The sequence below is a fragment of the Drosophila novamexicana genome, unplaced genomic scaffold, assembly GCF_003285875.2.
Source record: "Drosophila novamexicana strain 15010-1031.04,08,12 unplaced genomic scaffold, DnovRS2.1 tig00004554-arrow-pilon, whole genome shotgun sequence".
Lineage (NCBI taxonomy): Eukaryota > Metazoa > Arthropoda > Insecta > Diptera > Drosophilidae > Drosophila > Drosophila novamexicana.
The window spans coordinates 2,400,399-2,509,064 of NW_020825051.1; the positions used below are offsets into that span (position 1 = coordinate 2,400,399).

The following is a 108,666-nucleotide window of genomic DNA, read 5'->3' on the forward strand; positions in this document are numbered from 1 at the left end:
CAACAATTTTAAATTTGCTTATATGCAAATTGAAAGTAGGAATCCGTACAAATTCAAAAAGGTATAAGATATTACAATCAAACGATATTCACCCGAGATATTCAAAAAAAATCATCGAAAAAGTTTTGAATTTCGGACCGACCCTGATTTTTCGAAAAAACGTGATGTAACCCCTTGCTTTTTTCATCGATTTGGGTCAAAATTAAGATTTGCATTCTTTTGATGCCAATCGATAGTACTGATCCCTACGGGTCCAAAATGGTATAAAATTACAAAATCGGACATTATTTCGCTGAGATATACCAAAAAATCATCAGAAAAGATTGACTTCACAAACATAACGATTTTGGGTCCACAACAATTTTTAGCCCAACAATTTTAAATTTGCTTATATGCAAATTGAAAGTAGGAATCCGTACAATTTCAAAAAGGTATAACATATTAAAATCAAACGATATTTACCCGAGATATTAAAAAAAAATCATCGAAAAAGCTTAGAATTTCGGACCGACCCTGATTTTGCGAAAAACCGTGATGTAACCCCTTGCTTTTTTCATCGATTTGGGTCAAAATTAAAATTTCCATTCTTTTAATGCCAATCGATAGTACTGATCCCTACGGGTCCAAAATGGTATAAAATTACAAAATCTGACAACTTTTGGCTGAGATATACCAAAAAATCATCAGAAAAGATTGACTTCACAAACATAACGATTTTGGGTCCACAACAATTTTTAGCCCAACAATTTTAAATGTGCTTATATGCAAATTGAATGTAGGAATCCGTACAATTTCAAAAAGGTATAAGACATTACAATCAAACGATATTTACCCGAGATATTAAAAAAAAATCATCGAAAAAGTTTTGAATTCCGGACCGACCCTGATTTTGCGAAAAAACGTGATGTAACCCCTTGCTTTTTTCATCGATTTGGGTCAAAATTAAAATTTCCATTCTTTTAATGCCAATCGATAGTACTGATCCCTACGGGTCCAAAATGGTATAAAATTACAAAATCTGACAACTTTTGGCTGAGATATACCAAAAAATCATCAGAAAAGATTGACTTCACAAACATAACGATTTTGGGTCCACAACAATTTTTAGCCCAACAATTTTAAATTTTCTTATATGCAAATTGAAAGTAGGAATCCGTACAATTTCAAAAAGGTATAACATATTAAAATCAAACGATATTTACCCGAGATATTAAAAAAAAATCATCGAAAAAGTTTAGAATTTCGGACCGACCCTGATTTTGCGAAAAAACGTGATGTAACCCCTTGCTTTTTTCATCGATTTGGGTCAAAATTAAGATTTGCATTCTTTTAATGCCAATCGATAGTACTGATCCCTACGGGTCCAAAATGGTATAAAATTACAAAATCGGACATTATTTGGCTGAGATATACCAAAAAATCATCAGAAAAGATTGACTTCACAAACGTAACGATTTTGGGTCCACAACAATTTTTAGCCCAACAATTTTAAATTTGCTTATATGCAAATTGAAAGTAGGAATCCGTACAATTTCAAAAAGGTATAAGATATTACAATCAAACGATATTTACCCGAGATATTAAAAAAAAATCATCGAAAAAGTTTTGAATTCCGGACCGACCCTGATTTTGCGAAAAAACGTGATGTAACCCCTTGCTTTTTTCATCGATTTGGGTCAAAATTAAGATTTGCATTCTTTTAATGCCAATCGATAGTACTGATCCCTACGGGTCCAAAATGGTATAAAATTACAAAATCGGACATTATTTGGCTGAGATATACCAAAAAATCATCGAAAAAGTTTTAAATTCCGGACCGACCCTGATTTTGCGAAAAAACGTGATGTAACCCCTTGCTTTTTTCATCGATTTGGGTCAAAATTAAGATTTGCATTCTTTTAATGCCAATCGATAGTACTGATCCCTACGGGTCCAAAATGGTATAAAATTACAAAATCTGACAACTTTTGGCTGAAATATACCAAAAAATCATCAGAAAAGATTGACTTCACAAACATAACGATTTTGGGTCCACAACAATTTTTAGCCCAACAATTTTAAATTTGCTTATATGCAAATTGAAAGTAGGAATCCGTACAAATTCAAAAAGGTATAAGATATTACAATCAAACGATATTTACCCGAGATATTAAAAAAAAATCATCGAAAAAGTTTTGAATTCCGGACCGACCCTGATTTTGCGAAAAAACGTGATGTAACCCCTTGCTTTTTTCATCGATTTGGGTCAAAATTAAGATTTGCATTCTTTTAATGCCAATCGATAGTACTGATCCCTACGGGTCCAAAATGGTATAAAATTACAAAATCGGACATTATTTGGCTGAGATATACCAAAAAATCATCAGAAAAGATTGACTTCACAAACGTAACGATTTTGGGTCCACAACAATTTTTAGCCCAACAATTTTAAATTTGCCTATATGCAAATTGAAAGTAGGAATCCGTACAATTTCAAAAAGGTATAACATATTAAAATCAAACGATATTTACCCGAGATATAAAAAAAAAATCATCGAAAAAGTTTTGAATTCCGGACCGACCCTGATTTTGCGAAAAAACGTGATGTAACCCCTTGCTTTTTTCATCGATTTGGGTCAAAATTAAGATTTGCATTCTTTTTATGCCAATCGATAGTACTGATCCCTACGGGTCCAAAATGGTATAAAATTACAAAATCGCACATTATTTGGCTGAGATATACCAAAAAATCATCAGAAAAGATTGACTTCACAAACGTAACGATTTTGGGTCCACAACAATTTTTAGCCCAACAATTTTAAATTTGCTTATATGCAAATTGAAAGTAGGAATCCGTACAATTTCAAAAAGGTATAACATATTAAAATCAAACGATATTTACCCGAGATATTAAAAAAAAATCATCGAAAAAGTTTTGAATTCCGGACCGACCCTGATTTTGCGAAAAAACGTGATGTAACCCCTTGCTTTTTTCATCGATTTGGGTCAAAATTAAGATTTGCATTCTTTTAATGCCAATCGATAGTACTGATCCCTACGGGTCCAAAATGGTATAAAATTACAAAATCGGACATTATTTGGCTGAGATATACCAAAAAATCATCAGAAAAGATTGACTTCACAAACGTAACGATTTTGGGTCCACAACAATTTTTAGCCCAACAATTTTAAATTTGCTTATATGCAAATTGAAAGTAGGAATCCGTACAAATTCAAAAAGGTATAAGATATTACAATCAAACGATATTTACCCGAGATATTAAAAAAAAATCATTGAAAAAGTTTTGAATTTCGGACCGACCCTGATTTTGCGAAAAAACGTGATGTAACCCCTTGTATTTTTCATCGATTTGGGTCAGAATTAAGATTTGCATTCTTTTAATGCCAATCGATAGTACTTATCCCTACGGGTCCAAAATGGTATAAAATTACAAAATCGGACATTATTTGGCTGAGATATACCAAAAAATCATCAGAAAAGATTGACTTCACAAACGTAACGATTTTGGGTCCACAACAATTTTTAGCCCAACAATTTTAAATTTGCTTATATGCAAATTGAAATTAGAAATCCGTACAAATTCAAAAGGGTATAACATAAATATTACAATCAAACGATATTTACCCGAGATATTAAAAAAAATCATCGAAAAAGTTTCGAATTTCAGACCGACCCTGATTTTGCGAAAAAACGTGATGTAACCCCTTGCATTTTTCATCGATTTGGGTCAGAATTAAGATTTGCATTCTTTTAATGCCAATCGATAGTACTTATCCCTACGGGTCCAAAATGGTATAAAATTACAAAATCGGACATTATTTGGCTGAGATATACCAAAAAATCATCAGAAAAGATTGACTTCACAAACGTAACGATTTTGGGTCCACAACAATTTTTAGCCCAACAATTTTAAATTTGCTTATATGCAAATTGAAATTAGAAATCCGTACAAATTCAAAAGGGTATAACATAAATATTACAATCAAACGATATTTACCCGAGATATTTAAAAAAAATCATCGAAAAAGTTTAGAATTTCGGACCGACCCTGATTTTGCGAAAAAACTTGATGTAACCCCTTGCTTTTTTCATCGATTTGGGTCAAAATTAAGATTTGCATTCTTTTAATGCCAATCGATAGTACTGATCCCTACAGGTCCAAAATGGTATAAAATTACAAAATCGGACATTATTTGGCTGAGATATACCAAAAAATCATCAGAAAAGATTGACTTCACAAACGTAACGATTTTGGGTCCACAACAATTGTTAGCCCAACAATTTTAAATTTGCCTAAATGTAAATTGAAAGTAGGAATCCGTACAATTTCAAAAAGGTATAACATATTAAAATCAAACGATATTTACCCGAGATATTAAAAAAAATCATCGAAAAAGTTTAGAATTTCGGACCGACCCTGATTTTGCGAAAAAACGTGATGTAACCCCTTGCTTTTTTCATCGATTTGGGTCAAAATTAAGATTTGCATTCTTTTAATGCCAATCGATAGTACTGATCCCTACGGGTCCAAAATGGTATAAAATTACAAAATCGGACATTATTTGGCTGAGATATACCAAAAAATCATCAGAAAAGATTGACTTCACAAACGTAACGATTTTGGGTCCACAACAATTTTTAGCCCAACAATTTTAAATTTGCTTATATGCAAATTGAAAGTAGGAATCCGTACAAATTCAAAAAGGTATAAGATATTACAATCAAACGATATTTACCCGAGATATTAAAAAAAAAACCTTTGAAAAAGTTTTGAATTTCGGACCGACCCTGATTTTGCGAAAAAACATGATGTAACCCCTTGCTTTTTTCATCGATTTGGGTCAAAATTAAGATTTGCATTCTTTTGATGCCAATCGATAGTACTGATCCCTACGGGTCCAAAATGGTATAAAATTACAAAATCGGACATTATTTCGCTGAGATATACCAAAAAATCATCAGAAAAGATTGACTTCACAAACGTAACGATTTTGGGTCCACAACAATTGTTAGCCCAACAATTTTAAATTTGCCTAAATGCAAATTGAAAGTAGGAATCCGTACAATTTCAAAAAGGTATAACATATTAAACTCAAACGATATTTACCCGAGATATTAAAAAAATCATCGAAAAAGTTTAGAATTTCAGACCGACCCTGATTTTGCGAAAAAACGTGATGTAACCCCTTGCATTTTTCATCGATTTGGGTCAAAATTAAGATTTGCATTCTTTTAATGCCAATCGATAGTACTTATCCCTACGGGTCCAAAATGGTATAAAACTACAAAATCGGACATTATTTGGCTGAGATATACCAAAAAATCATCAGAAAAGATTGACTTCACAAACGTAACGATTTTGGGTCCACAACAATTTTTAGCCCAACAATTTTAAATTTGCTTATATGCAAATAGAAATTAGAAATCCGTACAAATTCAAAAGGGTATAACATAAATATTACAATCAAACGATATTTACCCGAGATATATAAAAAAAATCATCGAAAAAGTTTAGAATTTCGGACCGACCCTGATTTTGCGAAAAAACTTGATGTAACCCCTTGCTTTGTTCATCGATTTGGGTCAAAATTAAGATTTGCATTCTTTTAATGCCAATCGATAGTACTGATCCCTACAGGTCCAAAATGGTATAAAATTACAAAATCGGACATTATTTGGCTGAGATATACCAAAAAATCATCAGAAAAGATTGACTTCACAAACGTAACGATTTTGGGTCCACAACAATTGTTAGCCCAACAATTTTAAATTTGCCTAAATGCAAATTGAAAGTAGGAATCCGTACAATTTCAAAAAGGTATAACATATTAAAATCAAACGATATTTACCCGAGATATTAAAAAAAATCATCGAAAAAGTTTAGAATTTCGGACCGACCCTGATTTTGCGAAAAAACGTGATGTAACCCCTTGCTTTTTTCATCGATTTGGGTCAAAATTAAGATTTGCATTCTTTTGATGCCAATCGATAGTACTGATCCCTACGGGTCCAAAATGGTATAAAATTACAAAATCGGACATTATTTCGCTGAGATATACCAAAAAATCATCAGAAAAGATTGACTTCACAAACGTAACGATTTTGGGTCCACAACAATTTTTAGGACAACAATTTTAAATTTGCTTATATGCAAATTGAAAGTAGGAATCCGTACAAATTCAAAAAGGTATAAGATATTACAATCAAACGATATTTACCCGAGATATTAAAAAAAAAACCTTTGAAAAAGTTTAGAATTTCGGACCGACCCTGATTTTGCGAAAAAACGTGATGTAACCCCTTGCTTTTTTCATCGATTTGGGTCAAAATTAAGATTTGCATTCTTTTGATGCCAATCGATAGTACTGATCCCTACGGGTCCAAAATGGTATAAAATTACAAAATCGGACATTATTTCGCTGAGATATACCAAAAAATCATCAGAAAAGATTGACTTCACAAACGTAACGATTTTGGGTCCACAACAATTTTTAGGACAACAATTTTAAATTTGCTTATATGCAAATTGAAAGTAGGAATCCGTACAATTTCAAAAAGGTATAACATATTAAAATCAAACGATATTTACCCGAGATATTTCAAAAAAATCATCGAAAAAGTTTAGAATTTCGGACCGACCCTGATTTTGCGAAAAATCGTGATGTAACCCCTTGCTTTTTTCATCGATTTGGGTCAAAATTAAGATTTGCATTCTTTTAATGCCAATCGATAGTACTGATCCCTACGGGTCCAAAATGGTATAAAATTACAAAATCGGACATTATTTGGCTGAGATATACCAAAAAATCATCAGAAAAGATTGACTTCACAAACGTAACGATTTTGGGTCCACAACAATTGTTAGCCCAACAATTTTAAATTTGCTTATATGCAAATTGAAATTAGAAATCCGTACAAATTCAAAAGGGTATAACATAAATATTACAATCAAACGATATTTACCCGAGATATTAAAAAAAATCATCGAAAAAGTTTAGAATTTCAGACCGACCCTGATTTTGCGAAAAAACGTGATGTAACCCCTTGCTTTTTTCATCGATTTGGGTCAAAATTAAGATTTGCATTCTTTTAATGCCAATCGATAGTACTGATCCCTACGGGTCCAAAATGGTATAAAATTACAAAATCGGACATTATTTGGCTGAGATATACCAAAAAATCATCAGAAAAGATTGACTTCACAAACGTAACGATTTTGGGTCCACAACAATTGTTAGCCCAACAATTTTAAATTTGCTTATATGCAAATTGAAAGTAGGAATCCGTACAATTTCAAAAAGGTATAACATATTAAAATCAAACGATATTTACCCGAGATATTAAAAAAAAATCATCGAAAAAGTTTTGAATTCCGGACCGACCCTGATTTTGCGAAAAAACGTGATGTAACCCCTTGCTTTTTTCATCGATTTGGGTCAAAATTAAGATTTGCATTCTTTTTATGCCAATCGATAGTACTGATCCCTACGGGTCCAAAATGGTATAAAATTACAAAATCGGACATTATTTGGCTGAGATATACCAAAAAATCATCAGAAAAGATTGACTTCACAAACGTAACGATTTTGGGTCCACAATAATTTTTAGCCCAACAATTTTAAATTTGCTTATATGCAAATTGAAATTAGAAATCCGTACAAATTCAAAAGGGTATAACATAAATATTACAATCAAACGATATTTACCCGAGATATTTAAAAAAAATCATCGAAAAAGTTTAGAATTTCGGACCGACCCTGATTTTGCGAAAAAACTTGATGTAACCCCTTGCTTTTTTCATCGATTTGGGTCAAAATTAAGATTTGCATTCTTTTAATGCCAATCGATAGTACTGATCCCTACAGGTCCAAAATGGTATAAAATTACAAAATCGGACATTATTTGGCTGAGATATACCAAAAAATCATCAGAAAAGATTGACTTCACAAACGTAACGATTTTGGGTCCACAACAATTGTTAGCCCAACAATTTTAAATTTGCCTAAATGCAAATTGAAAGTAGGAATCCGTACAATTTCAAAAAGGTATAACATATTAAACTCAAACGATATTTACCCGAGATATTAAAAAAAATCATCGAAAAAGTTTAGAATTTCAGACCGACCCTGATTTAGCGAAAAAACGTGATGTAACCCCTTGCTTTTTTCATCAATTTGGGTCAAAATTAAGATTTGCATTCTTTTAATGCCAATCGATAGTACTGATCCCTACGGGTCCAAAATGGTATAAAATTACAAAATCGGACATTATTTGGCTGAGATATACCAAAAAATCATCAGAAAAGATTGACTTCACAAACGTAACGATTTTGGGTCCACAACAATTTTTAGCCCAACAATTTTAAATTTGCTTATATGCAAATTGAAAGTAGGAATCCGTACAAATTCAAAAAGGTATAAGATATTACAATCAAACGATATTTACCCGAGATATTAAAAAAAAAACCTTTGAAAAAGTTTTGAATTTCGGACCGACCCTGATTTTGCGAAAAAACGTGATGTAACCCCTTGCTTTTTTCATCGATTTGGGTCAAAATTAAGATTTGCATTCTTTTAATGCCAATCGATAGTACTGATCCCTACGGGTCCAAAATGGTATAAAATTACAAAATCGGACATTATTTCGCTGAGATATACCAAAATATCATCAGAAAAGATTGACTTCACAAACGTAACGATTTTGGGTCCACAACAATTGTTAGCCCAACAATTTTAAATTTGCTTATATGCAAATTGAAATTAGAAATCCGTACAAATTCAAAAGGGTATAACATAAATATTACAATCAAACGATATTTACCCGAGATATTAAAAAAAATCATCGAAAAAGTTTAGAATTTCAGACCGACCCTGATTTTGCGAAAAAACGTGATGTAACCCCTTGCTTTTTTCATCGATTTGGGTCAAAATTAAGATTTGCATTCTTTTAATGCCAATTGATAGTACTGATCCCTACGGGTCCAAAATGGTATAAAATTACAAAATCGGACATTATTTCGCTGAGATATACCAAAAAATCATCAGAAAAGATTGACTTCACAAACATAACGATTTTGGGTCCACAACAATTTTTAGCCCAACAATTTTAAATTTGCTTATATGCAAATTGAAAGTAGGAATCCGTACAAATTCAAAAAGGTATAACATATTAAAATCAAACGATATTTACCCGAGATATTAAAAAAAAATCATCGAAAAAGTTTAGAATTTCGGACCGACCCTGATTTTGCGAAAAAACGTGATGTAACCCCTTGCTTTTTTCATCGATTTGGGTCAAAATTAAGATTTGCATTCTTTTAATGCCAATCGATAGTACTGATCCCTACGGGTCCAAAATGGTATAAAATTACAAAATCGGACATTATTTGGCTGAGATATACCAAAAAATCATCAGAAAAGATTGACTTCACAAACGTAACGATTTTGGGTCCACAACAATTTTTAGCCCAACAATTTTAAATTTGCTTATATGCAAATTGAAAGTAGGAATCCGTACAAATTCAAAAAGGTATAAGATATTACAATCAAACGATATTTACCCGAGATATTCAAAAAAAATCATCGAAAAAGTTTTGAATTTCGGACCGACCCTGATTTTGCGAAAAAACGTGATGTAACCCTTGCTTTTTTCATCGATTTGGGTCAAAATTAAGATTTGGATTCTTTTGATGCCAATCGATAGTACTGATCCCTACGGGTCCAAAATGGTATAAAATTACAAAATCGGACATTATTTCGCTGAGATATACCAAAAAATCATCAGAAAAGATTGACTTCACAAACGTAACGATTTTGGGTCCACAACAATTGTTAGCCCAACAATTTTAAATTTGCCTATATGCAAATTGAAAGTAGGAATCCGTACAATTTCAAAAAGGTATAACATATTAAAATCAAACGATATTTACCCGAGATATTAAAAAAAAATCATCGAAAAAGTTTAGAATTTCGGACCGACCCTGATTTTGCGAAAAAACGTGATGTAACCCCTTGCTTTTTTCATCGATTTGGGTCAAAATTAAGATTTGCATTCTTTTAATGCCAATCGATAGTACTGATCCCTACGGGTCCAAAATGGTATAAAATTACAAAATCGGACATTATTTCGCTGAGATATACCAAAAAATCATCAGAAAAGATTGACTTCACAAACATAACGATTTTGGGTCCACAACAATTTTTAGCCCAACAATTTTAAATTTGCTTATATGCAAATTGAAAGTGGGAATCCGTACAAATTCAAAAAGGTATAAGATATTACAATCAAACGATATTTACCCGAGATATTCAAAAAAAATCATCGAAAAAGTTTTGAATTTCAGACCGACCCTGATTTTGCGAAAAAACGTGATGTAACCCCTTGCTTTTTTCATCGATTTGGGTCAAAATTAAGATTTGCATTCTTTTAATGCCAATCGATAGTACTGATCCCTACGGGTCCAAAATGGTATAAAATTACAAAATCGGACATTATTTGGCTGAGATATACCAAAAAATCATCAGAAAAGATTGACTTCACAAACGTAACGATTTTGGGTCCACAACAATTTTTAGCCCAACAATTTTAAATTTGCTTATATGCAAATTGAAAGTAGGAATCCGTACAAATTCAAAAAGGTATAAGATATTACAATCAAACGATATTTACCCGAGATATTAAAAAAAAAATCATTGAAAAAGTTTTGAATTTCGGACCGACCCTGATTTTGCGAAAAAACGTGATGTAACCCCTTGCTTTTTTCATCGATTTGGGTCAAAATTAAGATTTGCATTCTTTTAATGCCAATCGATAGTACTGATCCCTACGGGTCCAAAATGGTATAAAATTACAAAATCGGACATTATTTCGCTGAGATATACCAAAAAATCATCAGAAAAGATTGACTTCACAAACATAACGATTTTGGGTCCACAACAATTTTTAGCCCAACAATTTTAAATTTGCTTATATGCAAATTGAAAGTAGGAATCCGTACAAATTCAAAAAGGTATAACATATTAAAATCAAACGATATTTACCAGAGATATTTAAAAAAAATCATCGAACAAGTTTAGAATTTCGGACCGACCCTGATTTTGCGAAAAAACGTGATGTAACCCCTTGCTTTTTTCATCGATTTGGGTCAAAATTAAGATTTGCATTCTTTTAATGCCAATCGATAGTACTGATCCCTACGGGTCCAAAATGGTATAAAATTACAAAATCGGACATTATTTCGCTGAGATATACCAAAAAATCATCAGAAAAGATTGACTTCACAAACATAACGATTTTGGGTCCACAACAATTTTTAGCCCAACAATTTTAAATTTGCTTATATGCAAATTGAAAGTGGGAATCCGTACAAATTCAAAAAGGTATAAGATATTACAATCAAACGATATTTACCCGAGATATTCAAAAAAAATCATCGAAAAAGTTTTGAATTTCAGACCGACCCTGATTTTGCGAAAAAACGTGATGTAACCCCTTGCTTTTTTCATCGATTTGGGTCAAAATTAAGGTTTGCATTCTTTTAATGCCAATCGATAGTACTGATCCCTACGGGTCCAAAATGGTATAAAATTACAAAATCGGACATTATTTGGCTGAGATATACCAAAAAATCATCAGAAAAGATTGACTTCACAAACGTAACGATTTTGGGTCCACAACAATTGTTAGCCCAACAATTTTAAATTTGCCTATATGCAAATTGAAAGTAGGAATCCGTACAATTTCAAAAAGGTATAACATATTAAAATCAAACGATATTTACCCGAGATATTAAAAAAAATCATCGAAAAAGTTTAGAATTTCAGACCGACCCTGATTTTGCGAAAAAACGTGATGTAACCCCTTGCTTTTTTCATCGATTTGGGTCAAAATTAAGATTTGCATTCTTTTAATGCCAATCGATAGTACTGATCCCTACGGGTCCAAAATGGTATAAAATTACAAAATCGGACATTACTTGGCTGAGATATACCAAAAAATCATCAGAAAAGATTGACTTCACAAACGTAACGATTTTGGGTCCACAACAATTTTTAGCCCAACAATTTTAAATTTGCTTATATGCAAATTGAAATTAGAAATCCGTACAAATTCAAAAGGGTATAACATAAATATTACAATCAAACGATATTTACCAGAGATATTTAAAAAAAATCATCGAACAAGTTTAGAATTTCGGACCGACCCTGATTTTGCGAAAAAACGTGATGTAACCCCTTGCTTTTTTCATCGATTTGGGTCAAAATTAAGATTTGCATTCTTTTAATGCCAATCGATAGTACTGATCCCTACGGGTCCAAAATGGTATAAAATTACAAAATCGGACATTATTTGGCTGAGATATACCAAAAAATCATCAGAAAAGATTGACTTCACAAACATAATTATTTTGGGTCCACAACAATTTTTAGCCCAACAATTTTAAATTTGCTTATATGCAAATTGAAATCAGAAATCCGTACAAATTCAAAAGGGTATAACATAAATATTACAATCAAACGATATTTACCCGAGATATTTAAAAAAAATCATCGAAAAAGTTTTGAGTTTCGGACCGACCCTGATTTTGCGAAAAAACGTAATTTAATTCCTTGCTTTTTTCATCGATTTGGGTCAAAATTAAGATTTGCATTCTTTTAAATCAATCGATGGTACTTCATATAAAGTTGAAGAAGTCATCCTCGAAAGCGGCATCAGCGAACTGTGAAACCTTGACTTTACCAACGAAACGTTGGCTCTGGGTTATGGGGGGCGTCGAACTGGGCGCCGCCTCCAGGTTAAAATTTCCATCCCACTGTTGTTGGTGCTTCATGAAGCTTCTCGCACTCCGAGAAGTCATTGGAGAAACGAAACAACGACTTGCAGCCGAGAGTACTGCTGGGCGAGATCAGTGCCAGTGGGCGCTGGCGGTGTCGAGCTCTGATTGAAGTCCCATCCATTTTGATTCCTTTTAGACGACTGGTAAATAGACTGGGACTGTGGATTTTTTTCCATCTCTATATAGCTATAATTTGTGTAGTCTACTTCTACTTTAAGTATATATATATTTAAGTAAATATATGTTGTCAGTTAATTAAATTGTATGGACAATAATCAACGACGTTTAACTCTAATAGACACCGGTAATATCTGTTCGGCTTCGTACTGACTAAGTGTGAGTGTGTCATCCCCGCAAATCATACTTCAGTTTCTTGCTTTTATATACCACTAACAGCAGTTGGCATGTTTACTCTCTTAGGAGTACTACGACTACTACTACCACAACGCACACACAGAAATACAATTCTCCATATTTACTTTTTCTCAGAAAATTTATCAGAATTTCGATTGCATTGGCAACTGGTATTGGTTGCTAATTGCCTGTCATCAAATTGGATTAAAATTCTATTAAGCTGTCAGCCATGGCAAATGCAATTGAAACTGTCGTCGAGTTCAGTGCACAAATGGTCAAACGGCTGCCATTTGCCCGAGGTTCGTACGACTAAAGGCTTAAGCTAATTTTGCATTTGCCATGACACTCAATTAGTTCAGCCCCAGCCAAGGGAAGCGGTGCGAGGTGTCTAATCCTTTGAAGACTCTCAATGGCAACAAACCAACAACTGCAATTCATAAATCCCATAAAGAAAGATTCCCTAATGAAAGGCAATGATAGGGAGACAGAAGCAGTACTAAACGGCTTTAATACAATGCAGAACCAGGTTTTAAGGCGTCTTGTTAGATATTATAAATCAGAAGGTTTATTAGGTAAAATTCAAATTGAGATACTTAAGTAAAACGGAATAAATTTGCTTGAACTTGATTAAGTTTAGCAAATGGCGAATTCAGTTAAGCACTGATTAAACCCCTTCTCGATGATAGCCCTGCTCAGATATATGCTTAAATGCTTTGTTAACTAAATAGCGTAATATCTACATGTCCTTGTCCTACACTGGACTCTCTGTCTGGGTGTTAGCTGTAATAGAGAAAACAAAAAGAAACAGCGCTTCATTACAATTTTAATTTGGCCTTTTAGCTGCCGCGAGGCTGCCAGAGCTTAATTAGTACAATTTGCAAGGCAGGACAAGTGTGTCCTTAGCCTAAGCATTGCTGCTAGACTGCGTTTAAGCCTGGCGACAAGCCTGGCGAAATTTTGTTGATTGCTGACTGTAAATAGTTGGGCATAGCAGCGGCTGGGCTGCAAATGCAGAGCTGCAAAATACATTTTTTTATATTTTTTTTGGCTTACAGCAAAGTTAATTGAATTTTCACGCCAAAAAGCGGCCGCCCTGCCTGTAGCTATTGTCCTGAACTTGAGTGAGGTGCTGCAGAGAGTTGGTGTAGAGGTTTGTCAACTGGCTCTTAATGCTTTATTTGACATCATAATTAATTCGGAATAATGCGCATGGAAATTGCTGTCAAGTGGCTCATAATTTATTAGGCAATGCGGCAGTTAGCTTCTTTGTGGACTGCCAAAGGTAAAATCATATTGTTAACAGAAGTGTTATGTTGCTAAGGATGCCTTTTAAGCAACGTATTGACATACGCCACTTCTTAAAACAATTGCAGAAGGTGAGGTTTTGGCATTCAAAAAGCACTAACGTCACCCAAATGGACTTACCCGACAAGTCCGAGGGGGATCGGAAGATCTATCGTGCCTTGAGCCTGGCGAATGGCACGCGTGCCATGCTTATTTCGGACCCCGGCATGGGCGAATCGAATACATCTTCGCATACGTCAGTGGCGAAGTCAGCGTCGTCTAAAAGTGGTACCTCCGATTCTTCGCTGGAACACTACCAAGGCAAGTTGGCGGCCTGTGCGGTTTTGATGAGCGTAGGCTCCTTCTACGAACCACCTCAGTATCAGGGACTGGCGCATTTTTTGGAGCACATGATATTTATGGGCTCGGAAAAATATCCAATTGAAAATGCCTTTGATTCATTTGTAACGAAAAGCGGGGGCTTCAGCAATGCGCATACAGAAAACGAGGACACGTGCTTCTATTTTGAAGTAGAGGAGCAGCATCTAGACAAGACACTGGACATGTTTATGCATCTGATGAAAGAGCCACTTATGTCCATCGATGCAATGGCACGCGAACGCTCCGCACTGCAGTCCGAGTTCGAGCAGACCCACATGATCGATGAGGTGCGAAGAGATCAGATCTTGGCCAGCATGGCGAGCGATGGTTATCCACATGCAACTTTCAGCTGGGGCAATCTCAAGTCCCTGCAAGAGAATGTCGATGATGATGACCTGCATAAAACTCTGCATGCTTTTCGACGCAATCATTATGGAGCCAATCGCATGACGGTTTGCCTGCAGGCGCAGCTATCGCTGGACGAGCTGGAAGAGCTGCTTGTGCGTCATTGTTCGACCATACCCAAAAGCGAGCAGTCGCCGCTGGATGTCTCCAGGTTCAACTACAGGGAGGCGTTTCGAGAGCAGTTTTTTCGCCAGCTGCTGCTAGTGCAGCCTGTAGAGGATGTGTGTAAGGTAGAAATCACCTGGGTGCTGCCCGCCATGCGCCAGTTCTACAGATGCAAGCCGGATGCCTTCCTCTCGCAGCTGCTGGGTTACGAAGGTGTCGGCAGCTTATGCTCCTACTTGCGCCGCCGGCTGTGGTGTATGAGTGTCATAGCCGGCGTCGGAGGAAGCAGCTTTGAGACGAATTCAATTTACTCCCTCTTCACGATGTCCATTTACTTAACAGACGAAGGCTTCGAGCATCTGGATGAGGTAATGGCCGCCACCTTCGCCTGGATACGCATGCTTAACGAGTGCAACACGCTGCATTCCACCTACAAGGAAATGCAGCAAATCGCAGCCACCAATTTCCGCTTTCAGATCGAACTGCCCTCCATGGACAATGTGCAAAGCATAGTAGAGGCACTGAGATTTCTGCCGCCCAAAGATGTGCTCACCGGCACACAGCTCTATTTTGAGTACGATGACGCGGCGATGTCGATGCTCAAGCAGCACCTAAACGAGTTTCGATTTAATATCATGATATCCTCACATATACCATACGAGCATCTCATTTATGATCAGGTCGAACCTTGGTTTGGCACACACTACACAACCATCGATATGCCCGCTAAATGGCAGGCCATGTGGTCAAAACCCGAGCCGCATCCGGAGTTAAAAATGCCTGAGCAGAATCAGTTTATAACCACAGATTTCACCGTGCATTGGATAGAGGCGGGCAAGCCGCATGTGCCACGTCGCCCCAAGGCTCTTATCAAAAATGATTTATGCGAGCTCTGGTTTCGGCCAGATGATACCTTCCTGCTGCCTGATGGCTTCGTAAATCTATACTTTATAACGCCTATAATGCGCAGAAGTCCACACGATTACATGTCGGCGGTGCTGTACACCTATTTGGTGGAATTCAGCATCGCCGAACAATTATATCCGGCGCTGGTCGCAGGTTTGACCTATGGCCTGGATACGGCGGATAAGGGCTTGGTGCTGCGCGTCAGTGGCTACAATCAGAAGCTACCATTGCTGCTGGAGATCGTTATGAATGTGATGCAATCGGTAACAATAGATCCAGCTCAGGTGATGTCCTTCAAGGAGCTAAAGAAGCGACAAATTTTCAATGCGTTAATTACTGGCAGATCCCTCAATCTTGATCTGCGTCTTACTGTACTTGAGCACATGCGCTTCACCCTGCTGCAAAAGTACCATGCCTTGGAAACCATCACCGTGGATGACATACAGAACTTCAAGGATAACTTCTACAAGAAGATGTATGTTCAGGGCCTGATCCAAGGCAACTTCACAGAGCAACAGGCGCGCGACATCATGCAGAAGGTGCACAGCAACTACCAAAGCGAAAAAGTGGACAACTTAGTGGCTCAGCACAATCGATTGGTTCAGCTGCCGCTGGGCGAGCATTTTCTGCGCGTAAAAACCCTTAATGAGGATGATCCCAATACCATTGTGAGCAACTATTATCAAATTGGACCATGCACTCTAAAAATGGAATGCCTTATGGATCTGGTCGATCTGGTTGTGGAGGAACCGTTCTTTAATCAGCTGCGCACGAAGGAACAGCTCGGCTACAGTCTGGGCGTCTACCAGCGCATTGGCTATGGCATTCTTGCCTATATACTGAATATAAACACTCAAGAGAACAAGCACACCGCCGAGCATGTGGAGGCGCGCCTGGAAGCGTTTCGCAGCCGCATGCCGGAGCTTGTCGCTCAGCTTACAGATCAGGAGTTCGATGAGGTGCGGGAAACGCTCATCAATGGCAAGAAACTGGCCGATTACAGCCTGGACGATGAGGTAATGCGCAACTGGAGCGAAATAGTTAGCATGGACTATTTTTTCAACCGTACTGACATGCAAATACAAACACTGAACAGCCTCACAAAGGATGATGTGGTCACATTTCTTTTAGACTACGACAAGTTCCATCTACGTAAACTCTCTGTTCAGGTGATTGGCGCTTCTACCGTGACCAGGCATTCGACAACCCAATCTATTTCCGATGCCGTTGCCGCCAGGCAAAGCTCTGTGAGTGGCCTGGGCAGACGAACCGGTTCGCTGGCCATGCTGCTCGATGAGGTGCAGCGCAACATATCCGAGGAGCAGTTGCTGTTTGAACAGATTGGCGATCGCATCAGACTAGAGTTCATTGGCGTAAGCAATGATCCCTCCCACATAACGGATATAGCTGCTTTTAAGAAGGATCTGCTCGTCTATCCGTTCATCACTAGCAATCCGAAGCTCGACAAGTCGTAAGAGCCAGCTATATAAATATATGTTGTTCTTGTACAAACAACTGTTAAAAGTCGTCGCGGACGAGCCTCAGCCTCAGGCAACGTGTTGCTAATGGGAAAGAGCCAAGAATTTTTAGGAATATGTATTGGTAGATCTACTAGCAATGTAAAAATAAGTGTCTTACGTTTTGAATCTGAAAATCCAATAAATTTGTAATACAATTAAGTATGGGTTTTCTTGAAATGCAACGTTAGATCAATCAAGATTTAATGTTGTGACGGAACGGGGCAGGGTCTAAGGAGCAACTTTTTGCTGTAGTAAACAAATTACAGTCAGCCGTATAAGTTTAGTTGAAGGCGATGTCTGGCCGTGTGCGCATTGCCATGGCAACTGTTGCTGGCACATATTGTGCCTGCTGTTGCTTTCATCACCAGCAGCAAAACCAACTGTGATGCTGTATAGGAAATAAAAGTTAGTAATTATAAATGTATAGGGTAAATGACAAACAAAAGCATATGCTAGACTAGACAATACTCTGCATTAAATATAAATAAAAAAATCTAAAGCATACTTTTGCGCGCAGGCGGTATGTTGATTGATACTTTGAAGGAACAGCCCTAGTTTCGAGTCCGCACCAATATTTTATATACTTATTTTAATATTCCTACGACAACACTTTACTAATTCATTCTTTAATGTTATTGAAAGAAGTTGCTTAAGTTAAATAACAAGCATTGCAACAGAAATGTTCACGCGATGATTGCCGTTGGCTTAAAAGGATTCGGCTCCTGCTGGGGTTGCTAAGCACTGAGCTTCATTATGAAAGCATATTGTGCCAGGCACTGTCCGCACTCAAATATATATATTTCTGTGTATATATGTGTGTGTGTGTGTTGGAGCCCAGCAGCCTGTGTGCTGCTTGGCAGCTGTCCAACTGTTCGGCATTGTTGCTGCTGCTGGTTATATCTGCAAATTGTGCTGCTGCAATTTTGCGTTATATTGTTTGCGTATTTCGTTTCGGGTCTAAAAATAAACAAAACACAACAACTGCTAATGCCAGTTGAAATGCCCCGCCTCCAAAACAGTGCCGCCCACCAATCAGGCAACGGCCGGTTTTGCTAATGATAAGCCTTGTTTTGTAGCCATTATTATTATTGTTGATGCTGCTGCTTGTGGCTGGGATTGCCATAAAATAATTATGAGAGCACATTATTTTGCTATTGATTCTGGTTTTAATGAGCTGACTTTAATGGGCCACAACTTTAAGCCCTAAAATGCCACAAAAAGAACTAACAAAAGTTATTATTTAAGTGTTTATCTTTACTTACTTAACAGTAGCTGAAAGTGCACAATCGCATTGAGTTCACAAAATGCATTTTGGAAAAATGAATAAAGTTTTATTTACGCAATGATTTCTTGCACAGCTATATTTATATATGTATATATATACATATATATATGTAGTATATATAGATATATAAGTATATGTATATCACTTGTTATAATTAATTTTATAAAACTTGTGTGTTCCTTTTGTTTGCCAAAAAATACACAACTTTTATGAAGTCATAGAATTGATGCACTGCATTTTATTGATTGTATTTGTATTGTATTTAAATTAAATTTTAAACGCAACACATAAAATGTTTAAGCCAACATTAATGTAAATATATGTATTTATAAGATATATTGTGTAATTGAATTAAGCATTAAAAAAAAAAAACAATAAATTTAGTTATTGGTAATTAAATTCTGTGCGCCTGTCAGGCGCTTAACAATAAGTAAACTTTTAGCAAACTCTTTTTTTTCGTTTTTATTTTTTGTTGTGGTGTTTTGTTTAAATTAATTAATGAATTGATAATAATGGAAACATTTTTTCAAGCGCATTGATGATAATATGATTTATATTAAGCATTCAATTGAATTATCGATGCACTGTAAATCAGTTGCAATTTCATGAATATCTAAGTAGATTATTGCAAATGTAAACAAGTGTTAATTTAATTGTTGTCAAGGTTTTTGGGCGCATTTTAACGCTTCTGGACTTAAGCTATAATTAAATAAAGTAATTTACTTATATAAAAATATATGTATATATTTAGGTGTATTTATGCGTTGATTTTTTTTTTTTACGATTTTATGTTTTTCATTTTTAGTTCAGTTTTTTTTTCATTCTAATTTTTGAAATGTGTCGATTAATCTACATATTGTTTCAGTTTTATTTTATCAATTTGGTTTTTTTTCTATTTGCGAGTGTGTAAAACACTAAAAATATGTCCGAATGCTAGGCATGCTCTAAATGTTCACTTACATTTAAGAAAATTGTATTAAACAAAAATTACTTATTTATAAACATTAGGTTTACCTTTTAAATTTCATATAACAAGTTAGAACATGCTGTGAAGTACATACCGCCTTAAAGAAATTTTTAGTATATGTTTTAATTATTTTAAGTAACGGAATTTGCGTTTTTTCTATTTGCCCCAAAGTTAATTGAATGCAAAAATGTGGCCTTTGCGTTTAAATAATTGGCTTAAAAGGCATTAAATGAATTATTTTAATTGATTTAATTAAATTAAATTTTTGTTTCGACTACTTTAAAGGCTTTTTCTTTCCTTGTAGGAAATACTTCTCAAATTGTTTACATTAATTTTAATTTGATGTGTAATTAAAGTTTGCAAGTGTTTCTTTCTCTTTTTTTAATGATTTTTAGGCTCGTTATTGCTATTCTTTAAAATAAATTTCATTTTAAATAGAACTTAAAACAAAATTCTTGAATGTGTTTTTATTGTTTTTTTCGTAATGACAAGACATATGTTTTTTAGTGTTCTTTCACTCACTCAACCGAACAGGCTCAACCAAATTAATTCATTTAATTATAATTAAATTGCTGATTAAGAATATCATCATCAATTTTTAATTATCATCCTTAAATCATCTCATTCATGCTCTCGAACTCACTGCGCTCGCTCTTTCGTACTCTCTTTCTCTCTGATAGACTTTTATTTAGATTTCACTCGCGATATTTTCAAATTGGAATGACCTTAATTAGAAACATGTACTTTTTTCTCGAGCTTTACAACATTTTTGCTTATGTTTTTCTATATATGTATATCGTTTTTTTATTATTATGTATTTTCACTCATTTCCAAACGTTTTGGCTGTTATTTTTTTCTCTTTTTTTGTTGTTGCTGCTGTTTATAGGAAAAGGGTGCTGAAATATTGTGGAGTGTTTTTTGGACTAACTCTCCCGGCAATTTTGGCTTTAGTGTATGTGTTTTTTGTTTTATATATATATTTTTTTAATTGGAAATAGTAAAGTTTTGAAATTTCAACTATATCGTTCAAATGTTTTAAATGCATTTAGAAAATAAATAGGATATCTTTTTAGTTGTGTTTTTCATCTTTGTGTTTTACGTAACGAATTTTCAGGAATATTTGAGAATAGTGAGCCACACAATAGGTATATAGTGTATTGCATAAGGATCGTTTAAATGGGCAAAGCAACAAGTTTGTCCAAATTATTGGCCCATTTCAATGTACATTTTGTGTGCATTTGTGTGTGTGTGAGTGTGTGTGCCACATTTTATTATACGGTAAAATCACCTGCCGCCCAGCTCATTTTGTAGTCATCAATGTTAAACAAATCAAATATATCGCCACTAGCATTGAATGCATCCACAGCACCACCACCACCGCTGCCGTCCATGGCATTGCCCATGCCGTTGGCCATGCCCGTTGTCGCCGTGGCATAGTCAACATGGCCGCCCGGCTGCGGTTGGGTGACCGCCTGCATTATGGAGTTCAATGTGCTTTCGAAGTCATCGCACACATCCATCGGAGTGCTGTTGTAGTGACCATTTGCCGTGCCACACTGCGCGGCGGCAGCATTGTTGCTATTGTTGTTGGGGTTGTTGCTGCTGGGGGTGGTGGCAACATGCTGGCTAAGCTGCGCCACAAAGCTGTCCGCATCGAAGTCAACATCGGCGCCGTGATTGTTATTCAGGAGCACGCTGTCCGGACTGCTGGCATCGAGCAGCTCGTTGATGCTAGGCTGCAGGCTGGGATTGAGATCGCGTCGCATGCTGTTGTTGTTTGCGCTGTTCTTGCCGGCACAGTAGTTGTTCGAGTCGTCGCCAATGTCCATTTCCAGCTGCTGCGACATCAGCTCCAGCAGCTCATACTCATCGAAATGATTGAGCTTGGCATCCGGACTGTTCGGTTTTTCGCTGGCACTGCCACTGACGCTGCTGCTGCATTTGGGCGGCGTGCTGGGCGGTGGCGTGGCATGATGCTGCTCCAGGAATATGTCCAAGGTTTTGGCAACGCTCTCCGCATCGATGGCCGACACATCTGGCTGTAGCGGCGAGGCCATATCAATATTCTCAATATAACCATGCGTTGTGGCTTGCGGATTGCTGGACGCATAGCTGACGTGGCTGTCGTTGGTGTCCATGGCCATGTCCAGGTTGGGCAGCGATTGTGGTGTGGGCGGCGCCTCCAATTTGGGCACCAGCGGCACAATGCTGGCACCGCCAGCTGCTGTTCTGGGCGTCACACCATTGAACATGGCCAGCTCGGGCAGGGGCGTCAGTGGCGTTATGGGCTCCAGGGCAGCGCTCTCCGGCAGCTCACCCTGCTTGATTAGTATGTCCAGCACATCGCTGACCTGCTCCGATTTGATGCCCGTTGGCTTGCGCTGTATCTGGCAATTGCCGGTTGCCGTTGCTGTTGCTGCTGGTGGCGCGGGTGATGCTGCCGGCTCCTCTTTGATCTTCATTAGCGGCATGCTGTTGCCCATGGCAGCGGCTGCTTTGCTGGCCGCCAGCTGTTTCGTCGCCTCCTCGTACTGGGGTGGCGGCGCAGTTGTGGGCTTTATGTCTAGTTGTATGAGCTGTTGGCCAGGCTGAAAATGTTGCTGCTGCTGCTGTTGTTGTAGTTGCAACTGCTGTAGTTGCTGTTGTGTGATAATGGGCTTGGCATCAATGGGAAACACAATGCTGGGCAACGAATTTGTGCGTTGGTGTCCATTGAGCAACTTCTTTGTGGCAGTTGTTGCTCCTGTTGCAGGCGCTGGCGGCTGCGGCGGTGTTGCTGTTGTTGTTGTTGCTGTGAGGCTTATGTTGCCCAGCGTGTGCGCCGTCATCTGCTGATCATTGAGGCCCAGCAAAAATATGGTCTGGTTGCCCTCATTCCAGACGAGACCCACGTTGTTTGGATGCGGTACGGCGGCTGTTGCCGCTGTAACTGGCTTGCCTGCGTGCAATATTGCTGCCGTGTTGGCAGTAGCATTAACGGCATTAGACTGCTTTGTGGGCGTGGCTGGAAGCTTGGGCACGCTATTTGTATTGTTATTGTTGTTGGATGGAATGAGTACAGTTTGTGTCTTTTGCGTAAGCAAACGCATCTGCTGCTGTTGCTGCTGTTGTGCCTGCTGTTGCTGCTGCTGCTGTTGTTGTTGCTGCTGTTGCAGTGCCGCTGCGGCAGCGGCCGCCTTTTGCTTTTGTATCTTGGCTTCCAGCTGTTGCTTGACCACCATTTTTTGGTTGATCGGCGGTGCCTGTTGCCCATTGCCGTTGGCCTGAATCCCGCTGTTGGTGCCGCTGTTGTTGTTGGCGGGCTTCTTAGCTTGACTGCTGCTGTTGTTGTGCATGCCATTCAGCTTGCCGGCCGGTGTTGTTGTTGCCGGTTTGACGGTCACCTTGGCGGGTATAGTCTTCTCTAGCTGCGGCAGCACCGTCAGCGTTTGCTGCGGCCCGTTTGCCGTGGTGGTTATCAGCGTTATCTGCTGCGACGGCAGCGCATTAACCACCTGAGCTGTAACCGTCTGCTGCTGCTGCTGTCTCCGTATTTGCTGGAGTTCCTGTTGGGAACGTTGCAGCTGCCGCTGCAACTCGTCGATTTTACGCTGCTGTCGGCGCAATAGCTCCTCGTTCTGTATGATGGTCGCCGTTTGGGGCTGCGGTGGCAAAATTGTTTGCAGCGTCATCGCATGATTGCTGTCCATCTGCTGCACCACATCCATTTGCTCGTGCTCCAAGGTGCTGGCGGGCGACTCTGCCACCAGCATGGCCACTGGCGGCGGCTGCACATCCGTGGCACCGCAATTGCTGGTATCCATGGCATCGCTGATGGTGATGACCTCGCTGACAGTTGCGGGCGTGCTGGCCGGCATGCTGCATTCGATGGGCTCCAGTGGCAGATAGGGTTTCAGTCGTTCAATCAACTGCGGCTTAGGCCCCGAGACGGGCAAATTGCGACGCTTAAGATGCTGCTTCAAGTCGGATACCTTCATTTTCTCCAGACGCGTCAGATCTGTTATGGAGCTGGTGGACTCGGCATAGCTGTTGGCCGGACTGGCCGGTATGGATGAGCTCACTGAGAGCGCTGGCGAGGGCAGCGGCGGAGGATGTTGCTGCATCGCGGCCGTGGCAACTGTTGCTTGTGTCTGTTGTGTGGCTATAAGCGACAACGTTGGTGGTGCGGGCGCGGGCGTAGCTGCGGGCGTTGCTGCCAATAATGCAGCATCTCCAAAGCTCAACGGTGCACCACCCGTGCTGCTGGTTATGGAAATGGTGTTGGGCAACGCAATGGGCGCCGGTGTTGCCGCCGTTGTGATAGATGTGGCCAGCGCCGGCACCGTCTTAGTTGTCACCGTGATGCTGTTCGGTGTGGTGCTGATGGAGCTGCTGGGGGTGGCTGTGGCAGCGCTGGCTGGGGGCAGTATGGATTGGTTCTTGTTGAGGTTCTCCAGAAACTTGAGCAAATAGTTCTGTTGCTCGAGAAGCAGCTGATAGGAGGTTGTTTGATCCGACTGCGTTTGATCCTGTGCTTGGCCCGCGGCGCTGGGTGGTCCCTTATATTCGTGGAATTTGATGGTGCGCGCCTTGGACACAGGCTTTGATTTGGACTTCTTGCGATTCTTGTCCTTGCCGGGCGCATCCGACTTCATGGACACCGGATGCAGCTGCAGCCGAGTCGGTGGCGGCGGCGGCGATGCAATGGAAGACAATGGACTTAATGTGGATGTACTGGAGCCCAAGGAGCAGGGTGACGCGAGCATCGGCAGCATGTGATTGCTGGCTGGACTGGACGTTGTACCGGCCACGCTCTGGCACAGCTCCTCAAACAGATTGGCCGTCTCCTGCTTCACCTTGATGGCACTGGCAACAGGCATGGGCGGCGGTGGTGGCGGGGGTGCACTCACAATATGTGTGCCGCCCATGTGACAATCTGTCGTATTCAGCAGCTGTATGGAGGGCACCACGCTGAGCATCAGCTGCCCGCAGTTACTAGTCGTTGACGTGGGCGTGGTCAGCGCCACAGTGACAATGCCCGCTGAAGCGGCAGCTGCCTGTAGCATGTCCTTGGGCGTCGATGTAAGCGGCTCCGCTGGCACCACTGCACGGCCGCTTGCCGTTGTGGCCGCTGTGCCCGCAGGCATGAGCTCATCCAGGCGCGGCGGCGTCTGCCGTGTGTCGCTCTCGGAGCTCTGTGAATCCTCCTCAAAGGTGACATAGCTATGCGGATGCTGTGGACGCGTCAACAGACCCTCACTGGTTGCCTTGAATGGCACCAAGCCCTCCTTGACAATTTTCTCGATGGGCTTCTCCGTATGCAGAATGTTCTTCTTGATGAGCTCCAGCGGTCCCGGTCGATGCTGGATCTGTGAGTTGAGCTGATCGGCCAGGCGCGCCTTTTTCAGCATGCGCTGCTTCTCCGCCAGACTCGGATCGATGTGGCACTCATCCTCCTCCAGTATATGCAATCGCTCGAGATCTTCGCGATTCGGCCGCTGCTGTATTTTGGCCTTCAGCAAATCGCTGGTCTTGGCCCGTTCCAGTTGCTTGCATTGTTCGTGGATGGCGGGCGAGGTTTTGAGCGCTGGCAGAGAGGGAGATAAATTAGATATTTAAAATATCAAGATATTTTTGAAAATTATTAAAAAACGTTAATCTCGCAATTCTGTTATTAATAATATTAATGCACAAGCTAAATAGTAGTTTTAGGAAATGTTCCTACACAAAAATGCGCTCTATTTTAAACAAAACTCTGACATTTTGCAACATTTAGAATGGATATCGAATTGTATTTTAAATATTTTAAAGTGGCGCCAGCAAGGCAGCTAAATATTATTATTTTTTTTTTCATTTATTTTTCTTTTATTATTATTTTCTTATTTTTTTCGGCGATGTCGAAAATTTGTCATTTAAATTCAAATTCAAATTCACTTTCGGCTGCGCTCTGCACATTCAATTGGTTTGTAAATTCGCGTATTTTGTTGATTCTTTTCTGGCTTTCTTCCGTTTGCGTTAGCTCAACTTTTTGTGGCGCCGCGCATAAATTTGGTAAGGAGGCCATTGAAAATGCGCAGATATTTGCATATCCTTTTCGCCAGGCTTTCACGTCTGCCAGGACATGGCTGTGAAGCACATAAGTGGGGCTAATGTGTACTTTCTGCGGCGGCCCTTCAATACTATTTATCGATTTGGCTAGGCAAAAGCCGGAGTTATATTGTGAGAAACAAGTATACGCACCGTGTGCTGCTTGCTAGTTTACTTACATGGTATTATGCCCTGCTCGACAAGTTGCGAGTGCGGCCGTCGCACCATCAGCTTCACTTTGAGCGCTGCAAGGAGAAAAATAAATACAATTATTATACATTTGCAAATGAAAAGCATCGCGCGCTAAATGACAGCTCAACAAGTTGCGGCTACAAATCAAATACCACAATTTTGGACGCACATAAATTATAGAGTTTAGCTAGTGCAGAGGGGACCGCAGGCACAGATCAAAACAAAAACATAGCTCATAAAAAATTCGTTAAACAGCTGGCCAAAATGCGAACGCCCAAGTTTTCGGCGGGTTTTCGTATTTCTTGACAACCCAAAGCAATAAATGTCGAGCCCAGCACACGAATAGGAAAAGAAAAAAATACAAACAGCTGCAAATGGAAAAACAAGGCAACAAAACGCACAAAAATATTACCGCTAAGCAAAGCAAAGTAAAAGAGCAGAAAAAAAGGAAAACTTTTAATATCTTTATGTGCGGTCTGTCTTTGTTGTTGCTCTCGTTCCTGTGGGTGTATATAACTTTTACTTTATTCATTTTTTCTGTGTTCTTCTGCTTAACACCATCGAGTGTAAAGTTGGCGCCCCCTAAAATTAAATATTTAAGCCAAGAACCAAGAACGGCGCCTACCCACATGGTGCCCGGACGCCATGGGGCGTATGCGTAATAATATGATTATATGGCAACTGCTAGCAAATGACAGATTGATGTCAATTAACTTGACATAAAGTCACCAAAGTCTCTGCTGCGATAACAGCGTTACACAATGGACGCGGAGAATGGGTGGGAACAGAATAAATCCATTCAAATTGCTTTGATTAAATTTACACTCAACAGCTACAAAAGATAGTCTAGCTTAGGAAATAGTTGGGTTAGCTGAACAGTTTGTTTTTATAGATTTAATAAAACTTGTAACTTTTATGGAACAACAACTTTAAAATAAATAACTTAAAACCAATTGAAGAGCATTTCTTTAATACAAATGTGTAAGACACATACATGAGTACTCAGTTAGCTTGTTAAGCATACGACTTGTTGTCTCAAGCTGATTAGCATCAATTAGGCTGTGGACATTAGCGAGACTATTGCACAAAATGTGGGACGAGGCATGTAATTAAAATGGAAATAAATCACATTAAGTCAGGAGACTAGAGCCAAAAATAAAGCCAAAAACCACAAATGAAATGAAAACACAAATCTTTTGGCTCCAGCAGGGGGCACTGCACCGCGGCTATGGTTGTTGTTGTTATTGTTGTTGGTGATGGTTGTTGCTGCTGTGGTTACAGCTTTGCTGCCAAGGCCAACCGCATGAAATGCCAAATGCAGTGCAGAGTTTATTTTATTTAATTTTGCTTTTCGTTTTGTTTTATTTTAGTATTTGGTTAACGCGGTTACACATATGCATACATTTATTTGCATGCAAAACGACAAGAGTTTTGTGGCCCAGCAGACGGCAGACAGCATCAACACTTGACGCCACAACAAAGTCGCATAAGTGAAAACGGCGACGACATCAAAGTGAGATGCTGACGATGACGTTATTAAAGTAATTTGGGCTCTTGGAAAATCATCATAAAAAAACCAAACAAAATTTTAAAACGAAATAGAAAAATATTGGCGACCAGAGCGCTGCCAAGGCGCGTAATTGTCTCGCGGGTTGGCGCTGGCAGCTGTCGCCCATTTTATGATTGAAGTGTGCACAGCGCGCAGAAATGTATAAAAAATTCACTTTACCATCTCTCTCTCTCTCGCAATCTCTATATCTATCTCCCTCTCTCTCTCTCTCTGTCTATCTGATTTGTTGTTGTTTTTCTCATTATGGCAAATATTTGGGCATGTAACACGGCTAAAACAATCTTGGTGACGAAGCCAACGACTGCGCCGTCTGCCAAATTAATTACGCTAGCAATTTATTCTTGGGTTTTCATTTTCCTCTTGTTATTGCATTTATTTTTTGTTCTTCTTCTCAATTTCTAAATGGTCGCTGCTCTGTTTACGTGTCGATTTTACACCTACACACGCGATTGATAAAAACAATAACAAAATTCCAAATTAAACACATAAAAGTTTTTATGCGATAGCAATAAAAGTGTAGACGTAGCTAAATCGTTCTTAATATTGTTGTTGTTGTTGTTGTTGCTGCTGCTGCTATGCTTCTTCTTATTACTACGGTGGGTGAGTAGGTGGCTGGGTGGGTGGTTGCCCTTCTGCTTGGAGGCCCAGTTCCACGGGCGAAGGTCAGGTAAACAAAGCAAAAACCAAGAGAGCGAGATGAGAGCGGCAACAGCTGGCTGACCGCAAATACATATAACACGAATATATAGAGGAATATATGTATATATATACGGATATATACATGTATATAATATTATAAAATCGATTACGTGATCAGCGGCAGCGCCTCAGCTAAGACGCCATCAGCGTGGGCCAAATCATTGAGCAGGCAGCCAAGTAAACCAAAACATTAGCAGCAGCAGGAGGTACAGTGGGGCCGGCTATTAAACACTATATCTAAATTTAGGCACAACAATATATTATACAATTCTTATAATGCCCATTCAACTAGCATATAGACAACTCTTTAGCGAATTTATTATTATAAATATAGCTTAAGGTATGTCTTACTAAATCTATTTAAATTACAGAGAAACAGTTGCTCGGACACGAATAAAATCTACTGTTTGCCAAGTTCAAACTACTTTCAGAAGTATCTTAAAACAAACATTTCCTAGCCAGCATTATTTTTGTTTATGCACTACCTTGAACCACTGTGCAATGGCATTTTACATGCCTGCCGACTGCCGTTGCGGCTGCTATTTCCGCCTTGGCGTTTGCGGGCCTGCAGCAGCCACACAATTTACAGCAACCACTCGCTTTACATAGGTGCCCCGCAGCCCGCAGCCCGCAGCTAGCATCCCGCGCCCTACACCCTGCTTCAGTCCGCCCGCCTTCCGTTTCGACCTCTGCTCGCGCCGAGCGTTTGAAAGTCGCGTGCAGCGTGTTTATTTGTCAAAACATATTTGCAGCGCCTTCGCCGCCTGCGCCTGGTTGCCATCTGTTTATAATAAATTTTAGTTGCAAATTGCAAAATGTTTACAGTGGGGCCAGGCAGAAGAAGAAGAAGAAGCAGCGGCAACAGCAGCCTTTTTTCAACGCTAATATGCAGTTCATGTTTATTTGTTAGATAACGGTTTTTGGGCGCATGTATGTGTGCATTTGCATTAGTGTGTGCCTGCCGGAAATTTGGGTTGCCCATTGGTGTGCCTTTTGGCAGTTTATATGACTTTTCATATTGCAATAGAAAAAAAAACATAAATAAATAAAATAAAGAGACTAGAAAACCGAAGAGCACATTGCGAAATGCATGCAAATAATTGGCGCCTTTTGTCAGGGTCAGGGTATTCTGAACTTTTGTTGGGGTTGGGGCTGCCATTTTGGCAGCCACTAAAGACCAACAAAAATGTCAGAATGCCAGCCAAGCGCAGGCGACAAGAGCTGTCAAAACTATTAGCGGCTATGGGACACAAATTTACACACACACACACACACACACACACACACACACACATATGCACATATTTAGGCCATTCAAAATGAATAAGATTATTTCTCTTCACTCAAAATGCCAAGCAAATATGTAGGCCAAACAGCAAAAAGCCAAAAACGAAACACTGTTGACAATTTCTGTGTGTCTGCTCGGACCATGAATGAGTTCTGCTGCTGCTGCTGCAGTGGGCGACTTGGAGGGTGGGCGTGGCAGAACATGTGCACGCCTTAAGTGCCCGCGGCGCACTGACAGCTTCATTAAGACTTTTGCGCGCTTGCAAAATGCCTCCAAGTCGATAATGAGCAAAGATCTCGATGACGCTGCCACTGTTAATGATGAGGCGGCAACGGCGGCTACTGTTGGTCAGCGTCGAGTGTCGCCAAGCGTATGACTAAACAAAGCTAAGACAAAAAAATAAATAAATAAATAAATGAAACAAGTTGACAAATGTCAAACAGCCGCGAGATGGCCAAAAAGGTGGGCGTTTGCACCAAATATGTAAACATGAACCAACAACAAAGCGAATAAATGAAAACGAAGGGCCAAACGTGAAGCGCTAGAGCTGAGCATGTATAATTTTGTAATATACAAATTTTGAATTTGAAAACTCAGGATGTGTCTGACACAAGTGCTTCTAGAAGCAGATAAATCTTAAAGTTCCGAAAAAGAGGAAAAATAAAATAATGCAACGACTATGCTTATTTGTGAAGTGATCCGCTTTGCACCCTAAATTCTTAGTTTTAACTATTATTTACCATGAACTTAAGTGATAAATTGCTTAAGTAAAAGCAGAACCTAAACATGAACCGGCACATTTCTATTAAACGCTTTGATTATCATTCAAGGTAATAAGTTTCCGAGTTCCATGCAAAAGGCTTCTTTGAAAAGCCACGCTAACGACTCTTTTTTCTCAGCGACTCAACTATTAGGATCCATCTCTACTCAGCAGTAAGCAGATAAAATAAATTTTGTACTCACATTCTTTATTCTTATCCATGGCCGGCTGCAGCGGACTAGAGTCGACAATGGCCTTTGGCGGTGATTGACGGGCATCATAGCAATCGGAATTGTTGCCGTCATCGCTGCTGCCCAGGAACGTCGCATGCAGACGCTGTTCGGCTGCAAAGATAGAAAGTAGTCCGTGAGCTAATTGGGCCAACCAAACAATTTAGATGTAAGGAAACACTCACCCTCCGACATATCGTCGTAGGCCTCTTGCAGTAGTATTATGTTCTGAAAATTATGCTCCAAGGCCTTGCCGCTGAGCCGTGTGGCCAGCAGGCCGTTGCAGCTGTCGCTCGAGATGAGCTCGACGGTTGTCAACGGCGATGTGGAGAAGGTGGCCAGCAGCGAAGAGCCGCCGCTGCCGCTGGCGCTGCTACCGCTGCCGCTGCTCAGGCTGTGCAGCGATGCGGACTTGACCAATTGGCCAACCTTTGGGCTGTTATTGTGCGTCTTTTGGGTGGCCTTGAGTGTGCGTGTCAGGCTCTTATTGGGTGACGTCGATGTCGACTTGTTGAGCAAACGTTGCGCCGTTGCTGCACTAACTGATTTGGAGCTGGAGCTGGAACTGTTGCTGCTGCAGCTACTTACGCTGCTAACGCTGCTGCTGCTGCAGCTGCTGTTGGACTTTTTGGAACAGTTTGAGCTTATGGATGAGGCGGGCGAGGCTGATGAGGAGCAGCTGCTCAGTATGGCCGATTGCTGCTGTTGTTGTTGTTGTTGTTGTTGCTGCTGCTGTTGTTGTTGTTGCTGTTGCTGGAGTGTATTGTTGCTGCTGTTGGCTGATTTGGTATCAATGCTAATGGGTATGTTGCTGGCGGCCACCTGCTTCTGCTGTCGTTGCTGCTGCTGTGGCGTTTGTGGCTTGTTTGTTGTCCCGGCGGCGGCTGCTGCTGCTGCTGTGGCGCCCGATGTGCTTTGAAACCAACTGGGAAAGTTGCCCTTTAGCGTATCAATTAGATCCTGATCGAGCGTTAAACGCCACGATGCAGGGCCGCCGTCCACGCTGTGCGTAGACTCTGCAATTGGAAAACATAGTAAATATATATTAATTACAAGATACCCTGCGTATACTTAATATGCCTAACGATATATCAAAACGCGTAGGTCTTTCTAAACGCTACAAAGTCTTATTTTCCTTAAATTGTTTTAATCTTTGCTCTAGTTTTGTGCTTACTTTTTGGTATTCAGTTATTTTGAATAAATCTGCATTCATATTGGACTCTTTGTTGACCTGTTCAAAAACAAAATTCAAAACGACGCCCAGTCACTTGACCTCCTCAACTGCTAAGCGAGCAAATTTTAGCTGGCCTAGCTGGCATATAGACGGAAATATATTATATTTATTTATTTAGCCAAGCTGTTGCGCACTTATTTATTTTAATCTTCACCCTTTGACGGCAAAGCCAATGACGCAGCTGCCCGTGTGCTAGTTATTTGTGCTAAGCACTGCCAAGTAACCTACTTAATGCTGGCCACGCCTCACTCCTCACGCCCAGCCCCTCGGTGAAAACCTAGCAACGCGCGTACTTGGTTTTTCCTTTACTTTATTTTATTTTATTTTATTTATTTCTTTGTAGTTTATTTTCTTTTTTTTTAAGCTTTCTTTGGCGTTAGTTGCCTTGTGTTTATTTACGAACTTGTCAATGGTTTTGCCTATACGCAAATTGTTTAATATATTTGGCATTTCTCATAAACTGAGTGTGTGTGCGTGTGGGTGTGTTGTTTGCTAACTATGCAAGTAATTGTAATAGCTGTAAATGCGTTGAAATTTTTTGGCACTGACCGTTATTGCATCAGGCGAGCGCGACATTCCCAGACGCGCCTCAAGTTATGCAACAGTTTGTCAACATTTTTAGCTCTGTCCGCAAATAGAAACCGTGAAAAATAAAAACCTTTTTATACCCTTTGCCAACGAGCTGTGCATTAGACTGACATGCACTTGTCAAATGTACCGTTTTGGCTGAGCTCTTGTTATTTTTGGCAAATGTTTTATTTTTTTTCAACTTATTTGTTGTTATTTCTATTTATAGTTGAATTTGTTTAAAGGTTTATTTACTCTGTTGTTAAATGGACCTATTTATAGCTAGCTTTAGGCGACAACTAGCAGCTGCTCAAGTTTGTTTTTCAGTAAATTCCAAAATTTGAAGACATAGCACAGACATGGCATAATGTTGTTGCCACATGTATTTTAATTAATGTGGGGCGCCAAGGTAGCAACTGTAGCAGAGCAAAAGAAAGCAAACAAACAACAATAGCCACTTGCCACAAACGCTGCCCCACGCGACGCCTGTTTCCGCTTGGCAGGCATCAATGTCGCCATCAGCTGCCCCTGTCCCTGCCTCTGCGTGAGCCTTCTGCAAGACCCCTGTTACCCCAGATGTGTGGTGATGCTGCAGCATAGCTTTGATGCTCGTTCGCTCATTGGCGCGACATGTTGTCCACACGCAGCCAACACAAAGCCATTGCCAAGTCTATTTTTGATCAGCCAGCCAGCCACTAGCCAAAATGCAAGTGGCTTTTGGTCTAAAATCGCTCCAAGTCCCATCCAACAGACGCGGACGAACGAGACGCGGATGCAACTGACAACACCTTGCCCATTAACATTTCTGCCAATGGGGCGTATGCGAAACGTAGACGCCAATCTGATGCTAAATTAATTAAAATCAAGAAACTTGATTGTGTTCAAATGCAGAAACTACTTAATAGTAAAAGCTTGTGTCTCAATCAGCTTCTGAAAAGTCCTAGGTTTATACTATTTTAATATTAGATAATATACATTTTTTACATAGTTACAAATTTATTCATATTCTATATTAAAAACCCAAATAAGAAAAGTCAGTTTGTCGTTCACCGTCAAAGCAATCTATTTTATTAATAAATCCGGAAACCCGTATTGTCGGTTTCTTTGTTATTTGAAATTTAGAAAACACATCGAAAAACTTACTATACAGAATTAGCAAGCAAACGAAGTCATGGCCGATACACCAGACCGACCAAGCAAGGAAAATGTAGCGGAGTCGGCTGGCAAGGAGGCCAGTCCAGAGCAGGCGGTTAAGGAGAAACCAGCAAAGGGCAAAGACAAGGAGAAAAAAGGCAAGGAAGACGATAAAACTGGCCGCCAATCGGGTGCAACGCCAGCTGCCCTAGCTGCACAAACTAAGCCAGCGGTGGCACGTTATGCGCCCACGTATCGCCTCGAACCAAAGAATCCTTTGAGGCAGGAACGCCTGGAGTTAATCGTTAAGGCCGAAATGAATAAAAACTATGGCGCGGATTATAGCTTCCATCCGAAGTACTCTTTGCATATGGCTGCTCAAGTTGCCGAGGATATCAAGTCTCGCATCAAATTATTGAATTTCGATAGATATCGTTACATAGTGTTGATCACAGTTGGCGAATTTCTCATGCAGGGCCTCTACTCGATGGCAAACTTTTTATGGGATGCCGAAAAGGATGGTTATGTCAACTACACGATTGAGACGCCCACGTTTTTTGCAGTATGCACAGTATTTTATATATATTATGATTGAGGAATGGGGCAAAACAAGAAGTATGCATTAAACTCACTTATATATTCAATTTACATAAAATATATGTTGGTTTCGAAGCTCGTGCAAAATATAAAAATAAAGTCTTATAATAACAATTAGGAAACAAACTCTGTCCAGATATACATCAGGGGAAGGTTTAATACATGCAAAATCTCCAGTTACTCTCACAAACAGACATGGCATGAACAGAATATCTTGGCTGTAAGTTGCTGATTTATGATTGGCTAACCTGCGTTCTATTTGCAACATAAATTTGTGCCTTTCACCAATTTTATGGGTATAGGGTCTGAAGAAGTATAACTGCACCAGATAATCGCGTATAAGCCAAGCCAAAGTGGTAGCCCATTGGCAGCTAAGTCGTAAATTTTATGGCCCAACAGCAACAGTCCTTTTAGCCAACATCTTTTGACTGTCCATGCACAAAACTAATCATTCAAAACGCAGCGGAAGTTGCGGCGGAAATTGTAGCAGCTGTTACTGCCGCCCCTTGTGTATGTGTGTGGGTATGCGTGTGTGTGTGTGAGTGTCTGCTCGGGTGTAGTCGCCTTTGCTGCTGCGATGTAAACATCAATTATGTATGCTCCGGTATATGCCAGCAGCTATACACGAGCCAACGCGCCCGCAAAGTATACTACAGAGCGCGGCACACTTTTGTCTTGTTGTTTTTGTTGTTGTTGGTTTTCTTGCCGCTGTCTCTGCGTGTGTGTTTGTGTGTGCGTCCGTGTCTCTGTCTCTTTCTGTGGCTGGCACTTCCTCTCGGCAACAGGAAACAGGATGCTGTTAATGTTACAATACGACATAATCGATGCTTGTCGTACGAGACTCGCATTTAACCTGGCAATTTGTCGGCTGCATAAACATTAAGTTTTATTTGCAGTTTATCTGCACGTTACATGGCCCACATCTCACACACACGACCCGCTTGTCGCCTGCCACTGCTGGCAGCCATAAATCAAGCAATGGCAACTTTAATGGCCAGACCAACTTTATGGCACAATTAAATTGAAGGCAACAAATAATAAAACAGCAGCGGAACAACAAAAATTGATTAAAAAATGCAAAACGTGCTAAACGCTGACCTTTATAACAGCGTGACGTGGCGAATCGTTGTTTTGATTTTTTTATTCTTTTGGGTTTGTTTTTTTTTTTTTTTCATATACACATTTTGACATTTCTGTAAAACAATCTACGCGACGTTTACATATTCATTTGAATGCCAATAGCAGATGCAGCAACAGCAGCAGCAAAGCTGCTGACAGCTTCGACAAGCGAGGATTATGCAAGCGCCACAGCTCGTGAATAGCATTCGACAAACCAAAAATCAAATATATCGCATATAACAACAATAAGAACAACAACAGCTAAACGCACGCCATGTGTCGCTGTGTATGGCTGTGTGGGTGTTTCTTTAGACACAATATGTACTATGTATATGCTGCAAATTGAAACGTGTATTTGTAAACAATATGCAGACGTCATAGACAAAACTCATTTAAATTAAGGGAAAAAAAATAGCAAGAACAACAAAAGCAACGACAGCTCCAACAACCACAACAACTAATATATATTAAATATGAAAAACAATAAAAATTAGAAAAAGTACAGAGCCAAGAAGCGCACAGTTCAGCAGCTATTTTTTTCCACTCGCTATTTTTTGTTGTTTTTGGTCATAGCGCTGAAAACTTGTTTTACTACAGGCACCACAACGGCAACAAGTTCAAAATGTGTATAATACTATAATATATTTAATAACAATTTATAGCGAACATTTGATTTCTTCTTGTTTTTTTTTTTCTAATTTTAATATGCAGCGAGTCGTTTTTGCCTTTTTGGTGCGGGCAGAAATTTCGCATGTTATCGCAACATGACAAGTGTCAGCGATATATGCCAAAGGGGGGCACACGGCGGGATATTTATTGAAAAAAGCAAAACAAAAATATATTGAGAGCAACGGCAAAAACTAACAATTTGACAAAACGTGTTAGTTATGGACACGTACTAAAAAAAAAGCAAACATTTCATAAAAACAGCATTGAAAAACGTTTTTCTATCTGTTTTTACTTTTCGGTGAAGCTTATCAGACTTTATGAGTCACATATATAAATGGATTGAAGTAATATATGTCTAGAGTTGGACTTACTTCAGGCCAATAACAAAGGCAATAACTTTTTGAGAATATTAATTATACACATTATTTATATTTTACTATTCTGTTATTTGTTTACTTTTGGGCACTCTCTGCAGCTAGCTTATCTTATCAATACACCTTCGAGCTGCAGCTCATTTTTTGTTTGTTTTGTATTTTTTTTAAGCATATCACTTTTTAAGTAAGAGATTAAGTTGAGACTTGGCAAATGAGTCATGGAAGCACTTTATCAGTTGATTGTCAAAGCGGAACGCGGAGCGTGAAAATGTTGTTGTCCAACGTGAAGAGCGCGCACCGGCAAACTAAGTCAAATTGAATCGAGCGCCGAGAGTCAAGCAACACGTTTGTGGAACAGAGCCGATGACGAGTACTGAGACTGACCAACTGACTGAGTGACTGACTGACTGACTGAGTGCTTGAGGTGTCTGAGGTGCCTGAGATGCCTGAGGTGGGCGTCGACTATCGACAGTCGATAGTAGTAGACTTAACTGGCATTATGCGCGGTTCTCTTGCTCTCTCTCTCTCACTCACTCACTCTTAATTTAAACAGCATTTTATGCTGTTGACATATTTGCGCTGATTGATGGCACACGGCTGAACAAGCAGTAGAAACAGAGAATCGGAGAATTGCAGAATACAGCACAACAATGGCTGGTTAATAAGCGAACAAAGTACGCAAAAAGCTGGCTGCACTGTTGCACACTGCAGCCGAAATTGAATTAAAGCTGTTTCTCTGCGTTTGCTGCATGCAAATGAGTTGTGGGCAACGTCAACGTCAACGTCTGCGGTCGGCTAGTTGTTGGCCGCTGCTGAGTTTCTCCCTTTGTGCTACCTGACCAAACAATTGCAGCACAACAAAAGTCAATTGGACGGGCACACACACAAATTCGAACACACGCACACGCACTCTCTGGACTACCGACTGGCTGTCTTGCAACATGTTTTGCATACAAAGCAGCGCCTGTAATGACGCCGACTGCCTCCATTGCCTGTCCAGGATGTGATGCCTTAGTGTAGCACTTCGGGCACAATGCGAATTGTGTGTGTGTGTGTGAGTATTAGTGTGTGTGTATGTCTGTGCAGTTGCAGGCACTTTTGTCTGATAAGTTTTCACTGGCCAGCACCACAGGCATTAGCAGCAAGGTAGAGTGAAGTTCGTTTTTAGTTTAGTTTATTTATTCAACTCATACTGCAGCTTTAATGTGCTTTGAATACATCTAAATCTTATAAGTCAAGTGTTGATTAATAATTGGAAAATAATTAAATATGCCATCAATTATGTATATAGATATATTGTGCAGCCTAGATTTAGCTAAACTGAACTTTGCTCAAGCATTAATGTTTTGTTCTACTTCCCTCGACGAGAACTGCACATTTAAATTTACATAGTTAATACCTTTATTTGCCAGAAAATGTTTGACAGCTGGTAAACAACATTTGCACTACATAAACAAATCAAAATTTATCAATTAGTTCTTGCTTTGCCAATAACAAATCAAAACAGACAAACATAAAACAAAATCATTTTATACGATTTGATTTGATTTCCATGAAATGCATAAATACGCTTGTTTTACAGCTGCGGCTGCTCCTGACAAGGCTCGAGGCTTGTCACATTGTGTTAATTGTCTGCGGACGGTGCCCAGTTGCTCGTTTCATGGCCTGGCGGCTACTGTTCCGGCTCTCGAGCGCCTTATAAATAGGCTGGCAGGCCGATTGGTTGGGTATCTCTGTGTGTGTGTGTGTGAATGTCCTCAATTAAAATTAATTATGCCCAAACGATACGCTCAATAAAAATTTAATTTGCAAAAATATGAGTCAAGAAAATGAGCCACATAGACAAAATTTGACATTTAAGTGCTATGTAACACACACACACACACATACACACACACCAACACACACAGACACATGCGCACACATACTACAGCCCAAATAATTGAAATTGAATTTTCAATGATAGAGAAGAACAAACACTATATGACGATGTCATCCCGTCTGGTTGTTGTTGCTAGCCACCCGCACGAGCATTTTGGCAAAACTATTTTTAATCAAGTGCACACGTCGGTTGATTTTGGCAACTGCTGCAAGCCACACACAAGAACACACACGCACACACGCAGAGCATACCATATATTTTGTGGGATGCTATCGACCGGATGCTGTGGGCGTGACCAGGCCAACAAACAACTGGCCGCCCTTTACAGTTAACAAGCTCTCCGCTCTTCGGTCTCCAAAGTATGTCTCAAGTGGGCGGTACGAATAGAACAATAAACACTTGGCCGGAATATGTTCTGCATTTAGTTTTTATCAGATCAGGCGAGAAATACAAATTAAAAATAAATTGGGGAAAAGAAGAAAAGAGAAAAATAAAAATCAAAAGTGTAAAATTCAACTTGTTGGCTCTGTGATCCTCTTCTTGCCTCTACTTCGGCCATGTTGCGTGCCAAGTGGAAAATATTTCGCAAGTTTTTCTACATGAGTACGTATCAACCGTTGTGGTTGTTGTTATTATTGTTGTTGCCGCTCTACACATTTATTTATTGTGCGAAAAGAAAAGCAAAAAAGAAAATGAAAGAAAAAAGTGGAAATACTAGAGAGCAGACGTACTGCGGCTAGCCAGCCGGGCAGGCAGCGTCTTGTGTTTAGTTTTTGTACATTTAATTTGGCATTGTTGTTGGCTTTGGCTCTTCTTGTTGCTGTTGTTGTTGTTGTTGTTGTTTTTGCTCTTGCCGGCTAAACAATAAAAAAAAAAAAACAAAAAGAAGCATAATAAGCAACAGCACCAGCAACAACAACAAGAATGAACATTTTTTGGCAAACAATTCAGGGCTAAATATTTTGTTTATATGTTTTTATCACACACGCCAGCACTGAACAGCATTAAAAGTTGTATAAAACAACAACAAACTTTCACGTTAAAAATTGCAAAATCTGCACACTGATCAAATCAGATGCTCTATTGGCACTCTATATACATAGCTTCAACAGCTTAGCTGGCATTTGTAGTGGGCGGCCGGCATCACCTGATTAGAGAAATATGCAGATTATAAGAGCTGGCCATAAACTCTCGAGTGCGTGTAAATATTTACCTAATGCACAAGGTTGCTTGCACGCGTATTGCTTAAGAGTCTGTTTTATATTCAATTAGCCAATGCCTTGACGTCCTTTTTAATGGCAAACAAGGCAGAAACGAATCGTTTATTGCAGGCTAAAATTAGACTTTCACACGGAAATAATAATCCCACATCAGACATTAAAGAGTAAATCTAAATTCTAGTAGAGCTATACGTCTTTAGGGCTTAGAATATTTACATAGAACCTTGCTGCTGGCATAACACAAACTAACTAACTAAGCACGACAAAAGAGCTAAGCTCTTTGAATAATAAAGTGTATTTACTATTGCACCGTAAAGATATATAAAACTTAAAGCAGACGGCCAAGTTATAAAGCAATTTAAGTTTGATTCACAAAGTAAATTTAGCCCGACTCAAGCCTAAGATGTGTACTTGCTGTTTATATTTGTTAGTAAATATTTTGCACCCTCAAATGAAAACCTTTAATTTGCGTAAATCTGAATGAAAACTCCCATTCAATTAAATACTTTTTCCCATCCAACTTTAGCTGGAATACAAAATAGAAAAAACTTAAGCAAATTAAGTTAGTTGAGTTTGAGGTTTATTTTATTTGCTTTGAGCTCGGGCTGGATTTGCTTTTGGGGTTTTGTGGGAAGGTTAAGGTGCCTGCACGCACATATATCTAATTGCAAAACTGCTTAATTATGCATGAAACATTGAAAAGAAAGACAGCCACACACACGCACACTCACACAAACACACACGCAAGCAACTGAATAATTAATTTAACCAACAGCAGGCGTAGCGTATGTTGATCGGTTTTCCGCTCTCTCTGCCCCTCTCTCTTTCGCACCCTTCTCTCTTTCTCTCTCTCTTACGCTCGCTGTGTGTCTGTGTGTGAGCGCCAGCGTTTTGATTGTGTAGCGCGCGCGTTTGTTAAACAAACAAACAAACACAACACGACACACTGTGCACACAACAATAACAACAACAACAACAAATAGCCTAGAGCCAAGCATTAGCAGCAAATAATTTGTGTGCCTAATGACGTCGACTTTGACGCGTTTTTCCAGACGCCAACAACAACAACAACAACGACAACAACTTTTTTGGCCTGGCCAACATTTCATTTGCAATTCGTGCAACAACAACATCAACATATTCCTTTGCACATTTTGACAGCAACGGTCAAGTTTGTTGTGCTATTGAAATTATGGCCTAGCATACCCTTACCGTAGAGTATAACAAATCTGTAACGTAAGCTAACTAAACATGAAATCATATAAAAGAAAAGAACCCCTCACATCGGTAAACAAATTATATTGTTAGGTTTCTAATATAATTAAATATGGGTCTAGCTTTCTCTCTTTCTCAATGTTATAGTTATCAGAGAACCAAGCGAATTTCTGATTCGGCTTGGTCAGCTCTTGTCTACCTTCATGTTTTTGTTATGCACGCACATGTGTTTACATCGCCACAGACACATACACTTACTCGATACATTTGTAGGCTTCGCTGCTAACAATTTGTTTGCTATACCGAAAAGGCATCAATAACAACTGCGGCCAGCGCCAAGAACAACAACAATAACTCACCTGAAATGAGAAAGGGAGAAATATAGATGGTTAGCCATCAGTTATATAAAGAAAAGCATACAAATAATACTAATAACTACAAGAAACAGCAGCAGCAAACATATTTCACCTAATTAGGCGCCCACATTGCGTATACGACGCGTTGCACTGCGCCATGTTGGTCAACGCACCTTCAAGGCTAACGGCAGGCTGAGGCGGCGAAAGCAGCTGCAAGCATGTTGCTAATCATAATTTTTGATCTACAAATTAATTAATGTGCGCCAGAGTGTGATTGCAATTTATCGGACATCAATTGAGACGAACATTTCATTCATAAAACATTACAAAAGCCGCAGCCAGCAAACACTAAAAATTTATTAATTGCCAGCAAATGTTGCGCGTGTGTGTTGCGAATGATTCTAATGTTGTGATGTCGTCATGTCGCTGCCACACGCTGCCAACCACCAGCCCCCCCTCAGCCGAGTGCATCATCCCAAGTCTCGGCCAAAGGCGGCAGCTATTGCAGCTCACAAAAGTTCAAAGTTGCAAAAATCTTTAAAACATAAAAGTTTTTCGCACGTTTTAAGCATCGCATCGATTCGTTGGCAGCGGGTGCGGGCCCACACACATACACACACACACATACACACACACACTCACACACATGCAAACACAGCAGGAGTGGTGGGACAGGGATAGAGAATATTATTCATGGCGCATACTTTGATGGTTTGGCAATAACTGAGCTGCCGACTGCGAAGCCAGCGTTGTGCACGACGCTAGCAAATTGAAATAAATAATTGCGAATATTATTGGGCACTCAGAGCACATGCCAAATGGCAGCAGCAACTACAACACAACTACAACAATAACAATCACAAAAACAACAAAAATAGCTAACGAAAAATTCGGCGCGCATAGTTTCACAATAATTTTGCGATGAGTCAAAATGCAAATTGAAAATTAGAACCATAAAAATTATATATTACTCGTGCCCATAGTATAATGCAATAGACAAAGAAAAAGTGAAAAATTAAAGGAACAATTTTATTCTTATAATAGTGGACCAAGGCTTCAGTTTAAAAGCTTATAGCTCATACAGATAGTTTAATAGTCCACTTGGCAATCGAAAAAAATAAAAAAAATTGGCTTTGCTTTAAATAAAATACTTTTAAGGGAGATAGGACAAAAATCATAAATAGAATTTATCATCCATTGAGTATCCCAAACATTTTGGGTGAAGCTCAAATTTTGCCTGTCTCTTGTATACAAAACAGGTAAGAGGTTCTAGTCGGGAGCTCCCGATAATAGGGGAGCTTTAAATGTTGGTATTTTCATATTATTCACCTACAATATCCTGTGTTCGTACAATTGTTAAAAAAGGTTCGACTGTTTGAGTATATCCAGCTTTCCCGAATTGTCTCTTCATACGTGGCACTAATCCTGCGATTAGCTTATTTTCCAGTTTAATTATTTGCGCTACTCTTTTGGCTTTGAAGTTTCTAATTTACATGTTTCTTCAATTTGCCTCATTCTAACTGTCTATTTTCTTACTCTATATACATTAGGTCCTCTTGATTCTATCCATTTTATTTATGCAGCCCGTACTTTTACCGTTGACACACAAGCACACATATAACTATTTTCGCAATTGCATTGTTAATAGTATTTGCTGCGAAGCTCTCAAATGATCGTGCCCTTCAATAGAAAACAAGTCCTTCGACAGCAACCAGGCGCCAGGTAAGCAGCCAATTGTTGTTGAGTATTTGTTCGGCTTGGTTTTGGGGCGTTTTTGCCATGTGCCATGCAACAAGCAGTTGTCATCCGCCCCTGACTGCATGCAAGCCAAAAGCAGCCGCAATCTTGGCCGCAACCGCACGTCACCAAAGACACACTCACACACACATCCACAGTCCCTGGCACCCACAAGCACACACACCCACACACAGGTGTGTAAACTTTATGACCAATGCAAGCACAACAAACGAAGTACAAGAAAACTGCAGTTGTGGTAGCTCGTTTCTTGGCAGCGAACCCACAACCCAGCCCCTTCCCCTCTGATTGCAATGCTTTGTGCTGTGTTGTGTGGGTCATTTCGATTGAATTTATGCGACTCACGGCCGATGTGAAATTTTTACGAATGGAATTACGTGAAATTCGATTTTCAATTATTTATATTGGTTGAAGAAGCATTCGCTGAATTTCAGGATTCGTGGGGCTGGCCTTGAATCGGGCGCCATTTGATTTGGGCACACTTGTGTGTGGTGTGTGGGGGTAGTCAGACTTAAATGCAGCGCATCTGCATTCCACGCCAGATTTAATTAAAAACTAGCCAGCGCCAACAAAAGCCACACTGATTTATGGGTTTTGTTGGGCGAACATCATTTTTGTGCGCTAATTCCGTTGCCTGAAAATTTGCATGCTAAATTTCGCTTAATGCAAGAACGTAAAGATTTTCATAATTTTCACACTTGAAAGCGCGACGATAGCGGCAGCGCACGTTATTTCTTAATTAAATTTATTAATTGCACACAACATGAGCCAAAATGTACAACGGGGCGTATGCGACGCCCACAACACAAGCAAGAAGGCAAAAAAAACAATTATATATGTGAAACACCGATCCAAATAAGCAAAAAGAACAAAATAATTATAATAAAAGAAAAATGTATATGATTTATTTATGCGTTGATAACTTAATGTCGGTTGCCAAGCAGCGGCATTAAGCTAATGTTTAAGACAATAACCAGACACTCAAATATGGATTTGAATTCAAATATGCAATTTGGTTACGATTATTATTTTCATTGGCAGCAAAAATAGTTGTCAGTCTGTGCGCCTGCCTGTGTTACATTTAAATAAAATAAGAAACCCAGAATATTTAAAAATATTCGCTATTTTCCAATACTTATGTCCCAAGCGGCGGGGATTTCTAACGTAAGCTATGCGGCCAAAAACTGTGTGACAAATGCCAAAGTAATTAACTGGCCCCGCAACTGCAGAAATGCATTGGCCAAAATTTACCACAAACCAGACAGGTGAGACGAGGTGAGTATGTAAAGGGGCAGGCACTGAACGACAACCTTGGTCGCATGTTTTCCATGACAACATTTCCACTTAATGCAATTAATTATGTGAGATTTTAATGCAACAATTTACGCGCTGCGCGTCACACGTTTTGTGCATAATAGACAAGTCAAGTCTGGTAAATGAAACAATATATTATGTATTGGATTTTTTTTTTTATTTTTAACTATGAAGCGCACTTTAAAGTTGCCTTAAAACAAGGATATTGTTTTTCATAGCTGCAAAACAGACATGGAGCTGGTTCGAAGCGAACCATCGAAATTTTTGGGCACAAAGCTTTCTGAAAAGGCAAAAGGTTGTTATGGAATTTGAAATACGAGTTTCTTGTTATACACATATTAAGTAAAAACAGTTGGTTAAAGTAAAAAGAAAATATAGATATTTAATAGTTAAAATAAGGCAGCAGTTTTGTCTGCAATTTAGGACACGATTCAAAGCTGACAAAAAAATATGTCGTCGTTTTGGCCGTTAAGCAGCGCACAGTGTAACAGATGAGAGGCAGGCCATCAAGCGAGCAGCGCCAGCCGACGATGCAGTTCGCTTAACCCAGCCAAAAGCAAGAAGAAGTGCAACAATGTTGCAACACATGTTGCACGTGGGTGTCTCAGGTATTTGCGTATAATGTGAAAAGGTGGACCCGATTGGTGGATGTGATTGGAAAGCACAGCAAGATGCGACTCTTACGTATTTTTCAGCTACAGGTGTTTACACAGAGACAAAGGAAGAGAGAGGGCGAGAGAGGCAGAGTGTGAGAGAGGCAGCGAGTGCAGAGACTCTTGCAACGATGGCGTTTAAATATTTCCCAACGGTTTTGCAGCTTTTATTTTTGGCCATTTTGTCGGCACTTTTGTTGCTGCTTTTGTTGCTGGCTGTCGCTTTTCTTTATTCGCTTGAGTCGGTTTGAAAAACGTTTTTCGTTTTGGCTTTTTGTTATTTTTATAACGTATGCATAGACTGTCTGATTATTTAACTTGCGCTAAATACAAATATTTAGAAATATTTTGTGGCGATTTTTATGCTATTTTTCTTGGCAACTTGGCTTTGGATTTCTTCATTTCTTTTCTTTTGCTGCTGCTCAACAACGCTGACAAAAATGAGGGTCATTAAAATATATCGAGTATAGCCTTAAGTCTTAAGTATGCATCCATATATAATGGTTCTTTTTTTTTACGCGTTGTCACACTTGGGCTTAGACGCAAGAATTCCTATTGTTATTTGTGGCCTACAGGTGGGGTACAATTTTGCACAAAGAAATTTAATAAAAAAAATCACACAATAAACTTTTCTTTTTATACTTTGTTGGCTTTTGCTCTTTGGTCGTCTGCTTAGCTTTTTTATTATTTTTTATATATATTTTTTTTTATATATCTTAACCTTGAAACGCAATTTTTCAATGAGAATCGTCTATTGACGCCCACGGGAAAGTTTTGCTGGCCTCATAAACTAATTTCTCAATATATATTATTATTTTTTTTGCTAAATACCGGCCGGCAAGTATCCCAGCGCTATACATACAGACAAATGTACATATGTAAGTGGGCAAGATGGATACGAATATAAACCTCAAATTCTAGACACTTAAGAAATAACTAAATACTTAACACAGCGAAACATTTGCGCTGATAATGATTAATACATTTTAGCGCTTTTAGTATAAAACAAATATAAACAGCTGCCGCCTGCCTACTTATATGTATTTAGCTGTATTATAATTAATGTTTTGACAATAGAGCCACTAAAAACTATAAATTGGAAAGAAGAACACTAACAAAATGTGACATTTCAAGTGTGTCTCAGCTGTGCGAAACGAGTATAGACTAAGTATAATTGAAAAAATTATTCATTTTAAAACAAATTTTTAAATTTATAAATGTTAGGCACATGAAATAGATCTTAATAGTATATTTAGTAAATCATGGAGGTCGGTAAACTAAATGGTCAGCTTAAGGCATTTTTATATTTAAGTAAGCAACTATTAGTGTATTATTAAAATGAGAGTGCGCTCCATTTTTTTCTTTGTGGCGAACAAATATCTGGGCACACTTTTTGGGCATTGCTGCCAACATGAAAGCAGCCATTAAATCAGCTAATTTTCCATTAAGCCAAAACAAAGTTCATTTTACCAGCCATCAAAAACATAAATTATAAACATCACATAAAATACTCAATTAAGATGCGACGCAGCGCTCAAAATGTGAAACATGCACAAAAATGTCTGCAACACAAAAATGCAATAAATAAACAAAATACAACTGAACAAAAAAAATGGGGAAAAAAAAAAATTAATATATGAAAATGGCAAATGACGCTAGAAAATTTGACAGGCCCGCGACGGGAGGCAGCCAAAGTGCAGCGCCATTTAACACATGAGGCAAATTAAGAGCATAAATATATGCAAAAGCAAAATAAAAGAATAACAAATCAAATGGGCATATAGTCAACGTCAAGCAGCCCACGTCTTTGAATGCAAATGCCAGCAAATGGAAAACTGGAGGAAAGTGAAAAGTCCGGCGACAGTCTGTCAGTCAACGGTTGATACATTTGAATTGAATGAAATTAATTAAAAGCCTGTAAATCTGCACGGCCAGTCAAAACATTTATGACATTCTCGAGCTGCGCAATAAAGTTGTCAAATATCCTGCTGCCCCTGCTCCCTTTCACCTCGACTAGCTGACTGACTGACGGACTGACTGCCTGACTCAGTAGATCCAAAAGATTATGATGGATGTGTGTGCGACATTTTGCCAATTGTTCTTGTTTTTTTTCAGACGCGCACTTTGCCTTTGTTTAATACATGCACATTAATCATCATTGTTGATGCCCAGTGAAAAGAATGTATATATATTTATAAGTAGAAATTTTCTATTTTATTTGCAATTTATTAGCTCTTAATTTATTTTTAATATCTGTAGACAAGGCGGCATTATTTATTCACATAACTTTTAATTAACACCCATTTCTCAATCATTGTCAATTGAACATTTATGTTATTAGCAAACTTAAGTTCAATGAATTTAATTTTGTTGAAAAAGCTTTAGCTGCACCTAAATGGAAGAACCCCTTTCTCAAAAGCCATGCAGCTATTGAAACTTTGCAGCAAAGTTTTAAAAGCAGTATTATAATATCAAAGCTATTACTGACACAAATTGGAACACACAGAGACGCCCACACAAAGTTTTCCTGCACATACACATGTATATATAGTATATACTCTTTGTATATGTGCATGTATATATATATATATATTTATATGTGTCTCTAATTATGTTGTGCTACCTTAAGGCAGCGCGTCAAAGGTAAAAAGTTTGCTTGTCATGCAGAGAGGGAGGAAGAACGAGAGAGAGGGAGGGCTGTGAAAATGGAACGCAACAAATCTTGTCCAAAAATAGACGACAGCATTGGGGCAGCTTCAGCTTGTTGACTTTTGTGGCAGCCAGCGGTGCGTTTGGGTGCAAAAGTTGCTTGCAGAACTTGTTTACGCATTGTAAGTAAGTATTTAAGCTGATTTCGAATATGCATGGGAACAGAAGCTGCAACTGGCAATGGAACTAGAGCAGGAACAGATGCCTTTTTAACTTTCGCGTCGAATGTCTATTGCACAAGGCCAAACGGAAATGGGCAACAGTTGTCAGCTGCCGCCCCCACCCAGCCCCCCTAATGCTGCCCTTTACGTCTTCGCTCCAAATATTTACATGGTATGTGGACACTTGTGCATGTGCGTGTGTGTGTGCATCGTGAAAATTTTCCACGATATTCTTTTTGCCGTACGTAAATCAAATGAGCGGGCGCTGCTGCTCATTTGTGCTTTGAGGGCAACTGTCAAAGGCATTTGACAAGATCTTCCAGCTATGCTCGGCCATTGCCGGCTCCTGCTCCATCTCCTCCTCCTACTCCCAACCTGAGGAGTTATGCTACTCACACCCTATTGCACATTCTTGAGTACCTTCAAGTTTGTCGTTTTGGTTAAATTTAACGTAAAGTCAAAGTTTCATTTTGAAAATCATCACACATGTACACACACAAAGAGTTTTAGCCACAGGCTGGGCGCTTTATTATTTTTGTTTTTTTGAAGCTATTTACATGTGCTGCAGTTGGCTGACAATTGTCAGCTTTGCCCTACCGCAAATACACCGCACAGATCCAGAACAGAAAACTTTTGAGCCCAAAAAAACGGAAAAACAGAAGAAAAAAAAATAGAATGCCAGCGGGTTTTTGGCGCAGTCAGCTAGTCAGCGTTTTATATCAAGCGTTCAAATTTGTTGACAACATGTTGCGGCTGATTGTTAAACTCATTGCCATTTCTCGTGCTGTCTCCCTCTCGCCCTTTCTCACACATTGACACACACACACTTTTGCCGTCTCTCTTGCCTGTTACAGTTGAACAAATCGATTGATTGATTTCTCAGGTGTGTTCGATTGCGCTGACGATGTAGAGAATTCCAACCACAATGATTTTTATGCTGCGAACAGAACGGCTACTTTAGCGGCTTTCCCGCTAGCTATATTGATGCCGAAAATGACGTGTATGCTATTGACTTGATCAAGCTTTAAATTCTAAATGTTTTTGATTAATTAAAACATTTCGAGTCGTAAACCTAACTTATAAGCAAGAGTGGAAAGTAGTGTAATGCTTTTAAAATACAGAAAGCTTTAATGTGCTTTCAAACTTAATGTCACTTATAATGCTTTTAAAGCTTCAGCCAACCCATAATCTCAATGACTTAAGACGCCTCACCCCACCCATTATTTCAACGAGAAGAAAGCAATGTTAACTACCAAAAAGAATATTTCTTGCTGCTTAAATTTGCTTTCAAAGCTTAATCCCTCACCCAAAGTAGTGAAAACTTATGAGATATAATGATGCTCAGAGCTTTTATGTGCTTGTAAAATTAATTTATTTGTAAATCGTAAAATAGTTATAAGCTAAAAATTGAATAAACGTTTTAAATCAACAATTATTGCCTTTCTGCTAAATGTTTTTGACTCCTTAGCTATGTGTTCCAGCCAAATTGTCTGAAATCAACTCTAACGAGCTTACAGCGTTTAGTTTTGTGTAACGCCATTTTGTTTTTATGAGCTTGCGTGTGCGATGTTTGCATTTGTGTGTCACTCACACAGACAGATACACATACAAATGGTTCTGCTTGACTTGGCGCGGCTTTCAGTTGTGGTTGTTACAAACGTGTTTGCGTTTCGGGTTTGTTTACGGCGCCTGATGGCAACACCGATTGTCAAAGTGTAGCAGATATATGAAATAGTTGTGATGACACCGCGACTTGCTGCTATTTGCGGCTACTGTGCAAACGCACTAGTTAAAACAACAAGAGTCGAGACCAAGAGACCAACTGACTGACTGTCTGACTGAATGTGCGTCCGTCCGTTTCTCTGGGCATTTTGCAGCGTCTTTCTAGAGCTTGGCAAACGTCAAAGTGATGCGCATTGAATGCGTTTGGTAGAACGACCTAAAACCTAAATACGGCGCTATTTTCGAAAGTGCTTTCAAGTACGCAAAAAATGCGCCTTGTCGTTTGATGTGCATCTCGTCTAGATCAGAACAGCATAGAACCGAACTGAACTAAACCGAACAGAGCAGGGCAGAGTAGAGTGGAGGGGAGATCGGAGCGAGGCTGACCAGCGTACAAATAAACAAGCCACATCAAGTTGAACAATGCAGCCAAAAAGGGAAGGATTTTGTTTTGTTTTGCTTGCCACATTTTGTAGCTGGCAAATTAATTACGGCAGCCAAATAAAACTCACAGTCGAGTTGGCCAGCCCGTAAAAGTAAGAAAACAAGAAAGAAAGTCACAAAAATACATAATAACAAGCAAGCAATAACAATGCAGCAGTCGAGAGGGCCCGACTTGAAGATACCTCTTAGTTGACCGGATAGGAAAAACTTATTGCACTTATTCTGTGTATTCTACCCCATTGAATGTATTACTAGCTAGCATGATTCGTGTACATTCTACATGTTTCATGTCACAAACATATGCAACAGCTTTATACCCTTAACAGCTGTTAACAGGGTATAAAAAACTACTAAATGCTGTGCATTTTTTATGCAGTCCAAATGCAGCAGCAACAGACAACCGAGTCCTAAATAAACAAGACCAAAAACTGCACGGATACGAATTCGAAGTCGACTAAAACACATTTAGCCCCACCACACAGCCCCGCTGCGCTGACCCAACTTAACTTATCGCTCAGTCAAGACACAAGTGAAATTGCATTAGAATCTTTGCTCATGCATGGCCACAACGTCCCACGTCTGACGCCCTGTCCGCTGTTGCGACTGTGTGCCAAGTTATTTGCATTGCTAGCTGCTGATGCTGCTGTTGCTGCTGTTGCTGCGTATCTTACAGATACAAGTGCGTGGCGTGCGTATTTTTGCGCTTATTTGGGCTAAAAAACATTGCCGTTGGGCTCAACATGGCTGACACAATGCTTAGAGCCCGGCGCGCCCAGTGCGGATTTGCATGCTGATTCCCATGGAAGATGTTTTCCCTGCCAGCCTTTTGGGGCTGACAGTTGGCCCGTGTCGATAAAATTTGTTGCTGCCCCGAGCTGGCTTAAGTGGCGACGTTGCTTCCATCTATTTATAATGCTGGCCGATGCGGCCGGGCCAGCAGCAGTTCTTGATCTTTGTCTGAGTCTCTCTGTGTGTGCGAGTGTGTGTGTGTGTGTGTGTGTGCAGCATAAATAAAAACTAAATGAAGCAACTCAAAAATTGATTTTTACTTGGCATAGAAAACATTTTAACAACAACAAAATATATTAAGAAATGCACAAAAAACACTCTAATAAAATAAAACATTTAAAAAAGAAAACTTAAATTATAGAAATTTTCCACTCTCGAAAAACAAACCCAATTAGCTATGACAAATCATATGCAAACAGTATAAACTAATATTTTAGGTGCAAAATTAGTCATTAATTTATTTTTTCGGCATTCAGAATATGATTTCTTAATTTGTTTTGATTATGGCCTTGCAGGCTGCATAGCTTTTTTTATGGCCTGAACTAGCTGGTTTTAGCTTTACTATGAATGACAAATTTCTCAATAATCTGGCCTTTGGGAATATATTTAAAAAAAAAAGCTGGCTGGCAATAAGCGACAGTTTAAAATCAAATTACGCACATAATTTATATTCAAAGCCCTAAACAAGAACAAAGTCGAAATAAAACGAGAGAAAGACAACAATACACATACGCATACACACACACGCACACACACACCACGCACACCCACTACATGGCACACACATATTCGTAGCTAAAACCAAAATCGACTGCAAAACTTTTATAGTCCGCCCTCAACATTACGTTTGCCTCGCCTGCTACCAATTGCCACGTCGACAACTTTATTGTTGTTGTTGGTTTTGTTGCTGTTGTTCTTGTTTGTTTGTTGCTTGGCTCGACCATTCAATATTTGTCCTTCATTTGAAAGTCAAATGCGTGATGGAGGCAAAGAAATCTGTTGCGCCATGCTGGCCTGCGACTGCCACTGCGACTGCGACTGCGACTGGGACTGGCTGGGATTGGCTAGGATTGGCTGGGACTGCGACGGGCTACACGGCAATGGGTATGGGAATTGGTGCTGGGCGACATTCACCGCCTAACCAAAGGCAGCAAAAAAGATTTTTATATAGGAAGACAAAAAAAAAAAAACACTGAAATAATGAAAAGCGAATGAAAACCGGCAGCAGACAAACCAAAGAATGTATGTGAAAAACATAACATAAATTCTAAGAGCCTGACAAGCAAATACACACATAAAAATGGCAGCCAGCGCACACTCACACACACACACACACACACACACACACACACAAGTAAATTAAATAATAAAATAAAGTTGATATAAAAACTATGAACGCGAAGACGAGTCGAAAATTGGTTTAAAAATAAATGCAAGACATATCGAAATTTATGGTGATAATATCGCAAGCGCTTTACCTAAAAATCGATTGGAAGCGATTAAGGCACTTGAACACAGTTTAAGCAGTTAGTGCATGACTAAATGTATCACGAAATGTTTAATTTAACAATAACAGCTTGTAAACAAAACACAGACAAATGGGAAATGGGAAATGCGCAACTGAAAACCAATAAAAAAGTCAAATACCAAAACAGACAGCAAAACAAAATAAGTACGCAGCGCGTTGAAATGATCTAAACAAAAAAAAAAAACCAAACAATTTATGCAAAATCAACAAAATTTCCACATAACATGGCCAAGTAACATGGCTCAAATGCGGCTGGCCATCAATTAGGCGCAAGGTGGCAAAAATCGAAATTGATCGCAAATGGGCATCATGTGAATCCCAATTTCCACAAATTCATTTAATTGGCCTGTTACTTGGCCCAGTCCAAAAATGTACGCAAAGTCGCTAAAAATTCTATACCAAAAATAAAAAAAAAGAAAAAAGAAAATACTGTGGCGCCTCGCCTCATAAACATGGCCTCATAAAGGGGGCGGGGATCGCTGCTGAGTTACATTTTCATTATGCTGCGTGCCATAATTTCCATATTTATTTGTTTGCTTTGAAATGAGGACACAAACGGCGAGCCGCCGCCTGCTAATGGCAGCAAATTGCCAAAATGTCAATGAACCAAAGTGTCTGCATATGGCCAGCGGAAAGGAGAAAGGGGGAGTCCGGGAGTCCGGCCGGCCAAGCGGCAAAACTGCCTGTTAATATCGAGCACAAAGTTCAACGCTTTCGCAAAAAGCAGATTGTCAGGAAACGATTTTCAATTAGCCGCCTGCACGCCTGCCAAACAACAATTCTGCTACAGCATATTTTATTTTCCAAGAGATTTGGCCAAATACTTGCAGCCCGACAAAATCAACAAATGATAGCAACAACAACAACAACAACAGCAGCAGCATGGACTGTGCAACTTTGGGGGCGTTCACATTGTTGATCGACTTGGCGCGTGTGTTTGACCAAGTTCTTGGCTTGAGAGCAGGGTGCAGAGGGACAGCACTTGGCCTGTGTGTTTACCTTGTAGAGGGCAAGGCTTTGGATAAACTTTGCTTTTTAGCAAGATTGTGAAGACAGTTGTCACAACAATGGCTCAATCAGGCAACCAGAAGCTGTTGACACAGGCCAAAGGTCTCTAACCAGCTTTGGGTTTGGCATTTAATCAAACAGCAGAAGAAGAAAAACTCATAATATTTAATAATAGAATAATGAATTGATGGGAAAACAGATTACACGGCAGCAAAATTAATTATAATAATAATCATAGCCCAACAAGCATTTAAGCACGTAGCCGCCATTTGAATAATTAACTTACAGCGGCTAATTAATAAAAGAAATGCATTTAGCAATTCGAAAAACTGGAACATTAACAGTACTTACGCTGTTTTAAGTTCGCACGATAAAAGCACGTTTTGTACAATATAATAATAAATGAAATCGCAGATTCAACAAGTTTGCTTGAAAAGTTTTATTGCACCTGCTTTTTGTAAACATTTTTTAATTAAAGCGTCAGTTTTTTAAACCCAGCTCAAAGTAAAACTCATTTGCGGAGATTTGATCCTCCCTTCAGAACATTAAACGTGAGTAATTCCAGTTAACAGGTCCCAAAGGCAGCTCAGCGCTGCGCTGGACCGCACCCCGCGAGGCTTAATACAACTTAAGCACTTCAGCGCTAGATGGCGCCACAGAGTGCACGAGTGACAGCAACAGTTCGCATTTCGCATACGCCCGGTTGGACGCTTGGCCAGCAGCCAAAAATGACTTTTTATGCGCTTTTAAGTTGGTTTTGTGTCTTTTTTTTCGTTGAGTCCTTTCTATTTTTGCTTTCCCCCACATATTTTTCAACTTTTCCATTAAGACAACAACAATCTGAGGCCGACCTTTGTAGGTTGGTTCGAGACCACATTAAAATAGTTTGGGGATTTGTATTTATGTTGATTGCATTGTCGGGCCAAGTAAGTGGCATATGTATGGCCAGCGAGTGATTGTGTGACTGTGTGTGCGTGTGTGAAGTGGGATTTGTGCGAGAAATTGAAAAGTTGATGCCACGTGCCTGCAGATTTACTCTGACATGGACGCCCTTTAGCTTATGTGTGTGTAAAATGCAATTCTGTTCCCTGACATATGCAAAAAGTGCAAGCAACTATTACCAACTGCAATGGGAAAAGTTTAGAGTTCAAAGAATCAAGTGGCAAGTGGTGCCCAGATAGAAATTGCTACCACATATCCACTTTAAAGTTAATGCCAGCCAAAAACTTGTACGCAAGTCAACAACAAATAGCATGGCCAAGCACATGAAAACTGCAATCTTTTTTGCCACACGCCGCTCGGCATCAGCATGCGACGTGCACCTGTTTTAACTTCAGTTGAAACTGCTTTATTTATAGCCGAGTGCAGCGCCGGCTGCCTACTATTTGCCATGTTTGACCCACATCAAGTGCCTGACAATTTCTAGTTATTAATAAGTACATGCAGCCGAGGCAGCCAAGGCAGCCGGAGGAGACCAGATTCCAACTCTAGACAGCGGTGTCTCTGCATTCACTGGAAATAACGTTATCAGGCTGCTCTTAATTAACAACCTAATTGGTACACAGACCGGCTAATACTCTATGTAATTACCGACGAAAAGGCGCATAAAGTTTTGTTATCAAAACTTGTTGCGTAAAACTGAGGGAGAGGACTTCATCTGTGACGCACGAGAGTTTCAGGAAAACTAATTTGTAATTTGAGTAATTTCAGAAAATTCAATTTGCAATTCGAGCAACAATGGCAGTTAGGTATTTTTATAAATTAGTTATCAGCAGTTGCTTATATCATTGTCATCGATATGTAGTTATATAAAGATATATTTCTCACATTCATAAGTTGATGAGCATTTCGTAAGCTCTTCTAATAATAATTATAATTACTTGCTGCCCATAAAACCCACATAAATCTTGTATCGAACGCAACCGTAAGCCCGAATCATATTTCAGTATTACGTGAGATTTCTGATTATAGCTAATTGGACAGTCATGGCACGAGTTCTACTCTGGAATTGTACAATTCTAGACGAGTTTTTTCTCTTGGGGTAGAGGGGCATTGTGAATACACTTGCGGGGGACTGCAGCGCCTTTTGGCAATTTATCTATATCGAAGTGGCATTAAAAATACAATGACCACACTTCTTGACGTGCCATGGTCAAATTTTTGTGCATTTGTCAAACTGAAAATAAATCAGAAAACCGAAGAAGAAACAACAAAAACAAAAAAAAAAGGACGCTAAACAAACAAACGCAACGCGAAATGACAAATTTTCTTAAGCTTTTTGGCAATTGTTTTCTGTCTTTTTTTGCAGTCTGTTTATTTTTTGGCGCTTTCGCTTAGAATAAAGAGAGAAATGCTTCATGCAACCGAGCTAATGAGCAATGTGACACAGTTTTTTTTACAGTGGTACGCCCACGTTTGGCTAGATTAGGCTGTTTTTTACCGAAGAGACTCAACCTCGATTCGATGACAGCGGCAGGAGTAGAAAATGTTGCCGTTAAAAATATCAAAATATATCAAAAATATAAAATGCAAATTTTATGCCACATTTAAAATAGCCGGCGCAATGTTTTGTAATTTATCAACGACCGCCCGCATAATGTGGCAGCGGGGCGGCGGGGCAACGGGACGACGGCCGGCCAATGCGACGCGACGTAATGTGGGGCGTGGCAGGCGTGTGACTGCAGCTACAGCTGTGGGCAAACGCACGACGACAACGACTACAACGACAACGACGACGACAAAATTGTTGCAAACTGTGTGCAACTGCAGCGGCGACGCCAATGCAGACATTTCTCGACACTTCTCTAAATAGTTTTGCGTGCGACGCAATGCGAGAGCAAGTGCAATCTGTGGCAAGAAGGGGGCTGCATTGGGGAGCACACAGAGAGAGGGGGCCGGACTGACACACGGTCACTCGAGTGCCAAAATGTCCCCGCACGCCATTAAAAATGTTGCGAAAATTACACAGCAAACTGAAAGGTGTTCTAATGAGGCGTGCGCCGGAGTCTTCACTGTATGTGTGCGTGCGTGTGTGTGTGTGTGTGGGTGTGAATGTGATGTGGGTTGCTTGAATAACTGTGGCATGAGTGAGATCTTTATGCACAAGAAACAAATGTGTTGAAGCATAAACTATGAGTAATAATTGAATTAGTTAAGCAAGACTATTTTTTTACGATAAATAAAGAGCTTAAAAATGAACTTTCAGCGGGTGAAATGCATGTTGATAGAGCAAGAGTCATACTTATAGTGAATTTGATAATGCAAATGTTAGCATTTAAATCTTTAAACAGCTTTCTAAGTTTTGTGTTCTATTATAAAATAACATATCAATCACTAAAGGTAGCTTTAAATAATTGAAAGTTTATACAATGAATCTAGCCGAGCGCTTCTAGTTTCTAGCTTCTAGGGACGATTCTTCTTTAAAGATGCAAGCCATAAATTGTGAGCGACTTAAAAGCCCATTTCGAAACCCTAAAACAAGCATTAATTAAATTATATTGACCAACCCAGCCCAGGCTCTAGCCCAGTTAAATAGCCATCTATATGATATATAAGCACCTGAACAACTCCCGCAAATGTGGCGGACCAAAAAAACTCAGCCATTGGCCTCAATTTTAATGCTGCAATCCTCATTAAATGAGTTCAAAATCAAGGTCGCCCCAAGGGGCTTGAACGAGACGGGCAAAAAAGAAAAAAAAAACATTCATGCTACATCGGCCACGTCTCAAAGCGAAGACCATGCGTTGCCATGAATACAAATTGTTGCATTTTACACAATAAAATAAAAAATAAAAGGAAAATACAACAGCAACAAATTCATGGCATTCCATTTCAATAAAACGTCGCTACAGCCAAATGCAATGAAAAAAAAAAACAGTAGAAGCTTATTAAATATAAAGCAATGTACAACATGGAGAACGACCTTAGAGTGGATACGAGTGGGGTCTGGGGCTGGGGTTGGGGTGGCACACACATGTTGCACGGCAACGTGGCTGAGAACTTCAACGGTAATTGCCAAGAAAAATATTTTTCAATAAGCAGCAGCACAGAAAGCGAAATGAAAAGAATTTAAAAATACATAAAAACAAAAGGAACAACAACAATTGAGAGGGCAAACACTAAAAGCACACCTGGAAATTGCCAAAGATTTCAACTCTCTAAACAATATCTCCACATGCACACGCTCTCTCTCTCTCCCCCTCTCTGTCTCTCTCTCTCTCTCCCTCTCTCTCTCTCTCTCTCTCTCTCTCCCTTTCTGCCTATCAAAATCTCTGGTTAATCCCAATAAAACTGGAATGCAGCAGCTATACTCCAACTATTTCACAGCATTGCTGAAATTTTTTTTATTCCATTTGTTTATTTGCACAAACGCGTAAGCTTTCATTTCATTTTTCCGGCGAATTCCGAACAGCAGTATTCAACGCTAATCAAATGTGGATGCTACACACACAAAAATTTGTGGCAGTGGCTGGAAAACAAAAAAAAAGATATAAGGAAAAACGCGGCCTGTTGCTCTCTGTCGAACATATGTCTGCAATATGCAAAAGTAATGCACAAGCTCCGACAATGGCAGAATACTCGTAATAATCGTAAGCCCCTAAAACCCCAGCCCACTGTCCAGCAATGACCACCCCCAAAGGCCATGCCCCCATCATACTGTACTGTGTTTTACATGAATTTTGACTTTGGCGCGCCGTGCGTTGCCAATATATATAAGCGTGTGTGCGTGTGTAAGCGTGTGTGTGTGTAAACATTGCGCAAAACCGAAAACAACAAAATTATTCATACGCCACGTTGTACCGCAGCCGCTTGGCACGTCGAAAGACGTCAGCGCAACGCGGCTGATTCAGACAGCGGCAGCAACGAAATTTGACTACAAAAATGGGCAAAATACAAAACAGAAACAACCGTTTCTGTGTGTGAGTGTGTGTGTGGCTATGTATGTGTATGCGTGCCTGTGTGTGAGTGCGTGTGGCTTTTTCGGCAATTTTGCGGCATGTTTTTCACACTTTGGCGCGCAGCTAAGCAAAAAACAATTGAACACGACGCCCTGGTTGCCATGGATATCAAATTGTTGTTGTCGTTGTTGTTGTTGTTGTTGTTGTCGTTGTTGTAGTTGTTGCTGCTGCTGCTGTTGCTGCTGTTGATGATGCAAGTGCAAATTAATTTGCCACTTTGTAGCGCGTCCAGCATGTATTTCAAATATGTTTTGTTGACTGATCAGCCAAAAAGGATTCGATTGATTTGCATTTTGGCTTTACGTTCAAGTTTCAGATAGCTTAAATTTAATTAGCCTTATCACATAATGCGTAGATAATCTGAGTACAACGAATTACAATTAAGAAATTATTTTACAAATTGTTTGTCCATGAGGCAACTTTGTGTTTTTGAATATATTTAGCATAACACTTTTATGCCCATAAGATACTCTTGGCTAAATGAAACTAAGCAGCATCAAATGCAACAACTAAACAGAAATTGTTTAATTAAAGCTCTATATGTACGAGTAAAACTTATTCAGTTAAGCGGCATCTAATGTAACTAAGTAAACAGATTTTTTAATTGCATGCGAGATCTCTTATGCGTTTAAAATACAACTGTCAGATAAATGGAATGAATTTATATGACAAAGGGCAGGTTCTAGATATGATAAAACAGTGTTCAATTACATGCAACTATTTACAATGTTTGCATATATTTTGTTTGTTTAATATAATATGAATATTCTGTCTGTTATTGTCGTTAGATTTTGTGGCGGAATAAATTGTACATAGTCAAATTAGTGTGAATTCATAAATGTTCTGTAACATGTTTACAAAAACTGCTTAACTAGATAATGCCACATATTCCAGCATTTTCTGCGCACACAACGACAACAAAAGATTTCATCCTATTTCGTTTGAATCAAAATTGTCGAGCTGTAGACGTGCCGCTGGACAGGGAACGTGGCGACTGTTGGGGGCAATACTAAAAATAGCAGCAACAGCGACACTTACCTAAAGTGTTTAAGAGCACAAATACAAACACGCACACACACACATCGGGACAAACAAACAAAAAGAACACCTTATGCCCCACTCAACACTAAAAATTACATTGAAAATGGCCATAAAAAAAGGCAGCAACGCGCAGCGACTGCGCCCTTTTGCTTATATATCTCATTTGGATTTCATTAAATTTGATTTTATTGTTGTTGTTGTTGTTGTTGTTGTTGTTGTTGTTGTTGTTGTTGTTGCTGCTGTCGACTGTCGCACGGCAGCTAATTCGGAGCGCAGGCTGCGCGCGCTTTGCATGTAAATAAGAAAAGTCATAAAAAAAAGACGGCATAATGAAAATTTTCCGTTTAGTATACATATATGAGGGACAAAACTGCATTTAAGTGCCACGCCCACGCGGCCAGAGCAGCATCGCGATCAGGCTAATCAAATTGTTATAGCTAAAATATATAAATATATATATTTATATACATGTGTATATCTAACAAACTGTATAAAAATCACAACAACATTTTGAAAAGAGTGTCAAGGCTCGGTAGCAATTCGACGTTGGCCTGGCCCACAGAAATGAGTTTTTCTTGCGGGTTATCCGACTATTTGTAAACACTGCGCTTTGTTGTAAACAAGTCATTTATATGGCTAATGTCTGTTGATCCTCAATGCATGCTGTTGTTTTTGCCCGCTTTTTAGATTGATAAATTCTGGGTATTACAATAATTTATTTATTTTTAAATGCGTTTGATTTCGCAGTCGGCCGCAAAAGATGGAAAATTACAACCTAACAACTTTTCATTTGTTTTGGCTGCAACAATCAGAAATGTTCATCAAAAGTGCCCAAAAACTCGCTAGCTAAAGGGAACCAAATAAATTGATAGATGCTGAATTAGTTTTTCACGCCATATAGAACATTTTGTTCTCCATATTTTGACTTATATTATTTAATATTTTTACTTGACTTAAATTTATTTATAATATGTTTTTATATGCGTACATATCTTACACATCTTTTATGTGATAAATGTCTGTCTTAACAGCATATTTATGTGTAAACATAATTTTTTATTATATTTGTGAAATTTTTTTTTTTTTAAACACTTTTTCAAATACTTTCAGCATTAATCAAAAAGTTAATAATAAATCTGATAATGCAAGTTAATTTAGTTTTCTATAAATCTCAAACATTTATATGCATTCTTTGACTTTAAATCTTTTATGCAATTAAAACAATCTTAAAGCTTCTTCTTTTAATATATTTGGCCAAGTTTAGGCAAATTTTAAACGTCTTTATCTGCGGTTCATTGAGTTTCATTTATTCAAGGCTTCAACCCAGTTAGAGCCCGGATTACCAAATACGTTTTCCCTGAACTGAACCTTAATCTAATCCTAAAGAACAGCTTTAAAAAGAAAAGCATCAACAATGTTTTGAATCAAACGAAAATCGACTTTTTGGGTGAGCCCTCAAAAACTTTGAGTGAAACCCAGCGTCGAAGTAAAGAAAACATTGACCCCAATCGTTGCATTTATCTGACCCTATTTTGCATATTTAAGGTTAAGGTTAAATTTAGCCCACATTTTGTATTAGAAAATATTTATGGCTTGCAATATTTTCCGTACAACGGGCAATTATAAATGTAAGATAAAATTGCTTTACAATAAGTTTGCATATTTTATGTTTTAGAAATATAAAATAAAGATGAAATACAAAGAAGTTAGCCAATTTTGAAGAATGCAAGCATATGGAAAACTAAGATGAAAGTAGAAAGAAGTTTGGTAATTTTGAATAGACCAAGGTTTTAGTTCATGGATATGAAAAACAAGCTTTTAGAGTAAAACTTAAAATCAGAAAGTTGATTTGAACCGTGAGCCGAAACAGCAACCAATTCTCATCGCCTTGCACCCCGGCTATATTATGTGAATTAGTTGACAAAATTAACAATGTTGGGTATTTTTGCAGCAGTGGGTGGGCGGCCAGGGGCTGTGTATTAAGTGGGAGGCAAAAGGCCAGCAGCCTTTAAATTGACATTGATCGCGTGCCAACGCACGGCTACACAACTAGAAACCCTACCGAGACCGGCTGCAGCAGCGGCAGCCACAAGCTGCCTCATTTGTGGCAACACAAGTTTTCTAATTAACATAAACAAAATAACAACTAAAGCTAAATCTGCTTTTTTAATAGAAAATTCGGTTCATCTAGCCATATATCAGCTGAGTGATAAAAGCTTGAGACACATCTTTCTCTATATACAAGTCTAGATCTTTATATATATCTTAAAGTCTAGTTTGCTTTAAGCTATTTTTAAAGGTAATATAATTAATTTTGGCTATATTGTTTTGACATTTCCGGCTGTGTGAAAACATGCAAGAGGTATTTGTTTTTTGAAAAAATAAAAGAGTTTTTTGTTTTACGGCTAATTTGCGGGCCTAGAGGCCGGTTAGTGTGGCTGTCATGATTTTGAAAATTTTAAGTAGACACGTCAGCGGCTTTTTAGTGGCAACATAGCAGGAAAAACAAAGTGCCCCCACCCCCATCAATTGCTGGCGTTCCTTTTCCAACAACAACAAGAACAACTGAAAATTTGAAAATTAAAACAAACAAAACTAAGAGTCAAAACTCGGGGGCACAAAGTTAATGCCAGTCAAGACAATCAAGTGCCGACGAGAGAGAGAGGGCGAGCGTGAGAGAGACAGCAGAGAGAGAGAGATAGAGAGAGAGAGACAGAGAGAGAGAGAGAGTTGGTGAGAGCGAGAGGCAGAGGCAAATTACGCATAAATCTATCAATTGAAGCAAACGTGCAATCAAATCGAAACGCTTTCGTCTAGAGTCCCAGTCTGAGCGTCTAGTGTTTGTATTTGCCTCCCAGCTAATTACCGCAGCTAATAGATACCAAAAGTGCGTGGCATCCAGGGATATATGTTGTTGGGTTAGTGAACTCGCCGGCGGCAAAGCGAACTGCATGTATTATTATGTTGTGATATATATATATATAATAGAGACTACATGTATATAAATTCTAGGCATACCCTCACAATATTTGCAACATTTTGCTGGTGGCTCATCGTTGGTGGCATCGGCAATGATCGGCATGGTCCCGGTCCCGGTCCCGGTTCCAGCAGCGCTCCAATTTCCAACTGGCCAACTTTAATCGCTTTGCGCTGTCCACGTCGCGTTACGTGTGTTGGACTCGACGACGACGACGGCGACGACGACCTCACGACCAACACAATGTCAGCTGGCACAACATTTGGTTAAGCACAACACACTGACACACACGCACTGACGAGGAACGAGCACACACAAACACAAATGCGCACACACACACCGCACACACACACGCGAGACGCGCCTGCAATGGCTGTGGGTTGGGAGTTTCTTTATGAGAAACTAGAGGAAACCACCTGCCGAACGAATAAATCGCTACTTGTTGCAAATCAAAATTAAGTTTGCAAAATCTTTTCAACACTTTCGTTTATTTTGTTTTTGGAATGTTAACAGCATTTTCTGCACAGTTTTTCGTTCTCTCACACTTGGCTGGCCATTTGTCAGGCGCGACAGTTTTACAGGATCAATAATCTGCGATAATGATCTTATCTGAGATCTGATCCGATCCGATTTGATCTGATTTGATCTGAACTGGGTTCGCTTCGGTTTGCTACTGTCAGTGTCTAGTCTGTTTGGGGACGTCACGCCGTGGCTATTTCTAGTCTCTGGCTTTCACATTGCGCTTTTCCGTGAAAATTGTACGAGACGTTCAAACGTGAAACCTCCGCAGAGACCACTGAGCAGACACACACGGCACGGCCAGGCGTGCAACGGATCGCCAGAGATTTCGAACTTAGAAATCAACGACAGCGAGTACGAGTACGAGTGCGAGTCTCCCTGATTTTCGAAAAATGCCGAAAAAACCGACGAAAATTCTCAACGAGCATCGTCAGCAACTGTTAGATAATTTGGCGGCGGCGCGGCCAAAAAGTTTTTCACCATTTTCCTCAATGAAACAATGAACTTTCACATTTCGAACAGGCTGAACAACAACATTTGCTTGCCTGCGGCATTGCGCTCACGATTTCGAAAAAATGTTTTCGAAAATATCATAGGGCAGAGAGCTAGAGAGAGCGCGCACAGCGCCACATTTTCGAAAAGTTTTCAAAAGTTTTTTCTATTTTCTACGCTTCGCATTTTCGTTTGTATTTTGCACCCTACACGCCAAGTTCTAGGCGAAGCATACGGGAACTAACACACGGTTCGTATTCTAAGTGGGTTTCTGGGTCAAGGTGCGAGCAATTAGCAAATTTCTCAAGTAAATTGGATTTCTTTTTTGAGGAAGACAGGAACCTAGATTCAGGTGCCTTGACGCAAGTTTAGCCAAGGCAACGCCTCAAGTTTCCAATTTAAAAAGTTAAAAATGCAGTATTTTTGTGTTCAACTACAGCTCACAACACTGGCAGCAAATTGAAAAGTGTTCAACACTGTTTATGAACCGCTTTCTGTGGGAGTTGATCAACTATAAACATCTCTTTTAAAAACAGTTTTAAATGTTCAAAAATAAAAAATATACAACCGAACAGACAAGCAGACCAGACAAATCTGGTAGGAGCTACAATATTTTTGATAAAACCATAAAAAGTTTTCGCTCAAGAATTTGAAATATTATTAATATGATCATTTTATATGATATGAATGCGTATACTTAACGGACCACTGTTACTTAACTAAACAGTTTGAAGATTTATAATAGTATGTATTAATTATTTGGCAATGGGCCAACGAATCTTAACTACACACGGCAATACACAATAACGAAAATCCTTGCTAGGCAACAATAACAAAACACAAAACGACCTTGAAAAATAGAAAAAAAAAATACAAACAACAATTATCTTAACAACTTTCGCCAGATCGTAGCATATATTCGCATAAACAAATTCACAAATTGGCGAGCGCCAATTACCAATATCTAAAAGATAATTGATATGATTTGAGGAAATGATCTAAACATTGATCAAATTGTGGGCACGAGTGTTTTATTAAACAAAAAGCCAAATCGTTTTGTGTGCAGCCAAACACCTGCATGACTAATCGCCCCCGCAGCCTCCTCCCCTTGCGCCTCTCCCGCTCCGCCACTTCACGAAGTAAATGGCATGTTTAAATTTAGACGCGAGCCAAATAATATTTTTAAATTTAGCATAAATTTGATTTCTATTTGAAATTTCTTTAGTATAGTGTTCAATAAAATGTGTTGGAATATATGTGTATGCATATATACTTATAAAATAGATTTCGAGCGCAGCGTTGGCAAAAATAAATCGCAATCAACCGAATTTGCCGCTCCGCACCGCGCGGCTAAGAAAAACAGCAACTAAAAATAAGAAAATTGACTCAGCTTTGGCTTTTATTGTTGTTGTTCTTATTGTTGTTGTTGTTGCTATTTAGCGACAACATTTTTGTGCACGAACAAAATTTTTAGAAATAATTTTTGAAATTTATTGCCAAATTGGGCGCAAGTCAAGAGACGAACATCAACAACTGTGCCTTATGCACCTTACGTGTCCCAGTCCCCAACCCCCATCCCCCCACCCCCCCTCATCATCCTCAGCCTCCGCAGAACAGTGGGCGTGGTTGTTTATGTGACGGATTTACGTGGGCAAGCGCCTAGACTTCGAACTAATTACTCATAATGCACATTTAGCCAAAAACAAAAAAGTTTTCACAACTATTCGCGCTGTCTGGCAAATTGTCGCAAACAATGTGCACATTTTTCACAGAAAAATTGCAATTTCCACACATTTATCTCCATGCTCCAATGTCAGGGACAATCCAGAGAGAGAGAGAGAGAGAGAAAAGTAAGGGAATTTATTGCACAATTTTTGACTGCGTGGCGGGTGGGCGTGGTTGCACAAATTTATAGTGCACATGTTTGAAAACATAAAAATATATATGTGCAATGACATTTTGCAACCATAATAATGGCCCCCGATGTTGTTGCTGCTGTCAAGCACCTCGCCCAGGGTCAGTAGAAATTTGCAAATAGTTTTTTGGGTTTTTTGTTTTTTTTTGGCTTATGAATTATGAGTGGGCCGGCAAACTTTATGGCCCACTGTGCACGCACACTTGGCCGCAGCTTTGGCAATTCGTTTTCAAATTTCTTTTTCGTTGCAGGAGAAAGAAACAACATTTTCCTATTTATTTATTTATTTGCCTTCCAATTTTCTTTCGCATATAAATTATAAAGCGGGTAGCATAAAAAAAACATATAGAAGGAATGAAAAAAAAAACAGAAAATAAAATAAAAGATCGGCCAAAGAAACTGAAATCGAGCGCGTCAGAATTCTTGCGGCGTGGGCGAAGAAATTGAAAAACATTTTTCACAATGCGAAAGTTGCTCGACTTTTGGGGCTGCTCACTTTGACGTCGTTTATAATGACGAAATGGCGAGCATTTAGTTTAGAAAAGTCATAAACAAACAGTAAATGGCAGTGCATGGCAGGGATTTTTTTTTAAGAGATTTGCCAAATTTTAAATAGATCTGCAGTTAACCACAAAATGTGGAAACATTAACTTGTTTATTAATTTTAATATTAGGTGGCAACTCTTTTAGAAATTAACTAGAGCCACAGCGGAGAAATAACTAAGCCCGGAACTAGTTCAAAAAGTCAGGTGGTTCGTAAGTTGAATGGCTTTAGTTTTGCTCTATTCGTTAAAAAAGTCCGGTGGCAACTCTTTTAGAAACCAACTAATAAGACTTTCAGGCCACAGCAAGAACTAAGCCGTTCCGCGGAACTAGAAAGTCAGGTGGTAATTCTTTTACAAACCAGCTAACAACTCCTTCAGGCCACAGTAAGAACTTAGCTGTTCCGCGGAACTAGTTCGTATGTTTATACGCTCTTGTTTTGGTCTATTCGTTAATGAGAACAGCTGGCAACTCTTTTTGCGGCTGCAGTAAACACTCCCTGAAAGAGTGGCAACTCTTGTTGAACTGTCACATCTCTTGGGCCAACCGAGTGACAATCCTCAGCAGTTGCCTTTGAGCCCAACAGGAAAATAGCTGATGGAAATTCTCAACTGTGCTGTGATTTCATAATCGGCGATAATTTATGTGATTACTTAAATGAGCAATGTTATGCGAAGAAACGAAACAAAATAAAACTATGCCAAGAACAACTAATTGGTGCACACAACAAAGAAATCCAAAAAGAAATATGAAGGCATGGCACAGTGCAAACGAAAAGTATGTGCACATGTGTGTGGGTGTAGCAGCTGCAACAGGTGCCAGCAACTGCTGTATATCAACTTTTAACGGCCACTGTGCGCTTTAACAACGCGACAACACGCCACAAACTAGCAACATTAACAAAACACGACAACAACTCATTAATTGTGGCAAATAAAACTGCTGATGATAGCCGAACTTTTCATTAAAATCACGAATATTCTATATTTTTAGGAATATCATATTTATGGTATGATATTCTTGAAAATATGATTTTCATTTAATTTTCACAAAATTGCAGTAAATTAATCTAATATGGAACATGTCAGCGGTAAGGAGGAGCTACCGATAATTTTCAGAGCTCAACCGCAGCTTCGATAACTTTGTTAATTGCTTCACGATAACCTCCGTGTTTTCGATAACTTGAACTAGAACTTTGTCTAGAGCTGAGCCTGAGACAAAGCTTCGATAACTTTATTAATTGCATCACAACTTCATTGCTTTGATAACTGAACCAGGAGCTACATTTCGAGCTGAACCTTCGATAACTGCGATATTTTCGATAATCTGTATACATTTCAGCCATAGCCGATAGTTATTCTATGCAGTGATCAATCGCAATTCAGTGATATTTTGCTCATCACTGATGCTAGCGCTACGTTCAGCGCACCCAGGCACTGCAATAAATACCAAAATCAACCAGTAATATTACACAAAATGAATATAAGTCATATACGTGAAGCAATGTCAAAGTTTGAATGCTCTTTTTACATACAAAATATATGCAAAGGCTCCAATGCGATTTAGTAGCACGTACCAGAATCTTATTGGAATCTCTTGCCCGCAACAGGTTGGAATGAAACATTAAAAAGCTTTATGTTTTGAAAAGGGTATGCGGAATTCGTGAACTATTTTTGTTGTTTTAATAATTGTTCTAGCTGCGGTTTACAGCTGTTTTTTTTTCAAGCACTGCCAAGGGAAAATACAAAAGCCATAAAATCGTAATGGCCCGAAGACGACATCAAAAACCGCCGCCTACAACAACTGCGACAGGGTTGCATAGGGTTAGGCATGGTGGGTGGAGAGCTTTTCGTGTTACAATCTTGCACCGAGGCAAACAAGTGGCACACACACACACACACACCCTCCAGTCACCCACAATCAGCTACTTATAAATAAACGAGTACCTAGCAATTTATTACAGTAGTCCCTCGACAAAAGGTATTGTAAGAAACTGATGTATATTATAAACAGCTCTCATTAAATGTTGTTATTCTAAAACTAATTAAAATTTTCTTAAAATAATATTGATAATTGTATAATATAATGTAGAGCATTCACATTTCACATTCCCATTTTGAGTTAGGGACTTCCAAAGTTTGAGTTCATTCTGATTGGAATCCCAATTCGAAAAGTTCCAATTCGCGAGCAAATACTGTGTTGTTTTTATGTACTGTGTTGAGATATGCTTTATGAGCTTTTGATAGAATCTTATTGTTCTTATATCAATTGTAAGCGATGTGTTTTACTCACGTACGCAACGAGCGACACCCATACAGAGACGCACACACACACACACACACACACGCGCGCGCACACAGAACCAATGAGACCAGCTGCACATGCGAATTCATATTGGAAAAGGGCGTCGCAGCGAAGCCGGCAAAACAAAGACGCGAATATGACACAAAAGCGACAAGGCAACAGCGCTGCCAATAAGGAAAAAAAAGCATTGCAAGCTTTTGCATTTATTTTACATACACAATTTGTGTGCCAAAAACTAGCTAACACTAAAACAACAACGCAAATTAAAAAATAACTAGCTGCAAAGCGCAACAACAATTCACACGTCGCCATCTCCAGGTTGCACCCAGAGGCAAATTTAGAAATAGAGCAACTACACTTGCACGCACAGACACACGCACGCACGCATATACGCATACACACATGTAAACGGGGCAACAATAAAAATAAACAAAAGCCACATAAAAAATAGCAAAATTACCTCAGCGCTGCTTCTGCCGCTGCTGCTGCTGCTGCTGCTGCGATTGTTGTTGGATTCCGTTCCCGTTTGCTGTGAAGGCGTCTCTGGGGCGATTGTTATTGTTGGCTGCGTCTGTCGCCAGTTGGCACAATGCGTCTGACACTTGCTGTGGAGTGTGCATTGACAACTTTGAGCACTGAGTTTAACTGGGAGCACACACTTTAATTAATTTTACGCATTAATGTTACTTTAATTTCGAATTTTATGCACAGACGTCGCGGAATTCACAAAAACACTTGCATTGCACACTAGCGCCGCCTGCAGCTGTTCGCATGAACTAACAATCAGCACATTTGCAAACAGTTGGCAGCTCTGCAGCATGCAGAGTTGCATTGGAGACAAACGCGATAGACATGTAATGCAACGCTAAAGACGCCATCATACAGCTTGAACGTAGTGTATCCAGGCTTGTAAGTTGCAACCCTATTAAGACGCCGGAGAGGGTATAAAGAAAAAAGAAAACGAGCCGCTTAACTCTTGGACCGAAAAAACGCACAGGCAGCGAGAAAAATATTATAAACATATTACAGGGTAAGCAACAGTGAAACGTGCAACTATTAGTATTAAATAAAAACAAAAAATACGTGAACTCACGTGTACTTTTCTCGTATTTCAGTGCTGACGAAACGTGTCTGGCTTCTGAGTCTGCGTCGGTCGTACAACAAAACGAGAAAACAACGAGAACAAAATGTCGGACATCTCCAGCACTCAGCTGAGAAGCGAAATCCAGGCTGTGCTCAAGGATGCGGATCTATCGACCATTTCGGCCAAGAGGGTGCGAGAGCAGGTGGAAAGCAAATTGAATTGCTCGCTGCTGAGCCGTAAGAAGGAGTTCGACAAGATTGTGATGGAGGTTATCAACGAACAGCAGGAGGAGGAGGACGATGATGATGAGGACGATGGCAAGGATCCCGATGCCGAGCCGCAAGACGATAGCGAGCCCAGCGAGGAGGACGAGGTAGCCAGCAGCAGCGAGGAGGAGAAAAAGAAGAAGCCGGCACCCAAGAAACGACCACAGCCGACCAAGCACAAGTTGTCCGCCAAGAAGAAGCGCAAGAGCCTCAATGCCGATGATTCGGGCACCGAAAGCGATGCCGGCTCCGATTCCGACTACGAGGTGGTCAAGAAGCCAGCGCCCAAGAAGAAGGCGGCCAAATCCGCTGGCAGCGGCTCCGGCACTGGACGCAAGAGCACCGGTTTCACACGCGCCTACAATCTGTCGCCGGAGCTGTCGGCTCTCATGGGCGCCGACTCGTTGCCGCGCCACGAGGTGGTCAAGAAGGTGTGGGCCATCATCAAGGAGCGCGACTTGTACGATCCGAAGAACAAGCAGTTCGCCATATGCGACGATGAGCTAATGAAGGTCATGAAGGTGAAACGCTTCCGTACCTTCGGCATGCTCAAGCACCTGAAGCCGCACTTCCTTGACTAAGCTGCTGCCTGCAGCCACATGCCCAGTCCCATCCAGATGCAATTGGTCAACAAGCACCGAGAACAACAACAACAACAGGCACACGCACACACACACACACATACACCCACACACACATATATAAGCAAACGCATATACACATCGCTTAACATTTAGTTTAGTCCCTTTGATTCCTTTGAATGCAAATTTTCGGCTCTGCGACAATTGTTTGTTCCATTTATCGCTTTTTTTTTAAGGATTATTTGCACGCGGTGTAGACGACGTCGTCGATGACTTATTTTGGGCTCGGCAAAGGGGTCCACCCCACCAATATGTTAGGATTAAACCTAATTAAGACGAATCTACAATACTTTCATGTAGTCTACGGCATTTTAAGTAACGAAAAACAAAACAAAAATCAAGAATATATAATTTTTTGTAACGTGTAATTTACAAATTATGGTAAAAAAAAAGAAGAAAATATCAAAGAAAACATAAAATTTTTAAGGCATAATATCAAATAAAAATAGACGAGTGATGCATCTGATAAAATAAACCAAACTGTTTTCACTTTTGAAACAGGGCTCTCGGGTCTGACAGGAAAACCAAGCGCGTTGCTCAATAAAACGTTTTTTATTGTTTATACTTTCACAATTTTCGCTTAAAGTTCAATTGTTTTTTGTGTTTTTTACAAACATTATGTTTTTCATTCACTTTTGTTCAATGGTTTTGGTTTCTTTTCTTTTTTATACATAAAGTTCTCTAATAATATGTATGTATATGCGTGTATATATAGAATTCTTTATCTGATATATGCCTGCGTGTACGTAAGTACCTCAATAATTGAATAAATGGAATTATTTGCACTGCATTACAATTAACTGTCATCGTGAACGACGCTCAAGGATTAAGGATACAAAAATTGCAATCAAAAGGGGGAAACATGAAACATGCTTTTGGTATAAAAATAAGTAAGCAAATAAACGAATACAAATAGATACGATTAAACAGGTAAAAACAGGTGTAAATATTTAAGTAAATTCCATGCAACGGCAACAAAACGTTTTCAATATAAATTCAAATGCCGCTAGTTAAGTACACCGGGGGGTGGCGGCGGTGGCGAGGGGTTGCGGGTGTGTTAGCAAAGCGAAAGTTTGGTTAGCTACCGAAACCGTTAGTCGCGTGTGAGTGTGTGTGGGCGTGTGTGTGTGTAGTGTTGGCAAATGACAAAATGTGACAAAAAATTTAAATACTTTTGCGGCTATTAAATAACTGCCAAAAAATACATTTGTTATTAGTTAAATGCTAGCAACTAAAAAGCGTCAGATTTCTTGTTTCTTGTGTTTTGTTTTGTTTTGGTGTCTCGTGTCTCGCTTACTAAGCAATACAATTTTATAGTAACTTTGTGTTGTCGTGTTTTGTTTTTCTTTTTTTTTTTTTTCATCTTTTATGTCAACAATTTGTGAGAAGCTCATCTCTCGCGTAAATAGTTTTAAATCTTGCATTGGAAATACTTTCGTTGGCGTTGTTCTTCTAATTGTTGTTGTTTGCGTTCATTTATTGTCCCGTCGTCGCCGCTTTAATAGCGATAATAGTTGGGCTTGAAAGGACCGGCCTTGTTGAGGCCCATGTACTTGGCCTGCTCGTCGCTCAGCTCCGTCAGGTGCGCATCGAACGTGGGCAGATGCAGGCTGGCCACATACTCGTCCATCTTCTTGGGTAGCAGATAGACATCGGACTTGTAGCGACCGGGCGGGGCATTGAAGAGCTCAATCAGCGCCAGCGCCTGCGTGGCGGATGTAATGGACACCGCGAATGAGGGTATGCTGGAGCAGCTCAAGTTGACCAGCCGTCCCTCGGCGAGCAAGATGATATACTTGCCCTCCGGCCAAATGATGTGATCCACCTGGGAGCGCACCTTCTCCCAGGTGAGATCCGGTGTGCGCAGCCCGTTCACATCGATCTCCGTATTGGAATGGCCCATGTTGCACACAATGCAGCCACTCTTCATTTTATCCATGTGCTCGCGCACCACCACATTCTTGTTGCCCGTCGCCGTCACCACAATGTCCACATTGCGGATCACCTCGTTTAGCTTGACCACACGGAAGCCATCCATGCTAGCTTGCAGCGCACAAATTGGATCGATTTCGGTGATGTACACAATACAACCCTGGGGTGGAAAGGTTGAGGATGTGATGTTAAGCGGACGCTCACAAACGATTGCTAGGCATCGCTTACCTGACCCTTGAGCGCCTGGGCACAGCCCTTGCCGACATCGCCATAGCCACAGACAACGACCTGCTTGCCACCAAACATGACATCTGTGGAACGCTTGAGACTGTCCAAAATGGACTCCTTGCAGCTGTACAAGTTATCAAATTTGGTCTTGGTCACCGAATCGTTGACATTCATCGCTGGCACCGTCAGTTTGCCCGCCTTGGACAGCTGATAAAGGCGATGCACGCCCGTGACGCTCTCCTCGACAATGCCCTTGACCAGCTTGAACATGGTTGGATACTTCTTGAGCATTAGATGGGTGGCATCTCCGCCATCGTCCAGTATCATGTTGGGCTGCCAGTTCTCGGCGTTGACGCAACGATCAATGCACCACCAGAAATCCTCCTCCGTCTCCCCGCGCCAGGCAAAAATCGGTATACCCGATTCGGCCAGTGCAGCGGCCACTTCGTTCTGCAAAAAGTAAACGCAAGGGGCATTAGAGGGAAAGGCGGGCGACTGCTAGTACAGGTGAATCCGCCTAAGCACAGCACTCGGCTGATAAGCTGAAAGCTACGCAGCGCTTACTGTGTGATTCAGTGTGTCAATAAGAAGTCGATAAGGGCGCTGCCCCGTCCGATCCGTGCCCGTGTGGGTGTAGCGATTAATTAGACGGCACATAAAAAAGTGCAAACAGCTTTGGACTGTCAATGCTAATTGCATTCGATATAGTCCCGCTGCCTGGGCTAGATGGGGGGTAGCTGCTCTGCAAGCTCGGTCTGTAGCCGGAGCTGGGCGCCAGAAACCAGTTTCCCCTGCAGGCCCGGAGTATACAATAGTGCCTGGAGGGGGCCCAGACCCAATTTCGGGCGCGCACACAGAGACACACACATATCAATTATCAGCGTCTCGCTTCTTTGATTGCCAAACCAAGCCACTTGAGCCGCCCGCGACCCCTTTAACTTTGTCCGCGTCATTTGATTGATGATTTGTTTGTCTTTCTATCTGTGTGTGTGTGCGTGACAACAAATTGGCTCAAGTGACTTGCGTGAAGCGAATGGCGCAGGCAGCACAACAAAACAGTTGCCACAAGATCCCCCCCATACAGAATGTTTTGCTTATGCTAAGATCTGTACTTTAGCACTTTGAACTAGATATTCCCCTTTAGAGCTTAACAGTAGGGTATATACTAATTATATAGGGTGTTTCAGCTCAAATCTAAGCCCACCCACACCAATGATTGCTACTCACTTGGGTGGAGTAAATGTTGCAAGCGGCCCAACGTACGCTGGCGCCCAGCTCTGCCAGGGTTTCAATCAGCACCGCCGTTTGGGCATTGATGTGGGTGCAGCCAACGATTTTGGCATCCTTCAGCGGCTTGTCCTCCGCAGCACGTTTGCGCAGCGCCATAATGCCCGGCATTTCCTGTTCGGCAATCTCGATTTCACGGCGACCGAACGCATGCTGGGCGCCAAGGTTGCGCACACAGAAGTCGGAGCTACCCTTGGAGTTCTTTTGCACCTTTTCGCGCGGCGGCACATCGTCGCCGTCCTCACTGCTGCCCGTGTACGAGGCCGAGCTAAAGGAGTCCGTGGAGGAGGCGCTCAGGGAGCGACTGCGATACCGGCTTGTCTTCTTCAGGGCTGAGGATTGCTTGGTAGCGGGTGGGGGAACCACAACGCTGGCATCCTGCGGCTGTGTGGCCACCGCCTGTTGCTGTTTGTCGCCTCCACCAAAGCCCGGATCAATCACCACAGAGTCCGCCAGATTGTTCATGATTTGCCGCTTGTTATGTAAAAGACGCGTTACAGGATGTGTGTTGGTTAATTTGCTTGGGGCGTTCGGCAGGAGCAGGAATATCACGTATTCACGTAATTATCACGTGATGTGCGATCACTTTTCTACTGGCAGCTTCGTTACTTTCGCGGTCCCGTGCTCATCCAACAGCGACAATTTATATAAAAAATATTAATTGTGTTTTTGTGTGCGCTGCGCCGTCGCCGTCTCCTTTGTTTCACCTCTCCGCTGTTGTTGCTGGCCCTGCTTCTTCTTTACGCTTCCAGCTGGCGTGCAATAAAAAATCAAACACAATCGGCGGAATAATGGGAGTAACGCGTATCGCTTATTAGTTGTTTTAAGCTGTAGAAGAGAAACGAACTGAATGCGTGAGTGCCGCAAAACAAAAGGTATTTATGGTAGAGTGGAAAAAAAACAACAAATTGCCGTGCGTCTATCTGCCGGCCACCACAAAACTATCGGTCACTCGATATCACATCGATAGGCAGCATTGCGATTGCGACTTGTATCGATTACAGAATTCAAACAAATTCGAATTATTAAGTTATAAGTGGCCATTAAATATTAAATAATATACATTTATAAAGGAATATTCGAGTACAGTAATTAGTTAACAGGTTTCACATGTGCAAATCCAAGTAGCCGCACAGCTCGCTGTCATCCAAATCGGTGACGAGTCGAGCTTCAGTCAGCAGCGCAGCTTTGTAGGTTTCGCGCTTCTCTACCACGCGTGAGAGATTTGGCAGCGCCAGTGGCCCCAGCTTGGCATAGTTTCTTATGAACTGGCCCACCAGTTGCTTGTCCACCACCGACATGGTCAGACTATGCCTCCAGGCCAGCAATGCCAGTGGTCGCTCCGGCGTCAGCAGTTGCGAGGGCGTTATCAGATGCCTATAGAGACAGCCGCCCACAATATTCTGCAGGTGCGCCACCTGGCCATGGTAGGCGCACGGATGGTACAGCATGACAATGGCGCCTTCGGCAAGATTTCGCATATATCGCTGAGGGGGAATGTACTTGTAGGTGCCATAGACGGCAGGCAATGGACGGAAGGCGCCGCTGTAGAGCAAAAGTTTAGTTAAAGATTCGATTTAAGCAGATTATCGGGTCGCTGACTAACCTTGTGGCTGGCTGGTGCGAGTAGCCAATGGACTCATTCAGGCACTTTGCGGGTGGCACGTAGGCACTGGGCAAAAAGTGTTTCGTCAGCAAGGCCTCATTGTTCAAATTGGGATTAAAGCGGCTTCGGTTGCTTTCAAGGCACAGATAATTGTAGTTCTGACGTATATCTTCCGGCTCGTAATCAACTCTCAGGTTGTGCTACATAATTAAATGAAAGTGTGTGATGAGTAATCCAAAATGTCGGAAAAAATCCCCTTTTAGTGTGCTTACCTCTCCATCATCACAAATGATGAACTGCGGCTCCTTCACCTTTTTTGGTCCGTGGTGAGCAGCGTCCTTTGAATTGTGAGCCTTACCTGGAGCGTGGGGAAACCATCGTCCCTGCCAGCTATCTGTGGTTTCAGCAGACGTATCCGTTTCAGAGCTAGCCTGCAGCTCATTCCTTAAGATGTGGGGCTCTCCAGGAGCTTGAGGAAACCACTTGCCTTGCCATGCATCTTTTGATTTAGGTATTGCATTTGACTGCAGCTGCATACGTTGCACTTCTTCTGTGGGCGGCTCGCCTGGCGCATGGGGAAACCATTTACCCTGCCAAGGGCTTAGCTCATCCAGTGGCTGCAGCAGGCTGGCTCCTGCTTTCTTTATGGTTTTTGCATGGCAACCGAATTGTGTGGCACAGATCAGGCACAAAACAATAAACCAATTCGGCTCGACAAGCATTTTAATTTAATTAAATTCAAAACAAAAGCTTGCAACAGGTGTATAAGAACAAATCCGATTGCGCAGTTGACGCAACGAACAAAAAAACAGCTGTTTTAGCGTTAAGCTGTGTTGCCCAACACTGGTCATTTGCCCGATTTAGAATCTTTTATTTTTGGTCGAAAATTTGGTATGTGTGGGATTGGGCTTAATCACAAATATAGCTTGATAGTACATATTTACACAAATTTGAAAACAAATTAATACAAATGCCTTGATACACAGTCAACAATTGGGCACAAAAAAACCCGTAAAGGCAGCTGCGGTTGAGTTTCTTCCAAGCCCTTAACTTGCCTGCCACTGCAAAGAAAAACGGAATAAAAATGTATGTGTTCAGTTTTTAATCAAATAAAGAATGTACATATCCAATTCGAATGTTTAACCCGTCAGCACTTATCGAAATTTTCGACTCAATTTTATGTTCAGTTAGCTAAACTTACCCGCAGAGTCGGGCCGTTGTCACCTTGGCGTGCTGCCTCATCCTCTCTACGTTCCATCTCGGCGGCACGCTGCTGCTGACGACGAACCTTGTCCAGATTTTTAACTCCTCGTGATTCGTTTTCCAGACGACGACGCTCTGCTGCCTCTAGTTGCTGCCTGCGTCGCTCCTCCTGGAAGGGTAAATGCTTAAATGTATTCAGTCAAAAATAAGAAGTCCCTACCGCAGGTGGCATTAGATTTGTCTCCTCGGCGCTGTTACCGCAGCATGATAAAAAAACTCCCATGTTATTGCTGTTTTTTCTTTGCGTGTGCAACAAAGTTTAAGTTAATAAGGCTTCTCTTTGAATGGGTTTGCCCTGTTTACTTCGCATTACTTGTCTACCCTTTTGTTTTGGTCTGTCATACTTGTCAGCTGATGTGGGGTTGAAAGTGCCATCGCTAGCACGCAATCAGCTGCTTAACTTCTTGGAGATGAGTAATTATTCTGTTAGTTTCCAAACAGTTTTTCCGATATGTCAGGTGCCTCAGTCACAATTATAGATATAAAACACGAAAAGCGTTCGCAGTTTAATTTAAATAAGGAAATTTGAACATTTCCTATGTCTTACAATACAATTTGGAAAGTATTTAAATGTGCTTGACTGTGTCATTTCGTGCGACAGTCGCAGTGACTCAGAAACGGTTACTCTTTTGCGGCTCATCTCTATTTTTTATGCTCAAAGCGTTCTCCAATCAGAGAATCAAACGGCGGCATCACTTTTATATCTTTCTTGCTCCTCTTGTTGTGTTTTTATTGTCAGTTTATTCAAATTCTTTGCGTTGTGTGGTCTCGTTGTTCGGTTAATTGAATCTTGCGCTCTGCCTGTAGTTTAATTAAGTAAAAAAACTTGGAAATTTGTGTTAAGGGTGCTTTTGTTTAAAACAATTAACTCAAGCAAAATGTTGGATGTGCCACAAGAAGCCAAGGTAAGTTTTGTTTTTAATCCAATCGCTCTCTTTTCTCCTTCTCCCTCACTTCGCACATGATTATCAGTCCCTCTCTTTCTCGCTCTCATTGAGTGCAGCAAAAATGCAGCGTTAATTCTCCAGTAAATGCAACAACTGTTGCCGGTTTTTACTCTCTATTTATAGCCGGACACTTGATGGCGGTTGTTGCACTTCAGCTTGGGTTTTCCCGCAGCGCTGCACGGCTAAGGTTAACCTTCAAGTGACCTAGCCGCCAAGCACACACAAATGTTTCTACATACTATGTGCACAGCCGTTTGAGGGTGTGTATATATGTGTGTGTGTGTGAGAGTTTTTGGGGGTCTTTGCCCAAATTAGTTATTGGGTTTAATTTGTCGTGTGCTTTATATATGTGTATGTCATATATTTGTGTATGGAACGGCTTGCCAAAAATTCTATGTTTACCAAATCACAATCAACTATAATAAAAATCCAATAACATATTCTTATCAGAAGCATGAGCGCATGCACGCAGCGTTCTTTAGCTGATAAGAACTAGTACGGTAATCGCTGCACTTGCTGACAATTCATGACACAGTTGAATGTGGGCGTGCCAAGTGCCTAAGTGTCTTTGCCGCTCGGCTGATAAACAGCGCTGCCCCCGCATATTTTCCACTTCCAGCGTTTACTGAACCTTCCTATCCCCTTTGCTGTGCGTAAGGCATTGCAACTGTGTGACAAAGCTTGTAACGCATTATGTCTAGATGTTTCAGGAAGTGTTTATATATTTAAGCTGTGGGAATTGGGAATGTGTTTGGCAGCTTTGAAAACCAGTTCATAATTGATTGAACATCAGTTCGTTGAACGTTTAGTGAAATGTGCTTTTAAGTTCTTAAATACGCTACGCTCTTATGTGTAAAAAATGCTAAAGGGCATTTAACATTCATGTTGAAAACGAAATCTTATCTCATCATTTTGTTGCTGCTTCTACCCTTTCCACTCTGCTCATTAAGTGCTTGCCGTGCTGCCGTTTACTACTTGATATGTTCATGTCTTTGTACGCAATTCTTAAAAATTTGTTTTTGCTTGTTTTTAGTTAATTTTTACTGCTGTCCCAAGAACACTTACACACACACGCGCACACGCGCGCACACACACACACACACACACACATTCGTTTGCAGTGGCGCTCGGAGGCGCGCTATCACTTGTTGCTGTTTCACTTGTCGCTCAGCCGGCGTCGCAGTCGACGCCAGCCGCGCCGTCGCAGTCGACGCCGCTGTTGAGGCTCTCAGTGTACTCGCTTTGAAAAATTGTATTGAAATTCAAATTCATATTGAATTCTAGCCGTATTTCCAATTGCACAGTCGTCGCGCAAAGTTCGCTAACAGAGCTGTCGGCAGCTTCGGAATAGTCTTCGCCCGTTCAAGCGCGCTCTTGTGTTGCTAAATTAAAAACAAAACAAAAAAAGTAGTTAGAAACACAAATCAAACAAAAGGAAACACAGCTGTTTTAAGTGACTAACAACAAAAAAGAGTTAATTAAATAGAGTTGCTTACGTTTTAACCATGACGTCAGGCATACGACCCATTGATGTGCTGCTACAACGCGCCGGTGTAAGTTTTCAAAGCTTCTGGAGAGCCCGTGCTATGCGATATTTGGGCCAAGTGCAGTTCGAGAGTTCTACCACAATAACGAAAATGCCTATTAAGTTACTTAAGTGTATTACATGGCATTACATACCTCTGCATGCGTGTTATCATTATCAGCGATGTAGCTGCAGAATTCAGCGCCTTTTAACTTACAACTTCAACATGATTTTTTTGTTTTTGTTTTTTTACTTCCATGTTCCAAGAATTTTAAATATAAAAAGCTAAAAAGCTACAGCTGGCAATTTGTCTCCTGTTTCTTCGTAGCAATCTTATCTTAACGACAATTTTGCATTAGTTGTCAGGCAGAAAAACCTTGAAATTACTTTAATTACCGCATCCAGGTTATTTGATATTGCTTGCAGCCCCGAAAGCCAAGTTCAAAGAGTTTAGATCACACGCGCCAGGCAGATACCATGTCATTACAATTGCCCAAAATATAAATATTTCGGCAAGGGTCTGTCACCTTTCTGCCCAAAAAGGTTGTGATTAAAATCCCAGCTTGGAGTTGTTGTCTTCTTCTTGGAGGGAGTTGTCTTCATTATCTAATATGCTGTAGCTCACAGGTGTGGGGCATACGGGCAGCTACTGCAGGTTAATAAATATGCCAAGCACATTGCGTTGCAAGCCTTCTAATAATATATATAGAATATTATGTATGCATGCTTATTTATATAAACAAGCAGCCAGAAATCGTCGACATATTACTTATCTGGACAGTTGACCTTCCTGAAGTTCAAACACCTGCCCTCTGACACTTGCCTTATCACTCGGCTAGGCGTTGTTTATAAATAAACCAACATATAATCGTCTCAGAAGGCGTGTCTGATGCTTTTTCATTTAATAACTGCGAACTTTATTGGTTTTTGTGCGCCATCAGTTGGAAAAACGATTATGGCAATTATATGTTCGTATATATACATATACATACATCTTTTCATAAATTGTCAATTTTAATTGATGCGTGCACGCGATTCCGAACGCTAGATGGCGCCAGCGAGCAGTGTCATTGGAATAGCCAAAGTTGAAGTTTGAGAAAACATTTGCTGCAAATATTTGGATAAATTTTAGCCTGATTGATTTGCGTTTTGCCCAACGAACAGTCAGTTAGCCAGCATCGACTCCGTCATCTGTTGAGGGCTTTGTAACCTTGCTGAATGTCAATGCACAGTTGGCAAATAATTACACAACAAAATTAAAGTTTTTGTCATTGCATATTTAACGAATCATTAATATATGACCATAAACCTTATTGATAACCAGCTTTGATAAGCAAATGGTATTGTTAAACGTTTCGAACTCTTTCATTTGCCTGACTAATAATAGTTTAGCTTATGTTTATCTAATGATTCTCAATGTTGGCTTGATTGTGAAATTACAATAGAATTTAGCCTCTATGTTTTTGAAGGGACTGGCAAACGGGGTATTCAGAAATATATATTAACTGTAAAGCTAGTTGGCAGTTTTAATAAACAATTTAAGAGCCTTTTTAGGAAAAATCTGAAAAATTATGTGCTTATGTTTTCTTATAGCGAAATATATTAACTTGTCTTTCGTATATATGTACATACATATTTAGCTATTAGCTGTCATCTCGCGAATTCAACACTAATCTCGTAATTGATGGCCTTTATGTTAGGTATTTATAGCATACCTTTAATATCGATTTCATCATTGGGCAGCGCTATTTCAATATTGGGTGCTTAACACTCAAGAATGTCTCCGCGTCAGGGCGTCGATGATCTAGATAGTCAACATGAGTACAACCCGAACGATTGCTAGAGGCTGCTTATCATGATGATAGCGTATAATCCAAAACAAAGTCGGGGGTTGACAAAATGCCAGCCAGGCATAGTTGGCTGTTACATGTAGAGTAAACAGATCATATAATAATATAGATTATATTCTAGTAGCTTAGAGGTCGTTTCATGGGACATTAGGCCCGGCTTATCGCTTGTTGCGAATCTCAGGCTAATTACAAAACAATTTATTGATTTATTGATGAAACTATATAGAACTTAAAACTAAATGTAAATATAAAATATTGCGTCTTTGGGTTGATGGGTTAATATTCTTGGGTACTCTTTAGGGTTTGCCCAATGTTGCATTGCGTGGACAGTACTTGGCAAAGCGGGACTCACAGCCCGCGCCATGCTCCTTGAACTCATCCAAACTGGGTAAATATTTGAAGAATGCATTTGCATTCATGTAGCTGTCCTCGTCGAACTCTTCAGGCTCGCCGGCCAAGCGCTTCTTTAGCGAGTTCTGCATGCCCCAAATGATGGGCGAGCTCTTGCACATGAGCAGCTTCAGGCAGGCGGCTTCATTGCCATCGGGTGTCTCCTTGGACTCAATCATGTCCACAATGTACTCGGGCAGCTGGCGATCCATGATGCGGCGCACCATGCGTTGCGTATGTGCGCCGGGACGCTTCAGGAACCAATCTATTGGGCTCCCAGGCGTCAAATCCCGCGGCTGATGTTCGCTGGGCTCGAAGAACGCCTCGGGTCCAGTGTCGGCGTTGCTTTCGCCGCCGCCACGTGTCGCCTGCATAATTGTGCTGCCAATCTGTGAAAGAGAAATAGCTTGTGCATTAGTGAGGGGAATTTCCGAGTTGTGTGGTTAGCACACTTACCGCCTGTGCAATCATCACAATTGCATTTAGAGCCAGTGCGCCCAGCTTGCGCGGATCGAAGCCTATCATGCGCATCATGTTGGTCAGCATTTGGACACTGCTGAACTGCAAGGGGCGACGACGTGTGTCTCCGTCAACGGGCGGCGACTCCTGTGCATTCTCCTGCTCCTCTTGATCACCTTCCTCCTCCTCCTGCTGCTGGTTCCGCTGTGTTTCGAAGCCCTGCTGCAGCACGCTCATTAGATCGGGCTTCTTGCGCGTTGTCACTCTAGAAAAGGCCTTGGCCACCAGGTTGGCCACATCAGCTGCTGTGTTAATGCCAAACATTTCTCCTGCCAGCTTCAGGCCATCGTTCACATTGTCCATAACACCAGCTGACGCCTGCTGGCTCAGGCTGAGCAGCAGCAGACCCACAAATAGTTGCCAACGTCTTGCCATAACAGTCTACGGAAAACTGTCGCCAAAAGCGCCAAAGATGCGCTCGTCTGGCTACCAGGCGAAGCTTGTAATTGCCCCAGGCACGCATTACGCGAGCAACAACAATTTGTCTTATTATATCCAATACCCATTAACAATTTTTGTAAAGGGTATGACAGAGTTTTGACTAGCTTTCGACTCTTATTTATTACATGCTTATACTCACTCCGGCTTGGTCACACTGCCGCCGTCTCGTGCTCACTGTCTCTCTCTCTCTCTCTCTCTCTCTCTCTCTCTCTCTCTCTCACTCTCCCATTCTCCCATATCCTTTATTTTATACTCCTCGTTTCCCCTTCCTCTCTGCCGTTGTCTTATTTCTGAAATCTTTAGCTTTCTCTTACTTTATAATTCATCTTTTTTACTTCGAAATATCTCCTTTCTATGCGATTTTCATAACGACAATGTGATTTTTTATGTTGTAGACTATCTCACGGTCTAGCACTCTCACGTCTTGTATTCGTCGTTGTTGTTGCTGTTGTTGTTGCAACTTTTGTCACTTGAGCGCTTTTAGCTTGTCGCGCTTTGGTAGGCGGTTTAATAGTTTGCTTGCCGCAATTTCTTACAGTGTATTTGAACGGTTGTTTTTTTTTTTTTTTGTAGATGCGCGGCCATCAGCGCGCCCCATCCGATTCGAAGGAGTTCCATGAGGTAACCAAGCGCGATGCACTGCGTCTGCTGGAAAACGACGTGGATCGTCTGTTGCAGACCACGGAACCGGCTCGTCGACCAGCACTCCAAGCTGAAATGGGTCGATTTGCGGATCTGTTCGGTCGCTTCCTGCAAGAGGGTAAGTTTTTAACTTGTTTAATTTTACTTATAACTCACCTAGGGATATCATTGCAGAGGGACCAGCGCTGGATTGGAACAAAATCCAAAAGCTGCCCGAAAATGCGGTCATGAACTACTCCAATCTCAAGTCGCCCAAAAACGAGCAGGTATTTTATGATTTCCAAACTCCAGTGACCTTTAAAGGTTTGCTGGCCCTGGTATATTCCTCAAAAAAAAAAAAAAAACGCGCGCCTACCTCAACAATCCAACTTAACCTAATGATAACTTTCTTATGTACATAGACATTTTATATATATATATTTTTTTAATCTTTTCATATTTCGTGTACTTTGATTTGAACACTGAATTGTACTCATTGCTGCCGTTGTTATTGTTGCAATGGCTGTCCTATGGCTAATGTCTGCCTATATATACATATCATGAATAGAATGAGGTAAAAGCGTTTTCTTTACTCAACTTCTACGCTTCTCTCTGGCGCTTACGTGTTGAACTCACGTGTTCTCGCTCTCTGCTCAATACTTAATCTATATGGGCTATTGGAACGCTTATTTAGTTGTTTGTTTAACTAGTTGTTGCTTTGGTTCTTTTAGCACTAGCGATGTACTTAATTCCAAATGCAGCTTAACAAATCCTTTTGTGCTAACCCAACAGATATATGTTAAAGAGCTCCAATTAATGTTTTGAAACTAATGCATAATGCAGATTCGCAATATGTTGGACAAACTGGTGGTCATTAAGCTGAATGGTGGACTGGGCACCTCCATGGGTTGCCATGGACCGAAGAGTGTTATACCGGTGCGATCCGATTTGACATTCTTGGATCTGACGGTGCAGCAAATCGAGCATCTGAATAAGACATACGATGCCAATGTGCCGCTGGTGCTGATGAACTCCTTCAATACGGATGAAGACACGGAGAAGATTGTGCGCAAGTACAAGGGTTTCCGAGTGCAGATACACACCTTCAACCAGAGCTGCTTTCCACGCATCAGTCGCGAGCATTTCCTGCCGGTTGCCAAGGATTTCGATGTGGAAAAGGACATGGAGGCGTGAGTATATTATTGACCAAATTTGCTGCTCTCTAATGCCTTCCACTCTTAGCTGGTATCCACCTGGTCACGGTGACTTCTACGATACCTTCCGCAACTCGGGCCTGCTGAAGAAGTTCATTGGCGAGGGCCGGGAATACTGTTTCCTCTCCAACATTGACAATCTAGGCGCCACCGTCGATCTGAACATACTCAACAAGCTGGTGGGCGAGGAACGCGCCAGCACGCCCTTCGAGTTCGTCATGGAGGTCACCGACAAGACCCGTGCTGATGTCAAGGTAGCTCCAGTGCAGCAAAACTGTTTTGTTTGTGAATACATATTCTCTCCTTTGTAGGGTGGCACGCTTATACAAATGGAGAACAAGTTGCGCCTGCTGGAAATCGCCCAGGTGCCCCCAGAGCATGTGGATGACTTCAAGTCTGTCAAGACCTTTAAGTTTTTCAATACCAACAACATTTGGGCTAATCTGTCAGGTAAGTGTGTACAGTAGCCTACCTTTAAGCTGTTCACCCAAAATAGTGCCTAAAATGCTGCTTCTTTTCTTTAGCTATCGACCGTGTGCTGCGCGAACGCACGCTCAACATGGAGATTATTGTAAACAACAAGACACTGGAGAATGGTCTGCGCGTCATTCAATTGGAGACGGCGGTGGGTGCAGCCATGAAGTGTTTCGATGGCGCCATCGGCATCAATGTGCCCCGTTCACGTTTCTTGCCCGTGAAGAAATCGTCTGATCTGTTGCTCGTCATGTCGAATTTGTATACGCTTAAGAATGGCAGCCTGGTGATGTCGCCACAGCGCATGTTCCCCACCACGCCGCTTGTGAAACTGGGTGAGAATCATTTCTCCAAAGTCAAGGAGTTCTTGGGTCGCTTCGCCAATATACCCGATATTATTGAACTGGATCATTTGACGGTCAGCGGCGATGTGACCTTTGGTCGCGGCGTCTCCTTGCGCGTAAGTTATCAGACATTTAGCTTCAAGCATCGACTCCTTCTCACTCCATTTCTCCGTTTGCTTTGCAGGGCACTGTGATTATTATTGCCAATCATGGTGATCGTATCGATATACCCGCTGGCGCCATACTGGAGAACAAAATTGTGTCTGGCAATATGCGCATCTTGGATCATTAATGGATCAATAATTCATATGTGATATGCCAGAATCTGTCGTTATCTCTGTAGCATAATTAACTAAGTTTATGTAGTAGCCATGTTCAAAGTTCCAAATTACGAGTTTCATTTAGCCAATTGTTGTAAGCACAAAGTGTCATCTAGTGAAGCCGCATCATATATATTTGTACATAGTTAAGTTGGAAGAACAAGAATTTTACATAATTGGCCATGTGCTTTCAAAATTAATTTAAATGTCGCAAAGCTGTTAAAAAAATTTAATAAAGGCATATTTATATCTAAAGAAAAGTTTTAATTTATCGAGATATGCGCAGCAAACGTAAAATATTTATAAATAAATTTAAAATAATATTTGGTTGACCACACGGAATGAATACCCTGCTCTATGGCACTGGCAAATGCGAGGGTGTTTGTACAGTTTTTTTTTTTTCTATTTCAGTTCATCTATCAGTTGATAATCCTCCGCCAGTTTGCCCAATTTGATGCCCTGAGCCAGCAGTTCTTGAGCGACTTTCCTTTGACTTGCACTGGGCTCGGACATGCCCAAAAAGCCCACAATGAGTCCATTGAATGGCGGCTCATCTGTGGATGCCGCCTCACAGCTGGCGTCCCAGCCCCTGGCCACATAAACACTGCCATCGCCGCCCACCACAAAGTTGTAGTTGATGTCCTGTTTGTCCAAACTCTCAATGTGCAAGGTTTGCAGGTAGCGCATTCTAAAGGTGCACGATGCTTGCGTGTCGCAGGACTCTGTTGAGGTGCTCACAAAGCGTACGTTTTTGGCAGGCAGCGTCAAGGGGGGCAGCGCTTCCAAAGCTGGCTGGGCTAGCCAAGCAGCACGTGCAACAAACCTAAGCGGCGCGTTGTTGAGTCTGCGTACTGAAACAAATCGTTGGCTTTACGGCTTAGACAAGAGATAGATGGAGCTTACGCGCGGTCACGTCTTCGGTCCAGCGTGGCCAGTGCTGCATCAGCTCAAACAGTTTCTGGCCGGGACTCTCAGTAGGCCTCAACTGCCTGTGTGCATAGATGTGATAATCCGGGTGCAGCTTATGCAATCGTACGCCCTCATCCATCAGTCGTTTGGCAGCACGCACTTGGTGCTCCGGTGGCGCCTCATTACCAAAGGTGCCAATAAAAGCAATGCTTAGTGAAACAGGCCCATATCCATTGATGTGCTGGCCCTGTGCATGCCAGCCGCGGCCCACATAGACTTTTCCGTCGCCACCGATCAGAAAGTTGTATCCAATATCCGTAAAGCCAAGGGAGCCCATATGGAAGTACTGTATCATGCGCATGCGATAGATGCACACGTCCTGCAAGGAATTTAATCCATAAATTTAAGTCGCAGTTCAAGTAAACAAGTTAATTTTAAAAAAGTTATAAATATGCATAGTTAAATAAGTGATTAACCCGGACATGAAATATGTTATATTTTTTTAGAATTTCGAAGGTACAAACCTCTGTATCACATCCCTCCGTGGCGGTGTGATGTATTATTACATTCGATACGGGGGTTCTTAGCAGCGTGAATCCGGTCGGTGGTTCCCCGAGCCACTCGCTGCGATCGAGTATACGTAAAGAATTGCTAGCCAGTTCGTTGTTTTGGCCTGCGGAGTACACACATGTAGAGATCGTATAAGCTGGGAATATTGTTGGATAGATAGAAGTACTTACTCATCAGCCACACAAAGTAGGCGGCAGCTGTGGCTACCAATATCAAGAGAATGGCGCACATCCATATTAGACCGTGCAGCTGTTTCACATTTGTATTCGGCGCTTGATCTTCGATGCCCGGCGCAGATTGTTGGATCTTCATTTCGACAATCGCACAAAAATTTCCAGAGATCGCAGCGTTGTTGTCTTGTCAAGCCGGTTGCCCGTTGTGAACTGAATCCGAGCAAAGCGAGTTGATGATCAACCGCAAATTACGAGTGCTATTTGTTATTTTTTGTTTTTGTTTTTTTTTTCTGCTGTCTGCAGAAAAATCCCCGCATGGAAGTGCGCAGCAACAGCAGCTGCTGCGTGCCAGTGAGCTTTTGTCAAGGCACGTGTTTAATTGTGGGGTTCGCTTTGAAAGTTCATGGCTATACCCTGTATTTTTGCATCAAGAAGGGTGTTTATAGTGAGTGATATATACGAAAGAGTGTTACCAAATATGGGCAGCGGACAATAATTCATGGCAGAGCATAAGTAAACATTGTTTGAATTTAAATATAAACTCTAAATATAAAATTTTAACCCTCTTGTCTTACTAGCTATGCTTAGGGTATTCTTGGAGCTGTTACTCGATGACTAGCATATATATTTGTATGTGTTTTTTACTCTCACGACTCTCTGGTAGGTGGAGCCTAAACTAATATTATATTCTGTACCGCATTTGTGTCTGTGATCTATAAACCAAGCGCTAAACAATATTTCGAACTCAGTCACGTATTTCGGACCCGTCTGTCATATAAGCGAACAAAACTGACGATTAGGGTGAGTTAAAAATAAGAGAGTATAATTCGTTATTAATAATTTCATCATAATTTTTTCGTTTTTTATAATATCACAATTTTGTATTGAAAGCTTACGTCTACTAGCTTAGGGAAATATGCCACATAATCAAATAGAGAAAAAAAACCAGTCATGACTTCAATTATTTTTGGCTAGCTTAGGCTGCCGTTGTCCAGTGTGTCCAATTAGCGAAGCTTTGGTACAACAGCTCTGCGTTATATTCTGTAATTGTTGGCTCCAAAGTGCTGGCACCCACCAGCTTATAGTTTGACGATATTTTGCCCAGCTCGACGCCGCGCTCGAGCAGCAAATGGGTGACGCTGAGCTGCTTCGATGATGGGCGCTGATGCCGAAAGGAGCCAATGTAGGCGAGGCTCAGGCTGCGCGTATTGTAGCCGTGCATGTGGGCGCCGACCACATCCCAGCCTCGGCCCACATATACATTGCCATCGCCGCCAATGAGAAAATTGAAGCTTATGTCATCTTTCTGCTGCGACTCAATGTCGAAGGTCTGGAGGAAGCGTACACGGAATACGCACTGCGCCTGGGTGCTGCAGTTCTCCGAGTTTGTGGGCAATAATATGACCATGGGCACAGGCAGAGCCAGGTCGGGTAGTTGTTTCTGCGGTGGCTGGGCCAGCCAAGCAGCGCGCGGCACAAATCTCAAGACCAAGCCACCACCAATATTGTCCTGATCTGTAAAATAAGTGCAAGATAATATGATTAGTCATATAGACAAATATATGTAGAGTATATAGAAGGTTAAAGTGGGTGAAGCAATGTAGAAGGCGTGGCAAAACAAACCGCCTTTTACTTGAGTTTTTATATTGTTTATTAAAATAAAATACCACAATAATACACTTTGTTAACAATAAAAAAAGGAAATCTAAGTTGTCTTTGCAAAGTGTGGCCAGGTCTTGATAATATTGTAAAGCTTGTCGCCAGGACTTTGGGTGGCCAGCAGCTGCCTATGTCCGTAGATCTTATAATCCGGCGTTAGTTTCTTAAGGCGCACTCCGTCCGCAAGGAGCAACTGGCAGGCCCGCAGCTGCAGCTCCGTTGCATTTATCTTATCGAAGCTTCCAATGAAGGCTATGCCAATGCTGCTCCTGTTGTATTTGATGGTATGCGCTCCAATGAAATCCCAGCCGCGACCCACATAGACGCGTCCATCGCCGCCCACCATGAAATTGTAGCCGACCTGCTCCCAGTCCAATATGTCCATGTGATACGCTTGCATGACCCGTACGCGATAAGAGCACACATCCTAGCATAAATTTTAGGTTAAAACAGGTTTCCTCTAACGAATCCACATTCAGATGCACTCACCAGCGTATCACATCCCTCAGTTACGGTGTGTGCTATAATAACACGATCCACGGGCAGTTTTAGGGGCTCGAGAGACGGACGCGACATTCTGCCATCCCACTCATCAATGCTGACCAACACTAGTTCGCTGCCATCGATAGCTGCACAAAGAGGCCTTGGTTAGTGGGTCAGTTGGCAGGGAATGTGATTGTACAACACATACAGACACACAAATGTGAGTATATAGTATAGAAGCGTGCATAGAGTAGGTATATATATATATATATAAGTACATACGTGCATCATAAGTATATATTGATATTTACGAGTATATCTATATATTTTCATATTCCATTCAACTCAACATGGCTTTGGCCAATTGATTGATCAACACTGCACAACACTTTTTTAACGGCACAGGTATGAAAGACGCGATATAAATTTATGTGACATGAGTTTTAGTGTAGTGAAAGTGCTCATGAGAGAAACTAATACATGAAAATAAACTGATCCTCACAACAAACAAAATAAATTTAATAAGCTATCAACTTTATTCAATTACTAAAAATACAAATTATTATTATCATCACATTATTCTATACATCAACTATGTGGTATGTTTTTTGTCCAATGCGGCCAAGTCTGTATGATACTATATAGAATTTCACCAGGGCTCTCGGTGGCGCTCAGCTGCCGATGCCCGTAGAGCTTGTAATCGGGCACCAGCTTCTTCAGGCGCACACCCTCCTCAAGTAGCAGCTTACACGCCTGAAGCTGTTCGTCCGTCGGGTGAATCTTGATGAAAGTGCCAATAAAGGAGATGCCAATGCTATCGCTATTATAGCCCAGCGTGTGTGCCCCCTGAGAATCCCAGCCACGTCCCTCGTAGACCATTCCATCGCCCCCAACGAGAAAATTGTAGCCAATATGATCCCAATTCCATCCGTCCATGTGGAAGTTTTGTACAACACGCACGCGGGCCTCACACACGTCCTTAAAACGAACGGAATATTGTTGAATTGAATTGGCCTGTGGCTTTAGGAGGAGCTCATAAGCTTACCCGTGACTCACAACCCTCGGCGGCGGTATGCGATATGATGACACGATGTACGGGCAACGTAAGGTTTGTGAGCGCTTTTCTCGGCTGCCGTCCACCCCATTGCTCAACACTAAGCATCTCCAGAGTAGCTGCGGCACGATTATTAATTATTATTTCAAACACTAAGGACTATTTACTTTCATATTCCATTCAATCAAACTAAGGGCACACTTTAAGTTTGAAGCACTTTTCAACACTGTTAAACTCAGTACAGTTCCCCGTATTCACCGATAATTTGGAGATGCGCTTAAATATAAGACGCGTTTTTTTAGTAGTTTGTTTATAGCTTCAACATGAAATTGTACGCGTTTGCGCTTGTTAAACAGAAATAGAAAACAATAAAATATTAGAGTAGAATAGAATAGAAGAGAAAAATGTGAGGGGAAGTCCGCCAATTGCAAGCACCAAATTTTAAATTGAAAGCGTTTTCGAACACATAGAAAAGCGACAAAACTGTACCTATTGTTGAATTGATTGGAATATTTTGTCTGGAATCGTCGCCATCACCAAGCTTACTTTTATTTAACGTCTTGCCAAAGAGATTTGTGGTGGTTGCCAGTATAACGATCAAGACTAAAGTTAAAATCGCAAAGGCTGATGTTATAACAAGGGCTTTGCGGCCGATTGTATGTGGCAGAAACGGGCAAATCACAGGCTCCTTGCAGGACTCATTTAATTTGGCACCTGAAAAAAAAAAATATAAAAAATATAAGCTAATTGCACGTGCAACTTGTTGCACAGGCTTTTTGCCACTTAATCAAAAAATATGACTAATGTATAAATATATCGGACACTCACGCCTCGCTAAGCTCTGTTCTAATATTTGCAAACGTTTCTCATGCTGCTTTACGCACAGTTCCAGCCTTTCAGTTAGCTGTTGATTGGTTTGGGTTTGTTTAAGGCAGCTATCACAACGCCAGACGATATTGGGAAGAATTTGGATAATCTGCAGCTGCTGCTGGCTTAAGCCACTGCAATGGGCGTGACAGACACGCCCACATGCAGCATCGCATGTGATTAGATCACGCTTGACAAGCCCGCGACACATAAGACAGTAATTCAACGCGTTCCTCGACATTTCTGCGACCACGGAACATCAGCTACTGCAAAACTCGCAGCAAAATAAAAATGCCATTCCTTACAGCTCGGTTCTTTTTTTTTTCTCTATATAGTATACGGTAAATACAACAAGTGCGTGCTAGAATTTGCACTTGTTTTTCGTGTTGGAGAAAGTAATTAATGAACATTGTATAATAATAAAAAAAAAGTCCCCCTGCTGGGCAGGGCACGTGACTTTGATCCGAGTTCTATACCCTAGCTTAGGGGAAACACCGACTAGCTTAGTGGCATTAACTAGTTGAACTGTGCGGCTTGCAAGACTGCGCCAATTAATTAGCTAGAATTCATATTCAATTTTATTTGCAGTTGTTGCTTTGGTTCGATCTTTAATTATGGGAATTGTGAGAAGCATTCGAGTAAACAATTGCCAGGTGCCATTGTTTTTGTTTGTTCATGAGTGGGCTGTGTATGCCGTTCGTTTGACTGATTTACAGCAACCGGTCGTATGCGCAATATCTTCAGCACACGATGCGTATGCGCAATCCCAATAATTACTGAACTGACCTTGACTTTCTTTACAAAAACTATAGCTGTATATACCAATTTATTAATTCGAGTACCAAACATTATTATTTTACTATATTATAATATATTTGTATTGCAAAATTTATTAAAAAATCAGTTTCTATACTCATATATAATCGAGTCGGAACCTCTTTAGCACAGCTACAAATACTATATAAGAATAATGTTAATTTTCCATTCACTAGCATTTAACACATTTTTCTGAAAGTGGCTATACCCGAATTCTCTGCTGCCCATACATTTTTCAAAATGTCTGCCCTATGGCGATATTGTTAACGCTCTGAGTAAACAAAAAAATATTATTTGCACGCGTTGAGCATTAGCCACAGACCGCCAAACAAAACAAATATGTGAACCAAGGTGAATGCGAAGTATAAATAAAACCAGACAGACCGACAACAAAGTTAAATATACCATATATAAAATACTATCTCTCCAACTTTAAATACTCTCTCAACTAAACTCACCTGAAGCGTTGCCATTTGACGTTGACTGTGGATTAAAACCGGGATTATCCTGACCACCCGATTCACCATCGAGCGTTTTCCACTTTTCGCGATTATCGATCAGGATCTGTTGTATCGTGACAGGGCCCTCGTAGTAGTGTTTATCACCAAAAGTAACGTCTGTAGTGTTGGTTAAGGCAATGCTGCCGATTTGCTGCGGCGAGGCTGGGGTTGCTGGCGTTGCCAGATTTAGATTGCCATTGAGCAGCTGCTTGGCCACCACATCGGGTGCTGTGGGCGGCGATGGCACCTCACCAGTGCTGGGCACCACCTGTCGACTAATCACTGTTAGTCCTTTGTTGAGCTGCGTCAGCTCGGCACTGTGTGGCGGGTAGGTGACCTGTTGGCCCAGTTTTTGCACCGTGCAGCTCTCGTCTGCTTCCGCCTCGGAGTCGCTGTCAATGCAGCTAGAATCGATGGCATTTTCATCGATAGACACGATGGAGATCGTCGTGCTGCGTATTGAGACTGCGGGTGATGATTTCTTCGACCGATTGGCTGCTGGCTTGCTGAGGTTTACTGTTGCCTCAACCTCAATGCTGATACGTTGGGGATTCGCTTCCGCCCCCGTCTCCGCCTGTGGCTCGAACTTCTCCTTTGTTTCCTCATATTTGCTGCTTGTCGTGCTATTGCTATCTTTGGTCGTTGATCCCGCCTTGAATGTAACTGCATTATCAACCAAACCGACGCCCGAATCTGTTGAGGATGTGCTGCAATTCTTGCCGCTGCTTCGATTTATGATGTGTGTATTTAAATTTGTGCTCGTGCCTAACTCCGTTCCATTGTCGCAATACATTTTTGGCACTGTTTGGTTTCCGTTATTTGTGATTGCTTGTGTTTTGTAACGTTTACTCTTTTGGAACCCTGGGTGCTACTTTCAGAACCTGTTGCATCGCTGTCGAAACATTTTGACTGAGTAACTTGTTCGCAACGTTTTGATGTTTTTGGTGGCCCGGCCTGCTCTCTAGGCAAACATCACATCATGAGCATCTGAAAGTAAATATACTTTTTCACTTGAATTGTTGATAATGACTGCGCCAAACGATAAATTTCAACAGTCAGTGTTTTATTTTTTATCTTTTCATATTATCTTTGCAGCGTTTAATGCATTTTTTAATTACTTTAAAATTGTATCAACTTTTGCAATTTTATTTCATTAAAAATTTCTGTCTTTTTATGCTCAGACAAATTTTTCATTTATTAATTGACGTTTGGTTTGATCATTGTTTTATTTTCACTTCCTATATGGTTGCAGCTTGTAAAGGTTTTAAGGTTTGCTTAAATTTGTTTGTATTATTGATAAGCAAATGAGGTCAGGTGGAAATATATATATGTCTATATATATTATATGAATATGTAAATGATATGCAGATGTAATTCAGTGTCAGTGCGTAATTTGTGGTTATAAAATTAATAAACAGACAGGCTTGTTTGATTTATATTGTCTGGTAAGCAGCAAATGCTTACAATTCAAATGCAATTCGAATGCTCAAGAAACCGGCTTCAGGTTATGAGCAATTAAAACTCTAAGTGATTATGAATTGATCATTTTATATTTCTTGATTTGGAGCTGATTCACATATTGTTTAGTTCAATTATTCGCCATCAAATGCATTCTCAATGACAATTCCTACCATTTATGCTAATCTTCAAGTTAAAAACTGTAATAAGTTGGCCCTACTAAATTAATGCAGTATAAAAAATGTTTTAATTTATATAATTAAAAATGTGTTTTAATATATGTTTAACTATTGCAAAGTCATGCGTCAAATGAATGAAAGGGTATATTTCCAGTCGGCTGGTTGTGCCTTTCGGTGACTTAGCGATCAGTCCAGACGAAAGGCGCTGTTATTGCGCATGACTTATGCTAATAATAATCATTTACGCTTTGAGCTTGTAAAATGCATTCCGAGAATTTAGCTGCCCACTTAAAAGGCTTTGGCTATAATTTAATGCGAAGAGCAAAGCTCAAATTGCAAGTACGAGTTGATATCTTGGACCATCGTAAACCAAGGTCACCAAGTTATTGATTGATTTGGAGCATTTGGTCTTCCACCCTCCAGGTGGAAGTGGGCCAACAATCAAATTCTTTCATTGCGAAATCGATGCATTCCCAGAATGAAGCAATAAAATGAGGGCTCAGCTGGGCCTTCGGGCAGCGTGCGATAAGGCAGTCGTAGTCGCTCACGTAAAATTCGCACTGAGCGCACTTTCCAGATAACAACTACACGACTAAAACAACAACAAGAATAACGAGCGCACGGAGACATCGCGTTGCGTCTCTGAGCGCACCAATACACGCAAACCGGCATTTAAGCGGCGGCCATTGTCACTTATACACATGCAGCAACTGTTCTCTGGGTGTGTTTGTGTGTGCCTGTGTCTGTGTTAGACAACAACGAAAAAAAAAGAACAGCAACAACAACACTGCAATTACCAAGTTTTGCTTGACTGTTTCATGTGTTTTAACAATTATCATTGAATGGGAATTGCTTGGCGCAAATGAATCGTGTTTTTAACTTTTATTTATTTTTTTATGACTTGGTTTATTTGCGCCTCTTTCGTCTTGATAATTTATATGCACACTGCTTCAGTTATGGGTCGTTAATTATTTGATTAGTTTTGTATATTCATACGTATAATCCTTTTCTTGTTTTAACACTTTCCAACACTAGTTTATTTCAGCTTTGATCTTTGTTTCTTTTTATGCACTTTTTCTTTGAAATTTTTATACTTTTTCTTTTGGCATTTGTTTTGTTGTAATTATTTTCAATTCATATTTTTTTCTCCACACTCTCTAAAACATGTTTCGCTGCTTCCGTAAAATATAATGCGCTTAATTTATTGTGCTTGCGCTACTAACTTTATTTTATACGCTTGATTACCGTCAATTTAAGGCATCCGTGCGCCGATTTCCGACGGAACAACGGCGAATAAATGTGCACAAAAGTCAATTCAGACCAACTTATCAACAACTATTACAAAACGTTAGCGACGTAATATTTTGGTTGATGTTTTTAAACAAAGGTTGTATACTATACGTATAAATACTATATATGTGGTTTATATATATTTTTAAGGTAAGCGCATGCCACATTAAATTCACCGAGCAGCGACGCGTTCGAGAGGCTCCAATCAACTGAGCGGCGATCAAATCGCGATGCGAGTCAGTGAGCCGAATACCCTACAGCGTTGGCGGCTGCTGTCAGTCAGAGAGTAAAACAGAGTAAGAGCGAGTGGGAGAGAGTGAGATAGTGTGCAGGCAAGTGAGCGCCCGATCGAGAGAGGCGGCAAGACTTTGGAAATTTCTTCGAAACGCCCATAGCTGAATATATAAATGCGTATTCGCTTATTTTCCTGTGGCCAACTGCTGTGGGATTTTCCAAAATATTTTCTGAGTTAGCGCTGAGCCATTCTTTTTTGTGAGAATTTCTTAATTAATTTTCTTAATGCATAGTTAAGCCTTGTTCTAGTTTAGTATATATACCTGCTTGGCGGGCATAATTAGAATTTAATGCCCAATAACAAGTTATGCCTAGTTGATTTTCCATTTGGTTGGCATCTGTTCCACATTCAAACAGGTTCTTGGCCAAAAGGAAAACCCTAAATATTTGGAGAGCCCAACTCAGATTCTGTTCATTATAGATCTGAGTCTCCTGTGCGAACCTGTTCTCCGTCTTACTTATGTTATTTAGCGGGAGTTGCTTTGCTTTTGATTTCGGGTTTTTTGAATTTTTTAAAGTTATTTCTCAAATTATAATGATTTTTTGCGGCTAGCTTTTGCTCTTTCTCCAGCTAAGTCTCTACCGTTTTGATTATATTTAGACGTTTTTTCTCTCCGCTGTTTGCACAACTTATAAACAACAACAAAAAATCACAAACACACGTCAAAAATGCACAACGACAGATGCTATGCGGAGTGTGGGCTAAAGAATTCTACGAATTGTTTTGTTTGTTTTTGGTGAGCAATTTTTTAATATATTCGACTAGACAGCTAAAGTTTTTGCGAAAGAAAGTGACCTTTATCAATTAGCAATGATGATTTATAAAATATGAGCACTTAACTAGGAAATTGGTTAAGGTTGGCTTTGCTAAGGTTCAATTGTACCCGAAAGTGAACTATCAGTTGATTCCACTTAAGATTGGGATTTAATCTCTGTGTCATTGCATTGATTTTGAAGTAGGGGAAACTCTGATAAGTGGTTGAGCATATGTTAACATAGGTCATTAGTTAATCAGACAAGCAGATCACTTGAAAAAGCTTTTCAATCTGACTCAGTAAAAACTTCCAGCCTTCCGTTATTTAGTTTGAGTTTTACCCAGCAATAATGGTTTGCTATTTGTTGTTTTTTTGCTGTGCTTTTTAGTTATCAGTGGAAATTTAATGGTTCCAAATGATATACAGCTTTTAATTAACTCACAGACACAACAACAAACAACAACAACAACAACTTAAACAGCATCAATATAGTGCAAGTGTGTGTGTGTGTGTATGTATAAAAAGCTGACTAAAAAAATGACTACAAGTTCTGTCGATAATGATGTTGTACTAACCGCATGCATATGTATATACATATATAGACTTACATACAACCCGTCTCTATATGCTGATAGGTTTTTGTTTCCCGCTTGGGAATTTCCAGCTTTCGAGCGCAGCGCAATATAAACAAAACAGCTTTTGAGATTTAAGAGAGAGACTAACAGAGAGAGAGATAGAGTTTGGGAGAGTGAGCTTTGTCTGAGCTGAGATTGAGGAGACGTGCTCTATAAATAAAACACCTGTAAGGCACACACCTTCGAACCGGTTTAAGGCCGAACAAATATAACTGAATATTTAACAAGAAGCGAAAACTTACGTTGATTTTTTTTATTTGGTTTACTTGTATAAAGATGCAGTAATGTGTGTGTGTGCGAGTGTGTGTTGTGTGTTGTGTGTATTGGTGTTAAAGCTAAGAGTTCTCTTAAAGTCTGTAGTTATTGCCCACCGTTCCAGGAGGCAGCCGTCATGCCCAGCTCGCTGCCACATTTGGGCGCCTGATCCATGTTGCAGCCGTAAAAGTGCGGCCATTTGCTAATCTCACGGTATACATTGATGCCGGGACTCTTGCTGCTTTTGGTCTATAAAGAAGAGGATTACTCTGTCAGTATTTAAAGTATTTCTTTAAAGAACAAACTTCAAACAGAATTCAGAAAATATTGTAGGAAACGCTTGGTAATCAGCCAGAATTTAGACACGTAGTCAAGAGATTTTAGAAACAGCTTGAGAAACATAATCTTGAAGCTAATAAGCATCATTCTTTAAATATTTTTAATATATATCTTAAGTAACTAAAGAAGCGTAAACCCATCAAAAAGTTTAAAAAAAATTAACAAAATAAAAGAACTGTATTCAAAGTGAATCTGTATCTTCATAGAGTACATATTTCTTATAAAGATTTTTAAAAAGATTTTATGAAAGTAAACCCAAGAAAGAAATACTTTAGTTTCAATTAGGACAGACTTGATCTTAGATAACATTTCTGATTTGTACTCTCTTCTCAAATCTTTTGTTAAGCTTTGATAGTTAGCTTAAAATGCCTGCAATATATTTCCTAGAGTTTCTTAAGCTGTTGGGTGGATAAAACAAGTAGGATGAATGGGTGTAGAGTGCTCACCTGATTCTGTGCGACCAGCTTGTAGTCCAAATCCAATTTGTGATTGGCCACGGCATGGGCCAAAAGGAATTGCACGCCCTCCAGCTGCTTGGCGGTGGGCTGATAGCGGCCATAGTCGCCCATAAAGGTGATGGCCAGTGTGTGATTCGCATACGTGTTGGCCCAGTCCCAGCCGCGACCCACATAAATGTTGCCCTCATCGGAAACCTGGTCGAAATATCAACACAATTTGCGTAAGCAGCAAGCGGAAAACGAAATGTCCAAAAGTGTTAGTCGCTGGAACGTGCAGGGAATTGTGCATGTCGGCTGCTTACGTAAAAATTCGACTGTATATCCGGTAGGTTCTTCTCCGCAATCGCCGAATCCTGTATGGTGCGCATTTTGATGGAGCATTTGTAGAGATTGACGCAGGGTATCGACTGCACGCCGATGTGCGTGATTAGCACATAGGGTATGGGCCGCTGCAGCGGCATCGTCAACTGCCTGCTGCGATCCGAGGCGCCCCACTGTACACGTTCGATGACCAGATGACCATTTCCTAGATTTGGAACTGCATAACATGTGAATAGGCTATGGCGGTCGCATTTGTTGCCCACTTACACGTGCCATCCTCATAGGTATTGCCAAAGTAAATGGACTTGTGCGGCAGCTCGCCACGCGTGCGGCTCAGCTCCACATAGACAATGACAATGGCGGTGATAAGGACCAAAAGGACGAGCACGCTCAGCAGCAGCGTGTTGCGGGTCAGACGCCTCGACCTGGAGCTGCCGCGGTTGCGTTTGCCCCCGATGCCCGCGTCGCTGCTTGTGCTGCTGCTGCTGCTGCTCCCGCTGTTGCTGTTGATTCCTGTGGATAATGACGACGATGATAATGATTGATTTATTACTGAGCGGAAAGCGGGCAGTGTGCAGCTCTAGTTCTGACTTATACACTACATACTTGGCGCTGGCGACGCTGTGAAGGTGCGGTCGGGCGTGCGACGATTGCGAGCGGTGCGCTCGGAATGTACTTTTAGCAACAGCTTCATGATGCGGGCGGGGCGGGCAATTGCTCTATATATATTATAACGGTTAGTGTTTGTATAACAGAAGCAAACACTCTCACTCACACACACAAACACACACGCACACATGCACGCTTATCGACACACACAAATACACTTTTAATTAGTTGCTGTTAGAAACTTTTTGCTTACGCATAAGTAAATTAAGTCTAATTTGTGGTTTGTGCGTCAAATATGTGACTAATGCAGCGAAATTAAGTTAATCAATGCTCGCGGCAATTGTTGTTGAAATAGCCGCAAATGCCGCGAATTGAATATGCGGAGAGCTTGTTGCCACAGTGGCACGTAGACGCCTTTGACCGATAAACGAGCGCTGGACGATTGGCGCGCGCAACTGCCGCACCTGAACCCGTCACTGGAACGACTGAAACAACTGGCGACGACGTCGTCGCGACGCGACGCTTGGCTGGCAATCGGACAGCTCGCCAAGTGGACACTTCTTGCCCTGCGCTGCCCTACAAGCGCTTGGGTTGACATGTTTAAGTGCGACTTCGCTGGCTGCGTCATGCTTTGCCGGGCTTTGTTGTTGTTTGCCGGATTTGCCATATCGTTTACACTCTTGTGTTTTCTGCTACCTATTTTTTTGTTTTGCACTTTTGTTGCTCATTGCTCAATGCTCATTCTCTGTGCTTTTTTCTTTGTTTCTTTATTGTCTCTTTTTGTTTTTAATTTTTGCGAGTCTGTTTTTAATTGCGGCGCGCGTCGCCAGACAACATGACGTATGCGCACTGCGCGGCGCTTGGCATTCGAAATGCGCTTCTGTTGGGCCGCTCACACAGTGTGTTTGTATTGGGAATATCTCGGCATTAGCTCGTGTTATGGGTCATATCAGAGTGTTTGTGAAGGTGCTCTGCATGTATTTGTACAGCTGTATTACCTGGAACCGGGTGTTGGCACATATCAACTAGTTGGCGCTGTTCAAAGTTGACTTTCCACTTAGATAAATGGATCTTTTCATGCAACTCTATAAAAACAAGACTGAATAGCTGCCTATAGGGTGCACAAGATATGAGAAAGAAAAAAACCCAGGCAGAAATCGCTTTTCGAGCAAATATACAAACACATTTGAGAATAGCAATCGGATATAGTTGAATAATTTATAAACATAAATTATAAGCTAACAAAAAACTAAAAATGTATACAATAGAGCAATTTTTGACAGACCTTTTTCTACATATACTTAACTTTTGTTTATAAATAATTATATTTGGCTTTTCGCTCTATTCCAACATTAAGCGTTACAACTTTTGCCTAAAAATTATATTCCCCCTCCTAAGGGTATGAAATAAAGCTTTCGCTTAAGCCATTCACCTATGTGAACTGTTTGGTTGCGATCCTCCCACAATTTTAAATGGGCACTTAAAATGCATAAAGGTCTGTTAAGTTATGCAAATTGTTGCATACAATATAAAAAAAAGCTTTTTTGAACTTTCCGCAATAAAGGTATTTATAGTATTCAAATGAATTCTCGATGAACTTTATTGTACACTTAGCATTGAAAATTTGCTAGAGGAACTCCATAAATATTTGGCATATTTTGAACATTATTCGACTTGCTCTTAGGCTAGGCTCACCTTTTGGCAACTCACCTGCAGCTGTCTGCATGCTGGCATCCATGTAGTATATGCTGACCGGTCCCTGATACTGGGTCATGGGCCCAATGACCACGTCTGTGGAATTGGATAGGTTGATCACGCTGGAGGGCTGTATGGCCGGATTTGTGAAGATATTCTGCGGCATGGTCATCGTAGAAGTGGAGGATGCAGTAAACGTATGATTGTTCAGGCCCTGGTTGCCGGGGCCGCCTTGACGTCCGTGCCCTGTCCACAGCGCTGTCTCTCCTGAGGTCTGATCCTGCGCTCCCTGCGGTGTGTACATGTCGCCGTAGTTTAGCCAAAAGCGAAGCTTATCTGTTTCCGGAGTCGGTTGCGAGCTGCGTGCCGTTCAATTGTCAAGCCAAACAGCGACTGCCCGAAGTTGAACTCAACAGATCCGCTGGTGCAGTATATAATATGTATAGAAAAAAGTGTCCGCTGCGAGTGCGCTCTCTCAGATTAGTTGGCAAATGTATTTGTATCGGAAATAGGCCCTCACTTAAATATATAAATCTCAGCCAATTTGAACTGTTTTGCTGGCCAGCGGCTAAAACAGTTGTAAGTCGAAACATATGTACATATATTATTACAACTGGATGCATACCATCTGTAATGACCTTTGGGCTAGGGCTGATAGAAGTATTATAGTATTTGAGTATTTATTGTGAATCTTGTTATTATATTTCTATTGTTACTGCAAATTAGGAAGGCGAGTTCTGTAGTTTTAGATATTTACGTATGTGATAAGATAAGAAATGTAAATAAATTTAAAAGGCATTTTTTTATCTGTTAGTGGGGATTCCTTTTAATTGATATTTGTTATCAATTAAAAAAATGTTAAATGACATTTTTATTTAACTATTATATTTTTTTCCATTGTTAAAGTTTTTTTAATTTTTTGGAGCAATTACAAATATTTGGTAATAAGAGAAAGCAGCTATCACATTTTATTGTTATTCTTAATTGGCAACAAACGCGCCATCTATTGTTTGAATTAATCAGGCATATGCAAAAGCTGCGAAGAAAGCTTTCGCTAGTTCAAAAAATGGCCAACGCGTCGTCTTATAAGTAGCGCTTATTTATTAATCATACGCCGCGTCAAACAATTGAAATCTCTTGCTATGTAAAGTAAAATCAAGAAAATTAATAAAATCTTTAAACTAGACTTTTGAATTTTAATTAATTTGGTTAAATTTTCAAACTATATAATTAAGGCTCATAGGCGAATTCTTGATCAGCTTTAAGTATCCCCACTCTGCTTCACATTAAATGCAACTGCATTCAATTCATGCACAAACTCTCACTCACTTTCGCCTCGCACGTCAGACGCAACACTTGACTTGCCCCGCCCTACTGGCGCCGCCTCGTGTGTCAAGTCATGCAAATGTCGGCGTCTACCACGGTTGGGGGGCTATTAACACGCAGCAGTGGCAGCAACAACAAAGCGCATACTTTGACGCATGCCCTCCTAATGACGACCACGAGAACGCTCCATAAAGACGACAACGTGGACGCGCCAGCTGCCGCTTTCCCCAATGGGGCCACGACTTTGTTCCTGTTCAGCTGACTTTAGTAGCCGTTTTTTTTTCATCCACCTCTGCTCCTTTTTTATTTAACCTCTTTATGTGGTGCGGGTGTGTAGCGACCATTGTGCCAGCAACTGGATGCTGTAGCTGGCGCTGGAGCAGCAGCCGTCGCAGGTGAAAACCCCAAAGTGCCCTAGGACAGTGCGAAGTGCTGAGTCAAGTGTCAACTGCAAATGACATTTGCATTTCGCTGGCTGCCTGAAGCTGCCGTCGGAGCGGGTTGGGTGTGAGTTGGTGCACCAAGTGGCGCGCTGCTCGGTTGGTCGGTGGCTACGCGTCAACTACGACTGACATTTGTTTTAGTTTTTCTTCCGCTTTGCGCTGGCCATTTGGCAGTTCGTTGTGTTTCCGCCAGCACAAAAAAAAGAAGCAGAAAATAAAAAATGAAAATTATGAGAAATATGCAACCGCAACAACTACAGAGAATGTCGCTTTGGAAATTTAAACTGTCACAAGGTCTGCTAATACTTAAGTTCCACCGTTGGCAACGCAAAGGCTGCGCGGGGCGTGGCACTCATGGACTTCACTCTGCAGCGCAAAAGCCAAAGCTGCTTTTGCTCTACTTGGGAGAAAAAATTCCGTTTTCAATAAAATAAAATTTTATATAATCAATATTTGTCTTTTGATTGGAAGATTTCTAGTCGTAGCTTAATAATTGCGCAAAGTTTCATAAATATTCTTCTTCAGGCTATAAATAAAATAAAATACCATTAAATTTTTAAACTTGATTGAATTTTAGTAAAGTGAAAATTTATTTAATATTTTCCTCTTCCTTTTAATAAACGCTTAAGCTTAATCTAGATTTGCGCTTTGAGTGCAAAGAGTTTTATTTAAGGCATGAAATTCAAGTTTTGATATACAAATATCATGTTTTTTTTAAGCTTTAATCAGATCATAAAATTTTCTAAATTTCCTGCTACCCATTGAGATACCACATAATTCTGTTTTAATTTTCAGTATTTCATTTAAAAATTAACACGTCCAGCTGCTGAGTTGCTGAGGTGCAGCTGATCGGGGCGGGTTGAGTGTAGAGTTGGCGTTAGAGTTTCGGCAAGACAGGGCATGTTAAGCATGTATTTAATTATGTTGCACAGTGTGCCGTTTCAGGTTCTTAAATAATTGCCACCTTGGACAGCTTGGAAGCTTGTGCCTCGCCTGCTGCCTGCCAGCTTGTTGCTGTTCCTGCTGCTACTGCTGTTGCTGTTGCTGTCAGTGGTCTAACCTCGACTCTGCAGCTCTTTGTGGCTGCTTGCCACATGTTTACTTATATTCAACATACATAATTACATTTTCATATGCAGAGTAATTAGTGAGCTGTTTGCACTATGGCAAAAGTCTAGACTTTCGTCCAGTCACTTCGTTTTTATAGATATGCTTGGTGTGTTCAGCCAGCTGCTCTTTGGCCAGATGAAACGGTTCATTTCATTAACGCACAACAACAGCCAATTGATTAGATGGCGCCACCTCCCGCTTCCCCACATCCCCAACCCCCGCCAGCCAGCCAACCCCCGCTTTGTACGCTCTGTAATGCAATTGCATCCGACAATATGCAAATTAGGCGAACCTATGCGATTCACTGCAGCTGCGTGCGTTCGAAATGCTAAATTGTGGGCATAAACTACATTAGCACACATTCCCCAAACCCCCGGCCCCCCCTTTGTGCCCCCCTTCATGCCACTGCCCCCTCCCTGCCACGCAGCTGCTCTGCATAAGTATCAAGTTGGTTGCTTGGCAGCACGCTTTAAATTGCTAGCGATTTGTTTGCCCGGAAAGCATTGAGCGTTGGGTTGGTGTTGGGGTCGTGGCTGGCAAACAAATGAGTTAAGTTAACTTTAATATGAATTGGTCTATAGATAGATAGAACTACTCTCTCTCTCTCTCTCTCTCTCCCTCTCACTCTCTCTCTCTCTCTATCTCTATCTCTATCTCTCGGTGATTGTATTCTAATTCACTCTGCCAGGCAAAGGCCACCCACAATTGCCTTATCTAATGTGATTACGGCTCAAACGTAATTTGCCAAAAGACTCGCAGATGATTATTGATCATCGGAGTGTATCGCATTACAGTTTGCAGTTGAATCTAACCAATTTATGTATTGAACAACCTAAACGTGGGCGCAACGGAAGCAAGATAAAGAGTTTATCAAGGATACATTATTTGAAAAACCTTGTTGATTTGCCAAGAAAGATCGCTAGAAAGACTTTTGATTCTCTCTCTCTCTCTCTCTCTTTCTCTCTCTCTCTCTCTAGCATAATAAATGATTGCTTTTCAGTTTATATTATCAGCGTCTTTTATAAATTATATATATTTCTAATAGTTCGCATTTGAATATGAATTTCTAGCTGAATTTACTTACGTCAAAATAATTCTGTTACTTTTTCTTATTATATTTGCAATAATTTCCGCATAGACTTTTCGCACATTCGTTTGACGTACAGAGATGTCATCTTGAGCCTGCAAAGTGCGCCATCAGCAGCGCCATCAAAATTTGTGAGCCCTTTGGTTGGCTTGGCGGCGCACAACGCGGCGTATGCGTAACGCGACCGCCAGCTGGGTCTGCGCTGCTGTGCAACATTTATGCACATTGCGAGCGCTGTAAATACAATAAATGGTATTTGCAACAATTTTTGACTTTTGGACGCGCTTATGCTGACGCTGACGTTGAAGTTGACGTAGACGTTGACGCTGGCGTCGCATTGCATTATCGCAAAGTACACAAAACACACATTTTGGCTCTCCATGAGGCACGGGCAGCGGCAACGGCAACGGCAGCAACAACGGCTGCTGCTGTCAAATGTAAAACAAACAGAAAACAGACAGCGTATACAAGCCCCCGCCCCCTTAAGCAGCGCCTTTTAACCCACCAGCCATACACACACACACACACACACACACAGACCCAGCCCGTCGGCAGGCACTCGTTTAGCTACTCGCACTCTAACAATAAAATCGAAACTTTTGCATTGTGCATGAAAATTGCCATTGCTGTTGGTTGTTGTTGTTTTTGTTATTGTTGTTGTTGCTGGCATTATGCAAAAGAAAAACTTTTTTGCAGAGCGCATAAAATTTTATTTGTTGCTACTTTTGGGCTTGCGCTTGATTTGGCAACTTGCACACACACAAATACACACAAACACACACTCGTGCACACAGGGCACAATTCATACACATGTAAAGTGCATGGGCGGGCATCCTTGTTGCAATTGCTGCACAACTACGCGACCGCACACGCCGTCCCCCTCTCACTGATATTTGGCATATTTTGTGCACATCAATATATCGCGTACTAGTTGGCAGCGTCCGCAACGGCCTCAAGCCCGCTTCCGCCCCCGCCCCCGCCCGCACCCGCACCCAAGCTCTATATCAATCCCAAGTTGCCAAGGCCCGCGGGCGCATTGGCAGCGCGTTTTGTGTTGCGGTTACCGCTCTGACAGGGTCGGTGGAAGAGTATAGGCAGGGGAAAGGGAGGTTGGGCTGGGTTAAAGCAGGCTGGTTGGCATGTACGTGAGCTGAGCGCAGCTGTGTGCGTTGGCCTGTGTGTGGATGTGGGTGTGGGTGTGCGTGTGTGCGGCGCATATTTCGTATTTCATTCTTGAACTATGTGAGTTTTGGTTTGCGGCATTTAAGCAAATATTTTCGAAATGCAGTCAGCCTGAGCCTCGTACCGTCGCCCGTACCGTCTCTCGAAAAGGTATCCTGGGCATCCTTCTGCTGCTGCTTTTGCAGCCGCTTGCTTGAATACTTTTTGCAATTATGGCTGCTGGCTGCTGGCTGGTGGGCGTGGTATGCGCGTGACTTTGGTCTAGCTTTAGCTAAACAAGTTTTTCTAATGACTTTGTCAACAAATGTGCGCAGTAATTGACGACTGACAACTAACTGCAGCGGCAGTAGCAGCAGCAGCCGCAACAGCTCTTACCAATGCACGAAATCCAACTTGAGTTCTGGTTACATATGCTATCTTTCCTTCTTCTTATTTTTTGGTAATTTTTTCTTATTTGCAATCTTAACTTTTCTTTCATTCTTTGTTAGTTTAAATTAGCTGGCAATTTCATTATTTCTTGGTTTAAAACGTGTCACAACTTTGTATTCATTTTTTCGTATTATTCACATTTTATTTTTAATTATTTTGATTACGTAAATTTCTACTCTTTTCTACTCTTTTTTTTTTTGTTTTTTAATTTCAATTTATTTAATTTGTGTTTTATTATTAATTAAATATTTATTTTAACTGTTCAGGCTAACAATTAACAGTGCCTTAACGTATGCTGCTAACCAACCCCTTTAACTGGGAACAGTTTGTCTAACATGCGTTCCACAAGCAGGGGTAAGACCTCAGCAGCGCTTTTAAATAACATATAACTGTAATGTTATTGCTACAGCTGTAAAGTTGCTATAAATTTCACACAACATATGTTAAGTTGCCATAAATTGGCATAACAGCTGCCACTTAACATAATTTTAATGGAGGCCAATCAGAAGGGGCAGCTGTTAGGCTATAACATTTAGATTTAGACAACATGCAGTCCACAGCTGTTGTCTGCTCTGTGTGGAGCGTAGTGGATTTTATTAACGCATTTTAATTAAGCGAATTCAATTTGCATGTTTAATAGCAATTGGACGTTGGCTAAGTGAATTTCGCACATAAATGCCGTTATGTGATGAATGTCCTTTGCAGCAGCCGGGAGCCGGGAGCTGCAGCAGTTTGCACTTCGCCCCGCACACATGTGATTTTCGAACAGCACCCAAAGGTATGCTACAAATTATTGTATCGCTGCGCACACACACGCACGCAATTCCGGTTGTTGTTCGGCGCATTGTGGTGACATTAGCATTGGGCAAATTGTCAATTGAATTGTGCAGCATAATTGGAATATTAAATGTTTACAAAATGCAATATACAAATACAAGAGCAGAAGCTACAGCCAAAACAAGAAGCGCAGCAGCAGCAACAACAACAACAACAACAACAACAACAACAACAACAACAACAATAGCAACAACAACTGCAACAATGCTGCAATTTGCACTTAAATGCACATGCACAACGGGCATAAATCAAACAAGCGCAGCGGAGCCCCTACACCCCCCGTTGAGCCACGCCCCGCTGCCAACTTGCCACTTGGCACTGTCGTGTTTAGTGGCCTGTTTCCAATGATTTGCATTTGAAACAATGACAGCATTTTGATAGCTTACCCCAGAAACCCCATATCAAGTGCTAGCCCGAGCTGTTTGCCAGGTTGTTGAGTGCTTGTGTGTGTGTGTGTGTATGTATTGATACCCCCACTGGACACTCGGATATGTGTGTAGTGTGTGTGCATGAGAATTGAGTGACCATCATGTAAAATGAAACCAAATTATTTGCCAATTGTTTGATTTGTTTTTGCTGTTGTTGTTCTTGTTGTTATTTTGATTGGTGTGGCGCGGCACTTGGTGCTTTGTTATTGATATTTTTGTTGCCAAGTGCAATATGTCAACAATATTTAAATAACATGCAACAAATAATAACTTCAATAACAGCAACAACAACAACAAATAGCTCATAAATATTAACACTCGATAATGGCTGCATTTTTGTCACATTTTGGTCAAATGCATTCGAGAGGCAGCCCATAAAATATACATGAAGCATAATGAACTGTGTATGTGTCCCTGTGTGTGTATGTGTGTGTGTGTAAGTGCGGTCACGCCCACTGTCCGGCCTGGGTAGCATGTGCAACTGACAAAAGCACCAACAGCACACAAATTCGTTGCCCAAGGAGCAGCTACCAACAGCAGCTGCGGCAGCGCACAAATTGTTTGCTCTGCCCAAAAATATAAAAAAAAAATTAGATAAATAAAAGAAGAACTATGAAAAATAAAATAAAATCAAGATATTTTTCGGTACGTTTTGGTTGAGTTTTAAGTTTTTAGTTTTTTGGCCAGCAGCGTTTTTAAGTGCGGATATTTTATGAATTTTATACGCTGCTTGACCTGCCAGCATCATGCCAGCTTGCCAGCCAGTCAGCCCGGACCGGCCCCAGCCAGTGCCCCTGCCCCTGGCACCGCCCACACCCCCGCTTGTGACTTTGCCACTCGGCTTTGGGCTTGTCTCTTTATCGGTGCCACTGCCCCAAAAATGGCTCCACTTACTGTTATTGTGTTTGCTTTGGCTTCCGTTTTTTCGGGCGCTCCGCTCTGCCACATCTTGTCGCAACTCTTGTTGCTGCTTCGGTTATTTTCTGGTCATTGTGCGGCTTGTTTACGCAGTGGGCGTGCCTACAATGCCACCCAGTTGCCCGCAGGGCCCATCTCTGGGCCCAGTTAGTGACACTCAATTTAAATTTATGCCGGTTTATAATCATTGCCTGCCTGTCATAAAGCCGTGAAATACTCTCTCGCTTCATCTTCTTCCTCCTTTCTTCCTTCTGGGGGTTGTTGTTGCTACTTTTTAGGGGTTTGGCGGAGGGGGGTGGCCTTTTTACAGAATTGTGTAAACTGTTTAGCAGTTTACTGTTTGAAGGTCTTGGCTGCTCAATTAAATGATAATAAGGCATTATATCAGCGGCTTATACCAGCACCTGATGAGCCACATCTTAGCCTGGCCTTGCTATTCTACTCTACTCTACTCCTGTGTTTGCTAGACTTTTGGCATAATTTACGGCTGGAGTGTGCGTATGTATTGGAGTGAGTGTGTGTGTGTGTCTGCTGAGGTGTTGATTTCAGCAGCCTAGCGATGCGTAGTTTGCAGTTTCTTAAGCCATA

At 40.8% G+C, this 108,666-nt stretch overlaps 12 protein-coding genes across 27 annotated transcripts; 4 read left to right on the forward strand and 8 right to left on the reverse strand.

Moving 5' to 3' along the window:
* Window positions 1-14,412: 14,412 nt before the first annotated feature.
* On the forward strand, window positions 14,413-17,931 carry LOC115769778 (nardilysin). Of its 2 annotated transcripts, XM_030714744.1 has the most exons (2): window positions 14,413-14,472; window positions 14,564-17,931. In XM_030714744.1, exon 2 carries the CDS (start codon window positions 14,606-14,608, stop codon window positions 17,744-17,746), a length of 3,141 nt encoding a protein of 1,046 aa, XP_030570604.1. In that variant the 5' UTR covers window positions 14,413-14,472; window positions 14,564-14,605; the 3' UTR covers window positions 17,747-17,931. The 2 variants fall into 2 exon arrangements, with proteins under 2 accessions (XP_030570604.1, XP_030570603.1); XM_030714743.1 differs by having other exon boundaries at window positions 14,431-17,931.
* Window positions 17,932-20,462: 2,531 nt separating this feature from the next.
* On the reverse strand, window positions 20,463-62,384 carry LOC115769628 (myocardin-related transcription factor B). Its single transcript, XM_030714536.1, has 5 exons — window positions 62,316-62,384; window positions 31,034-31,864; window positions 30,822-30,962; window positions 26,289-26,354; window positions 20,463-25,609 (listed from the first exon to the last, which is right to left on the reverse strand). The coding sequence occupies exons 1-5, from the start codon at window positions 62,377-62,379 to the stop codon at window positions 21,315-21,317; spliced, it is 5,397 nt and encodes a 1,798-aa protein (XP_030570396.1). The 5' UTR covers window positions 62,380-62,384; the 3' UTR covers window positions 20,463-21,314.
* LOC115769629 (tctex1 domain-containing protein 2-like) lies at window positions 33,693-34,477 on the forward strand. The gene has a single exon (XM_030714537.1). It carries the CDS (start codon window positions 33,821-33,823, stop codon window positions 34,376-34,378), a length of 558 nt encoding a protein of 185 aa, XP_030570397.1. The 5' UTR covers window positions 33,693-33,820; the 3' UTR covers window positions 34,379-34,477.
* A 6,446-nt stretch (window positions 62,385-68,830) lies between the features above and the next one.
* On the forward strand, window positions 68,831-70,421 carry LOC115769817 (upstream activation factor subunit spp27). Its single transcript, XM_030714785.1, has 2 exons — window positions 68,831-69,077; window positions 69,163-70,421. The coding sequence occupies exon 2, from the start codon at window positions 69,235-69,237 to the stop codon at window positions 69,976-69,978; it is 744 nt and encodes a 247-aa protein (XP_030570645.1). The 5' UTR covers window positions 68,831-69,077; window positions 69,163-69,234; the 3' UTR covers window positions 69,979-70,421.
* A 267-nt stretch (window positions 70,422-70,688) lies between these two features.
* LOC115769708 (adenosylhomocysteinase-like 1) lies at window positions 70,689-74,370 on the reverse strand. The gene is made up of 3 exons (XM_030714637.1): window positions 73,426-74,370; window positions 72,199-72,648; window positions 70,689-72,130 (listed from the first exon to the last, which is right to left on the reverse strand). The coding sequence occupies exons 1-3, from the start codon at window positions 73,948-73,950 to the stop codon at window positions 71,537-71,539; spliced, it is 1,569 nt and encodes a 522-aa protein (XP_030570497.1). The 5' UTR covers window positions 73,951-74,370; the 3' UTR covers window positions 70,689-71,536.
* A 159-nt stretch (window positions 74,371-74,529) lies between these two features.
* On the reverse strand, window positions 74,530-75,875 carry LOC115769930. The gene is made up of 3 exons (XM_030714972.1): window positions 75,364-75,875; window positions 75,092-75,291; window positions 74,530-75,030 (listed from the first exon to the last, which is right to left on the reverse strand). Exons 1-3 carry the CDS (start codon window positions 75,811-75,813, stop codon window positions 74,592-74,594), a joined length of 1,089 nt encoding a protein of 362 aa, XP_030570832.1. The 5' UTR covers window positions 75,814-75,875; the 3' UTR covers window positions 74,530-74,591.
* A 66-nt stretch (window positions 75,876-75,941) lies between these two features.
* Window positions 75,942-76,696, reverse strand: LOC115769932. Its single transcript, XM_030714974.1, has 3 exons — window positions 76,515-76,696; window positions 76,293-76,463; window positions 75,942-76,152 (listed from the first exon to the last, which is right to left on the reverse strand). Exons 1-3 carry the CDS (start codon window positions 76,575-76,577, stop codon window positions 76,138-76,140), a joined length of 249 nt encoding a protein of 82 aa, XP_030570834.1. The 5' UTR covers window positions 76,578-76,696; the 3' UTR covers window positions 75,942-76,137.
* A 367-nt stretch (window positions 76,697-77,063) lies between these two features.
* Window positions 77,064-85,240, forward strand: LOC115769928 (UTP--glucose-1-phosphate uridylyltransferase). 4 transcript variants are annotated; one of them, XM_030714969.1, is made up of 9 exons: window positions 77,064-77,259; window positions 82,600-82,786; window positions 82,843-82,934; window positions 83,216-83,221; window positions 83,491-83,837; window positions 83,890-84,115; window positions 84,173-84,311; window positions 84,386-84,795; window positions 84,864-85,240. In XM_030714969.1, exons 1-9 carry the CDS (start codon window positions 77,233-77,235, stop codon window positions 84,969-84,971), a joined length of 1,542 nt encoding a protein of 513 aa, XP_030570829.1. In that variant the 5' UTR covers window positions 77,064-77,232; the 3' UTR covers window positions 84,972-85,240. The 4 variants fall into 4 exon arrangements, with proteins under 4 accessions (XP_030570829.1, XP_030570830.1, XP_030570827.1 ...); XM_030714967.1 differs by lacking the exon at window positions 77,064-77,259 and adding an exon at window positions 78,600-78,854; XM_030714970.1 differs by lacking the exon at window positions 83,216-83,221 and having other exon boundaries at window positions 77,065-77,259.
* Window positions 80,863-82,221, reverse strand: LOC115769931. Its single transcript, XM_030714973.1, has 2 exons — window positions 81,523-82,221; window positions 80,863-81,455 (listed from the first exon to the last, which is right to left on the reverse strand). The coding sequence occupies exons 1-2, from the start codon at window positions 81,958-81,960 to the stop codon at window positions 80,973-80,975; spliced, it is 921 nt and encodes a 306-aa protein (XP_030570833.1). The 5' UTR covers window positions 81,961-82,221; the 3' UTR covers window positions 80,863-80,972.
* LOC115769929 (peptidoglycan-recognition protein LF) lies at window positions 85,085-86,903 on the reverse strand. Its single transcript, XM_030714971.1, has 4 exons — window positions 86,649-86,903; window positions 86,433-86,581; window positions 85,903-86,287; window positions 85,085-85,850 (listed from the first exon to the last, which is right to left on the reverse strand). The coding sequence occupies exons 1-4, from the start codon at window positions 86,788-86,790 to the stop codon at window positions 85,402-85,404; spliced, it is 1,125 nt and encodes a 374-aa protein (XP_030570831.1). The 5' UTR covers window positions 86,791-86,903; the 3' UTR covers window positions 85,085-85,401.
* A 561-nt stretch (window positions 86,904-87,464) lies between these two features.
* LOC115769571 (peptidoglycan-recognition protein LC) lies at window positions 87,465-95,143 on the reverse strand. Of its 8 annotated transcripts, none has more exons than XM_030714432.1 (5): window positions 94,913-95,143; window positions 91,989-93,017; window positions 90,394-90,561; window positions 88,800-88,939; window positions 88,083-88,737 (listed from the first exon to the last, which is right to left on the reverse strand). In XM_030714432.1, the coding sequence occupies exons 2-5, from the start codon at window positions 92,821-92,823 to the stop codon at window positions 88,357-88,359; spliced, it is 1,524 nt and encodes a 507-aa protein (XP_030570292.1). In that variant the 5' UTR covers window positions 92,824-93,017; window positions 94,913-95,143; the 3' UTR covers window positions 88,083-88,356. The 8 variants fall into 8 exon arrangements, with proteins under 8 accessions (XP_030570291.1, XP_030570287.1, XP_030570288.1 ...); XM_030714430.1 differs by having other exon boundaries at window positions 90,337-90,561; XM_030714434.1 differs by lacking the exons at window positions 88,083-88,737; window positions 88,800-88,939 and adding exons at window positions 89,142-89,771; window positions 89,839-89,966.
* Window positions 95,144-96,897: 1,754 nt separating this feature from the next.
* On the reverse strand, window positions 96,898-100,717 carry LOC115769763 (peptidoglycan-recognition protein LA). 5 transcript variants are annotated; one of them, XM_030714722.1, is made up of 6 exons: window positions 98,877-100,398; window positions 98,621-98,733; window positions 98,282-98,527; window positions 97,996-98,231; window positions 97,682-97,888; window positions 96,898-97,145 (listed from the first exon to the last, which is right to left on the reverse strand). In XM_030714722.1, exons 2-6 carry the CDS (start codon window positions 98,706-98,708, stop codon window positions 97,002-97,004), a joined length of 921 nt encoding a protein of 306 aa, XP_030570582.1. In that variant the 5' UTR covers window positions 98,709-98,733; window positions 98,877-100,398; the 3' UTR covers window positions 96,898-97,001. The 5 variants fall into 5 exon arrangements, with proteins under 5 accessions (XP_030570582.1, XP_030570578.1, XP_030570580.1 ...); XM_030714718.1 differs by lacking the exon at window positions 98,621-98,733 and having other exon boundaries at window positions 100,319-100,717; XM_030714720.1 differs by lacking the exon at window positions 98,621-98,733 and having other exon boundaries at window positions 100,334-100,716.
* Between the last annotated feature and the right edge of the window lie 7,949 nt (window positions 100,718-108,666).

Coding starts and splice junctions, on each gene's coding strand:
- LOC115769763 (XM_030714718.1), bottom strand. CDS start 100,622: ATGTACACACCGCAGGGAGCGCAGGATCAGACCTCAGGAGAGACAGCG. Junction 98,528..100,318: donor TGCAGGTGAGTTGCCAAAAG/GTGAGCCTAGCC, acceptor CATTATCCACAG/GAATCAACAGCAACAGCGGG. Junction 98,232..98,281: donor TACCTATGAGGATGGCACGT/GTAAGTGGGCAA, acceptor CATGTTATGCAG/TTCCAAATCTAGGAAATGGT.
- LOC115769629 (XM_030714537.1), top strand. CDS start 33,821: ATGGCCGATACACCAGACCGACCAAGCAAGGAAAATGTAGCGGAGTCG.
- LOC115769778 (XM_030714743.1), top strand. CDS start 14,501: ATGTTGCTAAGGATGCCTTTTAAGCAACGTATTGACATACGCCACTTC.
- LOC115769817 (XM_030714785.1), top strand. CDS start 69,235: ATGTCGGACATCTCCAGCACTCAGCTGAGAAGCGAAATCCAGGCTGTG.
- LOC115769929 (XM_030714971.1), bottom strand. CDS start 86,790: ATGAAGATCCAACAATCTGCGCCGGGCATCGAAGATCAAGCGCCGAAT. Junction 86,582..86,648: donor CTACTTTGTGTGGCTGATGA/GTAAGTACTTCT, acceptor TGTACTCCGCAG/GCCAAAACAACGAACTGGCT. Junction 86,288..86,432: donor CGGAGGGATGTGATACAGAG/GTTTGTACCTTC, acceptor AATTCCTTGCAG/GACGTGTGCATCTATCGCAT.
- LOC115769932 (XM_030714974.1), bottom strand. CDS start 76,577: ATGGGAGTTTTTTTATCATGCTGCGGTAACAGCGCCGAGGAGACAAAT. Junction 76,464..76,514: donor CAAATCTAATGCCACCTGCG/GTAGGGACTTCT, acceptor TTACCCTTCCAG/GAGGAGCGACGCAGGCAGCA.
- LOC115769708 (XM_030714637.1), bottom strand. CDS start 73,950: ATGAACAATCTGGCGGACTCTGTGGTGATTGATCCGGGCTTTGGTGGA. Junction 72,649..73,425: donor GCAACATTTACTCCACCCAA/GTGAGTAGCAAT, acceptor TACTTTTTGCAG/AACGAAGTGGCCGCTGCACT. Junction 72,131..72,198: donor CCCAGGCGCTCAAGGGTCAG/GTAAGCGATGCC, acceptor TTTCCACCCCAG/GGTTGTATTGTGTACATCAC.
- LOC115769930 (XM_030714972.1), bottom strand. CDS start 75,813: ATGCTTGTCGAGCCGAATTGGTTTATTGTTTTGTGCCTGATCTGTGCC. Junction 75,292..75,363: donor TCATTTGTGATGATGGAGAG/GTAAGCACACTA, acceptor TTAATTATGTAG/CACAACCTGAGAGTTGATTA. Junction 75,031..75,091: donor TCGCACCAGCCAGCCACAAG/GTTAGTCAGCGA, acceptor TTTGCTCTACAG/CGGCGCCTTCCGTCCATTGC.
- LOC115769931 (XM_030714973.1), bottom strand. CDS start 81,960: ATGGCAAGACGTTGGCAACTATTTGTGGGTCTGCTGCTGCTCAGCCTG. Junction 81,456..81,522: donor TTGTGATGATTGCACAGGCG/GTAAGTGTGCTA, acceptor TCTCTTTCACAG/ATTGGCAGCACAATTATGCA.
- LOC115769571 (XM_030714427.1), bottom strand. CDS start 92,823: ATGTATTGCGACAATGGAACGGAGTTAGGCACGAGCACAAATTTAAAT. Junction 90,562..91,988: donor GTCAAATGGCAACGCTTCAG/GTGAGTTTAGTT, acceptor TTTTTTTTTCAG/GTGCCAAATTAAATGAGTCC. Junction 88,167..90,336: donor TCCAATCAATTCAACAATAG/GTACAGTTTTGT, acceptor CTTATTTTACAG/ATCAGGACAATATTGGTGGT.
- LOC115769628 (XM_030714536.1), bottom strand. CDS start 62,379: ATGCCGATCATTGCCGATGCCACCAACGATGAGCCACCAGCAAAATGT. Junction 26,355..30,821: donor CATGGATAAGAATAAAGAAT/GTGAGTACAAAA, acceptor TTCTCCTTGCAG/CGCTCAAAGTGAAGCTGATG. Junction 25,610..26,288: donor CGAGCAGGGCATAATACCAT/GTAAGTAAACTA, acceptor CCTCTCTGCCAG/CGCTCAAAACCTCGCCCGCC.
- LOC115769928 (XM_030714967.1), top strand. CDS start 78,807: ATGACGTCAGGCATACGACCCATTGATGTGCTGCTACAACGCGCCGGT. Junction 83,838..83,889: donor GTGGAAAAGGACATGGAGGC/GTGAGTATATTA, acceptor TTCCACTCTTAG/CTGGTATCCACCTGGTCACG. Junction 84,312..84,385: donor CATTTGGGCTAATCTGTCAG/GTAAGTGTGTAC, acceptor TCTTTTCTTTAG/CTATCGACCGTGTGCTGCGC.